Source organism: Symphalangus syndactylus, chromosome 18 (genome assembly GCF_028878055.3).
Source record: "Symphalangus syndactylus isolate Jambi chromosome 18, NHGRI_mSymSyn1-v2.1_pri, whole genome shotgun sequence".
Classification (NCBI taxonomy): Eukaryota; Metazoa; Chordata; class Mammalia; order Primates; family Hylobatidae; genus Symphalangus; species Symphalangus syndactylus.
Genome location: NC_072440.2, coordinates 17458095 through 17575847, shown reverse-complemented (window position 1 = coordinate 17575847; position 117753 = coordinate 17458095). Strand labels below are relative to the sequence as shown.

The 117753-nt window shown below is 45.8% G+C and overlaps 2 protein-coding genes and 1 long non-coding RNA gene across 6 annotated transcripts; 2 read left to right on the top strand and 1 right to left on the bottom strand.

The window, feature by feature from the left end:
- Positions 1-1120: 1120 nt before the first annotated feature.
- On the bottom strand, positions 1121-108527 carry TCF20 (transcription factor 20). Of its 4 annotated transcripts, none has more exons than XM_055253032.2 (6): positions 74366-74393; positions 51275-56965; positions 20944-21037; positions 11215-11264; positions 9971-10098; positions 1121-2469 (listed from the first exon to the last, which is right to left on the bottom strand). In XM_055253032.2, the coding sequence occupies exons 2-5, from the start codon at positions 56927-56929 to the stop codon at positions 10015-10017; spliced, it is 5883 nt and encodes a 1960-aa protein (XP_055109007.2). In that variant the 5' UTR covers positions 56930-56965; positions 74366-74393; the 3' UTR covers positions 1121-2469; positions 9971-10014. The 4 variants fall into 4 exon arrangements, with proteins under 4 accessions (XP_055109007.2, XP_055109008.2, XP_055109009.2 ...); XM_055253033.2 differs by having other exon boundaries at positions 9971-10065; XM_055253034.2 differs by lacking the exons at positions 9971-10098; positions 74366-74393 and adding an exon at positions 108212-108527.
- LOC134733497 (uncharacterized) lies at positions 30383-34756 on the top strand. Its single transcript, XR_010117039.1, has 3 exons — positions 30383-30474; positions 30851-30962; positions 34382-34756. It is a non-coding gene; the product is annotated as an uncharacterized lncRNA (long non-coding RNA).
- On the top strand, positions 102924-117231 carry LOC129467429 (proline-rich protein HaeIII subfamily 1-like). The gene is made up of 4 exons (XM_063622345.1): positions 102924-102935; positions 107406-107900; positions 109615-109698; positions 111757-117231. Exons 1-4 carry the CDS (start codon positions 102924-102926, stop codon positions 111835-111837), a joined length of 672 nt encoding a protein of 223 aa, XP_063478415.1. The 3' UTR covers positions 111838-117231.
- Positions 117232-117753: the final 522 nt, after the last annotated feature.

Sequence of the window (117753 nt, the reverse complement as noted above, 5' to 3'; positions counted from 1 at the left end):
CCCTGCCAGATCCAGGTCTTTATACATTTGTCAAAGGCCATAAAATGTACACCACCGGGAGTGGCTCCTAGTATAAACTATGGACTTTGGGTGAAAACAGTGTGCCACTCTGGTTGGGATGTTGATAGAGGGGAAGGTATGCATACAGGGGGAAGGGGTTATATGGGAACTCTCTGTACCGTCAGCCTAATCCTGCTGTGAACATAAAACTACTTTAAAAAAATCAATTAAGACAAACACTAAAGGAACTAAAAGGCACTTGAACAGTTGAGGCGAACTACAGAAGCCAGAAACTGGAGTCGGGAGGCATGCGTGTATCACTGCCACTCCCCAGTAAAGGTCATTTCTGAAGCCAATTTAAGGAAACACCTAGAACAATCACAAGTGCTCCACTCAAGCAAATCAAAAGGGGACAAAAGAATAAAAGACAAAATGACAAACATTTGCTGTCAGGAAAATATTTTCCTCAAGATACATATTTTTCAAGTTTTGTGGTTTAGCCCTTGACACCTGAAGTCTATCCATTTCATTTTAACTGTATTAATGCCAAGTCAAGACCAGAATGAGACAACAACTAGCTCAAAAAAGCCATCATTTCTATGCAGGTCCTGTTCAGTTGCCCAAGCTTGGTCCTATGGCCGGCACGGCGCACCCACCCACACCTCATCCTGGTGGAGTGAAATGAGAAATGGACTGCTTGATGTAGCCATTAAGACACAATTAATCTGCCATTGCTGCTGCCCCAAATTGATGAACACAGAACTCATTTATAATTGCTTATTTCTACTTCACAACATTCCTTCCAGTATTTCTATTCTCTAAAAAAGTCCATTAACATTCCATTTTTTTATAACCCTTAATGTTAATTGGAAATATGTCTTCATATCAACTTGAGTAAATCTGACTGTCCCCATACACCGGCCACACTCCACCTGCCCAGAGGAGTGGCAGACGAACCCTAAATTTTGTTTGCTTCCCGGCTGCGTGGCCATCGAGAGGCCAGGAATGGGACAGACCAGTTCTGATCATGGCCTCCTCTGGAGAACCAGAGCTATCCTTTGGGGGTTAGAATGGGAGAAGGAAGAGACGCATTCACTTTAAATTAAACAGAAGAAGGAAACAAGGTTAAAATGAAGTTTATTTTTTTTTTGATTTTTTGATTTTTTTTGTTTTTTGTTTTTTTAAATAAAACTGTTTGTGAAACAGCTATTTTATCCCCATGGCAGAGTGACCCCTGAAAGATGCACTAACCCCTTCTTAAGGCCATAACAAGATTTTTTTGTACTTTTTTGTTTTTTTAAAACTCAGATATTTAAAAATTATACAGTTTACAAAACAAAACAACACAACACAACATAAAGAATCATGTAGCATGGGGCTGCCTATCTGACAGGTCCTCTTTTCCTTTATAAAAATGAAAGCAAAAAGAAAAAGGGGTTAAATGGGTGTTCCTGGTCAGCTTAACCCACTCTGATCACAGCGACAGTCCCTCCCCATCCCTGTCTACAGCTCACACTGCCAGCTCTGGCAGCACAGGCCTGGGCCTCCTCCCATCCCCACGGGTCCCTGTGGGTCAGGGCACAGCTGCCTGGAATGTGCTGAGGACAGGGGGCCCCAGAGGAGGGTCATCCCTTGATTTTGCTGCTGCTGTGTACACTTGATGGGGTCCTTGAGGTCCTCACCAGCCACAGTGACCCAGGACACAGCTATGACCTCAGGCATCTGCCAATTTCACCCCCAAAAAGAAAAAATTTTAAAAAACATAAATAAATAGTGTTTCTGGAAATGAAAAAAAAATTTATTTTTGCGTTTAAACATCATTCCCCTACTCTTGAAAACATGGACCATCCCTATATTTCCCCCTCCCCCAAAACCTTCCCACTTTGAGACAAATTAATGACAAAAGGATGGTTCTGGTGTGGTTTGTCTGCTTTTTCAATCCTGGGTCTAGTGTTTTCTGAACTGGTGTGAGACAGGCTAAAGATCAACGCCACACACACACCCCGTCCTTTATGAGATGAGGGTTTGTTCAGTTCAATTTCACATTTAAATTTCACTTGTCATCGGAACAAATTTGGAGATCTTTAACTAGATAATTTTAAAATAGAATCAAAAGGGATAGCGCACCTTTCATTTAAACAAAGTCTTTCCAGACTAAAAATAGATTTATATATATATATTTTTTATCCCTCCCTTTTAATTCCCCCCACCCTTTCCCCATCATCCCACCCCTCCCCCCTCCCCCCACATTGTCACTATGGAGATTGTGTCCATGGAAACAGCCATTCCAACGTCTTGGGTCTTTCTTTCCTGTGGTGTCACTGGTTTGAGTGTGATGTGAGAACTTAAGGAAGGAAGTGCTGGCATGGGCAGGCACGCGGGGCGGGGCAGGGCAGGGTGTGGCTGCACAGTAGGACGATTTCCATTCCATCACGAGTGTCCACCACCTTCTCATCTCCACAGTCTCACCTGGAAGATAAGGGACAGACAGTGAAGGCCAGGAGCCTCCACAGGGTCCACGACTAACAGCCGCTGTTCCGTGGTACCCCTGGGAGCTTTCAGCAGGGAGCCTGCACTCAGACCCCTCTGTAGATGTGCTGCTGATATGGGACACACCCGAGACCAATGCCAGGGCCACTGTGTGGCTCTGGATCTGCAATGTGATTAAAGGCAGCAATGACCTAGTGGGGGTGCTGGGGCCGGACTCTGAGGGCTCCTCAGGGCATGTCTGCCTTCCTAGTGCATAAAGGAACCAGGACAGCAGAGAACTTCCTGACCTCAGGGCTGGCCCCACTTGTGGGGCGGCTGGTGGGGTTTTGCCAGTGTCAGGACCCCAGCTGTGACTGAAACCTACAGTACCTGGTCAATCTGTGGAAGAAACTTCTCGAAGTCCAGCCTCTTAGGACAGCTTCACAGCTGCCTCTAGTCGACACAGCTAGTTGTTTGTTTTTGAGACAAGACATGGCTCTGCCGCCTTGGCTCCCTGCAGCCTTGACCTCCTGGGCTCAAGCAATCCTCCCACCTCAGCCTTCCAAGTAGCTGGGACTACAGGTACACACCACCATGCTTGGCTAATGACAAAGTCATTTGTTTTTTTTTTTTTTTTTTTGTTTTTTTTTTTTTTTTGAGACGGAGTCTTGCTCTTTCGCCCAGGCTGGAGTGCAGTGGCGCAATCTCGGCTCACTGCAAGCTCCGCCTCCCGGGTTCACGCCATTCTCCTGCCTCAGCCTCTCCGAGTAGCTGGGACTACAGGCGCCCGCCACCACGCCCGGCTAATTTTTTGTATTTTTTAGTAGAGACGGGGTTTCACCGTGGTCTCGATCTCCTGACCTTGTGATCCGCCCGCCTCGGCCTCCCAAAGTGCTGGGATTACAAGCGTGAGCCACCGCGCCCGGCCCTGTTTTTTTTTTTTTTTTGAGACAATCTTGCTCTATTGCCCAGACTGGAGTGTAGTGGTGCGATCTTGGCTCACTGCAGCCTCCGCCTCCTGGGTTCAAGTGATTCTTGTGCCTCAGCCTCCCGAGTAGCTGAGATCACAGGTGCATGCCACCACACCTGGCTAATTTTTGTATTTTTAGGAGAGATGTGGTTTTGCCATGTTAGGCTGGTCTTGAACTCCTGGCCTCAGTGATCTGCCCACCTCGGCCTCCCAAAGTGTTGGGATTACAGGCGTGAGCCACTACACCTGGCCCAGTCAGTTCTTCATGCTTAAAAAAGAACGCTCTTCCCATGGCCTCTAACAGGGAAGGCAGGTTTTCTGAGGCTCAGACAGAGCTGGACTATGTTAATCCTTTTGACCTCTCAGGAGCCTGAGACCCCTAGGTCCCCCATCCCCAGGCTGGAGGGCTTCTCTCCTCTTCCAGCCCAGGTGCAGAAGGGGATTCTGATGGCCCACGTAGGACAGATGGATTGTACCAAAGGTCCCTGTGGAATGCTTCATGGGCCATCTGATGTGGAAAGGTCTCAAAGAGAAACAGCAGCTTCCTAGGAATCAGTCCAGTAAAATTTCACCAGAAGCCAGAAGTGGTGGCAGCCTCGCCCCTCCTTCACTTGCTATCTGCCAATCACTGTGCTTAAGACTGTCACTGGGGCTCACCTAACTGCTTCCTCAAGCCCAATTTGGTGCCCTCCCCTGACAAATAAACCCCAAGAACCCAAGTGTCACCAGCCCTTTCTGCTTCCATAAAGTTCACACACGCAGAACTGCTTAGCTCCTGCTGGGGCCTGCGGGAGCTAAGATTGAGCTGTTCCCAAGCACGTACATGCACATGCTCTTGCCCAAGGAGGTTCCTGACTACTTGGCAGAAAACACCAATGAGCAGGAACACACACAGAGGCCATGGCACAACATCACCACAGACAAGTAAAAGCAAGCCCTGGGAATGCAGGCCAGCAGCTGAGCTAATGGGCACCCTACCTCCAGGAACACAGAAAGGTGTCATCTTGTTGGGGTTGCAGAATGCCCATGTGAATCAAGGTCAATGCCCACACGTACCCTGCCAGGCTCTGCTCAAGGAGGGGACAGGGCAGGGTTTGCCCTCTTTACCAACACACAGCAGTCTTGGGCCTGCACCCCAATCTTGCTCATTACTCAGAAGAAGAGGACACTACACCAGCTCCCCACTGAAGAATGAAGCACACATCAGCAACCAGGGTCTGCCTGGCCAGTCAGCTCTGCGAGCTGCTACTTGTGGGCCCCTCCCTGGGGTGCGTGGTGGCCCAAGCAGCCGCAGTTCTTCAGCACCTGCAGCCTGGGGCTCTGCCCTCCACAGCCTTCGTGTTCCCCAGGTCTGATGACTAGACCAGCCCAAACACACGATACCCTGAATGTAATGGGACCCTAACTTTTCAAGAGTTACTTCAAAAAAGTTGTTCCTTCAGTAGGGAAATTAGGAAGCAAGGAAAATTCTCTAAGCACTATGTGCCAGGCCCTGGGTTAGAAGCTTTACAGATAATATTTCACAGTAACGTGGACCTGCCTGACCCCCATCTTCAAGAGAGCTAAAGCTCAGGAAGGCGACACATGTAGCCCAAAGCGACATGGCCAGAGGTGGGACTGGGGCTTTCCCAACTGGGCCCTAGGGGCTGCATGTCCTAGGGCATGGGGTGTGGCTGAGAGATGGCTGGATCCCAGACAGTGAGCCTGGGAGCAGCCCTGGTGCCAGCCAGCCTGAGCAGCAGGAGTGACCTGCCACCTCTGTGCTGAAGACTGTGAATTCTCTTTTAAAGAACGTCACCTTGCTGCTCAGCATCCAGGGTTTCGTCTTGGGCCAACACCTTCCCAGGCTCCCTCACTTGTTCCCTCCCTTCCCTTCTCGCTCACACTGTCCTTTCTGCTCCCCTTTGGCCTCATCCGTGGCCTGAACCCGGGATGCCATCCTCACGTCCTTCCACATCAGACTCCAAGCCTGCCTTTCCCAACTGCAGCAAAAGCTCATCATCTCAACACCACTCACCTTGGCCAGGATTCGCCCAGAGCCCATTTCCTCATTTCTAAAACAGACATTAATTCCGACTAGAGAGGGAGGATATGAAGGGAAACCTAATTCTGAACCTATACTGATTTAGGGCACTGACGGTCAGGGTCCAAGAGCCCTTTCTTCTCTGGGATGCACTCATTTCTTTCTTCTTTTTTTGAGATGGAGTCTCACTCTGTCACCCAGGCTGGAGTACAGTGGCGTGATCTAGGCTCACTGCAAGCTCCACCTCTCAGGTTCATGCCATTCTTCTGCCTCAGTCTCCTGAGTAGCTGGGACTACAGGTGCCCACCACCACGCCTGGCTAATTTTTTATATTTTTAGTATTTTAGTATTTTAATTTTTTGTATTTTTGTATTGTTAGCCAGGATGGTCTCGATCTCCTGACCTCGTGATCCGCCTGCCTCCCCAAAGTGCTGGGATTATAGGCATAAGCCACTGCGCCCGGTCTGGGATGCACTCATTTCTTTAACACAGACTCACTTGGCACTAGCATAGTTACATGCCCCGCTCTGGGTTGGCTTTGATGGTGCAAAGACAGACGTGGTCCGTGCCCTAATGGAGCTTACATTCTAGTGGAGAGACACGTAGTAAACAAGTAAATGATATGAAATTGTGGTGATGCTAGGATGGCTGCAAGTGAGGAGAGGGGCAATGGAGACAAGGATTTTCTGAGAAAGTAGCATTTAAGCTGAGACCCAGTAGATGGAGCCTGTTTTCAACATGAAGATGGGGAGCCAAAGTGTTTCCAGCACAAGGAACTGTGTGTGCAGAAGCCCAGAGGGAGGAAGCCTGGTCCCTGAGGAGCTGGAGGCAGCCAGGGGCCTGGAGAGTCACCTGAGACTTCCACAGGGCTCTGGAAGGCAAGGTGAGACGTCTGGGCTTTGTTTGGAAGATGCAAGAATCTCTGACGCAGAGAAGAGACAGGACTGGAGGGAGGCCTAATGAAGATTGCACTTGGCTGCTGAGCAGTGGCAGGGAGGCGGGCACTATAGCAGCCACAATGCCTGGGCTGGGGCTGGTGGGGAAGGAAAGTGGACAGACTCAGGCTCTCCTCTGGAGGTGTAACCCCAGACTGCCTCTGGACCAGTTTGGGGAAAGGGGAACTCTAGAATGTGACATTCATACATACACACAAATGGGATGTGTGATGTCCAGCTCCAGGGGCAGGGGGGCCACTCCCCCTTCCCTGCCTTGCTCAGCGTCCATCCATGGCTGTTCTGCGCAGGGTACATAGTATCCATGATGCAGCATCAGCCCTGATCAAGGTTATGCTTCCCATGTGCTGGACTACAGGGCCTGTTAGGGGAAGCTGGGGCCTCCTTGTTTAATTCATGACAGGAGGAAGAGCTGGGTATAGGGATTCCACTGTCAAAAGCCCTGCCAACCAATGACACAAGCCAGCAAGGCAACCACCTTGGCACAAGGAGACAGTGGGCAACCACAGGCCTGCAGAAGGACTTTTCCCCTCCGCACTCCTGGCGAGGGTCAGGTACCAGATACCTCAGAGGCTGGGAGGCAGGGGCAGCATCTTTTAACCCCAAGCCTTGGATATTTTTTGCTATAAGAGACAGCTGCAGGGTCCAATCTGCTGCCTTGACCCCTCCAACTCCCAAGAGAAACCCAGGCTAGGCATGGCAGACCAACGGGCTGAGAGCCAGTGTGCTGTGCTGGCACTCACAGACATTTCCCAATGGAATCTCAAAAGGTTGGCACTGCTATTCATGTTTTTACAGAAGAAACCAAAGCACAGAGACATGGAGTGGTCTGACCTTAGTCACACAGCACCTATCATATCACTCTGTCAGAACATGGTGCACTAGGAGGCAGACACACATGCACATTCGCTGTCTGTTCCCTGCCTTGTCAGGGCACCCAATAATGGCAGCTCTCTATCCCCAGCATGGTGCCCAAGATGAGCCCTCCTTTAGTTAGAGGTGTGGTTCTATCCCCAGTCACCAGGGCTTCTACCACAAATGAAGGACAGTGACCACCCTCAATGTCACTCTGCTGAACTGGGAAACCAGGAAAAGGTATCTGCCTTGTGGGAACAGCACATAAAAAACATTTCAGATGGACAGAACTGGATGCAGTGAGTCCATCCCTTCCCTCCAAGAGCTGAATGGAATGGTTCAACCTCAATGGACCTGAGACGACGCTCTACAATGGGTGAGGCCACTTCATCACTGTGCTTCAACCCAGAAGGATGAAGCTCATTGTTCTGTTCAAGAGTTGGCCGGGCGCTGTGGCTCACGCCTGTAATCCCAGCACTTTGAGAGGCCAAGGCGGAAAGATCACTTGATGTCAGGAGTTCAAGGCCAGCCTGGGCAACATGGTGAAACCCCATCTCTACAAAAAATACAAAAATTAGCTGGGCGTAGTGGTGCATGCCTGTAGTCCCAGCAACTTGGGAGGCTGAGGCGGGAGAATCGCCTGAACCCGAGAGATGGAGGTTGCAGTGAGCCGAGATCGTGCCCCTGTACTCCAGCCTGGGCGACAGAGTGAGAATCCGTTTCCAAAAAAAAAAAAAAAAAAAGAGTCAAGGGCCCTGTCAGCTAGGAAGGAAGGCCCAAGAATGATGAGAGGAACAGATGATGAACAAAATCCCCAAGAGATTTGTCCACCAGGCCCAGGGCCTGTTCTTTCTTTTTCTCAAACACAGATGCAATTCCAGGAAGAAAACAAAAAACACTTAAGCTCTTTCCTTAACCAGGTCTTCTAGGATACATTCCAGGAATACGCATCATGGTCCCCTACAGAACTTGACTCTAACCATCTGCGCCTGTGCTGGCACAGGGGTGACCGTGGGAAGGCACAGCAATACCCTCAGGAGTGTAGGAACATGCAGGAGGGCCAACAGAAACAGTCCTTTCAAAACCACGCAACGCAATGGCTGCCTTGTCCTAAGGGCTAATCCCAGGAAAAGGAGCAGGCAGTGCTGCCCAGCAGGTTCTGGAAAACCAGCAGCCACTCGCTGATGGTGGCAATGTACTCCAAGTCCAAGAGGCTTCATTTGCTCATCTGGTTCCTCTGACCCAGGAACACATGGAATGGCTTCCACCCACCTCCCCACTTTGCTCTGATCCCTTCACTGCCAACCCTACTCCCCAGAAGAGGAAAGAGAAAGGCACTACACTCAACGCTCTATCAAGAAGGCACTTAGCAGCCCCCACTTGACTTCTCAAATTTTCTCCGGAAATTAGTAGTGGTAACAAGGAGGAGGGTATGTTCCAGAAGGTGGTCAGGCACATGGTGGTGCCAGAAGGGACAGGTCTAGCGTAGCTGTGTGGGTCAAACTCCTGAGGTCGACACAGAAGTCCTCCCATTTGAGAGAAATGACCGCTCAATATTTCTGAGACTAGTCCCTCTGCCCCATCCTGTAGCAGCAAGTGCCACAAGGTACATTTTGGTTTTTCTTTTCTTTACAACCTATTTCCCTTCATGCCTCAGTGAGGCAGGGAGTGTGAAGGAGCAGCATGGAGCTCAGAGGCCTGCAGCTTCTAGAGACCCAAGTCCTATCATCCTGTTTTCACAGATGCCTGCCAAGAGGGCCATGACCACAATCCCACACAAACTCACAGCAAGCACAACTCAATCACAAGAATTTTTTTTTTCTTTTTTTGAGACAGGGTCTCACTGTGGCCCAGGCTGGAATGCAGCAGCATGATCATGGCTCACTGCAGCCTCAACCTCCAGGTTTGATCAAGTGATCCTCCCAGCTCAGCCTCCTGAGTGGATGGGACTAAAGGCACGCACCACCATACACGGCTAATTTTTTTTTTTTTTTTTTTTAATGTAGACACAGGGTCTCACTGTTGCCCGGGCTGGTCTTGAACTCCTGGGCTTAGGCGATCCTTCTGCCTCAGCCTCCCAAAGTGCTGGCATTACAGGTATGAGCCACCATGCCCAGCCTCGAGATTTTTAACAGTAAAATTAAATCAGATGCTAGAGTCTACTAAATCTTTGAGGATTTTTTTTCCTTTGTGCTTCTGCAAAAAGGAATCCTTCATAACACTGGAAAAAGGAGATTTCTAATAACAAAACCCAAGAGTTCTGTCGTTTTCAAAGGAAAACACGCCATAAGCTTTACAGAAATGTAGTAAATTAAAAAGAAGAGACCTTTGACTGGAACCCTTTCTGAGATGGGGGAAAGAGCAGGGGCTACTGGCAAGAGATGCCCCGCCCAAGAAAGAGACCTAAAAGCCTGTTGTGTACACTCACAAGGCCACCCCTGGCCAGCTGTGCCCTGAAGGGCTGCCTTCAGGAACAGTCACCCTGCACCCCATCGGCAGTAGACAGTTTAGAAGCCCCCACTCCTTTCCACAGATATTCTGGGGAGCTAAGTAACCAATGGAAGAACACTGCATCCACCTGGGGTCGTCATCCACGGGATGAAATGCTGGCGGCAGAGCATGGAGCGAGCAGGAGGGCAGAGGCAACAAGGCCTGCTGGGAGCCAGGCAGGGTGCAGGGAGCCTGTCGGCCCCAACTCACCTGTGCTTGCTGTCCTTTCCATTCCCACGAGCACACTGCCCCCCTCACCCCCGCTCCGACTGCTCTGTGCTGAGGCTGCCTTTCGCGGTCTTGTTCTGCAAGGGGGGGAGAGGGCACGGAAGGGGAGGCTGACACGGGCAAAACCAAGAGGAGACAGACAGGTGGGAGAGGACAGTGCAGAAATCAGGGAGGGCAAAGGGAGGACAGGAGTGGCACACGGAAAAGGAAAGAAAAGGCAGAGTCAGTCCTGACCGACAAACAGGAGACATTCAGACAGGGTTTTCTGAGGCAAAATGTGACCCTTAAAAAGGGGAGTTCTAAAAATAACATGCAAATTAAGTAAAAATAAAGAGAATATAAGATCCTGTGACCCCTACCCCCCACCCTTCCCTGGAAATAATTTTTAAAGAAAAGCATAAGCAAGCATCTTTCAGGAGCATTTTGAGGGCAGACCTCTCTGGACAACCTCCTTCTAGTACCTTCGGCCCTACTAGATTTAAGACTGCGAGTGACCAGTGACCACCAGGTGTCAGTGTGACCCTAGTGAGAGACACGGTGCAGCCCCTGCAGGAAACATCAGGTGGCAGTGGTCTCCGTTCTGATCCTTTCTTGGGGCTCCTTCTCCACATACACCCTCCCCACACACATATGTGGTATCCACAAACAGGCCATTCACCCCTTACCTCCCACCCTTTCCTAAAGGAAGCGACCACGAGACCACCTCCTAAATAAACTGGGAAGTGGAGCCCGAGGCAGCCCATCCACTGTGCATCAGGCTGCTTCTGCAGAAGCATAACCTGGAAGAGACTGTGAGCTTCCCCAGAGCCTTGGGGTCAGCTCGACTTCTAGTCTAGGAAGATGCCTTTGCACAGGCCTCAAGGCCTAGAACCAGACTTACCAAACGCCAACCTGTGAACTGGGGTTCTATTCATCTCAAGTGGAAATCAGTGGCTTGATCGAGTTAGATATTCTCACCTCTCTTAATAAACAGACAAACACTCCCTTCTCCCAAAACACATTTCTCCTGGGATCCTCATAATACTCCGAGTGCTGGCCCCCATGCCACGGGTCTCCCTTCAGCATCATGACCCTCCACCCTCCCAGGGCCAGGAGCGGACTAGCAGCCGGACGAACAGGTGGGGACAGGTGTGGGTGAGGCCCACCAACACCTGGTCTTCAAGTTTTTCAGGAGGAGCCACCCTCGATCCCATCCCTGCTGGTAGCTCTTGGGGCCTCTGACTCACCTTGTGCTTAGGGCACCTCACCGAGAAGTTCTCCTCATGTAGCAAACAATCTGGAAGACAGAAGGGGACAGTCAGATGGAGACTCCACAGCTGGACGTAGGTGTGGTCATGTTGGCTGGGATTGACAGGGTCAGACATGAAGGTAGGAGGTCGCTACACTTACTTCTAATAGGAAAACATTAGAGACAACCCAAGTAAGCTAGGATACCTTAACATGATGGATATCGGTCACTTAAAAATTAACATTTTAAAAGAGTTAATGGTATGGAAAACACTCATGAAACAAAACTGCTTGAAAAAACCAGGATGTACAAATGTATAAATGTGCTAATTTTATTAAAATGTTTCTATGCATTAAAAAAAGACTTGGGGCTGGGTACCATGGCTCACACCTGTAATCCCAGCACTTTGGGAGGCCGAGGCAGAAAGATCACTTGAGTCCAAGAGTCAAGACCAGCTTGGGCAACACAGTGAGATCCTGCCACTATTAAAAAAAAAAAAATACTGAAAGGCTGGGTGTGATGGCACTTGCCTATAGTCCCAGCTACTTGGGAGGCTGAGGTGGGAAGACTGCTTGAGCCCAGGAGTTCAGACTGCAGTAAGCTACTATCACATCACTGCACTATAGCCTAGGCAAGCAAGACTGTCTTAAAAAACAAACAAAAAAAAAAACAACACTACTCGGGAGGCTGAGGCAGGAGAATCACTTGAACCAGAGAGTCGGAGGTTGCAGTGAGCCGAGATCACACCACTGCACTCCAGCCTGGTGACAGAGCGAGACTCCTTTTCAAAAAAAAAAAAAAAAAAGACTGAAAGGAAATCTAGGAATATGTAACAATAATTCTCTTTGGGTAAGAAGATACAGCTGATTTAAATTTTATCTTTTCTATATTCCCATGATATCACCAATAAATGCTATTTTAAAAATCCTTGATTCTAGGCTAACCCCATTTCTCAGGCTCAAGCCAAAGCCTCCCTGTAAAAACACTTTAAAATCTAGACGCGTCTTTTCTTCTCTGTACAGAGAAAGCCCAGGTGTCTGAGACAGAAAGGTGGCCAGGCCCAAGAGCCCCACTGTCACCTTTGCCCTACGACCCATGGAGACACAGAAGCCTCCAACACAAATCACATAATCCACACTAAATGCTTCAGAGGAAGGTAAAATCCCATGAGGATGCTTTTAATCCTTGGAGGAAAAATGATTCATTCCAACTGGTAACATGATGACAGCATCCTGGATGGCGGTAAGGACACATCTGCCTCCAGGTGAGCTGAGCTCTCACACAAGGGTAGTGCATGGATCAGGGCAAGGAAATCTAATTAATGAGTTCACTCTGCACACCACAGCTCCTGGAGACCGACAGCCAGGTCACTGGTGCAAAACGCGGTGGCAGAATGTTAATAAATATTGATAACACATTCTCAGAGAGCTCCCAGGCACCATGGCAGGAGGCAGCCACGGTACTTACCCTTGTTAAATTTAAACTGAGATCCAGACTAGCAGCCTGTGTGCCCACAGATTTCAAGTGCAATAGTAATAAGCAATGAACATACACATGAAAACTTTTCAGGTCCCAGTATCCTAAAACAAATCAAAAAGACCCTTTTATATTTGGCCAGACCTGGAACATCACAGCCTGTCTTTCGTTGGAGCCCGTGAGTATCTAAGAGAGTGGGCGGCAGCCTTTTAGGCTCCGTGGGCCCAAGAGCTCAGCAACTTACCACTAACCTCCAAGCCCCTCCCACAGCAAGCAACTAGCAAGGCAATAAATGAAATGTGTTAATTTAAAACCCACAAGTACATAGTGTGACCAAGACTCCTGCTGCTCCAATCTGCCAGAGAGTTTATAAACAGCAGGAGCCAGACAACTGGAGCTCAGGGGACACGCTCTCTTCTTACCTGGGCTCTGGCAGCAAGCAGTATGCTGGCTCAGTCTCTAGTTTGGGCCAAACAGAAACAGTACAGCACACGTGGGGCTGGGCCACGCTTACGCCACAGGGGTTTATACCAATGAGGATGGGGACCACACGAGCAGCAAAGGGTGCCATCAGAAAGGCGCAGGTGGCTCAGTTCCCTCGTGGCCACGTAACAGTGACCAGCTGTGATGGACCATTAATAAAACACGCCTCATGTTAGGAAATGCGTTCCCTCTGAGTTAGAAGCAGAAAAGAGTAAGACACTATGAGTGCACGCTAACGACAACTTGAAACTAATGCTAGACACATCTGGAAACGAAGTCTCCTACAGCAATCTGCCTGAGGCAGTGTCCATCTCTGACAAGGCCTCCCATGCAGGAACACTATGCAGACAATGCCCTCCTCTGTTCTCATACACGTCCACAGGCCGTCAGGAAGCGCAATTCATGTTCCTGGCAGGGGCCAGAACCACAGCTAGAGAGCTCAGAAACCTGGAGGGCACAGGGGAGCTTCTCCTCTGACCAGTCCCTGCTGGGAGGGAAGAGTGAAGAGCTGTAGTCCTCTTCTGAGGACTCTGAACAGGCAACTGCACCTACATGGCCAGCCAGTCAAGGTCTCTCAATCTGTGTTCTTCAGGGCCCAGGCACCATCCGACACTGTCCAGAGGGCCCAGTCAGCACTTCTGCATAGTGAAGTCGAAGTAAACAGCTTGCGAGATCATCATCCAAGCTCAAAAAGACCCACAAGGTGGCCTAGTCAACAAGATGGCTTGCAGACACAAACATCAACGCCCCAGAAGAGAAGGCCACTTTCATTTCCCTCTTTAAGCTCAAAGGCAGAGTGGATTTACTGAGCTCCTCATTGTAAGCTCTGTGAAGCTTCAGATACCCACATGCATCCACATGCTCCCATGCTGAGGATGGTGGGCTCAAGGAGGGAGGTGGGAAAAACAAGAAGGGTTTAATGTCCTTTGGATCTGTTGTGTACCAGACACAGACTCCAATTCACCTACACTCTACCCCAGTGCTACTGTTATTCCTTATTTTGGCACACTGCAGGGCTTGGGACACAGGGGCCTCCCAGCCCCACCCTGCCTTGCTGAAGGGTAGGTTCAGGCTCCTGGGCCCTAAGGAGGGAAATATGGGGCTCTTGGCACTGGGACTGGCTTCTGTGAGGCAGACAGCTGTCCCTCGGGGAGGAGTCAGACTACCAGCATTTCCTAACGACCCATCCAGGGCTCTGACCGCACTAGCAAGATCAAAGTCTGCAGCAGAGATAGCAGCTTTAAAATGCTACTGCAAGAAGAGCTGCAGAAAGTAGAATTCCCAGCTGTTTTTTCATGAGAGTAGAAGAAAAAAAAACCCTCCACGCAAGGTTCTTTATGCACAGTGGAATTATTAATGAGCTACCACAGCCTTTTTTTCTCTTCTGTCTTAATTGTTGTGGCTCATTGCATTAAATACATTAATTAAAAAAAAAAAAAACAGAGCTCATGCTCTTATTACTGTAACCTCCACCTGGAGCCAAATCCTGTGCCTATGACATAACAAGCAACACAAAACAGCTGACCATGATGTCAGAAATGCAGGGTCAACATCAGGTGGGGGGGAAGTCACAGATCATGAAACACAGATCATGAAACAAAGATTCTGTGTCTATGGAGACGTCCCAGTAATAAAAGTATTCCCTGAGACCTCAACAGCTCTTTAAAGATCTGGGTGGTTGACAGCAAGGCAGAGATGAAAATGTTAAACTGCTCTTTACTCCATAGGGAGGTTAGGGATTCTCAAACCAAGGACTTATTTTTGTTATGATTAGAAAGTTAGAAAGAAAAGTCAATCAATAAACTTGTTTCCTGGATACAAAGTTACATCATATACAGAGAGCAATTTCCAAGAAGACTGTGTGGAATAATACAAGCATCCATCTCCACAGGGCAGTGCAGGCCTCTGGGTCACTGTGACTTGGGTCATCAAAAAGACCGCAATGACCAACACATGGTCATCTTGTGAAACTGCCTCTGGTCCCCAGGTCTCCACATGAAGGAGCAAAGTGCACAGCAGCAGAGGCAGCAAAGCCAGAGGCCGACAGCCCTATCCTTACTCCTCCCAACCCAGACCCCTCTGTCTTGCTGGACACTCGGCCACCAACTTCTGTTAAATAGACATGCTACCAGCTTAACTAGGCAGGCTACCAAGATGGGCCCCAAAACAGAAAATGACAGATACCATTTACTCACAAGTCCTCAGCTAATGAAGAAGGTCCTGCGCTTCTCTGCTGGTGGGCTGGGGTGGCAACCTGGGCACAAGCTTCCATTAGAGGACAGGATGTTCCAGTGCTCTACGGCCCCTTCCAAAGATTCCCAACCATATTGCCTGAACTTGGATTGATGAGGGTATCTCTAAGCCTGTGCTGTTCAGCCACTAGCCATACATGGCCACTTAAGTTTAAATTAAGAAAAAAAAAAAATTCATTTCCTCAGTCCCACTAGCACTCAATGGTCACATCTGGTTTGTGGTTACCACACTGGAGAGTGCAGAGCTAGAACGTTTCCATCATTGCAGAATGTTAAGCTGAGCTTTGCTGCTTGACATCTTAGAAACTGGACCAGAAGGCAGGCTATGAGCAGAACGGGGGCAGCCTCCAGGGGGGCCCTTGCTGAAGTGTGCTTGGGTGGGATGTGGCACCTGCCTGTCCACACACCCTAATTGTATCCCTGAACACAGCCTCAGTGGGGGGACCACTTCTTACCCAGCTGCGAACTGGGAAAGCCAAAACTCATAGTATTCCCAATATAAAACTAACAATCAACCATAAAAAAACTTAATACTTAAAAATCCTCATATATAGCTGGGCATAATGGTACATGCCTGTATTCCCAGCTACTTGGGAGGATCGCTTGAGCCTAAGACTTTGAGTCCAGCCTGGGCAACACAGTGAGACCGTCTCAAAAAAAAAAAAAATTTTTTTTTTTTTTTTCACTTAAAAGCCATTTTCTTGGCTGGGCGCGGTGGCTCACGCCTGTAATCTCAGCACTTCGGGGGGCCGAGGCAGGTGGATCACAAGGTCAGGAGATCAAGGCCATCCTGGCTAATATGGTGAAACCCCGTCTCTACTAAAAATAGAAAAAATTAGCCGGGCGTGGCGGCAGGCACCTGTGGTCCCATCTGCTGGGGTGGCTGAGGCAGGAAAACGGCGTGAACCCGGGAGGCAGAGCTTGTAGTGAGCCGAGATCGCACCACTGCACTCCAGCCTGGGCGACACAGTGAGACACTGTCTCAAAAAAGAAAAAAAAAGCCATTTTCTTCAACTAGAAACAGAAAACTTCATATTACTGCTCCCCCTTTCCTGGCCACTAGACTACAGGGAAGAAAACACAATATTCTGATGTAACTAGGGGTAATGAAAATGAGAAAAGGCAACTGGTTGGCTCTTTTAAAAACTTATTTTTATTTGAACAGACCTGTTCTTGCTATGTTATCCAGGCTGAACTTGAACTCCTGGCCTCAAGCGATCCTCTACCCTCAGCCTCCTGAGTAGCTGAGATTACAGGTGTGAACCACCATACCTAGTTAACTGGTTAGCTCTTTTTTTTTTCTTTTGAGACAGAGTCTCGCTCTGTTGCCAGGCTGGAGTGCAGTGGAGTGATCTCAGCTCACTGCAACCTCCACCTCCCAGGTTCAAGCGATTCCCCTACCTCAGCCTCCCAAGTAGATGGGACTACAGGCATGCGCCACCACACCTGGCTAATTTTTCGTATTTTAGTACTGACAGGGTTTCACCATGTTGGCCAGGCTGGTCTCGATCTCCTGACCTCGTGATCCGCCCACTTCGGCCTCCCAAAGTGATGGGATTGCAAGCGTGAGCTGCCGTGCCTGGTCCAACTGGTTAGCTCTTGAAAGAGAAGGATTTAACAGCTGTACTACAGAATATGGCAGACCATGACCCAGGGTAAATTACACCTCGGACTCAACATGAAAATATTTGAAGGAAAAAAGGGAACGGAAGGGATGGACTAAAACCCAAACTCCCTGAACTGACATTTCAAGGCTACTTTGTTTTTGTTTTGAGATAGGATCTCACTCTGTTGCCCAGGCTGGAGTGCAGTGGCCCAACTGAGGCTCAAGTAGCCCCTCCTGGGCTCAGTAATCCTTCCATCTCAGCCTCCCTGTAGCTGGGACTACAGACAAGGGCCACCACCCCTGGCTAATTTTTTGTATTTTTTGTAGAGATGGGGTTTCGCCACGTTGGCCAGGCTGGTCTCGAACTCCTGGGCTCAAGCAATCCTCCCACCTCAGCCTCCGAAAGTGCTAGGATTACAGGTGTGAGCCACCACACCTGGCACTCTGTTTCTGATTCCCTATTTTTCCTTTGATCAAATAGTGCCTTGGCCATCAAGCTGCCCTTCAGTACACATGTACGTGTGAATACACACATTTTTATAAGACTCTAACTGGCATCAGCGTTATCTTCTCTACCTCTCTTGTTCTTTTTAACTGCTTCTCCTACAGAAGCTTGGAGAGAAAAGAGGGAAGGGGGAGGTAAGGGCAAGGAGAAGGATGTGTAAGGAATGGAGACATGCTTAAACAAAAGTCAGGAGCTGCAAGCAACTGCTGCGCTGGAAGGAAGGGTGGGCAGGATGAATTCTGAGACCTGATCCAAGTCTGCTGGCCCTGCTCTATGTGTGTTATGCCTCATGCCTGTTCCCATCATGCAGTCAGCCACGCCCTCTTCCCCTTCCCATCAAATTCAAATCAAACTCCACCTCCTATGGACAGCGTGGCTGCCTCCGTGGACGGCCTTGCTTCTCTCCTGGGGAAGCACAGAGAGGGGGGCATGCACATGACAAGCACCATGCTACTTGCTGCCTTCTCTCACCACTTTTCCTCAAACGTGACCACAGGCATTATGGGGGCTGCCTGGGTGATGGTCTTAGACACACCTAATGCTCAAGAAGTAACTAGAGGACATTATGTCAAGTGAAATAAGCCAGGAACAGAAAGTTAAAAGCTGCGTGTTCTCGCTCATGTGGAAATTAAAAAAGCTGATCTTACGGAAGTATTAAAAAGTAGAATAGAGAATACTAGAGGCCAGGAAGGGGAAAGGAAAGGAAGAGATAAGTAGAGATTTGTTAAAGAATACAAAATTACATCTAGATGGGAGAAATAAGTTCTAGTATTCTGTATCACTGTAGGATAACCACAGTTAACAATATTATATTGTATAGTTTCAAATGATTAGAAGATACCAAATGTTCCCAACACAGATATGATGTTTGAGACGATGGATATGCTAATCATCTAGGTCTGATCATTATATATATGTTGAAACGTTACTGAGCACCCCATATCTACAATTACTGTCCATTAAAAAAAGTAAAAAAGGCTGGGCGCGGTGGCTCACGTCTGTAATCCCAGCACTTTGGGAGGCTGAGGTGGGTAGATCACCTGAGATCAGGAGTTTGAAACCAGCCTGGCCAACATGGCAAAACCCCGTTTCTACTAAAAATACAAAAATTAGCCGGGCATGGTGGTGGGCGCCTGTAGTCCCAGCTACTCGGGAGGCTGTGGCACGAGAATCACTTAAATCTGGGAGGCAGAGGTTGCAGTGGGCTGAGATCATGCCATTGTACTTTAGCCTGGGCGACAAGAGCGAAACTTCATCTCAAAAAGAAAACTTAATAAACTTGAAATTAACACCCACCTTGCCGCTAAAAAAGTAACTGGGGAAAACACCCACTGAAGGGACTAAAAGTCTAGAGTAAGAAAGGTGATTTTCCCAGGTTATCGAAGCTCTGAGTCAAAACTCAAGTCTTCTGCGTCACTCATTGGATGGCACTTCTTTAACAAAATGTTTCCCTTCTTTCAACAGTTAACACACTGCAAAACATCCCCCTATCATCTCAACAAAGAAAATACAACACTCTGTATTGTATGTATACAACATACTGTGATTTAGAGTAAGAAATACATATTTTAGTCTTCATCCCTGATTCCTGGCACAGACCTCCTAAAACCTGTGTAAATTCCTGAGCAATTAGGGGTGCTAGGAGCATCTTTTCTTCTAATATTTGGTTTTTGATCCTGGTTCCTGACATGGAGCTCCTAAACCCTTGGAATTTCCTGGATAGGAGCACCTTTTGTTCTAATGAGGCAACTCTTGGTGGTTCCTGGATGGGGGCTGGGCACCGGAGAGACTAAGCCGTGATTAGCAGCTTGGAACTGTTAGCTCTACCCACCCCACTCCAGGAAGGACAGAGGGGGTGAAGACTGAGTTAATAATTGATTATGCCTACATGATGAAGCCTCCAAAAAATCCGTGAACTACTGGATTCAGAGGGCTTCTGGACTGCTGAGTAGATGAAGGTGCCTTGGGGGTGGTGCCCCTGGAGAGAGCATGGACGCTCCATGCCCCTGCCCACACATCTGGCCCTATGTTTCTTTCATCTGGCTGTTCATCTGCATCCTTTATAATGGGTAAACACAAGTGAAGTGTTTCCGTGAATTCTGTGAGCCACGTTAAACATTAATCAAACCCAAGGAAGCAGTCCTGGAAACCCCAGTTTATAGTTGATCATTCAGAAACACAGGGCTTGAGACTGGTATATGAAGTGGGGAGCGGTCTTGTGGGACTGAGACCTTAACCTGTAGGGGCTGCACTAACTCTGCTTAGTATCAGAACTGAGCTAAACTGTATGTAGGACACTCAGTTGATGTCCAATGGTGAATTACCTGTGTGATGCTATCAAGAAAGTAAAAAGACAACTCAAGAGATGGAAGAAAATATTTGCAAACCACGTATCCAGAATTACAAATAATTTTTTCTTTTTTTTTTTTTTTTTTGCGACAGAGTCTCACTCTGTTGCCCAGGCTAGAGTGCAGTGGCGTGATCTCGCAACCTCTGCCTCCTGGGTTCAAGCGATTCTCCTGCCTCGGCCTCCCGAGTAGCTGGGACTACAGGTGCACACCACCACACCTGGCTAATTTTTGTAGTAGAGACGGGGTTTCACTATTTTAGCCAGGCTGGTCTTGAACTCCTGACCCCATGATCCACCCGCCTGGCCTACAAATAATTCTTAAAACGACATTAAAAAGATAAATAACCCAATTTTACAATGGGCAAAGGATGTGAATAGCTATTTCTCCATAGAATATGTACAAATGGCCAATAAGCACATGAAAAAAATGCTCAACATCATTAGCCATCAGGGAAATACAAATAAAAACCACAATGAAATAACATTGCATACCCACTGGGCTGGCTACAATTAAAAAAAAACAACAACACACATGACAGCAAGTGTCAGGGAGGACCTGGGGAAAGGAGAACACTCATGCACTGCCAGTGAGAACATAAAATGGGGCAGCCATTTTGGAAAACAGTCCGACAGTTCCTTAAAAGGTTAAACAGAGTTACATGATCCAGCAATTCCACTCCCAGGTACACATCCAAGAGAACTGAAAACATGTTCACACAAATGCTTGCATGTGAATGTTCTGTAGCAGCATTATTCATAACAGTGAAAAAGTGGAAGTAACCCAAATGTACAGCAAAGTCCACAGAGATAGAAAGGATTGAGTCCAACAGAGCTTAAAGGAAAAAAAAAAAATTCATAAATATTTAAAAAAGAAAACAGAATAGTGGTTGCCAGGGACTGGAGGGAAGGGAAGGGAGATGAGTGCTACTAATGGGTGGGAAGTTTTTTTTATGAAGTGACAAAAAAAAAAAGAAAAACAACAACAACAGAGAGAATCAAACTGTACGTCCTAACCCTTTGGATGCTCTGGACAGGGGTCTGTGGTATCCTCTTACCTGCATCAACGGCACACGGGTAATGGTATCGGAAGGAGCAGCCTTTGTTGTAGCAGCCCAAGGTGGCGCCTGCCTCCTGGCAGTGGGAACATTTCTGAAAGGAAGGGAAAAGTCAGGCATGTCAGTATCCCAGATTTGGCCCTCTCCTCCAGGCCTTCCCTGGTCCCCATCTGTTAGACCTCAGCACGTGTCTCTGTGGTTAGGGGAGTCCATGGTGGCAGGATGAGCTGGTCAGTTTCTAAATGCCACTCTCTGACCACACCACGGGAAGGGATCCAGCAATAATGTTTTAGACCAAGCCTCACAAGTGTTCTCAAATCAACAACAGCAGGGTGAGACAAGCAATCCATGTCATAAAGGACATGCCAAAGTGGGGTCCCCAGCTCTGCCTCTGGTGCCCCCGCCATCCACCCACCCACACACTCTGCCAGGCATTTCCTTGTTGCTATCATAAGCGGACTGCAGATCTTCCCTGTTTACTTCTGCTGTGAAAATCTGGGGTAAGAGAGGGTAAGGTAGTAGAGTTATATATAAACCTTTTAGAATTAGAAGTGGAATTTGGTTTCTAGTTCTTGTATTTGTAAGATTTTATTTTTATTTTTGATCTACTTACCCCAAATGCCCAATACAAGTATATTTCCCTTTTCAGAAAATATGGGCTCCTGTGTGCAAATGGTATTTTTATACATGAATCTTATTTTAAATGCACCAGAAAACCTGCCATGAATTTCTGGCTAAGTGAGACATTATTTTGTAATTGAGACACTCCTCCTTATATGGTCAGGTTTTCTTAAAGTGGGGCACATCTCTGTCAGCCCTGTGATGTGGCTGCTGTGAGTGCTCATCCTGTCAGGCTAAGAAATGTGTCCTATCAGCAACAAACATATTCAGAAAACTCAACCACATGTGACCCTACTAAGGATGCTGGCTCTTCAGGTAGCAGAGGCACACAACCACCAAGACTAGCTGGAAGAGACAGAAACTTGTTCCTGCTTCTATGAAAAATAAAAGTGTTCCCTAAGCAATTACACTGAGCTGGCTCAGGCCCCCGACACAGATACAGATGGGAAACTACACTAACGCCAGCAACAGCAAAGCCCAAGCGCTCGCCACGCTCAGATTGAATGATCTCATCCAGCCCTCTGCACTATTCCACCTGGCAGGCGCTCCTAACGCTTCACGTGAAACTCTTGAGACACCAGAGGGAAAATAACTTGTTCCAGGTCAGAGCTGAGATTCTGGATGATCATCTCTGGCATCCTCCAGAGACAAAAGAGGTAGGAACAAGGGCTGGAAGAGATTAGTCCTTCAAAAGCTTTGCCCTGCTCTCAGAAGACCAAGGTCCTTCTGGGTGCCCATAATCAGTAAATGTTTATCATGTGCCCTCCCACCCTTGTTAAGAGAGAAAAGATCATTTGGTCTGGAGTAAACCAAGGACAAGTTCACAGCATTTCTAGTAGCCCTAGACTTTGTCGACCTTTGTCAGTGCCACAGAGCATCTCAGAATCAAAAGGACTCACTATCAACTTCAGAGAAGGGAGTGTGGGTAGCCCATCGGTGGCCAACCTGCAGCCATGTCTGCTGCCACTTTCTTTTTCTGAGAGGGAGTCTTGCTTTGTCGCCCACGCTGGAGTGCAGTAGCGCAATCTTGGCTCACTGCAACCTCTGCCTCCCGGTTTCAAGCGATTCTCCTGCCTCAGCCTCCTGAGTAGCTAGGATTACAGGCATGTGCCACCACGCCAGGATAATTTTTAGTAGAGATGGGGTTTTGCATATTGGCCAAGCTGGTCTCAAACTCCTGACCTCAAGTGAGCCACCGCACCCGGCCTCCTGCTGCCACTTTCTTACTCAAGGAGCCCGAAGATATGGCCCTCCCTACCCTGGGGGATGAATCACAGTGAGTGGTGGCCATTAAGGAATGGGTATGGTCAAGAATTTCTGGTAGCAAAGTCTGCAGGAGAAAGGGCTTCTGAAAACATTTTGCACTCCCCCTCAACCTTTTTTTTTTTTTTTTTTTTTCATATTTTGAGACGATGTCTTGCTCTGTCACCCAGGATGGAGTGCAGTGGCACAATCATGGCTCACTGCAGTCTCTACCTCCTGGGATCAGGTGATTCTCCCACCTCAGCCTCCCGAGTAGCTGAGACTACAGGGTGTGTGCTACCACATCCACAGCTTTTTTAAAAAATGTTTTTGTAGAGATGGGGTCTCACTATGTTGCCCGGGCTGTTCTTGAACTCCTGGGCTCAAGCGGTTCTCCCATCTCAGCCTCCAAAAGTGCTAGGATTACAAGTATGAAAGTTTCACCCTCTCAAAAAGAGACAAGAGGGAGGAACAGGTAATTTTTCTTGCTCAGCCTCTGTGAGGACTAGACGGTGGGATCTGTGGCAGCCACAGTATCACCATGAGGGGACAGCCCTGAAGACAAAGCCAGACTGCTGAGGACAGAAGAGTGGCAAGATGGAGAGACCTGGGCCTACCATGACACTGTCAAGCACTAAATCACCGAAACCCAGGACCAGGCCACCTCTAGCCTTGTTACAAGAAACTTGGGTGCTGCTGTAGAAGGGTTAAGTATGCATGCTCTGGAACCTAAATAACTGCCTGGTAAGTGGCTCCACTTTCTAGCTCTGCCTTCTTGGCCAAACTCCTAACCTTTGTTCCTCAATCTACAGACGTGGGACTAATAATAGCACTCACCTCATAGAAATGTCATAAGGGTTAAATGAATTAATTCAGGCTTAAAATGGTGGCTGGGTCAAAAGTGCTAAGTAAATGTGACCCAAGATGACCACGTGTCAGACATATGCTAGATAATCTAAAAAGACCATCTCATGAAAAGCAAACACATAGCAGGCCTCGTCACCATCCCAGTTTACAAGAGGAAAGAGAAGACATGGAGCTTAGATCTGAACAATGTTCATTTGCTTCCTACCTCAACCCCACAACCTGGCAAGCAGTGCGCAAACTCCACTATGATTAATTTATAATATTGCATCCAAAGAGGAAAGACCCTCAGGCTGTATTAGGGACTTAGAGAAAGATCCTTAAAGACACTTTCGTTCAGTGGTTTTTGAAGTGTGGTCCTCTGGAACAGCAGCATCAGCAACACTCAGGGACTTGTCACAAATGCAGTTTTGTTTTTTGGGTTATTTTTGAGACAGAGTCTCGTTCTGTCATCCAGGCTGGAGCGCAGTGGCACAGTCTTGGCTCACTGCAACCTCCGACTCCCATGTTCAAGTGATTCTTGTGCCTCAGCTTCCCAAGTAGCTAGGATTACAGGCATGAGCCACCACACCTGGCAAGTGTTTGTATTTTTACTAGAGACGGGGTTTCAACATGTTGGCCAGGCTGGTCTTGAACTTCTGGCCTCAAGTGATCCACCTGTCTTGGCTTCCCAAAGTGCTGGGATTACAGGCATGAGCCACTGCGCTTGGCAGAAATGCACACTTTTGACCCCCACCTAAATCTGTGTTGTGAGAAGTCCTCCAGGCTATTCTGATGCACAATGCAGTTTGAGGACCACTGGTCTAATTCAACTCCCCAACTTTTCAGATGCGGAAAAAAGAAACCCAGAGAGACACAATGACTGGCTGAGCTAGGATTACTGGATTACTGGTTTCCTGAGAGCCATTCAGTGTTCTGTCTCCTACAGAGCAATCAGATCTTGTGATATTGGTAGGCAGAATCCCAAGAACCTGTGATCTTATATACAAAATCAACTTTGTGGATGAGATTAAGTCAAGGACCTTGAGATGGGAAGAATATGCTAGGTTATCCAGGTGGGCCCAATCTAATCACACAGGTCCATAAAAGCAAATGACTCCCCCAGAGGGAGTTAGAGTTGTCAGCTTCAGGGAGACTTGATGATTTGGCAGCAGGGTAATAGGTGCAATGCTGCTGGCCTCGAAGATGGGAGAAGGGACAGGGCGGCAGCTGTAGAATTTTTAAAAGGCAAGGAAGCACGTTCTCCCCTAAGCCTCTGGAAAAGATCACAGCCCAGCCCACACCTTAATTCCAGCCCAGTACGACACCTGTGTTGGACTTTGAAACTACAGAACTGTAAGCAGAACTGTATTAACAAGTTTGTGGTAATGTGACAATGATAGAAAACTAATACATGGGGATTTCCCAAGACTCTCAAGTGATTGTTCATTTTCCTCTTAGGTTCTTTTTTTTTCTGATGGAGTTTCTTGTCGCTCTGGAGTGCAACGGCATGATCTAGGCTCACCGTAACCTCCACCTCCCGGGTTCAAGCGATTCCCCTGCCTCAGCCTCCCAAGTAGATGGGATTACAGGCACCCGCCACCACGCCCGGCTAATCTTTGTATTTTAAGTAGAGATGGGGTTTCACCATGTTGGCCAGGCTAGTCTTGAACTCCTGACCTCAGGTGATCTGCCCACCTCAGCCTCTCAAAGTGCTGGGATTACAGGCATCTGCCACTGCGCCTGGCCTTAGGTTCTTTAATGCAACAGATTTCTCCCTCAATTTGCCTAGTGAAATTTCACTAGGCAAATTTTGACATCAGGAGATCAATAAAGAAGGAACTCTGGGTCTATCTTCGACATCTGTTTTTCTTGTAGAAGAAACGGAGGCTAAAGCCAAATGACCTGCTAAGGATCACATAGCTAGTAAGAGAACTTAGAACTTTACCCCTTTTTCTTCTGAACCCCAGGTTCAACTTTCTTCATACCACACCATGACACCTGTTAGCCCCCTTCATTCACTCAACTATCCAACATTTGAAAAGTACTTTCTAGGTGCCAGGTGCCAAAGATAGAATATAAATACTTATCTATAGTATCTTCCATGTGTAAGGTTTTCCCTTCTACCCAAAAATCAATACCCAGGCTAGTACAATTTCTAATTAAATTTTTATTCTATACTTTTTACCTGAAATAGCTATTTGCGTCATCATCCTCCTATGCTACAAATAATATACTAAGGTCACTGCACAGCTAAATGTCCTTTGTTTTTGACCACAATGTTACTACATTCACTCCAAGCAGAGGTAAGTCCATACAATACTGCTCCCCAGGAAGAATGAGACACATTGGAGGCTCCAAGCATGATTTCTAAATTAAGACACATTTTAAAAATAAGGAATGGCCCAAACTTCAAAATCTTTTAATAGTAAATTTTTTATTATGGAAGGGAATAAAAACTATTTTTAAAGAACTCTAATAAGAACCTCACCTCACATTTTTTGATACTCTAAACTTGGGAAATAAATTATAAAGGTATTATTAGTTTTGGGGCATGTTTAAACAAAGTGGCCCAGATACAGAGCTTGAACCTTTCACCAGCCTTTGTCACTGTCTCAGAGGCAGGGCTCGCTGACTTGAGGTGGCAAACTGCAAGGACTGAATCAACTAGAGTTGTTTAATCCTCACCTGAGGGAAGCTTCAAGGGAGACTTCTGCAAGCCTGATGCCTGCTCATTCACAGAAAGGCTCTTTCTTATGAGATGTAACAGCAACCTGAATAATCACCCTGTTTAACTAGCATCTCAGAGCAGCTTCTGGGTCATAGTAGTATTGTGACCAAAGCAACTGGGTCATAGTAGTATTACAGCACACTGATGACGACTGGTTTTGTTCAAGCCTTGCAGATTACTCTTCCACTACTGTGCCTAAGACGGCTCTTATCCAGCATGGCACACACTTCTGCTCATGCTCACAATATTCACTTACTCATGTTTGTCCACCTCCCCTAAACTGTGAGACTTGTTCTTGCACCCCCAAGGACTGGCACACCATAGGCACTGTAAATGTGGGCTGATGGAATGAATGCAACATCTGACAAACCTGAGAGCCTGAAGACAACTAATGAGGATACTCTTCAATGAGTTACAAAACTGATGCTAGTGGAGCTTGGAGAATGTGGAACAAGGTATGTGTTCATTTTTGGCCACCAGCAAGAAGTTTTTTGTCCTTTTAATTATGCCTCCTACGTCTAGGATGGAAGCCTCTGTCATCCCAGCTATCAGTGCCAACTACGTGGCAGCTAGATGGGCTACATACAAGGAGCTACCCTTCAAGGCCCTGTGAGCATTTCTTTGATACACCTCTGCATCCTATCAAGCTTCTTAAAGACTACTTCAAAGTGTCAGCCAAAGCAATACATACATAGCCCTAGGTGTTTTGGTCCTTACTTCCTTAGAGCTAGACAATCTCCTTAACGCTTCTTCATGAAAAGCTCATGAGACTGGCTGGAGCACCTTTAACTTGCCATTAACACAAAGACTCAGGGAATGGGCTCTGGCACCAGCCTCTGGGACCTGCACCACAGCCCAGTACCAACCAAGGCTTCCCAGTCAACCTCAGAGGGACAGAGAGTTGTCCAGTTCTTCTCAGGTCCATTTACTCAATGCTACTCAAGGTATGGTACATGGATTTAGAAGCTGCACTTATGTCCCACAGCTGCTCCAGGGAAAGTGCCAGTTTCAGAAACTGAATCCATTAAATACATAATCAATTATTATGTCAGTATGAAACATCAGCCAGCCATTCACTGGCTAAAGGCTAATTGTGTGTACTCAAGACAAAAGTTCCAGGCTTGACTAGCTTTTTAGAATAAATGTGGTTGGCCTAATGTGCATACTGTCCAGGTATGATACAGCACAGGGCTACTGGAGAAAAAAACTGAGGCTGTCAGCATATGTGTGAAAGCCAAAAGTCACCAGGTCAATTTTATCATCTGTAAAATGGGGATAACAGTATTTGCTTTGCCTTCTGCATAAAGCTGCTGTGTAAAATAACCATAAAAGTGTTTTATAAACTAGAAAGTTATGTAATTATTAGAACTTTTAAATAAAAATTACATAAAACATACATTCATCTCTGTCATACTTTGGCAATTACTGATATCAAAATCAGATATAATACAAAGTACAGTCTATTAAATTAAGACAAACAGTTAAAAGTTAATTTTTTGTTAAGTAATTTTTCTCCTACAATCTGCCTTAAACAAGCAGACCCTGCATGGGTCTGGACACCTGCTGCTGGTCGTTGTTTTTGATAAGTCTAGCTGCTGTATGTTTCAGTAATGTTTCATCTCCGACGGTGTGGAAGGTCAGTTCTTGGCCAAGTCTCTGGACACTTCACTTCTTAGCTACTATTTACGATTACTTTCATTATATCTCCCCTCTCAATTCTCCTATCCGGGACCAATACAAATTAACAACTATTTTTAAAGCTTTCTAAAGCATTTTGCATTGGAAGAAAAGATGTTAAATAAATGGGGACTAATAATGACACACAACTGCATACAAATTAAACTCTAGCAGGATTTCAAAAGCATTGAAAACTGCCCCAAAATGGCATATTGAGCACAACTAGAATGAGAAAAACCGCCTCACAGGCTTGCCTGTTGTACTCTGCAGACACTGCCCTCTGTTATGTGGAGAGCAGACCTGGGCACCAATGACTCCTTTGCTGCCTGCATCAGAGTCACCTGCCAGGTGCTCCCAGCCATACTTCTCCAGACCTGTCCCCACTCACATTAATCTAGAATAATCTGCTGTGGCTGATTCTGGACCCTCTGCTGCCATGTGGATCTTAGGTCCAACAGATGGTACTATTCCTTACAACACACTTAGGGCCCAATAGTTCATCTTCTCTGCCTCCTGGGACCCAGTCGTCTGCTTCCCACCAATACAAGCCGATGAAAACACACACACAATTCTTTAATCTGATCATCTTTCAGGCATAATTTGAAATCAAATCATATATTTACATCACCATTCTCCTCCCATAAAAGCCCCAATCAAAACGTGGCTCTGCTACAGATCCGGACAAGTATTTGTTTCTTTGGGAAAGTCTTTCAAGTCACATTATAAACCTGTAATAAGTGTCTCTGTGGCTGAGTGGGGGTTGGGTGGTAGCTGGCCCCAGAAGTGGTACAAAATGCACAGAAAGCCTGACCAAGGTCCAAATCTCTTGAGTGTGGCCATTTTGGCAGCATCTACCAGCTACATCCTTGGATTCTGTTTTGATCCACAAAGAAAGCCCATTCCCTTATTTCCCTTCCGATGTCTTTGTGCCCATAAGGTGGGACCAGCCTGTCTGCAGTCTATAGTAAAGTTATGATGTTTTCCGTCAGGTTAGAAGGGTTGGGATTAAAGGACTTTTTTCCTTCATTAAGAATGTCCTTCTTTGTCTTTCTGTACTTCATCTACCAAACAGAGGATGTCAGAAATTAGCCACAATCTTGAGCAGATAAAGAACATATTCAGGCCGGGCGCGGTGGCTCACGCTTGTAATCCCAGCACTTTGGGAGGCCGAGGCGGGCGGATCACGAGGTCAGGAGATCGAGACCACGGTGAAACCCTGTCTCTACTAAAAATACAAAAAATTAGCCGGGAGTGGTAGAGGCTGAGGCAGGAGAATGGCGGGAACCCGGGAGGCGGAGCTTGCAGTGAGCCGAGATCGCGCCACTGCACTCCAGCCTGGGCGACAGAGGGAGACTCCGTCTCAAAAAAAAAAAAAAAAAAAAAAAAAAGAACATATTCAGAATACATACAGCTTTATATAATAGACTTATTCATTTTAACACTGAGCAAACAAATAATGAAAAGTTAGTAGGTCTAAGAGCTGGGGAAGGAGGTCTTTTCTCCAGAAGATTCTGTCACATACCTCTTTTTATGCCATTGTTGCTTTAAAAAATCCAGATTCTCAGGCTAGGCGTGGTGGCTCACGCCTGTAATCCCAGCACTTTGTGAGGCTGAGGCGGAAGGATCACCTGAGGTCGCAAGTTTGAGACCAGGCTGGCCAACACGGTGAAACCCTGTCTCTACTAAAAATACAAAAATTAGCTGGGCGTGGTGGTGCACGCCTGTAATCCCAGCTACTCGGGAGGCTGAGGCAGGAGAATCGCTTGAACCTGGGAGGCGGAGGTTGCAGCGAGCGAGATCATGCCATTGCACTCCAGCCTGGGCAACAAGAGTGAAACTCCGTCTCAAAAAAAAAAAAAAAAAAAAATATCCAGATTCTCACCAGTGAGCTGTGTTATGAGGAAGGGACCTCTGCAGTAATGTGAAGGTAACTCTTGGCTAACGAAGGTAAAAACACCAGACCCACGCTTCTTCAGAATCATAAAGTATAAGTTATTCTACTGAATGTGAAGAAGGCAATTTGACTTCCTAACGAGCTGTTCTCTGGGACTTTTAATTTGCCTTATTAATGTGTCAATCCTGATTCCACAGCCTAAAACTGCAACGTCCAGAAAGTGGAAACATGGGTTGCATGAAAATTAATAAGAACTTGATCAGGCTGGTCCTTCCCCTTGACGTGCAGGTTTCTCTAAAGGTTGTAAGACACTGTGTGATCAAGATGCCTTTTATTCTCAGTGCTCTTTTCTTTGATATTTAAGTTCCCTTATGAGTTGATGGTATCGACTTCAGAAGTATAATGATCTTTTCTTTTTATTCATTCTACAAATTTTTATTGCATGCCTGTGTGCAGGGGCTGAAATGGGGAGCCAAAGTTCACCTAGTGTCTACCCTCCAGGAGCTCACAGAATGATCTGGGGGTAAAGCAAAATTTAAATAGTGATGTAAACAGTACTTCAGAGCATAGAGGTAATGTCACCAACCTAGTTAAGGAGGTCAGGAAAGCATTCTTGAGGGAGTGTAGCTTGACCTGAGTCATAAAGAGGGAGTAAGAGCTACCTGGGGGGAAGGGGAACAATCTGCTTTGTGGAGGGACAAGCAGGCAGGGTGCAGGGAACTGACACGGTGGAGCACAACTCTGAAGGGGTGGGAAGCTGACATGCAGGAACCCAGGGCCAACAATGGCTGTTGCTGGGTTAGGGATGATATGGAAGAGTTTGGGTACTGGTGGTGGAAATGTATACAAGAGGTGGCATAGACTTTGAAGGTAAAACTGACAGGACTTGATGCTGACAGATGGCCAGGGGGTCTGTGAGATGTGTTGCAGTGAGCCCGCGTGTGTGGCAGTGTAAATCGGCACAGTGGACAGGGAGCCCTCTGGATGCCAGCACAGCAGGATTCTGATGAGGTGAGCACACACGTGGCACCTGCTCTAAATGCTACTTTCTCCTAGAAAGATTCCATTTACAGAAGAGAATGTTTTGGACTGAGAGCAAAATCTCAACTGGTCAGGAATGGGTTCAATTCCAAATGGTATTTTATGGTTAACTACGAGAAACCTTTTATAGAACACAGGCTATCTTCCTGCTTTAGTAAATAGCTCAGGATTTTAAGTAAACTGATTGTTTTCCATTGCCTTAGAGTTATGATTCTGTATTAAGAGTATTCTTGTAAGACACGAGGAAGAGACTAGGCTTTATCAAAATGATCCCAGGACATAGCCTAAAACTTGCTTTTTAAAATAAATCCCTGCTAGCAAGCTTTTTCTCCGTATCATTTTACTTCTCCTAAAGTAGAGGACAACAACAACAACAACAAATTCAGTCAAAGAAACTGTTCAGTTAGTTTAACTGACAGTTCCTCTATGTGCCTTCCTTATATTCAGATATTCCTTATCAGAAATCTTTTTTGATTTTTACCTCAAATTTAGGCAGTCTAAAAACAAAGACATGAAATAAGGAAAAGAGAGAAAGCTGGGGCGGAGAGGAAGCTCTCGGAGTTTTTCACTGGAGCGGAGCTGTCCACTGAAGCTGATCTGGAATAGCAGCAGGGCTAAAAGAAACATACTTGGCCCTGTCTCTCACTGGTACAGGAGCCTAGGCGAGTTAATTTAAGTCTCGATTTTCTCAACAGTACATTGGGGATAATACCCAGTTGGGAAAAAAGGGCACAGTAGGGGTATCTTCTGCTATTTAAAGACATTGATCAGGGCAAAAGAACCTGAATAGGGCCAGGTAAGGTGGCCCATGTCTGTTATCCCAGCACTTTGGGAGGTTGGGGTGGGAGGACTGCCTGAGGCCAGGAGTTCAAGATTAGCCTGGGCAACAAAGAGAGGCCCCGTCTCTATAAAAAAATAAAATTAAATTTGCTGGGTGTGTTGGCACTCGCCTATAGTCCCAGCTATTCAGGAGGCTGAGGCAAGAGGACTGCTCGAGCCCATGAGGTCAAGGCTGCGGCCAACTATGATCACACCACTGCATTCCAGCCTGGATGACAGGGCAAGACCTTGACTAACACACACACACACACCCTGCACATACTTCCCAGTAAGTGCCAGCACTGATCCCTAGTCATTTTCTGTTACTCTCTAGTCCCATGTGGAATGGATGGTCCCTTGAAACTACAAAGGCCCTCTGTGCTTGTCTACAAGGCTATGGGCAGCAGCACAGACACCCAGGAGCAGTTAAAGCTAACAATCTACTATTGCTATTAAACCAAATCCAGCTATGCTGTCACACAAGGTGTTCCTTTTGTCTACTTAGAGCGTATTTTACAGGTCAGGCACAGTATTTAACCACTTATTCCCCACCCTCAGCTATCTGCTTTAGTATGTACACTTTATTAATGATAATGTTTAAGTAACATGTGAAAATATGGCAGGTGATACTAATTATTTCTACCAAGGTGCCCACAAAAAAGAAAGTTCGTAATTATCATACATGGTATGAACTTCAACTGCAGATATGGTAGGCAGATATCAGCCACTTGCTGTGGGTTTTTAATGTTCTATAACACCGTAAACTCCAATTATCCTGGGTTTACAGCCTTCAGGTTCTGCATTAATAAATTTACGGAGGCAAAACAAAAGAGGAACAAAAAACAATTTCCCAAATAAAATACATCCATTTGCCTCAATTTAAGTTAAATCTAATCTTTGTCCCCCTTCTGGAAAATTAAAGCATTACTCAAGAAGGCCTGGTTTAGTAATTTTTCTCTTGCACAAAATGTATACGTAGTTTGTTATAATGTTAATACGAAGTCTCATAACTCAGAAGGCCAACACAGGGTCACTAATGATGTTTCTTTGTGCTAACCAAACTTGCCTTTTTTTCTGAAACACAGTTTGCATTTTATTATTATTTTTGAGACAGAGTCTCACTCTGTTGCCCAGGCTGGAGTGCAGTGACGAGATCTTGGCTCAACGAAACCTCTACCTCCCGGGTTCAAGTGATGATCCTGCCTTAGCCTCTAAAGTAGCTGGATTACAGGCGCCCACCACCACATCCAGCTAACTTTTGTATTTTTAGTAGAGATGGGGTTTCACCATGTTGGCCAAGCTGGTCTCGAACTCCTGACCTCAGGTGATCCACCCTCCTCGGCCTCCCAAAGTGCTGGGATTACAGGCATGAGCCACTGCACCCAGCCTGCATTTTATTTTATCTACAGTTATATATACTCCATTAAAATAATCCTAATCAGAGGGTTTCTTTTACAGCCCCAAAAGAAAATTGCAACTGTGCGAAAACCTTATATATTTTGTCTAACGGAGTTTTTCCATATTAAAAGGAGCTTGTGCCCTTTAAGAAATTAGAAAGGAAGGGCACAGAGTGCTGGAGTCCAGGACAAGGTATAAGCCATTGATTAGCACTTTTCCTCTGAATAAAAGCAGAGAACCTGAGAAAAGGCTGAACCCAGCAGGAGTAGGAGACCTGCGGCAGCCCTGTGATGAAGAAAGAGAAGAGTTTTTTCTCAAGTACAGGGAGAGAAATACTTATAGACATAGTTTAAAACACTGAAATTGAAGTTGCACAAGATCTTGCACTAGCTTATTTTTATTTTACCCTTTGCTCAAACAGTGGATTAGCTTATAAAGAGAAATGATTACATTTTGTGCTTTCTGAATCTAAGAAGGCATCTTTTTAAAGAAATTACACTCCAGGGAAGTGACTCTTGGTGTAAGCTGCTTCTCTCCATGGCTCATCCTACCCAGGAGTTGGGTCTGTGCTTCCAGAAAGCCAATTACTGGAAGCTGCTTATTCACAAGGCACCCATACTGAAATGTTTACAGTTTCAGCGCGGAAACGACAAACCTGCTGCCACAATAGGACTCCCTTAACAAGATTTCAAATCTGTGAAGATCATACTGAAGCGGAAATCTCCAAAGCTGTTCCAAACACTTGGCTCTGGAGGTCTTTCTCATTTTTACTCCTCTCTTCCTACTTGCATTCATATTACCTTCCTCTTTCACACCCGGAGCCACTGCCATCTCACCAACGCTCTCGCCTGTCCATCTTCTCAAACAGGTTGAGGTATTGTCAGGCAAAGCCACCCTATTCCTGGAAGTGGCAAGTTTTTCAAAGGCAGGGGCAGCCTGACAGGACAGACACTGGAGGCACTTAGTTCCAGCTACTCAGGAAATAGAGTCCCAGCAGAAAGGAACTTTCAAAAACGAGGATATCTTGATATACTGAAGCTAATGCCAATGAAACTACCATAAGATCACTGGTCCTCAAATCCTAAGCCAGCCCCCGCCACCTCTCAGCCAAGCTTCAGTGGGGTCATTTAATTTGGCAATAACATGAGACATAGCCTCACATCTCATTTCAGGTCACTCCCACAGGTCATGCTCAACCAGGGGCCTTTTCTTCCTGGAAACCTACTGGAAGGAAAAACTATGTCCACACTAGAAGGGAAATTTTGGCACCCAAATCTGTGACTAGCTTATGAACCTTCAGTTTTCAGAACTGATTTTTGCATTTCTCAAAGTGTAACTCTGCCACCTGCACCAGCATGGTCCCAAGCTTGAGTTAAAAAAAAAAAAAAGACTGAGGACACTGCCCCAGAAGAGACTGAATGGGAAGCATCCCAGGTTGTTTCTTATCCTCAAGAAAGTTTTAAAACTATTGGTTCAATTCATCTTCATAGATGTGGAAATTTTCTTCTACATTTCTGTTTCAGAAGATTCCTACCAGATTAGGAAGATACTCGGCAAGAGTACAATCCTCATTTCAACAGAAAAGGAAAAAGGAAAAAAAAAAAAAGGAAACTTCAAGAGTCTCCATGAAGAAAATAGAGATCTGGAAGTAATACAACCAAGTTTAGAAATCCTGCATAATTCCTCAATACATCTCCTCCTCCACCTACACTTTTTTTTTTTTTTTTGAGATAGGGTCTCGCTCTGTCACTCATTCATCAAGCCAGAGTCTGAGGTTGCAGTGAGCTTTGATTGTGCCACTGTACTCATAGTGGAGCAATCAGGGCTCACTGCAATCTCAAATTCCTGGGCTAGAGGAATCCTCTTGCCTCTACTTCCTTAGTAGCTGGGACCACTGGTGCACACCACTGCACTTGGCTAATTTATTTTTTGTAGAGATGGCATCTCACTTTGTTGCCCAAGCTGGTCTCAAACTCCTGGGCTTAGGCAATCCTCCCACCTCAGCCTCCTAAAGTGATGGGATTACAGGTGTGAGCCACCATGCCCAGCCCCAAGATTTAAGTGTCTGTTGTTACGACAGATTTCATTTATCCAACACCTTGACAAGGCAGTCCAGTTATTAACCCCATTTTACAGGTTAAGAAATTCGGCTTAGGGGCTAAGTGATGTTATAGTTTCCCAAGAAGCCAACTCCTACAGATGTTTGGATGAAGGATAAAATATGACCTACAAGATTCTATAATTATGACTCTTTGCCAACAAGGACCGTCTGGTAAATTCAAGAGCCTCTGTGCTCTCCTTCGGGCCTTGTCTCTGGGCAGTGTGGTGGTCATATAATAAAAGGTGGTTCCATCACATGACTTTTCTTTCAAGAGTGAGATCAGAAAAAAGCAACAAGTAGAGGATGGGACTGGTCAGATTATTGAAATTGTCTGAAAATACACCAATGACTAACGGATTTCAGAGTTCCCAAGTCAAATTAAGGAGCTATAAAGGCAACAACTGGGTGTTTGCTGGTGGCCTCAGAGCTCCTTGGGGGTCCATGGGAAAGGTGAGTCTTTATGTGGCTGGATCATTTCCTGGGGTTCTCTACAGCTAATTTGGAAGCTCTTGAACAGAGAATCTTCTGGAGCTGAGCAACAAGATTTTGTTGGCATATTCACCTTAAATTGAGCTTTTTTTCCAAAGATGGGAAGGGAAGAGGTAGGTGTGAGAGAACAGAATGCTGGGTCAGCAAATCAGTGAGATTCCATTGTTGGGAGATGATTTGCTTCAATGAAGCGTTTCTGTGGCATTGCTAAAACCCTCGCCCTGCCAGGAGACGAAGCTAAAACATTAGTAGTTGATACAGATACCTATCAACAACCCCGGCTGCCTTGCACAATGTTCCTCAGGTCTCTACCAGGGATGCTTAATGCTTATGCCTCTCCTGATGTACACTAGTGAAGGAACAAGTTGTCACTTGGCCCACAGTGAGAGGGCTAAATACTAATAATGACTCTGCTTCTGCCTGGGAGAGTGTGGGGTGGGGGCGGGGGTAGCGGTAGGTGGTGTTACTGAGAAAGCCAGGCAAAGTGGTTGTTCAGAGCAGAGAACTAAGAGAGTGCTCTTGGTGGACTGTGAGTTTCATAGGGCATGGTGGAGGAGATTGGCAAAGCAGCAGTGTGTGGTTCTTGACATGTGCCTATCTATTTCCCCTGCCTCTCATGCTTCAAATCCCCCAAGTCACTCTAGTAGTGGAAGGTCCGAGTGCCACATGGGGAGGGCAGGCCTCTGAGGCCATACTGACTCAGGCTTTCCTTTGGCCGAGTTAGGCGTAGCTTCTCCACACTTACAGAAACCTCACAGTATCCACAGACCATGCCTCCCAGCACTTAGCAAGTGCTCACTGAACATAAGGTGGGGCTGCTTTTACCTGCTAAAAACTATCCATTGGAAATTCCTTCATTCTGAAATGGTCATACTGCATTTCAATGTCTAGGAGACATCTCAGACTTAACATGAACAAAATACAACTCCTGAATCCCAAACCTGTTCTCTTGGGAGACCCTGGAGGGAGATCTCTTGGTGGGGATTCAGGAGATGTGTTTTTCAACATTCAGGTGGCACTACATTCACCCAGTGGCAACTCACATTTTTGTCCCCAGAGACATACACTGAAACTCATGAACAACAAAGCCTCATACAGATGCCCTCTATAATGAAGGCAGAACCTGTTCCTCTGCCTTACAAAGAACCACAAGGACAAGAAATTAAGAATACTGCTGGTCATCCATCTCTCATCCATTCATTTTTTCACCCAAAACTATAAAGTAGCATACAGGAAAACAAAAGTCAGTCTCACTACCAAAACACACTTTAACATCTCCTAAATTTTTTATATGTAGATTAAAATTCTGACCAGCATATTTACAAATTATTTCCAATATTACATATATTTTTTTTTTGAGATGGAGTTTCGCTCTTGTCACCCAAGGCTGGAATGCAATGGCGCAATCTCAGCTCACTGCAACCTCCACCTCCCGGTTCAAATGATTCTCCTGCCTCAGCCTCCCCAGTAGTTGGGATTACAGGTGCCTGCCACCAATGCCCAGCTAACTTTTGTATTTTTAGTAGAGACGGGGTTTCCCCACGTTGGCCAGGCTAGTCTCAAACTCCTGACCTCAGGTGGTCCGCGTGCCTCAGCCTCCCAAAGTGCCAGGATTACAGGTGTGAGCCACCGCGCCCAGCCCAATATTACATACTTTTAAACATACATATTTAAATGGCATCCAAAGGCCCACCTCTTCCCACTGGAGGTTACATTGCTTCTATGTGTCTCTTAAAGAACCTGTCAGTCACAAATTTACCCTGCACTGATCACTCCCATGCCAGGCATTAGGGTGGGCTCTGGGGCCAACTCAGCCCTTGGGGAGCCTATCTGGTGAGGACGACAATCAGATAAGCTGGTAGTCACCCCAAGAGCAGCTCCAGCTTAGCTGAGCATTTGCATAAGTGCTGGGAGGCATAGGCTCTGAATACTGTTGGGTCTGTGTAACCTGCAAAGGGAAGGCTGAGTCAGTAAGGTCTCAGAGGTTTGTCCTATCCTCAGTGAGGAGGCATTCAGACCTGCCACTATTGGAGTGACTTGGGGGATTTGACCCATGGGTGCTAAGAGGTGTAACAGGTAAAATGGGAGTGCAGCTGGGCAGCACTTGCTGCCTAGGGAATGAGGTGACAGGTGAGCTGGTTTTAAATCCATGTGCTTTTCACAAATAGTGGATTAAAATGCCCAGGCCTGCTCTCTGAAGAGGAGGGAGACACAAAGTCTTATGTCAGCAAACAAGTACATTTCATTTTTGAGGGGTTGCCCTTTCAAAGCATTAGTATATTTTTATTACTTCAATAAAGAACCCTACCTAGAAACAAGCAAACAGAATAATTTGGGAACTGTCCTATCACTTATCCTAATGAATTACACTATTATCCTAGCAACCAGCTTTGTATGAAAAAACAAAAATAACTTTCAAGCAAACCAGAGGCCTTCACCTGACATCTGTCTGAACTAAGATTTAAGGTTCACAATCACAGCTTTCAAAGTCTGAAACCACATGGCACCCCTAGGGAGCCAGCCACAATGAACAGACCTGAGACTTGTTAGATGAATATACATTTTACTAGAAACTTCCACTGGCTGCTCAGTGAAACACATAACAGAGATGAAATGCCTCCACCGTTGAACAATGTCAGCGCACCCAGGTCCCACTGGTGGTGCTAGTCCATCAGAAGGGACTAGCACCACTTCAGATTTGAGTTCTGTTGAAAATCTGTTACTCTGTTCACCTTGGTATTATCTATCTGCCTGTGTAGCAGTTCTTCAATTCTATTTTCATAAGGCATGTTAACTGACAGCAGTATGCTGCCAACATCTTCAAATTAAGTGTCAGCTCTTAAGTACATACAACCAAAATCACTCCACTATTACCAGGTTTACGTGGACAGCATCAGTTTTTCTCTTCAGTTTAATTTCCACCAATAAGTTTAGAGAGAGGAGCGTTATCTTTACTAACTAAACCAACACATGAGGACACAATTCTAAGGCTGATGCTAGGTAGCTCATATTTGCTTCCTTTAAAACCACATCAACTCAAAAGCTTCCAGGAATAGTTTAGTATCCACCAAGGAGGCTACCTGATTTCCAGCAAAGTGAGTTTTATCCTTTACAGTCCTCTATCATCATCTAATTTACAGATGAGAAACTTTTTTTTTTTTTTTTTGAGACAGAGTCTCGCTCTGTCACCCAGGCTGGAGGGCAGTGGTGCGATCTCGGCTCACTGCAAGCTCCGCCTCCTGGGTTCACGCCATTCTCCTGCCTCAGCCCCCCGAGTGGCTGGGACTACAGACGCCTGCCACCACGCCCGGCTAATTTTTTTTGTATTTTTAGTAGAGACAGGGTTTCACCGTGTTAGCCAGGATGTTCTCGATCTCCTGACCTCACGATCTGCCTGTCTCAGCCTGCCAAAGTGCTGGGATTACAGGCGTGAGCCACCGCGCCCGGCTGGGATGAGAAACTTTTTAAGAGCTCTACTAATGCCTAATTTAGGGGCACCCCTGAAGAAAGGAGTTTCATACATCTGAATTTTCCAGAGAAGTGATTCAGGCTATGAGAAATAGGTACAGAAAAACAAATTGAGAATAACAAAATTCCAAATTAACAATTAATGGACATTAAACACAAAATTAACAGGGAACAACATTAATATCACTAATAAAAGAAATGGAAAGGAACTAAAGGTTTAAAAAGAAGGTCCAATGCCACTGAGGTAGCAGTAAACATGGGCTCACCTGTTCTCATGGATGCTCATGCCTTGTTATGATCCTTTGCTGGTTAAACCACAAGACAATGTCTATCAAAAACCATAACAATGTTGGCCCTTCTTGACCTAGCAGTTCAATAGCCATAAATTTTTCTTTAAATCAAAAAATAAAAATGCTTATTGCTCCATAGAAAGTAGTAAATTAACTGGAAACCACCCCAATAAAAGTGCAGTACTTGGATAAATTACATTATACTCACACTAAGACAAAAAAATCACAGATTAGAATGAAAATTAAAATTACAAAATAAAGTAAAAAAAGCAACACAGACTTGTATCTATACTGTGATGATGGAGACTCAGAAGGTTTGAATCCTGGGCAAGGTCCTCTCTGGACCTCAAATCTCACCTGGAGTGTGATGAGAGCCACCAGGAAGGGTTGGTTTGAGGTCTAAATGTGATTAATTCATGTATAGTGCTTAGAAAGCATTCAGTACATGTTAGCAGTCATTACAGTCATTCCTGGTATCCATGGAGGACTGGTTCCAGGACCTCTGCCAATACCAAACTCCACGGATGCCCAAGTCTCCTATATAAAATAGCACAGTATTTGCATATAAGCTAAGCACATCCTCCTGTATACTTTAAGCCATCTCTAGATTACGTATGATACCTAATATGATATAACTAATGCTATGCAAAGTTGTTATACTTTCTCATTTAGAGAATAATGACAAGAAAAAGGTCAGAACAGATGAAATTTTTCCCTCCAAATTTTTTTTTTTTTTTTGAGACACAGTCTCGCTCTGTTGCCCAGGCTGGAGTGCAGTGGCATGATCTTGGCTCACTGCAAGCTCCGCCTCCTGGGTTCACGCCATTCTCCTGCCTCAGCCTCCTGAGTAGCTGGGACTACAGGTGCCCACCACCACGTCCAGCTAATTTTTGTATTTTTAGTAGAGACGGGGTTTCACTGTGTTGGCCAGGCTGGTCTTGAACTCCTGACCTCAGGTGATCTGCCCACCTTGGCCTCCCAAGGTTCTGGGATTACACGCGTGAGCCACTGTGCCCCGCCCCCTCCAAATATTTCCAGTCTGCTGTTGAATCTAAGAATGCAGAACCCATGAATATGGGAAGCTGACTATATTATACTATTATATATAGTGAAATAATCAGCACATGGACAAAATCTAGAAAAGAGATATGTTGGGTTATCAGGATCGTGGCGTTCTTTTACTAACAGTTCCATTAGTTTTACTAATAATAATACTTAAGAATAATACTGTTATCTTTATGTAAATACTATGTAAATCTTTTTCATGACTCAGGAGTACAACTGGGAACCCTGACTAGCACAGATGGTGCCAGCACCTCATCTAAACCCTGAGGCCAGTTTATCTTTTCTTCTGCCTTTTCCCATGTTTCTTGCCACTTCCTATGGGTAGAGCGACGATTCCCATTTCAGAGCCCATCTCACCATAGAGTCAAGTGCTAGCACTTTGCCTAGCCTCAATTCAGTGCATAAAGGCACTGAGGCTGCATTCTGAAACTGAGGAAATAGGGTACAACTGTGCACAACAGAGAGGTTTTCTTCAGGCCCATAAAAACGTTTGACATGTGCTCTCTCTCAGTGTAATTAAATACAGTCTTGGTTTTTCACCACATTGTCAGTATCTTGGGAAAATTATTTTAAAAGTCTAAGCAGGCCAGGTATGGTGGCTCAGGCCTGTAACCCTGACACTTTGGGAGGCCAAGGCAGATGGATCACCTGAGGTCAGGAGTTTGAGACCAGATGGGCTAACATGGCAAAACCCCATCTCTACAAAAAAAAAAAAAAAAAAAAAAAAAAAAGCCAGATGTGGTGACAGGAGAATCGTTTGATCCACTGTACTCCAGACTGGGCAAGAGTGACTCTGTCCAAAAAAAAAAAAGCCCAAACAGCAAGTTATCCTTTCCTTTCTGTTTCCCCTTCCAATTACATTTTAGGAATAATTATAATGATAGCTTAAATTTTTCTGATATCTTTTTGGGATTCTCTGGGTTTTTTCTTTTTTATAAACATGACAGACCTCATGATTTCCTATTTTTCTCTCCACTTTCTTTCAATTTGGATTTAAAAACTTATCAGTTTACATCTATTTGAAAGGCTAAATAAAAAGCAAGCAGTTATTTAAAATGCTGTATTAGAATCTAGTGTTGACTTACCTAAGCATGTATATTAGGCTGAACTGCCTTCATAACTAATATTTTCTTGTCTAATACATATTAAATGCAAACCTAAATTTCTTTTCTTCAACCCTTCTTTCTGTTATTGGTATGTTGATGACCCCTCACCCCGCCCACTGACTTGCTGGAGCTAGAAACCTCAACTTCATCCTTGACCTCTGCCTCCTCACTTTCCCAAACCTGCCACATCTAGTCAGTGTTTAAAATCTATCAACTTTAGCCAGGTGTGGTGACTCACACCTATAATCCCAGCACTTTGGGAGGCAGGTGGATCACTTGAGGTCAGGAGTTCAAGGCCAGCCTGGCCAACATGGTCAAACCCCATCTCTACTGAAAAATACAAAAATTAGCCGGTGTGGTGGCACATGCTTGTAATCCCAGCAACTTGGGAGGCTGAGGCCTGGGAGGATGGTTTGAAACTTGGGGGGTGGAGGTTGCAGTGAGCCGAGATCGTGCCACTGCACTCCAGCATGGGTGACAGAGCGGGACTCCGTCTTTTAAAAAAAAAAAAAAAAAAAAAAAAAAAAATCTATCGACTTTGAATCCTAAAACGTTTCTCACATCCATCCAATCCTTCTGACTCCCGTTTCTACCACATACTCAGTCCTTACCAGCTCTTGCACAATCCCACAGCCTCTCGAATGACCTGTCTGCTTCTGATGTCTCCCTACTTATTTCCTGAGTTTCCTTTATAAAACACAAACCTGTACATGTGATTTACACGCTTAGAAATCACTAGTGGTTTTGCACTGCCCGTAAAAGCTAAATCCTTCAAATACAATAGAGCCCTGATATGGTTTGGATCTGTCTTCACCAAATATCAGGGTGAATTGTAGTACCCAATGCTGGACGTAGGGCCTGGTGGGAGGTGGTTGCATCATGTGGGTGCTGTTCCTGTGATAGTGAGTTCTCACAAGACCTGGTTGTTTAAAATTGTGCAGCACCTCGCACCTCACTCTGTCTTGCTCCTGCCATGCAAGAAGCCTTCTTGCTCCCCGCCTCTACCTCCCTCCATGACTCTAAGTTTCCTGAGGCCTCCCCAGAAGCTGAGCAGATGCAGGCATCATGCTTCCTATACAGCTTCCAGAACTGTGAGCCAATTCAACCTCTTTTCTTTATACATCACCCAGTCTCAGGTATTTCTTTATAGCAATGCAATAATGGACTAATACTAGCCCTCTGGAGTTCACATATTCTCAGTATATTCACTGTTTTGGGGGAGGAGGTGGAATGCTATAGGGAAGTATTTGTCCTGAATCATTCTGTGGGTATACCACACAAACTCAGAATTCTTTATTTTGGGCCTTACTTTTAGTGCTGACATGTTAAAAAGTGTACTTAAAAAAACAACTTTAGACCAGGCACGGTGGCTCATGCCTGTAATCCCAACACTTCGGGAGGCTGAGGCAGACAGATCAGTTGAGGTCAGGAGTTCGAGATCAGCCTGGCCGACATGGTGAAACCCCGTCTCTACTAAAAATACAAAAATTAGCCAGGCATGGTGGCAGGCGCCTGTAACTTCAGCTACTCAGGAGGCTGAGGCAGGAGAATTACTTGAACCTGGGAGGCGGAGGTTGCAGTGAGCCGAAATTGCGCCATTGCACTCCAGCCTGGGCGATAGAATGAGACTCAGTTTCAAAAAACAAAACAAAACAAAAACAAAAACCCAACTTTACTACCAGGCAGACTCTTTTCTTTGGCTTTAGATGATCGCTATCAAAACTTTGTCATCTCACTAGAATGTTAATGCTTTTATTTAACATGCAAGGTAGATTTTAGTCTCTCCCTTTTGCCTTCTGTCTTTTGAGAGATAAAATTCCTGAGTGTATTCGTGTTGGCTGATGCTCTTTCATAAGACATAATATTAATACTGCACCTGAAATACCTCATACCCTGCCACCCTTCTCCCCGCAGCAAACTTGAGTTTCCAACAAGAGTAAAAAGGAGAAAATGTTTTTATTTCCACAAAGGACAACTTTCAAAGAGATTAAGTTCTGAACACCCCTGGAAAGATTAGCTAGCTGCACTATGATGGAACTACAACATGAGCTATAGAGTACTGAGTGAGCTTGCTAACGGGAACACATCTTTACTAAGACAACAATGAGGGAGGACACCATCTGAGGGCGGTCACCAGCCTGCAGTTTGCATTTCCTCTGAAACCACCTAACTGTTGAAATGTGCCAAACACTGCTCTAAGCACTTTCCAAAGAGCAACACATTTAATCCTAACATTCCTCTTTACTGTAGGTGCTGTCAGTTTTCATACTTTGTATAAGCACAGTGAAGCACAGAGATTAAGTGACTTGAGCTAGTGACCCGGCAAGGAAACAGCAAGTCCTGGAATTCACATGAAGCAGTGTGACTCTGGGGCTCTCACCCAGGCCTCCCCTCTACACAGCTGTTGAGCAGAACGGCAAAAGCCAGGACCTTCCGGGGCAAGTGTTTAGCTGACTTGATTTTCTCTTCTTATACGTTTTTCCAATAAATTGGACGAAACTGATCTGCAGTAGCAAGCCTTGAGGGTCCCACAAAATTGGCCTTGGCTTGGGATGCAGGAGGAATCTCCATTTTCCTGAATTGGATGAAGGAAACCGTTATCTTTTGGAAAAATCGAAGCCCTAGTGCAGGACCTGCGTGCGGCAAGGCACTGCTTTCTGCAGAATCACACAAACTTTCCTGCATGAAGTTCAGAAGCCTTGACATAGAGCTTCTCTAACCACACACCAGCTAAGGGGCCGGGGCTGAGGCTGAGTCACCCTGCAAGTTCCCTGACAGCAGTTTAACTTCAGATTTCAACTGCTTTTCCAGTAGACTCAAGATATTTGTTGAATTGAAAGGGATGCCTGCTTTTATATACTATTTGCTGTTAGCTCTTTTAACAGATTAGCAATAACTAGTTTAACATCCCAGGGATGAGTAATTAACATATAAAATAACTTGTGTGTTGTGGCTTGTTTATCAATAGTCTTGTTTATAGTCCTTTGGGATTTTTCTGAATATTTTTCTCTATTTATTTAGAGACTAGGTTATAAGACTGGCTAATTTTCATACTTTTGGTAGAGACAGGGTTTCTCCATGTTGCCCAGGCTGGTCTCAAACTCCTGGGCTCAGGTAATCCAAAGTGCCAGGATTACAAGCATAAGCCACCTTGCCCAGCCTTGGCCAAAGAATCGTGTACTCCTTATAAATTTTACTTTAAAATCAAGTGTAATGCTCCCCACCATCATCCTCCCCACCTCTAAAGAGGAAAAAAAAAGTCAAGAAATAAATCATAGTAAAATTTGAGTCCTTCAATTTGTCATGATTTATTCTGTAAGGTAATATATGCAATAAAATTCAAAACTGAAAATTTCACTTGATTCCTTAGAATTTGGATGAAATCCTGAAAGACAATGAACGCTTTCTCTGGAAATTTAGTGTCAATGTCATCATGTAGTGATATAAAAAGATATACCATAGTGTTAAGAAAAACAGGTAAATTAGATACAACTCTCTGCTATATACTGAAAGCCATGGGAACAGCAAGGGGAACAGGGTGCCACCGCCTACAGAGTGAGAAATGAAGATGGGTCCCAGCAGAGGTAACAAACAGCAAGTGCTTGCCAGAGAGAGGGGGCTGAGAGGGAGAGGAGAATGGAGAAAGGGAGTGTGGGAATGTGAGAAAGGGCAGTTGTAGCAAGCGCAGAGGAGGAACAATCAGGTAGCGGTGCGGGGTAGCGGTGAGGTACTAGAGTTAGGAGCAGAGAACAGGAGTTGAAGGGAGCCTTCACCAGGATAGGGGCCTTGCCAGGCCCTGGAAATGACCACCTTCAAGGAACATATAGTTGAGAATTTAGAGAGCATGTAGACTGATGGCTCTGTTTTACAGTTAAACTAGAGAGACCACCTTTCTGACTTGGCTGTTTTGATGTTTTAATATGTGGTTTCATTTTCATAATGCAATCTATTTTATATTTTTCAAATCATGTTTTTTATCACAATTTAAAGTAAATTTAAGAAAGATGTGAGTCTGTTAGATGGGGGAAGTAAATAATTATCCATTATTTAAACTTGTATTAAAAATAGGCCCCTAAATTGGCCAGGTGCAGTGGCTCACACCTGTAATCCCAGTACTTTGGGAGGCCGAGGAGGGTGGATTCCTTAAGGTCAGGAGTTCGAGGCCAGCTTGGCCAACATCGTCAAATCCCGACTCTACTAAAAATACAAAAATTAGCTGGGTGTGGTGGCACGCATCTGTAATCCCAGCTACTGGGGAGGCTGAGACAGGAGAATCACTTGAATACAGGAGGTGGAGGTTGCAGTGAGCCGGGATCATGCCACTGCACTCCAGCCTGGATGAAAGAGTGAGACCCTGTCTCAAAAAACCAAGAAAAAAAAAAAAAACAACCCTAAATATAATCTTTAAATATACTGATACAGAAATTTAAAGAAATTGGCCAGGCACAGTGGCTCATGCCTGTAATCCCAGCACTTTGGGAGGCTGAAGCAGGTGGATCACTTGAGATCAGGAGTTCGAGATCAGCCTGCCCAACATGGTGAAACCCCGTCTCTACTAAAAATACAAAAATTAGCCAGGTGTGGTGGTACATGCCTACAGTCCCAGTTACTTGGGAGGCTGAGGCAGGAGAGTCACTTGAACCCACGAGGAGGTGGTTGCAGTGAGCCAAGATTGCGCCACTGCACTCCAGCCTGGCAACAGAGCAAGACTCATCTCAAAATAAAAATAAAAATAGAAAATAAAAATTAACCTAAAACCAAGTTAACATATACTGTCAGGTAAAAAAAAGATTAAAAATTTCCCAAAGGAGGTTGGAAAAATTTGGGAGGGGCACCTTCTATGAGAGGGGAACAAGCAAAGACTCCCCCACTAGTAGGACTATGCAGCCTCAAGGGATCCATGGCCACCAGATCTACCTTCTGTCACATCCCTGCACGCCTTGGCATTCCTTAATGTCTCAAAGGTGATTTGTACATACCAAGTGATATCCATACCCGTTCAGAGGCAATTACCTCTGTAATATCATTCATGTCAGAGGTCATTGTGATTCTCATCCACAATTATACCAAGGCAAACAGGGGTCAATGTTGGACAGAAGCAAAGGGGACTTGTGCTGAAATGAATAGATTCACAAGTCCCACACTTGTGGGAAGGGAAAAAGGAAGGAAGTAAAGGCCATTTTTAAATATAGAAATGTTCTAGTTTTCAGCAATTTTCAGAGTAGTGTGACACAGGGAGAGGAGCAATGTCTCTTGAGGACTTCCCAATATTTTAATGTAACATCGTGCTTGTCAAAACACCTGATAAATACATAGGCCAAAATGGATCTCTAATGAAATATATGTGGCTTTATCTTACATGATAGGATTAAGGGCATGCTCATTAAGCAAGACCAAAACTGAATACATCTATCTGCTAAACCTAGTAAGATAAAACTAGACTCAAAGTATCCTGGACAATTGAAACATCATCTGCCAAATTAAATAAAAGGCAAGTTAGTGTGATTTTAACTTGTCCTTGAGTACATTGAGAAAAGTAGAATAAAAGCTAGGTAAATAAAAGCTAGAAAAGGATCTTATAGTGATAGTGGTACATCAGCTCAAAGAGACAACAAGCCTAACTTTTTTTTTTTTTTTTTTGGAGATAGAATCCCGCTCAGTTGCCCAGGCTAGAGTGCAGTGGCACAATCTTGGCTCACTGCAACCTCCGTCTCCTAGGCTCAAGCCATTCTCCTGCCTCAGCCTCCTGAGTAGCTGGGATTACAGGTGCCCGCCACCATGCCCAGCTAATTTTTGCATATTTTTAGTAGAGACGGGGTTTGACCACGTTGGCCAGGCTCGTCTTGACCTCCTGACCTCAGGCGATCCGCCCACCTCGGCCTCCCAAAGTGCTGGGATTACAGGCGTGAGCCATCGTGCCCGGCCCAAGACCTGAATTGAGACACAGGATCTAGAGATTTGCTGGGGAAGATTTAGCCTGATTATTGATTATCAATTATTGCTATAGAACGCCTAAAAGTTTACACATAAAAACTGGGCTGAGATATGTTAATAATAAATGTTGAAATAACGAAAACACTGTCGGATGGTCACATACACATATGCACATCAAAAAGCAATGAACAGGCTGGGCGCAGTGACCCACACCTGTAATCCCAACACTCTGGGAGGTCAAGGCAGGTGGATGATCTGAGGTCAGGAGTTCCAGACCAGCCTGGCCAACATAGTGAAACCGCACAACAAAGTGAGATTCTGTCTCAAAAAACAAACAACAAAAAACCCACCAAATACTGTGACTTTCCAAGGAAAGTTGGGAAGCAAGAACTCAACTTTGGCAAGAGGATGATTAACGGATTATTTTGAGTGCTCAAATTTGACTAAAGAATTTTGTACTTGAGGGTCTTAAATGTTATATCCTCTCAGGATCTTTGCATTTTAAAATGTCATTGCGTATAAACTTCTTAGGGGAAGTAAATCTACCTCAAACTTGGAGTTTCACAGTGATGTTAATAATGGAGAGAGGGCAGGAGGGAAAAAGAAAAGACCATAATTGGGGATAGTGGACATGATAAGAGTTGAAAGGGCAAGCTCCTTGCATGACTGAATTAAAATGTTCTAATTTCAAATATATATTTCACATTCAATATAATTTTTACTATAGTCTATGGGCACTTTTTGCCAGAAGGTTATAAATAATATGGTAGACTACTAAACATACAGTTGTACATCCATCTGATCCCTTCCCACAAAAAAGTGGATAAACTTGCAAGATAAACTCATGACAGCATGAGCAATAGGAAGCTGGAAATAGGAGACATGAAATGAGTAACAGTGATTCTGCGCACTGAAAGGAAGCAGACAGTAATGATGAATGCAGTGGAGGAGCCACTAGAAAGCCAGCCACTTTATGGCACAGAGCTTGGGGAGGCCTCAGTAAGTGGGGGTGCAGCATGGGGCTGAAAAATACAGCATTAGCCCAAAGTTTCTAAGAGGAGTTAGATCCTTAACCCAGTTCAACCAGGTAACTGTCCTCATCTACTGAAAACAGGCGGGAGATTGTCAAAGTCCGTGCACTGAATGATGAGCCCATATCCCCACCCACACACAACCCTACCATCCCCTTCTCCACTTGGCTTTTAGGATGCTGGCAGCCAAGCTTGCATCTCTAGACAGGAAATCTCAAGATTTTTCTCTGGAACAAAACAAAACAAAAAAATGTTTTTTTTTTCCTCTGGGAAAACTCAACTCAGAGAAAAGACCTATATGCTGGCTGGCTGCCTTATTATTCTACGGAGAGGACTACAGGCTAGCAAGCCAGGCCCATACTGTAACACAGAGCTTCAAGCCATTTTTTAAAACATCTCTTTCTCTCTTAAAAATATAAATCAAGGCTGGGCGCAGTGGCTCAAGCCTGTAATTCCAGCACTTTGGGTGGCCGAGGTGGGCGGATCACCTGAGGTCAGCGGATCACCTGAGGTCAGGAGCTCAAGACCAGCCTGACCAACGTGGAGAAACCCCCATGTCTTCTAAAAATACAAAATGAGCTGCGCATGGTGGCGCATGCCTCTAATCCCACCTACTCAGGAGGCTGAGGCAGGAGAATTGCTTGAACCTGGAAAGCGGAGGTTGCAGTGAGCTAAGATTGCACCATTGCACTCCAGCCTGGGCAACAACAGCGAAACTCTGTCTCAAAAAAGAAAAAAATATATATCAAGACGTCTGAAGAACCTCTAACAAGAAAAATAGGAAACAGACAAAGATTTTTAAAAATTATAATACAGGCCAAGTGTGGTGGCTCACACCACCTGTAATTCCAGCACTTTGGAAGGCTGAGGTGGGAGGATTGCTTAAGCTCAGGAGGTGACAACACCAGCCTGCCTGGGCAACAAAGTGAGATGCTGTCTCTACAAAAAGTAAAAAAACTCAGCCAGGTGTACTGGCATGCACCTGTGGTCCAGCTACTTGGGAGGATCCCTCGAGCCCAGTGGTTGGAGGCTGCAGTGAGCCATGATCACATCACTGCACTCCAGCCTGGGTAAGGGTGTGAAACAAACAAAAACAAAAAATACATTATAATGTATTCAAAAAGTAAGAGAAATGATTACAGCCATCAACTAGGCTCTGATTATTCTTTAAAAGTCAGTACATTCAGAGAAAAAAAAAAGCTCTTCAAAATATCAGGAAAAAAATAAGTAAATAAAAGGCTAGAAGGCTGGGCGCTGTGGCTTGTGGCACATGCCTATAATCCTGGCACTTTAGAAGGCCGAAGTGGAAGGATTGCTTGAGTCCAGCAGTTTGAGACCACTCTGGGCAACACAGTGAGACCTTGTTTCTGCAAAAAATATAAATATTAGCTGGGCATGGTGGCACACGCCTTTAATCCCAGGTACCAGGGAGCCCCAGAGTTCGAGAATGCAGAAAGCTGTGATCGCACCACTGCATTCCAGCCTGAGTGACAAACAAAACAAAACAAAAACAAAAACAAAAACCACATACAAAAAAGATTAGATGATAAAGTTGAAGAAAGCATACAGAAATCAGAACAAAATGATAATAAGACAAAACATAACACAGAGGAGAAAAGATAAAAACAGAGGATCAATCTAGGAGGTAAAATGCCTTATATTAACAAGAATTAGAGAGAGCAGAGAAAATAGAGGGAAGGAAATTTTCAAAGAACTACCAAATGACAAATTTCCTGAAAGACATCAGCATACATAAGATCTCATAGAGTAGCCAACATAATAAATGAAATGACCTAGTCAAGACCTATCATTTTGACATCTCAAGACCCTAGGGAAAAGGAGAAGATCCTCAAACTTTCCAGGAGAAAAACAGAACACGCATCAAGGGATGAAAAATTAGAATAGCAGTCTTCTCAACTGCAGCACTGGAAGCTAGAGGACAAACCAGGAACAATGACTGCAAGACAGTGAGAGAAAAATCACTTCCAACCTAGAATTCCACACCTAGCCAACTCCCAATCAAGCATGAGGCTGGGATAAAGTCATGCTCAGATATACAGGATCTCAACATTTTTACACTCCCACACACCCTTTCTCACAAAACTACTAAAGCATGATGCACGCCCTTAAATGAAGGCTCACTTTAAGAATGAGGAAGACATGGGATTCAGAAAACAGAACATTCAATAGAGGAGAGAAAAGAAATGAAGATGATGATGTTGATGATCTGCCCCAGGATAATAGTTATGAAAGAGATCCAAAGAATAAATATCCCAATTGGAAAGTGTGGGTTAGAAAAGATGTGGCCCAAGAAACTTAAGCAAATGAATACATGAGTTAGTAATCCTAGAGAAATGAAATGTTTTAGAAGGGAATATAATAATATGCTTCGTATTATACACTTCAAAAAATGAAAAACAATTTTAGAAGTCTATACAAATCTTCCAAATTACCTATTTCATTTTGTCCATCACATGGGCATAGGCACTTTAATCATGTGACATGTAAGAACAAAAACATGGGAGAAAAGGAACCAAATGAAATAAAAATCCCAAGCTGTTAAGAGATTTCTCATACTCACCATCTCTCTGGCTATTTCCAGCGCTTCCTGCAGGCCATAGAGCCTTCCACAAACCAGGTAGATTCCATTGGCCCAGAGAATGCAACCCTCATGGACCCAAAATTCATTGCTGTCAAGAGGTAGTTCAGGGATTTGTAACTCCAGCTCAGGGCCACCTTCTGAAGTGGTGGGCACGGAGGGCTTCGAGTCCAAAACAGTCTTTTCACTGCTGCCCTCGGTGGCTGCTTTTTTACAAGGGAGCCCCCTGGACAGGGACCGAGGGCCTCCACCACAGTCTTCCGAGCGGTGGCGCCGCTTAAACCTGGGGTGTGTGGCCAGGCTCCTCTGCTCCTTCTGCTGCTGCTGCTGCTCTTCCTCCTCCTCAGTGTCCGTCTTGGAGCCATTAGAAGCACTTTTGTGCCGTACCTTAACTTTGCTCTGCATTTCTGTGGCCCTCTTAGGAGGTGGATTCTTCGGGAGAGTGGCTGCATAATCTTGGGGATAAAAAGGTCCAAAGAGGTCACCCATGTTCCGGTAACTGGCCCACTTGCCACACAGACAGCAAACCAGGTGCCCCATAACCGAAGACTCTGTCACAACAGGTCCCTGCAGCATAAAGGACGAGGCCGGGAGCGCCTTGCTTTCAGTGCTGCTAGGTGGAGGGGTCAGTGACCTCTGACCCTTCCTGCCCCTCACTAATTTGGTCTGTTCTTCTTCTTCAGCATTGATGATTGTACAAACGGCTCCAAGTTCACACTTATTTACTACATGGATGTAAGGGTAAAAAGACTTGTTCTTGGCATCGGTTTTATCCAGTGGCTGGGTGGCATACTTTAGTTTGATCTCAGGTTCTTGGGGTTCCACAATGGGAACTGCTTGTTTGGTTTTTCGCTTCCTCGGCTGGGCCCCAGGCTTCCTTCTCTCCCTCCTTTGCCTCTGTTTTTTTGGCTTTGGCTCTCCATCTGCAGAACCTTCTGGTATCTGTGGGGGCGGAGGGGGCGGAGGCGGCGGCTGCTGCTGTTTCTTTTGCTTATTCACACTACCAATGGGTCTCCCCTTCTTCTTTCCTGATGGGAAATATCCCTTTGGAGGGAAACCCTCTTGCTTCGGTGAAATCGTCACTGTATCGTTCTCCTTCTCTTCAGCCTTGGGGTTTGCCTCAGGGGCCAATACGCCCACTGGAGGTACATTCTTTGAGTCTGGAAAGATTAAAGGTGCTGTTCCACCCAGGGAACCATCTGGTCTCCCTTGGTTACTACCAGGCTTCTGTGAGGTTGTGGATGTCATGGCACCAGGGGGTTCCTTTCCCGCAGTAACTGTTTCTGCATGTGTCTCTGTCTTCACTTTGTCATCCCCGTTGCCACGCCACTCTTCTGAAGACCTTGGAAGAGGTTTCTCAATGTGCAACTCCTGGTTTGCTGGACTGACTAGGTCAGAAGCCACCTCACCTTTTCTCTTCTCTATGTCAGCATCCTGAACAGCAACACTCCCACCTTCAGGAGGACCACTCTTCAAAGACAGTATATCATCAAGTGTGACCGTGTCTCCCCCAGCCTCCGTGCTGTTTGAAGATGCGCTCCTCCTAATATTTGGGGATGTAATCTTCTGAACTATAGCTTCCAATTTCAATCCCCGTCCTTTCCGTGGGGGCAGTATTTTGGTCTTAGCAGGGCTTGTGAGGGTAACAGCAGGGCAGTTTCTATTATCTGGACTTGGAAGGTCCTTGGAGGAATCTCTCTTAGGGATAGACTTGATATCCTGACTGTGAGAAAGATGGGCATAGGAATTGAATGCTTTATCAGCGCCTTCTTTTGATGAGTGAAGGAGGCGACCTTTATCTTCAGTGCTACTGTTCTTTACATCTTGTGACTGTCTCTTACTGGGAATGGGAGAGATAAAAGAACGAACACGCCTCCTCATGATTAAGGGGTTTTGAGAAGAATGATCCTCCTGGCCTGGAAGTCTCAGCATAACATTACTAGGTTTGGATGACTGTGTAGCCTCAGCTAGTCCATGTCCATCAGTCTCATGAGGCGGCCCATACCTTTTTTGACTGGACATTCCTGGAGGACCACTGCTTTTGGCTGGAGAAGTTTGCCGAGAAAGATCCCAACAGGATTCTTGTAACTTCTGGGAGCCGTGCTTTAATTCCATGCCCTTGTTAGGCAGACCATCACTAGACATTAGGCAGCGCCCAGCCTCCTGGGCGCTGGGGTCATGGTAAGTCCCTACTGGTGGACCATACATCATACCATCTTTGTCATTTTTCAGAGGGCTCCGTACTCTGTCAAGAAACTGCTGCTGCCTTGGACTCTTCCGTGGCCCCTCCTGCCTGTGCTGTGCTGCAGCAATTACTCCCTGAGCAGAACCGCTGCTCCAGTCTTTATACTCCTCTGGTTGCTGTTGGTACATCTGTCTCTTATAATGCAGCTGAGAATTCAAACCTGCATTAGGGTCCCCATAAGCATGAGCCCGAGTATTTGCGTGATAAGCAGAGGCCAGGGTTTCTGAGTTGGGAGAAAAGGGAGCGTGTAAAGAACTCCGGTTGGCCCTCTCTGAAAAGGTCATGTGTGGATTCATGTGATGAGGGTCTCCCCCTGGGCCTCTGCTCCGCCCAGGAGACATTTTCAATTTTTCTGCAAAGTCATGATATTGAGACGGGGACCGACCCCTCATGCCCTCCCGACCACCAACTCTGCCAGTGACCCGCCGCATTGGCGTAGGTCTGCTGTCTTGGGGGCCGTAGTCTGAAAGGGAATCATGGGTCGCTGCTCCAGGGCTGGCATTGCCACGGTAAGACTCATGCTTGATGCTAGGAGGATGGCAGTGGTCTCCAGATTTCTTGTTGTTGAAACTAGCTTGAGATTTAGACTGTTCAAAGTCTTCCTCTTTTATCTGCCCGCTCTGGGATTTCAGCTTGGTTTCCATGGACACCAAACCACCAGGAAGAATGACCGACTGACTTAAAGTTGGATTGAGACGGTCATTCCTCCCAATTCTGGTGTCGGCACTCATGTGTCCCAGTGAGTGAGCCCCTGGGTCCCTGACAATCTGCCTAAGTGGAGAAATATCACAGATCACTGATCTTCTTTCAGAGAGGGAACCCCCAGGCTCATGGGCTGATGACTGAGGCTCTATTTCAAACTTTCTGGGAATTGGATAGTCAGTCAAATTGATCTGTTTCATTTCAGGAGCTGTGCTGCTTGATTTCCTTTCCCAGGGGCCCCAGTGGGGATTTTCTAATAGAGACCCAATGCTTTTGTTCAGAAGGCCCCTGCTAGCTAATTCATTGGTTTGACTAACCAAGACATTGGGCCTTGTGGTTCCTTCTAGGCTACCAGCCATCCCCTGATGCTCTTGAGTACTCCTAGAATATCTCCTGTCCGGGTGGTGGTGGTAACCTTGAAGCACTTCCTGCAGAAGGCTTGGGAATTTTTCATTTCTACCCTTTCGTTCCCCATGGCCAGTGAAATCTCCCTTTTCTTGCCCTGTAGGATACTGAGGAAAGCCACTGACATTTCGTGGCACAGCTGACCCGAAACTATCTTTGTAACTATAGCGCAGACTTCCGGGAGATTTGCTAGGCTCAGTTCTGCTTGTAAAACCAGGGCCCGCTGCAGAGTGGCCACTCTGGCCATTTCCTTCTCCATTATGGTTGGAGTTGTTATCGCCATTCTTGTTTCCTTTGCTCCCTCCTCCTCCTGGAGGCTCTGGCTGGGGAAGTGATGCATGACTGGTTTCCTTTGCCCCACCATTGCTAGGTGGCCTTTGAGTGGCTGCAGGATCATCCTCTTGGGAGCCTTTATCTTGTCCACCAGGTTTTTCTACCCGACCTGTCATGGCTTCCCGGGAGACAATCACCCCAACTGTCTTCTCATTAACCTTTGGGTTCCCGTCAGATGACAATGGCATGTCCTTAGCGCCTGGTGAGGTGGCCTCTTCTCTTGCGGCGGGACTAGCATTGAGTCTGGGGGGTTCATTCTGAGCACCTTGTGCCGGTGAGGAGCCAGCTTTCTCAGAGGCTCCACCCTTGTAGGTGGTGTCAGAGCTGGTGCTCTGGCCACTTAGTTGCCGCACTCTCTCACCTTGATCCTCTGAACTGCTGGAGCAGCCTCCATCTAATGACTCTGCCATAGGGGACTTCAGCTGTTCTTCAGGTTGTGAGGAGCCTTCAGAATTTGTGCAGCTATCTGCTTTCTTGGAAGATGAGGGCCTCTTGGAGGTCTTCTTCTGAGGAGTCAGGGCATCAGAAAGTAACATGTGCTGGACAGTGTTAGGAAGATTGGCCACTTGAGTACTCAGAGCACTCAAACTACTCAACCCAGGATCTGTCAGTCGCTTTTCTGGTACCCCTTCTAGTCCAAACCCTTTGAAGCCTGCGGCATGAGAATTAGGACTGGGCATCATTGATGGGGTTGGACTGAGTTGAGGCATTAACTGTAAAATTCTGTTTCTGGAACCCATAGGCACACTGCCTTGCCCACACTGGAGATTCTCCCCAGTCTGCATGAGAGGAGATGGGGTAGAACTACAGCTTGGAGACTGAACCACAGAGGCAGCTGGAGAAGGGTTAGAAATGGGGCTGAAGTTCTGGTGAAACTGCATGGGGGACCTCACAGGAACCTCAGGCTGGTTGTACTGCCCCACCTGGCTTTGCAGGGGCAGCTTGGTGGCAGCGTTAGTATACTGCATCACATGCTGAGAAGGGTGTTGTTGCTGCTGCGGTTGCTGCTGCTGCTGCCCCTGTTGGGTCCCTTGTGGAATCTTTGCCTGTTCAAAATTCTTCATAGATTGAGGCTGATAGCTGTAATTGGATTGTGTTCCATAAGCCTGTGCATTAGAACCCACATTGTGTCCTTCATACTGAGATCCAGCATTCACACTGTAACTGCCATCATAGCTCTGTCCAGACTGGCTAAAACGCTGTGGTGAAGGGAAGGAGGAGGAGGAGGAGGAGGATGCAGAAGACTGATAGTGTTGGCCAAACTGGCCCACTCTCAACTGGTAACCAGCAGCAGAAGATGGCAGAGTTGAGGGCCGCTGCATTGGCTGTAGATGGGATGAGCTGGATGCTGCTTGGCCAGTGGCCTGTGGCAGGGGCTGGTGGGACTGGTAAAGCTGCTGTCTCAACTGCTGGACTTGCTGCTGCTGCTGCTGGCTGGAAGCCTGCTGTTGGTACTGAGCACTCCCTGGAGAGAAAGGCCCTGTGTAATCCTGCTGATAATGCGACACACCGCCAAGGCCAGAGTGCTGTGCTTGAAACTGGCCCACATGACCCTCACTCCCATACTGATTGCCAAAGCTGCTCCCTTGTGGGGGTCCATAGCTCTGCACAGGCCCAGAAGGCCTTCGCTGAGGAGGCTGTGGGGTTCCTGTAGTCACAGGGTCTTTGTTGCCTGCCATGTAGTAAAAATCTCCAGCCTCTTTCCTGAAACCCTGGTAACCTTGATGGCCAGAGGTCTCGCTAGCCATCGCTGCCGCAGCAGCTGCTGCTCCTCGTCGTCCACCACCACTGCCACTGCCACTGCTGCCACTACTGCCACCTGCACCTCCAAAATTCTGGAACATCTGGGCCTGACGAGGGCTGAACTCTTCTAGCCGGGATGAGCCGTGTACCTCCTGTGGGTAGCTTTGCTGGTTTCCGTGGTAACTGCTTTGCTCCCGAAAGGACTGCATACTGTTCAGCAGCACAGCAGCAGGCCAACAGCCCTCCTAGAAATAGAAGAAAAGAAAGAAAAACATTAGACACGCATCTCCTCGGTACAAATAAAATCAAGTCTAGATGATGGAGGGGACAAAGATGAATCAGATGCCCAGGTGAAGCTGACTGGTTTGAATTTCTATTTTTTTTTTGTTTTGTTTTTTGAGACAGAGTCTCACTCTGTAACCCAGGTTGGACTGCAATGGCACAATCTCGGCTCACTGCAACTTCCGCCTGCAGGGTTCAAGCAATTCTCTTGCCTCAGCCTCCAGAGTAGCTGGGAACTACAGGTGCGTGGCCACCAGGCTCGGTTAATTTTTTTTGTATTTTTAGTAGAGACAGGGTTTCACCGTGCTGGCCAGGCTGGTCTCGAACTCCTGACCTCGTGATCCACCCGCCTCGGCCTCCCAAAGTGCTGGGATTACAGGCATGAGCCACCGTGCCTGACCTTGAATTTCATCTTTTATATTTTATCCTATCCGCTTCTGAAAATGCACATATGCAGAGAAATGGCCTAAAGAGTGAGGCAAGAATCTGTAGTAGAATGAAAAGCAGCATTGAGTGCATACAAACCCAATGTAGCAAAAATATGTACGTCTCATATATCTAATAATGCCTTCATTATTAGACAAATGAGCCCCCAAACGCAACCGGATTAAAATATGGGGCTGTGTTATTACTGTCAGTGAAAAACAGCAACTTTTCAATGACTCTTCCAGTTATTGGGGGGGGGGGGGGGGTGTGGGGTAAGAAAAACCAATTTTTTTTTTTTTTTTTTTTTTTTTTTTGAGACAAGGTCTCACTCTGTTGCCCAGGCTGGGCAGGGGCACAGTCATAGTTCACTGCAGCATCAAACACCTGGCCTCAAATGATCATCCTGCCTTGACCTCTCAAAGTTTTGGGATTACAGGCATAAGCCACTACTTTCATTTCTCTGCTTTCATGTATTAGGTTGATCACTGAACTGTGGGTTGTAACACTGGCTGCTGATTGCCACTCCCCAACACTGAGAAACAGACCTGGCCAGAGAACTGCAGCGAATTCCTTATGTTCAAGTGCACATTTTTGCAGCTTTACTATAACTGCCAACTACCTGTGATGACTGGTGACTCCAGGACACTCAGCCCATATGGGTTCCACACAAACTTTGGAGTCAACCTCTTCTTGGCATGATTGTGTCTAAAGTACCCCTCTCTCCACCACTCTCCTTCAATTCCCAGGTACAAAGGGCTAGACTTAAGCCAGTGAATAGCAGTGACTATTCTTCCAGATTATTTTGGGAGGTTTCCAGGAATTTCCAGCACCTTTACCTGCCATGTGATATTTTTATTTGCCAACTTTTTATATTCAGTTATTACTGGCCATTACTATGAAAGAATTAGAAGCAATCATCTTGGAGGACAGCAAAAAACAGAGAGGAAAATAGGAATTCATCAAGCCTAGGACCCAGACTCTTTCCAAAGTTATCTGACTGAGCCACCACTTTGTATTACCTTTTATAATCCCTCTTAATCAATCAATCAAGCTGATTTTTTTCCCCTTTCACCTGGGCCTGTCTCCTCAGAGTCAAAGATGAAAGGGACAAGGCCAAATTGCTCCAAATGACTTCAGAACCAATTATTTAAAAAAAACAAGTTCCAAAACACATAAAGGGTAAAGTGAGGTACTAACAGACAGTTTAGTTTAGTTACAATGGTTTATGAAGCTAGTTTCCTAGTTCCCCTGAAGGGGAGCTGAAAATGGAGTTGCCTGCAGGGAAGTCAACAACCCTTTTAAAGGTAAGTCAGATTCATCCTCTCCAATCCCTGGAGTGGCTCCCACCACATTCTTTGGGAAAGTGGTCTCAAAGGCCCCCACTCCCACCCCCATGACCTATCTGAGCTCCTCCCCTACCACTCTCTGCTCTAGCCCCACAGTCTCCTTGTTCCTGGAACAGCCCTACCACATATCTACATAGGAACTGTTCTCACCTGCACGTTCTTCTCCCAGAGCCAGACAGCTTGCTCTCCTTCCACTTTGGGCAAGTGTCACTCATTCCCTGGTCATTCTAGTAAAAACAGCCAGCTCCACACCTTTTCCCTGGCTGTAACTCCCTCCCCTGTTTTATCCCCTGCCTGGCCCCATACTTACTCCAAACAGATACATATATGCTACTTGTTTACTGTCTGTCTCTCCTCCGACTAAAATGTAAACTCCTTAAAGGGCAGAAACTGCCTGTTCCTTGCTGTAATCCTCATGTCATCACACCGGAGGGCTGTGTGAATGATTAAATGGTGTAAGAACTAGGCCTTAGAGAACTAGGCTAGAACTCACATATTCAGGGATGGTGCTGTGGGAGTGACATGAGAGAATTATAGAAAGTGAAAATAGAATATGATCAACCTAAAAGCAGAGCTGGAGGATGCTGAAGACCTTGCCTGTAAAATCCCATGAGTCCAGTTCTAAGGGAAAGACCCAACTTGAGTCCACATGAGAACTTTGAGGAAAGACTTCAGAAAGTAAATATGGATTAGAGTAGAAGATGGCCAGTAACCCCAACTTCTAAAAGCTTGACCCACATCTTGAAATATCGTTAAGTCTGAAACAGCTAGACAAGGGTCTACTTCCTTAAGCTTGATTATATATTCATGTGACCCAAAACAATCATTAAACATTCATGTGCAAATAATGTCAGAATCTAAAGGAAACAACTTCTCATCCTATTCGAAATGCCTCTGTTGCTTTGTTCCAGTGAATCTGCAGGGCAGTAGGTAATAGCTATTCAAATAGGGGATGACCATGCCTGACACTGTTCCAGCACTTCACATACACTAAACTCATTTAATCCTCACAACACCAGCACGCTCGTTTTACAGATGAGGAAACAGAAGCAGAGTTCACAAAGCTCCTAGGCAGCAGGGCTGGGGGCAGGCCATGTTCTTAACGTTACACTGCCCAGAGGGTCTTCCACATGGTCAGTAAAAGATGCCAGTTGTCCTGTCAGTTCGGCCTTGAAAGTGGGTAGCCACCCACAATAAATCTGTCCCTTCACTGCCATCCTCTCATAAGGACCTCCATACTGTTCCAGCTGGCTCTTCACCTCCCTCCCCCATCATTCTTACAACTATCAAGAGCAATTCTGTCTACACAAGTATTAATTTTTTCTCCTTGTGATGTGCTCCTGCTCTACTCCTCAGTGCCAGTGGCCTTCTCTAGATAAAACAAGGCTGAATGGGGGCTAAATTGAACAAAAACATTAAAGCTAGCAGTTTAAACTAATGAAAACCCTTCTCAAGAGATATTCTCTATAAAAAGCTGTGTTACATGTTGTTTAATTAATCCTTCTGGAAATAAAATCAAGCTTCTGAAGATCTGAGTGTATAAACAATGTTGCCACTTGCTCCATATTCTTCCTAAATAGGAGCCACCAAGAGCTAAAGGCCACTTTAAACATCAGCGTATCAGGCCTCAGGCTGCCCTATCTCCAGACAGGGAAAACAGATACACGAAGGACTCCTTCTTAGGTCTGTTCTCAGCCCTCCCCTGCAGATTCCCTGTCCTGTATGATACCCCTTTCCCTATTGTTATGGTTCTACTTTATGAAATAGAAGAAAAAAAAAATCCAAGGCCAAATACGTCCTGCAGGGTTCCAGTCATGCTAAATATTCTTAGTATACATGAAGCACCTGAGTACTAGAACATGGCTGCCCAGGTTTATCTTTTTTAGGAATGCCAAGTAAACCAATTAAGAAAACCAAGTAGCATATGCCAATGACAGAAAACGTAAACCTGCAGCTATAAAATAAGTAATAGGCTGGGTGTGTTGGCTCACACCTGTAATCCCAGTATTTTGGGAGGCCAAGGTGGGAGGATCTCTTGAGGTCAGGAGTTCAAGACCAGCCTGGGTTAAAAAAAAATTTTAAATGCACAGTGTGATGAGGTATGCCTACAGTCCCAGCTGCTCAAGAGGCTGAGGTGGGATGATTGCTTGAACTCTGGAGTTCGAGGCTGCAATGAGCTATGAATGTGCCAATGTGCTCCACCCTGGGTGACAGTAACCCTGTCTCTTTAAAAAAAAAAAAAACAACAAAAAAAGAGCTAATAGAGATAATTCCAATTTTATCCCATCATCTTTAAAAAAAGCATCAGTGTAGTCAGTTTTAAAGCACTGTGATTAGTAAGTGCCTCAATTCCTTTGTTTAAATGAATACAAATAGTAAGGAAAATCTGATACCCCAAAGGAATAAGTCACCTAAGGAACTTGCATACATACTCTAAAAAAGAGGCTGGGGTGGCTCACACCTGTAATCCCTGAACTTTGGGAGGTCGAGGCAGGCAGATCGCTTGGGCTCAGGAGTTCAAGACCAGCCTGGGCAACATGGCGAAACCCTATCTCTATAAAAAATACAAAAATTAGCCAAGCATGGTGATGCGTGACTGTAGTCCCAGCAACTCGGGGGGCTGAGGCAGGAGGATCGCCTGAGCCTGGGAGGCAGAGGTTGCAGTGAGCAGAGATCACGCCACTGCCCTCCAGCCTGGGCAACAAAGCGAGATTCTGTCTCAATAAATAAATAAAGAGGCCTACTGATGTACTTCCTATCCATACTGACTCTCCCTTTCCTGTTTTTCTCCTATATTCCTAACTTTCTGAACCGTTTCAGAAGTGCTGTGGAGGTGTATTAGTGAGGTCCAGAACTTTGTGCCTATAAATTCCAGAGTCCATGTGTCCACCTCACAAACTCACTCATAACCAGCTGCAGACTTGTTCTCCCCATCCTATTAAAGGGCTGATGACCTTGCCCTCTTATAGAAAACCAACATTGGCTTTCTCTGTCCTTCTTCCTCCATATGTCCAACAACATCCCACTTCCCAACCCATTCTCTTTTTTGGAAAGAGTGTCTCACTCTGTTGTCCAGGCTGGAGTGCAGTGGCACGACCACAGGCTCACTGTAGCCTCAACTCCCAGCTCAGGCAATCCTCCTGCCTTAGCCTCCCAAGTAGCTGGGACCACAGGCATGGGACCCCTGGCTAATTTTTAAAAAATAATTGGGACCATGGTTAATTTTTATAATTTTTTAAAAATAGAGACAGAGTCTCACTATGCTGTCCAGGCTGGTCTCAAACTCCTGGGCTCATCTCCTTCTTTGCCTTTAAATCCTCAAGATATTGACAATGATGCGTCTAGTTAGAGCCCCTGTGTGAGGGATATTCCCTGTTTGCCCCCCACAGCCTCTCCTCACCCATCTCCACCTTACTCTATGCCCTAGAAGGGACAATGGAGGGACAACTGACAGGCCCCACCACCCTCTGCCTTCTGACCCAGTTTGGCTGGTAAGAGGCAGGAGAGGAGGAAAGTGAGACAGAGGAACTTACTCTCCTGGCTCCCACCCCGAGGTTACTGAGGCTGGCTGAGACCCTCCACCAATGGCTGCAGCTCCATCAGGCAACCTGAACATATAGTCACTTTCTCCAAGCTCCAGGAACCACCTCACCCTCTGCCCTTCAGGTCTAGAAGGTAGTAGGTAACAACTCCCTGCTAACTGCCATCCCAGAAGACTTCACTTTCCTGTTGGCTTCCCCAAACCCTGCTCACCCTTTACAGTCCCTTTATTAATCTTCTGCATTGTTGTCAACTCAGCATCGTGACCACCCTCCTTCCAAGCTCTCCTCTGCAGATCAGAGGCTGAGAACTTCCGTTCCCAAACCCTTTAGCAGCATGGTTCTGGGTTACAGTTTGCAATGAGAAGTCCAAGAGAGATTTAGAAAGCAAAATAAACGTAGAGGCTGATGTTTCCTGGAGGTAGATGCAGCACACGTGGATTCATAGCGGCTTCCCCATGAGCTCATGAGAACCATTCACTATGACACTTCAGTATGAAATCATCAGGAACCTTCCCAATTCCAGTTCTTCCAGGGTTGGGTAAAGCCTTAATTCCTGTATCAAAACCATTCATACCTGGAATAGAAAACTTCTCTTTTCCTGAATGAACCCTGAATGATACAATTAAACACTCCTCAAATTACCCAGTTTGAGTGTGCCATCTGTTTTCTACTGGGACCCTGACTGATAAAGTTTTTCTCATTCCTAGGATTTCAGAGTAGACTATTACCACTTGGGGAATGAGAGACTTCTATTTCATGCACTATGACATAGAACAGGGACTAAAAATACTCCCTCAAGAAAACAGAAATGTCAGACAAAATGTATAGACAAGTTGCAAGAAAGTAAGAAGTGCCCGAAGTCCAAAATTGGATGAGATACTATGAAGAGAGTTGCAGGCAGGTGCTGGGCTCTGAATGTCAAGGATGTGGGGTCTATAGGGCTTATTAACCATATGGCAAAGGTTTTTTTTTTTTTTTTTTTTTTTTTTGGGACAGAGTCTCGCTCTGTCGCTAAGGCTGGAGGGCAGTGGCGATATCTCGGCTCACTGCAAGCTCTGCCTCCCGGGTTCACGCCATTCTTCTGCCTCAGCCTCCCAAGTAGCTGAGATTACAGGTACCTGCCACCACGCCCAGCTAATTTTTGTATTTTTAGGAGAGATAGCATTTCGCCATGTTGGCCAGGCTGGTCTTGAACTCCTGACCTCAAGTGAGCCACCTGTCTTGGCTTCCCAAAGTGCTGGGATTACAGGGTGAGGCACAGCGCTCGGCCAAAATGTCATTAACCTCATTTAAAAATTACAACCCTTACACTATCTCAGCAGTATCAGAGCTTTATCTGTTCCCACTGACAGCAAAGTGCTCCTCTGCCCAAGGGAAAGAAATAGAGGCACAGGGGACCCCACAAATCAGAAGCAGGAGGGAAGGGACGAGCTTGCCAGACAGGACCTCTACTTCAGGAAACCTGGTGCCAATGCCACACACAGGGTTGCTGGACACCACAGTGCCCAGGCAAGTGTGCACACAGAATCACTAGCTCAAAATTATTTTTCAGAATCAGGCCTAAAGTCAGCTGAATTCCATCCTACAGTGGGCAGGCCTATTACTAGGCATAATCTCAAACAGCCAAGAGGCTGTAAGCATCCTATCCACCACACGCTTCTGTAACTCTTCAAGGAGATGCCATAAATCTGCTCCTGAGCAGACCAAAGGCACCTGGGCCCTATCCTGGCCCCACCCCCACTCCATGGCTATCTGTCTTATTTTCACAGGGGCATCCCAAGATCACTTCAGATGACCACATATGTGAGCAGGATGGCCAAATAGTTCCCAAAACGGGAGCAGGAGGAGGGTGGGAGCAGGGCATCTCTGGGGCTAGTTAGAGCTCCTGTGGAATTTTCTTAAATGCTGAGTGCAGGGGCTTCTGAGATGTCATTGAATATATTTTTTCATTTAAAGGTTGTATTAATACATAATTTCTAAACCTTCAGAGGCAAAAGGGAAGTAATCAGTGTTGCCACTTATAGGCTGAAGGGATGTTCCATTTTATAATTCATTCAAATATAATTTTGAGGCCAGGCCTGGTGGCTCAAGCCTGTAATCCCAGCACTTTGGAAGGCTGAGGCAGGCAGATCACCTGAGGTCAGGAGTTCAAGACCAGCCTGGCCAACATGGTGAAATGCTGTCTCTACTAAAAATACAAAAACTAGCCACGTGTGGTGTCGGAAACCTGTAATCCCAGCTACTTAGGAGGCTGTGGCAGGAGAATCACTTGAACACAGGAGGTGGAGGCTGCAGTGAGCCAAGATCACGCCACTGAACTCCATTCCAGCCTGGGTGACAGAGTGAGATTCTGTCTCTTAAAAAGAAATAATAATAAAACAAACAAATATAATTCTGAATTAAAATTCAAAAGATATCAATGACCAATCCAAAGTACAAGTGGGCAAAAGCTATATGAAAATTAGAGACTTCACTGAACAACCCAAAAAAGCTCAAAACAAAATGAAAGAAACAAACTAGAAGAACAAATGGTATAGCTAGATAAAAAGGGCTAGTATTATAAAGACGTTAAGTCTCCACATATTAGTTTATAAAACTCTAATAGGTTCCAGTCAAAATCTCAATAGGGTATTAAAAAATAGTTTTTAAGACTGGGCGTGGTGGCTCACGCCTGTAATCTCCCAGCACCTTGAGAGGCCAAGCCAGGCAGATCACATGAGGCCAGGAGTTCAAGACCAGCCTGGCCATTATGGTGAAACCCCGTCTCTACTAAAAATACAAAAATTAGCTGGGGATGGTGGCGCACGCCCATAATCCTAGCTACTCAAGTGGCTGAGGCACAAGAATCACTTGAACTCTAGAGGCTGCAGTGAGGTAAGATGGTGCCACTGCACTCCAGCCTGGGAGACAGAGCAAGAGCCTCTCTTAAAAAAATAAAATAATTTTAAATTACTTCAAATGTACAGAAAAGTGCAAAAATAGTTCAAAGGGCTCACATACCCTCTTCAACGAGATTCTCCAACTGATGCTTTACATCATTTGCTCCATTATCTTTTCCTGGCCCCTTTGAGAGCAGGCTGAAGGCATGAAACCCCATTGTTGCTCAATACTCTACTGCGTTATTTCCAAAAACAAGGACATTCTCCTCCATAACCAGCATACAAGCCTCCACATCAGGAAATCAACACTGATACTACACTCTCAATCCAATCCATAGACCCCATTTGAATTTTGTCAGCTGTCCCAACAATGTCTTTTTCCTTTCTGGTCCAGGAGTCTACCCCAGAGCTACATCTCACCAGTGTCAATCAATCTGGAATAGCTCCCTTTTCTCTTCCTGACTTTCATGTCCCTGCCAGAGTACAGTCTTTTCATTTTGCAGCATAACCCTCAATCTGATCTGTTTTTCCTCATGACCAGACTCAGGTCATGCTTCCTTAGCGGCAATACCAGACACATGGTGCCGTGTTCTTCCCAGGACATTGCATAAGAAGAAGACTGATGGCAACCCATCCCACTACTGCTGATATTTACCATATTCACCTGGTCAAGCTTATTAGAGATGCAGTGTCTCAGGCCCCACAGACCTACAGGATCAGATTCTGCATGTTAACAAGGTCACTAGCAAGTCACACATATGTTACTGTTTGTGAAGTACCAGTGAAAGGTCTTATAAAAAGTAACAGCCACATGGGGAAGTTCGGATTTTATTAGAAGCCCTTGGAGGGTTTTAAGCTATAGAGTGGCATGATCTGGTTTCAGTTTTTAAATGGCTCCTCTGGCTGTTTTGTGGAAAACAGACCAGGGGAGGCGCAAGGACAGAGCGGGGAATTAGTTGGTAGTCTGGTTAAGGGATGTTGGCTGCATGGGTGAATGTGGTGTTGATGGAGGTGGTGACACATGGTCAAAACGGACACAGTTTGAAGTTAGAGCCAACAGAAATTGCTAATGGATCAGAAGTGGACATGAGAGCCATAACAACAATGATAAACAGCAGCAGCCAACACTAGTTAAACACAAGCCATGTGCCAGCCACTGCTCCATGTCTTTTCAGGTGAAAATTCATTCAACTGTCACAATAATCCCAAGAGGTACAAGTCACAACCCTTTATTCAAATGAAGACAACATGGTAGAGAGAGGTTGTGTAGCTGCCCAAGGCGTCAGATCTGAGCTTAAGCAGTGACTGGGGAGCTTGTACTCCCATCACCATTCCTTACAGAACAACTGCAAACATGGCACCATTTATGAAGAGGAATGAGGCTGGTGGTAAAGGGAATCAAGAGTGCTTTGCCCAAACAGGGCAACATGCGATTCCCACTGCACGTCCACATGGAAACAGCAGGGAGATAGCTAATGTGACAGGATCTCCAAGGAAAGCTCGGGTAGAGATAAAAATGGGAAGGTCATTAGCACAGAGGTAGTATTTAAAGCCAACAGAGTAGATGAGATCACCCAGAGCAGTTTTTCAAACTGCAGGCTGTGAAATCAATTTAGTGGGTCATGAACAGCACTTAAAAAAAAAAATGAAATAGAGCAGAATGGAAAATAACAGAGTCCACGGCTCATGAAGTATAAGAACCGTTTTGTGAAACTTTTTTTTCCTGTTGTGTCTGTGTGCACAAGACAGTGTAGTGTGTTTGTACTTCTCCGGCATTCGGTATGGCTGAAAAAAAGATTTAAAACCAGTCATCTAGAGGTTAACTTGGAGTGACTGATCCCTGCAATCACTCTACCATTTAGAAGACGGAGAAGAGGAAAAGAAGCCAGAAAAGGAGAGTGAAGAAACAGGAAGGAGGAAAGGCAGTGGGGGGTCCCAAGCAAATGTGACATGTTGGACATCCAACGTGGTGAGTCATGCAGTATGACCACAACAGAGATGTCCAAAATTATGGAATGGCAAGGTAAGCACACAGCTGTGGGAGCAGAGGGGCAAGTAACCTGTCTAAACTTAGCACAGAATAAACAAGGGAAGGAGAGAGGTGATACTAGGATTTTATTTGAGATCTAAGTTTAAAGGAACGGCAGGATATCCAGTCCGTAACTTCCATAAACAGCAAATATCCAGTCATTCTTTTATTGTTGTTGTTTTCAAGCATCTACTATGTGCTGGGCTGTTTACTAGACCTGGGAAAATAACTAGGACACTGTTCTATCCGAAAAGCCTCAAACTGCAAAAGAATAACACAGTTGCAGTACAGTGAAGAGAGGGTCAGAAGACAGGGTGTTTAACAGGTTTGTTGAAGGCCACGGCAATTTTCCTTTCCAACCATACTGCTCACTATTGGCCAAACCCACCACTCCACATAGACCATGCGCTCTGACCTCTTGATTTGTGCTTGGCCTCTCCCCAAAACATTTTCCAAATCTGAGTCATTCCTCAAGGCCATTTGGCTTCCTCACTGAAGCCTTCAGGAAAACGGCTCAGCTTGGTGATCTTGCCTTCCCCAAACAGCTACAGCACTTCTTGTCCAAACACCATTACCTGGTGGCTGTGTCCTTATTTCCCCACTTGGTATGAATGCCTTATCTCCCCTGCTGAGCCATATATTGTTGAAGGCATGTAACAAACATGTCTCACATCTACAAGGTCCTCAAACAGCAGCCAAGCAAACACTTGTTGGTCTGCTATTAGACTTCCCTCCAATCCAACTTGCATTTCAGCATCTCAATGAAAAAGATCTGATTAATTCACCCCCTATTTTAAAAACTTCACTGGCTCCCAATTATTAGCATAGCACATGCAGACTTGTCTTCCAGGTGTGCCACACAGCTTTCCCCTTCCCTGCCTCCCAAACACCTTAAAGTTGAAGTAACAGCAATAAAAATAGTCACGTGCTACATAACGCATTTCTGTCAACAACGATAACGTACACAATGGTGGTCCCATCAGAGTACAACGGAGCTGAAAAATTCCTATCGCCTGGTGATGCTGTAGCTGTCATAATGCAATGTATTACCTCCTTGTTTATGGTGATGCAAGTGTAAACCTAATATACTGCCAGTGGTATAAAAGTACAGCACATACAACTACGTATAGTACATAATACTCGAAAATAAACTATGTTACTGGTTTACATATCCTATGTAGAATTCTATGTTATGGATACTATATATTCTACTTATAAAAACAGTTAACTAAAGCTGGGTGTGGGAGCGTGTGCCTGTAGTCCTAGCTACTCAGGAGGCTGAGGCAGGAAGATCTCTTGAGCCCAGGACTTCAAGTCTAGCCTGGGCAACATGGCAAGACCAATCTCAAAAAATAAATAAATAAAAAGTTCACTGTAAAACAGCTACCGTCAGGCCTTGCAGGAGGTACCCAAAAGAAGGCGCAGGGGCTCACGCTTGTAATCCCAACACTTTGGGAGGCCAAGATGGGCAGGTCACTTGAGACCAGCCCCGCCAACATGGCAAAACCTCGTCTCTACTAAAAATACAAAAGTGAGCCGGGCATGTTGATGCATGCCTATAATCCCAGCTACGCGGAAGGCTGAGGCAGAGAATCGCTTGAACCTGGGAGGTGGAGGTTGCAGTGAGCCGAGATCATGCCACTGCACTCCAGTCTGGGCGACAGAGAGAGACTGTCTCAAAAAAAAAAAAACCAAAGCAAACAAACAAAAGACACTGTTATCATAGGAGATGATATCTCCATGTGTGTTACTGACCCTAAAGACCTTCCAGTGGGCCAAGATGTGAAGCTGGAAGACAGTGATATTGATTATTCTGACTCTGTGTAGGTTTAGGCTAATGCATGTGTTTGTGTCTTAGTTTTTAACAAAAGTGTTTAAAAAGTAAAAAAATAAAAAATATTTAAATATGGCTCGGTGCGGTGGCTCACGTCTGTCATCCCAGTACTTTGGGAGGCCAAGGTGGGTGGATCACATGGGGTCAGGAGTTCCAGCCCAGCCTGGCCAACATGGTGAAATCCCATCTCCACTAAAAAAATACAAAAATTAGCCAGGTATGATGGCATGTGCCTGTAGTACCAGCTACTTGGGAGGCTAAGGCAGGAGCATCGCTTGAACTCGCGACATGGAGGCTGCAGTGAGCTGAGACCGCACCATTCCACTCCAACTTGGGCAACACAGCAAGACTGTCTCAAATAATAATAATAAATAGAAAAAAAAAGCTTATAGAATAAAGTGGCTAGGCCTGGTGGCTCACACCTACAATTGCAGAACTTTTGGGAGGCAGAGGAGAAAGGATTGCTTGACGCTAGGAGTTTGAGACCAGCCTGGGCAACGCAGCATGACTCCAGCTCTACACAAACTAAAAAAACGTAGCCAGGCCGGGCGCGGTGGCTCACGCTTGTAATCCCAGCACTTTGGGAGGCCGAGGCGGGTGGATCACGAGGTCAAGAGATCGAGACCACGGTGAAACCCCGTCTCTACTAAAAATACAAAAAAAAAATTAGCCGGGCGTGGTGGCGGGCACCTGTAGTCCCAGCTACTCGGAGAGGCTGAGGCAGGAGAATGGCCTGAATTCGGGAGGCGGAGCTTGCAGTGAGCCGAGATTGCGCCACTGCACTCCAGCCTGGGCGACAGAGTGAGACTCTGTTTCAAAAAAACAAAAAACAAAAAACAAAAAACGTAGCCAAGCATGGTGGCATGCACCTGTAGTCCTAGCTACTCAGGAGGCTGAAGTGAGGGTTGCTTGAGTCCAGCAGTTTGAGGTTACAGGGAGCTATGACTGTACCACTGCACTCCAGCCTGGAACAGAGTAAGACTTTATCTCTAAAAGTAATTAATAATCATCATAAAAGAAAAAAGTTTATAGAATAACACAATGACAGAAAATATTTTTGAACAGCTGCACAATGTGTTTGTGGTTTAAGCTAAGTGTTATTACAAGAGTCAAAAGGTTACAAATTTTTTATAAAGTTTTTAAAGTAAAAAAGTTACAGTAATCTGGCCGGGCACCAGTGGCTCACGCCTGTAATCCCAGCATTTTGAGAGGCCGAGGCAGGTGGATCACAAGGTCAAGACCATCCTGGCTAACATGGTGAAACACCGTCTCTACTAAAAATACAAAAAATTAGCCAGGTGTGGTGGCGGGCGCCTGTAGTCCCAGCTACTCAGGAGACTGAGGCAGAAGAATGGGGTGAACCTGGGAGGCGGAGCTTGCAGTGAGCTGAGATCAAGCCACCGCATTCCAGCCTGGGCGACAGAGCGAGACTCTGTCTCAAAAAAAAAAAAAAAAAAAAAAAAAGGACAGTAATCTAAGGTTAATAATATCAAAACAAGAAAACTTTTAAAAATAAATTTAGTGTAGCCCAAAGGTACAGTGTTTATACATCTACAGCAGTGTGCAGTAACGTCCTGGGCCTTCACTTTCACTCACCATTCACTCACTGACTCACCAAGAGCAACTTCCTTATCTTTTATACCTTATTTTCACTGTACCTTCTCTATGTTTAGATATATGCAGATACATAAATACTTACCATTCTTTCACAATTGCCTACAGCATTCAGTACAGTAACATGCGGTACAGCTTTGTAGCCTAGGAGCAATAGGCTATACCACATAGCCTAGATGGGCAGTCGGCTACACCCAGGCTAGGTGTGTGTAAGTACATCCTAAGATGTTAGAAAAATGACAAAAATCACTCAATGACGTGCTTCTTAGAAATATTCTGTTGTTAACTGAGGCATGATTGTACCAAAACAAAAAAACAACGTACCACCAGCACCAAAGGTGCGCAGAGATGAAAATTAAAAAGACTGATATTCATTGAACTGCTGACAACAGATGTTTTGGGGGTGGGATTACAGGGTATAGTCATCTTCCAGAAACTAGTTTGATCGGCCGGGCACAGTGGCTTACGTCTGTAATCCCACTTTGGGAGGCTGAGACACGCGCATCACGAGGTCGGGAGATCGAGACCATCCTGTCTAACACGGTGAAACCCCGTCTCTACTAAAAAAAAATGCAAAAAAATTAGCATGGCGTGGTGGCGGGCGCCTGTGGTCCCAGCAACCCGGGAGGCTGAGGCAGGAGAATGGCATGAACCCAGGAGGCGGAGCTTGCAGTCAACCAAGATGGCACCACTGAGCTCCAGCCTGGGCAACAGAGCAAGACTCCGTCTCCAAAAAGAAAAAAAAAAAAAAAACTAGTTTGACCAACATGTTAATTTTAAAACAATAAATAAAATTTAAAAGAAAAACTTAATAATTGCAACTACTTTTATTGAGTGTTTAAATTATGTGCAATGCAATATTTTTTGTTTTGAGACAGAGTCTCCCCCTCTGTCGTCCAGGCTGGAGTGCAGTGGTGCAATCTCAGCTCACTGCAGCCTCCGCCTCCCTGGTTCAAGCAATTCTCCTGCCTCAGCCTCCCAAGTAGCTGAGATTACAGGCTTGTGCCACAATACCCGGCTAATTTTTGTATTTTTAGTAGAGGCGAGGTTTTCACCATGTTGGCCAGACTGGTCTCGAACTCCTGACTTCAAGTGATCCACCTGCCTCGGCCTCCCAAAGTGCTAGAATTACAGGTGTGAGCCATCACACCCAACTGCAATGCAATATATTATAGTCTCATTTTATCTTAACTATTATGCAGTAACTAGCCATTCTGCAGATGAGGAAACAAAGGCTCAGAAAGTTTAGTAACTCTCATAAGGTTATACAGCCAGTCAGTGAAGAAGACAGGCTGGGACTAATAAGGAATGTGCCCTAACTTCTACTGCTCTTAGCAACGTTCTGTGTATTCCCAGCACACCCAGCAGGGACCTTCTGCACCTTTTCCTTTGTTCAGCCTGGTCCTTCTGCCTGAATAATACCAGCTTTGCTGACATACCAGTCACCTTTCAAGTCCAGTGCAAATTCCACTTTTCCCTCAACACCTTCCTTGAACACAAACCATGATAAGCATTACCAGAGTTATCTACCCTTCTATTTCCCCCACAGTGTGGGACCTTAATTCTCCTACTGCCACGCACAGAGCAAGCATTCAAACACTGGGTGAATTAAGTTGACAATATAAATTCTCTGACAAATGTAAAGATAACAGATGAGGACCAAAAGTTTTAATCTGTGAGGAAAATTAATACCAAGAAAGGGTTTCCATAATCCCTACCCTCATTCTCTGCTCTGAACCTCACCTCTCATTGAGGCGTAAGGAAACGCAGGTTAATTTTCACCTCTTCCAAAAAGTGGCTTTACATAATAAATCCCACTTCTAAAGAATAAAAGCTACCTAACTTGTTATTAAAAATGTAAGCAATGAGAATAAAAAGGTTTCTTTAGAGTTTTAAAAATTACTTTCAATGCCTCTAACCCTTGAAAAAAAGCACTTTAGTACAAACAAAACGTAAAATTATGAAAAGTTACTTTCCATATACATAAACATGGAGACACAAAACCAGTGAAACAGACACGTTTAAAATTCAAAATGCTCTTAACAACTGACCACATCTGAATTTATGAGCAGAAGTCGAGTCCAAACAACAACACACTGTAAAACAAAAGTGCTGGCTAACAACCTTAGAAAGAAAGTATACGAGGGGACAAACGGATCTTAATGCGTCCTTGGCCTTCCTGAGCAAAGCAATGAGAAATACAGTCAACCAAAGCATTTAGACTTGATTTTACTGGAGGTACCAACACCATAGGTCAACCTGTCAAATGAAGCAAAAAGCAGAACCGAGTTCTATGGGTTTAGTCCCCTCCAGATAAAAGCCAGTGGACCTTTTTACAGTTTATGGGGTCCTCTCCATATGGCTGGGGATGCAGGCATGGGAGGAATATTGTCTGGACGATTAATTCCTGTGAAATGAACACAGGAGTTAGGAGGAGCGGAGGTGAGTCAACACACTCTACACTTCCGCTGTTGCCTCAAACTCACCACAATTCCAAAATACAAGAAATAATGTGCTAGTTCTTGCTTTTTTTTAAGTGTCCATAAGCTAAAAGTCCTTCTGAAGATTGAGCGTCCCACTTAAAAGCCCAAACCAAAAAATAGTTTGCAGGATTATTTCAAATATATTGAAAACATCAAAATGCTAACTCCAAACTAAGGTGAAATAGTTACATCTAAGTATCCAAGAAGAGCATCAAGAATTAGCAAATTAATTTAGGGTCAGAAAACCTTAAAGAAACAAAAAGATTATTTCAGTAGCATAAGAACTTTGTACCGGGTGCAGTGGCTCACGCCTGTAAATCCCAGAACTTTTGGAGGGCAGGGCAGGCGGATCACGAGGTCAGGAGTTCAAGACCAGCCTGGCCAACATGGTGAAACCCCACCTCTACTAAAAAAAATACAAGAATTAGCCAGGCATAGTGGTGCATGCCTGTAGTCCCACATACTCGGGAGGCTGAGGCAGGAGAATTGCTTGAGCCAGGGAGACAGAGGTTGCAGTGAGCCGAGATCGTGCCACTGCACTCCAGCCTGGCCAACAGAGTGACACTCTGTCTCAAAAAAAAAAAAAAGAAAAAAAAAACAACTTTGTAAATGTCTGTAGCTCTAGACCTTATTTTAGGGTGCAAGCCATAACTATGTTAAGGAGGGTGCCATGTATAAATATAACAGACACTGAGACAAAAGAAAACTACTCCTGACAGCGGTTTACCATCTTTCCCAAGAGATTTGAGGGACAGTAACCATTAAACTTTCCTCTCCCCTTCTCAACTGGGGACTTCTCTGATGTAATATCAGGGAGAAGAACAAGGGAACATTGGGTATCAACTGGTGCACACCATCTCTCTCCTAAAGTGACAGAAAGAACACTGAGTAGTACTATCTTACCTAGAGTCAAACTAAATGACTTGAAGAAAGAGACCAAGAAAAACATGTTTAGAAAATCATCTAGAAATAGGATTTTATTTTAGTAAACAAAATGAACAAAAAATACAATTTTATTTGTAGCTACAATTGCTTCCACTATTAAATTTGTTTTCTATTGATTCTCCTGGGTCATCTGTTGGAAAAAGTACTACATTTAGAATTAGGAAATCTAAATACTTCCTAGTTTTGCCATTTGTTCTGTGACTTGGGCAAGTTATTTAACCCACATGTCTCACATTCTTCATCTGCAAAAGTGGAGTTAACCTACCTTGCCACCGCACAGGAATGTCCCACAATAAGTCTGCAAACAGATAAGTACCATGTAAATTAAAATTATCACTATTAGAATTACCACCCTCTTTCCCTCTCTCAGGTAAAAACTTGAACCAATAATAAAATAAGCAAAAGACACCAGACATGGTGGCTCACGCCTGTAATCCCAGCACTTTGGGAGGCCGAGGCGGGCAGATCACTTGAGGTCAGGAGTTCAAGACCAGCCTGGCCAACACGGTGAAACCGTCTCTACTAAAAATACAAAAATTAACTGGGCATGGTGGCAAGCACCTGTAATCCGAGAATCACTTGCTTGTACCCAGTAGGCAGAGGTTGCAGTGAGCCGAGATCTCACCACTGCACACTCCAGCCTGGGTGACAGTGAGATTCCACTTCAAAAAAAAAAACAAACAAAAAAAAACAAGTAAAAGACAACAAGAAAAAAATGGAAAAGAGGTTAGTTATCAAACAAACAAAATAAACCCTAAAAAACACAATAAATAACTACCAATTGGTGTAACAGCACTCTGTGACAGCTAATTTTTGTCATTCTCAAATTAGGAAAGATCCCACACCCTGGGATCTACAGTCCATTCATAGAAATCACAGCAGGGTTAAATCCTCATCAATCCTCTAATTCACAATGAAGAATGCCGACAGAGCGCATTCTTAATCTATATGGCAAGAACTATAAGCCACAAGACCAATCCCCACCCTCCCCACAGAGGGACAGTGGCCTTACAGTTGGAGCTCTACTTGGAGGCAGATGGCCTCTAAAGTGCAAGAGTTTTCCCTCCTTCCCTGACCACTGGCATGCAATTAGCAAACACCCTAACCCCAGTCATTCTGAAATAAGCCAATGGAGAGTCACCTGCAATCCTGAATTTTGAAAATAAAAAAAGGCAGAGACACAAACATTCTACGAAAAATCAGCCACAAGCATAACATTGCAGGTATTGTGGGTTTGGTTCCAGACCATGGCAATAAAGCAAGTCACACAAATTTTCTGGTTTTCTAGCACATATTAACTTTTATATGTGTACACTACACTTCAGTCTACTAAGTGTGAAATGGTATTGTGTCTAAAAGACAATGTACCTACCTTAATTTAAAAAATACTTTATTGTTAAAAAATGCTAACAGTCATCTGAACCTTCAGGGGAGTCCTTATCTTTTTGCTGGTGGAGGGTCTTGCCTCCATGTTGATGGCTGTTGACTAATTAGGGTGGTGGCTGCTGAAGGTTGAGGTGGCTGTGGCAAATTTTTTCAAATAACACAACAATGAAGTCTGATGCATCAACTGGCTCTTCCTTTCAGAAGAGATTTTTCTATAGCATGCCAAACTGTTTGATAGCATTTTACGCACAGTAGAACTTCTTTCAAAATTGCAGTCAGTTCTCTTCATCCCCGCCACTGCTTAATCAACTACGTTTATGTAATATTCTAAATCTTTCATTGGCATTTCAACAATGTTCACGGCATCTTCATCAGGAGTAGATTCCATCTCAATAAATCACTTTCTTTGCTCATCCATAAGAAGCAACTCTCATCTGTTCAAGTTTTATCATGAGATTACAGCAATCCAGTTACATCTTCAGGCTCCACTTTTAATTCGAGTTCTCTTGCTATTTCTACCACATCTGCAGTTCCTGCCTCCACTGAAGTCCTGAACCCCTCAAAGTCATCCATGAGGGCTGGAATCATCATCTTCCAAAACTCCTGTTCATGTACTGACCTCCTCCCATGAATCACAAATGTTCTTAATGGCATTTAGAATGGTAAATCCTTTCCAAAAGGTTTTCAATTCACTCTGCCCAGACCCACTAGAGGAATTATTATGTATAGCACCTAGAGCCTTATGAAACATATTTCTTAAATAAGACTTGAAAGTCAAAATGATTCCTTGATCCAGGGGCTACAGAATAGATGCTGTGTTAGCAAGCATGAAAACAACATTTATCTCCTTGTACATTTCCATCAGAGCTCTTAGGTGACCAGGTGCACTGTCAAGAAGTAATATTTTGAAAGAAATCTTTTCTGAGTAGTAGATCTCAACAGTGGCCTTAAAATATTCATTAAACCATGCTGTAAACAGATGTGCTGTCATCTAGGTTTTGTTGATCCACTGACAGAGCACAGGCAGAGTAGATTTAGCATAAATTTATGGGCCCTAGAATTATTAGAATGGTAAATGAGCACCAGCATCAACCTAAATTCACCAGCTACACCAGCTCCTAATAACAGTCAGCCTGTCTTTTGAAGCCAGGCACTGATTTATCCTAATTATGCAAGTCCTAAATGGCATCTTCTTCTGACATAAGGCTACACTGAATATCTGTTCAATATAGCCACCTTCATCAGTAATCTTGGCTACATCTTCTAGATAACTTGCTACAGCTTCTACATTAGCACTTGCTGCTTCAACTTGCATTTTAATGTTACAGAGATGGCTTCAAGAACTTCAGGAATCTGGCCGGGCGCAGTGGCTCACGCTTGTAATCCCAGCACTTTGGGAGGCCGAGGCGGGCGGATCACGAGGTCAGGAGATCGAGACCACGGTGAAACCCCGTCTCTACTAAAAGTATCAAAAAATTAGCCGGGCGTGGTGGCGGGCGCCTGTAGTCCCAGCTACTCGGAGAGGCTGAGGCAGGAGAATGGCGTGAACCCGGGAGGCGGAGCTTGCAGTGAGCCGAGATCGTGCCACTGCACTCCAGCCTGGGCAACAGAGTGAGACTCCGTCTCAAAAAAAAAAAAAAAAAAAAAAAAAGAACTTCAGGAATCAATCTGTGCTAGCTTCAAACTTCACTTCTGCAGCTTCTTACCTTTTTCAGCCTTCACAGAAGTGAAAAGAGTTAAAGTCTTGCTCTGGGATTATGCTCTGGCTTAAGGGAATGTTGTGGCTGGTTGGATTTTCTATGTGGGTCACTAAAACTTTGTCCATATCAGCAATAAGCTGTTTCGTTTTCTTCTCATTCATGTGTTCACTGGAGTTGTACTTTTAATTTTCTTCAAGAACCTTTTCTTGCATTCATAACTTGGCTACATGTTTGGTGCAAGAGGCCTAGTATTCAGCCTATCCTGGCTTTTGACATGCCTTCCTCACTAAACAATCATTTCTAGCTTCTGATTTAAAAGTGAGAGATGTGCAATTCTTCCTTTCACTTGAACACTTAATGGTCACGATCAGGTTATTAACTGACCTAACTTCAATACTGTTGTGTCCGAGGTAACATAGAGAGACCTGAGGAGGTGGTGAGATGGAGGAACACCCAGTTGGCAGCAGTCTGAACACACATCTATACACAACATGTATAAATTAAGTTCGCTGTATTATATGGGAGTGCTTTGTGGTGCTCCAAAACAATTACAAAAGTAACATCAGGCCAGGCGCGGTGGCTCATGCCTGTAATCCCAGCACTTTGGGAGGCCGAGGCGGGCGGATCATGAGGTCAGGAGATCAAGACCAACCTGGCTAACACGGTGAAACCCCGTCTCTACTAAAAACACAAAAAAATTAGCCCGGCGTGATGGCGGGCGCCTGTAGTCCCAGCTACTCAGGAGGCTGAGTAAGGAGAGTGGCGTGAACCCAGGAGGCGGAGCTTGCAGTGAGCTGAAATTGCGCCACTGCACTCCAGCTTGGGCGACAGAGCGAGACTCCATCTCAAAGAAGAAAAAAAAGTAACATCGACGATCACTGATCACAGATTTTCATGACAGGTAACAATTTTAAAAGTTTAAGGATGAGCGCAGTGGCTCACGCCTATAATCCCAGCACTTTGGGAGGCCAAAGCGGGTGGATCGTCTGAGGTCAGGAGTTTGAGACCAGCCTGGCCAATACAGAGAAACCCCATCTCTACTAAAAATACAAAATTAGCAGGGCGTGGTGGCGCACACCTGGAATCCCAGCTACTCAGGAGGCTGAGGCAGGAGAATCACTTGAACCCAGGAGGCGGAGAATGCAGTGAGCCAAAATCGCACCATTGCACTCTAGCCTGGGGAACAAGAGCGAAAATCTATCTCAGAAAAAAAAAAAGTTTAAAATATGTGGGCCAGGTGTGGTGGCTCACGCCTGTAATCCCAGCACTTTGGGAGGCCGAGGCAGGCAGATCACTTCAGGTTAGGAGTTCCAGACCAGTCTGGCCAACACGGTGAAACCCCACCTCTACTAAAAATAAAAATATTAGCCAGGCATGGTGGCACACACCTGTAATCCCAGCTACTCAGGAGGCTGAGGGGGAGAATCGCTGGAATCCAGGTGGTGGAGGTTGTAGTGAGCTGAGATGGCGCCACTGCAACTCCAGTGCAGCTCTGGGAGACAGAACGAGACTCCGACTCAAAAATAAATAAAATAAACAAAATGTTTAAAATATTGGGAGAATTACCAAAATGTGACACGAAGACACAAAGTGAACACATGCTGTTGAAAAATTGGCACCAACAGACTCAGACTTGCTCAATGCAGGGTTGCCACAAACCTTCGATTTATAAAACAAAAAAATCCCACAATATCTGTGAAGTACAATAAAGTAGAATGCAATAAAATGAGGTATCCCTGTATTTCCAAAGCTTCTAGGTGGTAATAATAATAGCTAAAATTTATCTAATGATTACTGTAAGTCTGGCAATGTTCTAAAAGCTTTAGTTATGAACTAATTTAACTGGCACAACCACCCACGAGGTAGGTACAATTATTATTTCCATTTTCTAGACAACGAAACAGAGGCAGAATAGTTATTTGCTTGAGGTCACATTGCAAACAAGTGGCAGAGCTAGGATTCAAAAATCAGGCAACTGGCTGCAGAGATCATGCTCTAGATAGTGAGTCTTAAGGCACCCACCAACCAACACCACCTGGTTTACCCAAACAATTCAGGCATCTTAACAGTGTCACACAGAGACATAAACAATAATACAGTGTAACAGTATCTCTCACCATATGGTCACTTGTTTCAAGGTTAATGTTAGAATTAACATGAGTCCATGAAAATAAGACCTTGTTTTCTGTTTACAGTAATATGGACTAAGTAACTGGACAAAAAACTGAATACAATATATATATACACATCTTTCCAAAAGTAACAAAAATCTAACAAGATAGTGAGATATTACCAGATTAATATCCTGAAAAAGATGGAAATCCAAAGAAAGAGGCAAGACCTGGGGGCATTTGTTGATTTGCCAGTGGAGGCCCAGAAAGTGCCTGGCTCACTCCAAGGTCTTGCATAGGAGATAACTTATAACTCGTAACTCAGTAACGTGCTCCTCACCCCAGCGAACCTGTGAACTGAGGCCCCATAGGGCTGCATCCTAGGAGTAAGACTGAAGTAGAAGTAAATAAGCCCTCCCGTGGACTCAGCTTCAAACCATCTGGATAGTTCATAAAAAACTCAAATCTTCAACTTTTTTTTTTTCTGAGACACAGTCTTGCTCTGTCCCCCAGGCTGGAGTGCAGTGGCGCCATCTCAGTTCACTGAGACCTCCGCCTCCTGGGTTCACACGACTCTCCTGCCTCAGCCTCCCAAGTAGCTGGGATTACAGGCACCCGCCATCATGCCCGGCTAATTTTTGTATTTTTAGTAAGGAGGGGGTTTCACCATGTTGGCCAGGCTGGTCTCGAACTCCTGACCTCAGGTGATCTGCCTGCCTCAGTCTCCCAAAGCGCTCTGGGATTACAGGCCTTAGCCACCGCGCCTGGGCTTCAACTTGTATTAAAATGATCCTCGTTGGCTAGTGCCGCCAGTCACCTGGAAAAAGACATCACACGCAAAGCCTCTATTTCTATAAACAATTTTTCAAATACCATGTCCAGCACACAAACATATGAACAAAGTACCATGAGTAAGAACCATGAGAGGCAGTTATAGATCCAAAGGAACTCCAAATACTGGCGATATCAGGAGACTATAAAAGAACTACATTTAGTATGTTCTAGGAAATAAAAGTGAAGTTTGAAAAATTCAGCAGGGAACAGGAATCCATAAAAAACAACGTAGCTGACTTGAATCACAACTGAAAAATACAGTAAGATATTGGTAAGAACTATCCATTGAGTTATTAAATTAAAAGCAGATTAATCAGCTGGGCGTGGTGGCTCACACTTGTAATTCCAGCACTTTGGGAGGCTGGGACAGGTGGCTCACTTGAGGCCAGGAGTTCAAGACCAGCTTGGCCATCCTGGTGAAACTCCATCTCTACTAAAAGCACAAAAATTGGCCGGGTGGAGGGGCACACACCTGTGGTCCCAGCTACTCGAGAGGCTAAGGCACAAGAACTGCTTGAACCCGGGAGGCGGAGGGTGCAGTGACAGCCAAGATCATGCCACTGCACTGCACCCCAGCCTGGGCGAAAGAGTGAGACTCTTGTCTCAAAAAAAAACGCAGATTAGTCAAAGAGAAGACTGATTAACTGAAAACAGGTCAAAGTAATCTACCTAGAATGAAAAACAGAAAAGAAAAAAAAAAACACTTGTAATGGATGCTATTTAATCCCAGCACTTTAGGAGGCTTAGGCAGGCAGATCAGGAGGTCAGGAGATCAAGACCATGCTGGCTAACACAGTGAAATCCCGTGTCTACTAAAAATACAAAAAATTAGCCAGGCGTGGTGATACGTGCCTGTAGTCCCAGCTACTCGGGAGGCCGAGGCAGAAGAATCACTTGAACCCAGGAGGCGGAGGTTGCAGTGAGCCGAAATCACACCACTGCACTCCAGCCTGGGCGACAGAGCGAGACTTCATCTCAAAAAAAGAAATCACAGAAGAAAGGGTGACTACAAGGTTGAACATATCCTTGTATGGTTGGACTCTTAGAATGAGAAGGGAATGGAGGCAAGGCAATAAGTGAGGAGAAGTATTGGGAATTTTCCAGAACAAATAAGAGATATCACCAAAGAATCAAGAATCTTGGTGAATACAAAACAGATGGTCTCTATTATCTAGAATGTCTTCCAAAAATAACATGAACCTGTTCTGTTAGTATAGTACCACAACAGTTAAATGTCTATTGTGGTCATACTAGGGGTTATCATAGGGTATACTATATAGACAAACTTATAACACTCTCAGCACGTGAGGAGCTCAAAGTCAAGGATTTACAAGAGGTATTTTCAACTGTAAAGATCTCTCTACCCGGCCAGGCGAGGTGGCTCACGCCTATAATCCCAGCACTTTGGGAGGCTGAGGCAGGCGGATCACCTGAGGTCAGGAGTTCAAGATCAGCCTGGCCAACACGGCGAAACCCCAAATAAAAAAAAACTTGGCCAAGGGTGGTGGTGGGCACCTGTAATCCCAGCTACACGGGAGACTGAGGCAGAAGAATCACTTCAACCCAGGAGGCGGAGGTTGCAGTGAGTGGAGATCGCACCACTGCACTTCAGCTTAGGTGACAGAGCGAGACGCTGTCTTCAAAAAAAAAAAAAAAAAAAAAAAAAAAAACGGTCAGGCATGGTGGCTCACGCCTGTAATCTCAGCACTTTGGGAGGCTGAGGTGGACTGATCACTTGATGTCAGGAATTTGAGACCAGCCTGGTCAACACAGCGAAACCCTGTCTCTACTAAAAATACAAAAATTAGCCAAGCATGGTGGTGGGTGCCTGTAATCCCAGCTACTCAGAAGGCTGAGGCAGGAGAATCGCTTGAACCCTGGAGGTAGAGGTTGCAGTGAGCCGAGATCATACCACTGCACTCCAGCCTGGGCGACAGGGCAAGACTCCCTCTCAAAAACAAACAAAAAAAGGTCAAATATGAACTGGACTTGAGTTAATAATAAAGTATCAATACTGTAGATCAAGTGTAGCAAATGCACCACATTAATATATTAGTAATAGTGGAACCTATGGTTGGATTGAGGGAGGGTAAACAGAAACTCTCTTATTGCTCATTTTTTCTGTAAACCTAAAACTGCTCTAAGAAATAAAGTCTACTAACATTTTTCTTAAAAAGTTAATGTATCAGGAAAAACAAACCACAATGAGATAGCACTTCATACCCAGTAGGATGGCTATAGGAAGGAAAACAAAAAATTACAAGTGTTGGTGATGATGTGGAGAGACTGGAACCCTCACATATTGCTGGTGGGGGCCAGGCACACTGGATCACTTGAAGCCAGGAGTTAGGAGACCAGCCTAGCCAACATGGTGAGACCCTGTCTCTAAAAATACAAAAATTAGACAGGCATGGTGGCACACACCTGTAGTCCCAGCTATTTGGGAGGCTGAGGCAAGAGAATTGCTCAAGCCCAGTGAGTGAAGCCTGTAGTGATCCACGATCACGCCACTGCACTCCAGCCTGGGCCACACGTGGGAATATAAAATATCCAGCCACTGTGAAAAAGTCTGGTGGTTCTTCAAAAAGCTGAATACAGAATTATCATGATCCATCAACTCCACTCCTAGGTATATACTCAAAGTAAGTGAAAACAGGTATCCAAACAAACAGATATACACACATGTTCATAACAGCACTATTCAAAATAGCCAAAAGGTGGAAACAACTGAAATGTCCATCAGCAGACGAACGGATGAACAGATTGTGGTATATACATAAAACTGAATATTTATTCAGCCATGAAAAGGAATGAAGTGCTCATACACAATTCAATGTAGATAAATCTCAAAACACTACGCACGAAGTGAAATAAGTCAGACATGAAAGGTCACATATCGTACAATTCTATCTAATGAAATATCCAAAATAAGTAAATCTAAAGACACAAAGCAGATTGGTGGTTGCAAAGGACTGGGAGAAGAGGGCAAGGGGAGTAACTGCTTAATAGGTAGCAGTTTTATTTTGGGACTAGATACAGGTTGTCATGGGTGCACACATTGTGAATGCAGTAAATGCCACTCAAGTGTTCACTTAAAAATGATTTTGTTGGCCAGGCACGGTGGCTCAAGCCTGTAATCCCAGCACTTTGGGAGGCCGAGGCGGGCGAATCACGTGGTCAGGAGATTGAGACCATCCTGGCTAACACAGTGAAACCCCGTCTCTACTAAAAATACAGAAAAATTAGCTGGGCGTGGTGGCGGGCGCCTGTAGTCCCAGCTACTCGGGAGGCTGAGGCTAGGACAATGGCGTGAACCCGGGAGGTGGAGCTTGCAGTGAGCCGAGATCGCGCCACTGCACTCCAGCCTGGGCGACAGAGCGAGACTCCGTCTCAAAAAAAAAAAAAAAAAAAAATTATTTTGTCACGTGAATTTCATATCAATTTAAAAAAATCTGGCTGGGCGCAGTGGCTCACACCTGTAATCCCAACACTTTGGGAGGCTGAGGCAGGAGGATCACTTGAGTTCAGGAGTTCAAGACCAGCCTGGACAACATGGTGAAACCCCATCTCTACAAAAAAAAAATACCAAAATTAGCTGGGCATGGTGGTGCACACCTGTAATCCCAGCTATTGCGGTGGTTGAGACACGAGATTCGCTTCAGCCTGGGAGGCGGAGATTGCAGTGAGCCGTGATCATGCCACTGCACTCCAGCCTGGGCAACAGGGCCGGATCCAGTCTCAGAAAAGAAAAAGAAAAAAAATCTCTAAAAAGGTATAACTGAGAAGAACCTAGGACATGCAAGAGCGAGTAATTCATTACATAGTCTTCCCCTTTAGTTATCTCCCTTATTCCTTTTTTCCCTCTTTGTAGCTGAGACGCACCACTATGCCCAGCTATTTTTAATTTTGTAGAGACGAGGTATCACTATGCTGCCCAGGCTGGTCTCCAACACCTGGGTTCCAGTGATCCTCCCACCTAGCATCCCATTGTAGACGTCAACTACTGTGTCCAGCCTCCTTTACTCATATCTCATTCCCATGGCTATTCATCTCGGCCCTGCAAAAACATGGGAGGTTTCTAACACTAAATTAAATATTGTTTCTTTGAACACTGACCTACTTCTCCTTTAAGAACTGAGTCCAAGTACTAAAAACTAACCTTTCACCATCATCTTTCTAAAACATTCTTGTGATACCTTCTGCAATGCCCTTTTAAGGGGGTCAAGACAATTCATGTATTCACTCACCCTAAGACAGCTTCCTCCAGCACGATGCCAACCTTTCTGCCCACCTGCTCAGGACCTTGATTTTGCTAAGATCACTAGCTTTTACTAAGCTTTGGTGGAATTAACCAATGTTTTCTAGCGCCTTTCCCTCTCTATGGCCAATTTTATTTTTAAATTTTATTTATGTATTTTTTGGAGAGGAGGTCTCACTACGTTGCCCAGACTGGTCTCCAACTCCCGCCTCAAGCAATCCTCCCACCTCAGCATCTGAATAGATGGAATTACAGGCATGAGCCACCACAGCCAGCTCTATGGTCAAATTTTTACAATGTATTATCAATGATCTAGTTGTCTGTTTCCCACACAATACTGTTGAACACCCTGAGGACAAGTACTAGGACTCATCCCCAAACTCTGAAAAATGGTGCTTCTCAGTCGTTTCCCCATTTGGTTTCTTTTCTTCTACTCTAAAATACTAGACCCAATATGCTTTTTTTTTTTTTTTTTTTTTTTTTTCCTGAGATAAGAGTCTCTGTCACCCAGGCTGGAGTGCACTGGCATGATCTTGGCTCACTGCAACCTCCACCTCCCAGGTTCAAGTGATTCTCTTACCTCAGCCTCCGTGTAGCTGGCATTACAGGCGCATGCTACCACACCCAGCTAACTTTCGTATTTTTAGTAGAGACACGGTTTCACCATGTTGGCCAGGCTGGTCTTGAACTCTTTACCTCACCTCAAGTGACCCACCCGCTTCGGCCTCCCAAAGTGCTGGGATACAGGCATGAATCACCAGGCCTGGCCTCAATATACTTAATTCTTTACCTACATAGTTTCTCCCGGCTTCAAAAAGGTTCCCAACCACCAAAACTAATCCTCGGAAAAGGACAAGTCTTCCCTACACCAAAACTAAATATCATTGTTTGACTTTTTTTCCTACATGTTTTTCTCTGCCTCTAAAATGATTGTTTGTTCATGTGTTCAATGTACCGTAGAGGATACGGCAAGTACCAATACCATAATCTTGCCCTCAGGGAGGACTGGGGAAGGAGGTATAATAGGCCGGGCAGGGTGGCTCATGCCTGTAATCCCAGCATTTTGGGAGGTTGAGGCGGGCAGATCACGAGATCAGGAGTTTGAGACCAGCCTGGCCAACATGGTGAAATGCTGTCCCTACTAAAAATACAAAAATTAGCCAGGCGTGGTGGCGGGTGCCTGTAATCCCAGCTACTCAGGAGGCTGATGCAGGAGAATCGCTTGAATTCGGGAGGCAGGGGTTGCAGTGAGCCGAGATTGCGCCACTGCACTCCAGCCTGGGGGACAGAGCAAGACTCCGTCTCAAAAAATAAAAAAGGAAAAAAAGAAAGGTATAATAAAAAGCAAAAAGCAAAGATTAAAGGTGCACCAGAAAATTACAAACGTCATGAAGGAAACATCCAGTTAAGGGAATGTTAGATTTCATGGAGAAAAGTAACATTTGAGAAAGGCCTTGAAATATAAGTATCTCAAAAGATGGAGAACAGGCTGCACGCGGTGGCTCATGCCTGTGATCCCAGCACTTTGGGAGGCCGAGGGAGGTGGATCACCTGAGGTCAGGAGTTAGAGACCAGCCTGGTCAACATGGTGAAACCCCATCTCTACTAAAAACGTAAGAATTTGCTTGGCGTGGTGGAGGGCGCCTGTAATCCCAGCTACTCAGGAGGCTGAGGCAGGAGAATGGCATGAACCCGGGAGGCGGAGCTTGTAGTGAGCCGAGATGGTGCCACTGCACTCCAGCCTGGGTGACAGAGCGAGACTCCATCTCAAAAAAAAATAAATAAATAAAAATAAGATGGAGAACAGAAAAGAGGACACGGACCCAGACCTGGAAATAGAGGCACCTCTGGGGACACCGAGCTGCAGCAGAGGATACGAGTGGGGAAACCAGGAGATGGGGCTGGAGAGGCAGGGCAGGGTCCTACCATGGAACCCTGAAGACCAAGGCAAGGTGTCTAAATTTAACTCAGTACACAAATGAAAAGGATACGACAAGAGCTACCTTTCAGATTTTCTGGCAGTAGTTGCAAAGACACTAGACCAGGGACTGGGGAAGAAGGGTTACTATTCACGAAGCTACAAGAGCTCAGGCAGGTCCAGCACCATGCTCATTCAAACCACTGCCAATCTCTACTTCCACAAGCCTTGACCTGTCTCCTACTTGACTGGTTCCTCCGCATCTCTTCAAGACACCTCTCTTCAATTTCCTCACTTAAAATCGCTAACTAGAAAGAAAAAATTAATAGTCTGTTCTACACAAGCGATTTAAAAAGTGAATATTGTGGACTGATATAACCTTCTGGGTTCACAGCCTTTATAACAAATATGTTGGCTCCTACTGTGTGCCAGGCACTACTCTAGGAAACATGGATGCAGACAGAGATGGAGTAGGCAAAGTTTCCATCCCATGATGCTTACATTTTGTGAAGGAAACAGATACAAGACAAGACTGTCAGATAAATGCTGTGAAGGGAGAACGGGGCAGAGAGAGAGCACGTACTCATGTGGGGGCTGCCTGGGCTCAGGTGGGCAGGGAAGGCCTGTCAGCGTGGGGAGAAAGCAGCAGCCACATGGTGTACATTTTTGCAAAGTATACATTTTACACTAAAAGGGAGAAACAGGTTTTGAAGTCACATAGAGCTGCCTGCCAGCCCTGGCTCTATCACTTGGTGGCTGAGGAACTTCTTCCAAATGAATGAATCTCTCTTCAGTCTGTTTCTTTATCCCCATTTTACAGATAAAATACTGACTTTATTGGGTTATTGAGAGAATTAAATAATTAATATAAAATGTGCACTGTGCCTGGTACTGGGTAAGGGATCTGTAAATATTAACTACTGATTTACTAGATCAGTGATTAAATATACATAGAAATTATTTTGCTGCTATATCTAAACACTAGATTTAGCAAAAACTGTCTGCAATCAGTACCAATCATAATCCCAAATGCCGTAATCCTGAATGTTAAAATCTCAAAAGACTAAAGTCTAAAAATCCCTAATGTTTAAAACCATAACCCCAAAAGATTAAAATCCCAAATGATGAAATCCCAAAAGCCAAATTTTGGGGCAGGGGATTTGCATAGTTTTGGTTGTACACAATAGTTACACCATGCTAGGTAGAATTATGACCTTGCTATTGTCATTATTTGGAAATTAAGTACGGTTGAAGGAGATGCCTATGGGTACACCAAGTTGCCAAGGATAGATTTGTGGACTTAATTTTAGCTATCGACTTGACAGCAACACCTAGAAACCTGGTAAAGCACTGTGTTGTATGTGTGTCTGTGAGGATGTTTTCAGAGATTAGTGTGCGAGTCTGAGTAGGCAAGGAAAGCCCTCTATGTTGGTGGGTACCATCCAATCAGCCAGGAGCCCAGAGAGTACACAGAAGGTGAATTGCCGAGAGCTGGGACAGACTTTTCTTCTGCTGCCTTGGACATCAGAACTCCAGGCTTGCCAGCCTTTGGACTCCAGGACTTAACCAGTGGCCCCCTGAGTTCTGAGACTTTTTGACCTTGGACCAAGAGATAACACCATTAGTTTCCCTGGTTCTGAGGCCTTTGGATTTGGACTGAGGTATGCTACTGGCATCCCAGGGTCTCAAGCCTGCAGACGATCTGTCATGGGACTTCTCAGCCACCATTAATTATATGAGACAATTCCCCTAATAAATTCCCTCATATATCTATACACATATCCTATTGGTTCTGTCTCCCTAGAGAACCCTGACTAATACAGATTTGGTGTTGGGAAAGCTGAGTATCATTTCTGCTCTCTTTATTCTTTACAGCACAGTTGAAGAGATCTGTGAAACTCTTCCCTCGCAAAATGGCTCTGTTAAGTGTACAAGGCTACTTAACGGCAAAAGATAAAAGTTTAAAAGCTAATTATCACTGGTGCTGCAAAAGCAGAAATTGCAATGGCCAGGCAATAATCAGACTTTCAAATAGACAGTATATACTTATAAAATTTGTGGATCACAACCACTTTGCAAATAAAACTGAAGCAAGTGTTTTGAAGATCGCAGAAGTGAAAATACAGGCAAAAAATACAAGAAATCTCCCCTGCCAAATAATTCAATGGTGTATGATTTCTGCTCCTTCACACGTAGTGCCAATTTGCTATGCTATATATTTTATCTTCACATCATTTCTAATACTGGAGGTATAAATTGTGTAGAGACTTTTAGAGAGTTCTAATTAATTCTATGCATTTTTTTTTGCAAACTGAACTCCACAGAAGTGCACTATCACAACACTGACTTCATGTGTAAGCTCTGGCTGTGTACATAAAAATGTGGAAGCCAGGTGTGGTGGAGCACCTGTAGTCCCGGCTACTAGGGAGGCTGAGGTAGGAGGATCACTTGAGGCCAGAAGTTTGAGGCTGAAGTGCACTATGATCATGCCTGTGAATAGTCACTGCACTCCAGCATGGGCAACATAGCTAGACTACGGTCTGTTTAAAAAAAGTTGAAACTGGCCAGGCACGGTGGCTCACATCTGTAATCCCAGCACCTGTGAGGCCAAGGCAGGCAGATCACCCAAGGTCAGGAGTTCGAGACCAGCCTAGACAACACAGTGAAATCCTGTCTCTACTAAAAATACAAAAATCAGCCAGGCATGGTGGCGGGGCACCTGTAATCCCAGCTACTTGGAAGGCTGAAGCAGGAAAATTGCCTGAACCCAGGAGACAAAGGTTGCAGTGAGCTGAGACCGCGCCATTGCACTCCAGCCTCGGCAACAACGGTGAAACTCCATCTCAAAAAAAAAAAAAAAGTTGAACCTTCAATAAATGAGATGTCCTTTTTCTAGATCTGTTTTTGTGAAAGATAAAATTCAACAGTATCTCTGCTCTTCAGGAGACTGCACATACAGTGATGAGCCATCCTTGTTTTTACTACCTCATCAAAAGACCTAGTTTGTCCATCATGGTATTTCAGAGGACCAGTTACATAACACCCATGCAACTACGGTTAGTATACTGAGTGATTAAACTTCCAAAATACATTTGTTACTATTTTATTGTGTAAAGTGGTGTACTAGGCTGTTCCTGCATCGCTATAAAGGAATACTTACAAGAAAAGAGATTTAATTGGCTTACAGTTCTGCAGGCTGTACAGGAGGCACAGTGGCATCTGCTTCCAGGAAGGCCTCAGGAAGCTTCCAATCATGGCAGAAGGCAAAGGGGGAACAGGCACATCACATGATGAGGACGGAGCAAGAGAGTGAGGTGCCACACTTTTAAACAGCCAGATCTCGCGAGAAGTCGCTCACTGTCTCAAGGACAGCATCAAGGGGATGATACTAAACCATTCATGAAAAATCCACCCACATAATCCAATCACCTCCTACCAGCCTCCACTTCCAATATTGGGGATTACAATTCAACATGAGATTTGGGCAGGGACACATATCCAAACTATATTAAGTGGTCTATGAAGTGTTGCCATTTTTTGTTCCTCAAATAAATCCCCTTTAAAAAATGTAAATAAGTGGTTTTGTTGTTGTTGTTGTTTATTGAAGACAAAGTCTTGCTCTGTTGCCCAGGCAGCACCTTCACAGCTCACTACAACCTCCGCCTCCCAGACCCAAGAGATCCTCCCACCTCAGTCTCCCAAGTAGCTGGACTATAGGTGCATGCTAGCTTGCTAATTTTTGTATTTTTTTTTTTTTTTTGTAGAGACAGGGTTTCTCCACGTTGCCCAGGCTGATCTTGAACTCCTGGGCTCAAGCAATCTGCCCACCTTGGCTTCTCAAAATACTGAGATTACAGGTATGAGACCCTGTACCTGGCCAAACAAGTCTTTTTTTTTTGAGACAGAATCTCGCTCTGTCACCCAGGTTGGAGTACAGACTGGCATGATCTCAGCTCACTGCAACTTCCGCCTCCCATGTTCAAGTGATTCTTGTGCCTCAGCATCCTGAGTAGCGGGGACTACAGGCACATGCAACCATGCCTGGCTAATTTTTGTATTTTTAGTAGAGACAGGGTTTTGCCATGTTGGCCAGGCTGGCCTCAAACTCCTGAGCTCAAGTCATCTGCCCACCTAGGCCTCTCAACGTGCTGGGATTACAGGGGTGAGCCACCGCACCTGGCCCAAATAAGAATCTTTTAAATAATTTTTTAAAATTATTTTTTCCAGAATATTTTTTGGATTTCGATATTTTGGGATTTCAGTATTTGGGATTATGGCCTCAAGAACTGTGTCTTCTAGGCCAGGTGCAGTGGCTCATGCCTGTAATCCCAGCACTTCGGGAGGCTGAGGTGGGGAGATCACCTGAGGTCAGAAGTTTGAGACCAGCCTGGCCAACATGGCGAAACCCTGTCTCTACTAAAAATACAAAAAAATTAGCCAGGTGTGGTGGCACGCACCTATAATCCCAGCTACTTGGGAGGCTCAGGCAGGAGAATCACTTGAACCCAAGAGACGGAGGTTGCAGTGAGCCGAGATCGCACCACTGCACTCCAGTCTGGGCAACAGAGCGAAAGTCCATCTCAAAAGAAAAAAAAAAGAAAGAAAAAAAAAAAAAAAAGAACTCTTTCAGAATTATGGCCTAAACCCATCTGAAACAAATATTCAAGAAGTCTTTGGTTGGGAGAGCTAACATCTACAAACATAAACTTGGGTAATATTTTATAAAATATTCTTAAAAATCACCTTTATCCACACACAAGACAGTTTTAAAAGCTTTGGAGACTGAGTCCAGCTCTGTCGCCAGGCTGGAGTACAGTGGCACAATCTCGACTCACTGCAACCTCCACCTCCCAGGTTTAAGCGATTCTCCCGCCTCAGCCTCCCAAGTAGCTGGGATTACAGGCACGCGCCACCACGCCCAGCTAATTTTTGTATTTTTAGTAGAGACGGTGCTTCACCTTGTTGGCCAGGACGGTTTTAATTTCCTGACCTCATGATCTGCATGCTCCGCCCACCTCGGCCTCCCAAAATGTTGGAATTACAGGCGTGAGCCACCGTGCCCGGCCTTTAAAAGCTTTAACTAAAACACTAGAGTAACAATCTTGGCATTTTTAAACGTATATAATTATCCCTATATATAACTATTTCAACAAAAATAACTATTTTCATACAATCATTTTAACTCTAGAATAAAAATACTGTTATAGTGAGATTTTTTCACATATTTAATTTAGTAGAGTCAAATGTTTAACAAAAATATTATAAAGTATGTAGTATATATTTTAATAAAAGGCTAATAAACCGAATCAGGGTCAATAAGAGAAGCAAAATATTGGTTTATAAAACTAAGGCCTTCAAGTGACGGGGGCCATAGGAAAAAAAACAACAAAACAAAAACTAAGGCTTTATTCATTTGTAAGTGGCAAAAGAAAAAATTTCCTATTTCCCTATTCCCTAATGATTTAATGTAAACTAAAGCAGAAAGAATGCATTAGTTCACTCTTCCTTAGAAACCTATACCATCTACTAATTTGCTAATGAAATCAGATACATGAGTTCTACATGATCAGTGTTGTGACTTTACATTAGTAGAGACGCTACTTGAGTTGTACTGTCACTGGGTTCCAGGGAGAGAATTTCCTAACGAATCACTAAGAAAGCTTCTTCAACAGATACAGGATGGGCCGGTATCAAAATATATATATAAAAAAAGTAGAGATAATGCTTGGTCTGTTGAAAAATATATTATCTCAACTACTATAATTAGATGTCAATTCCAATTCCTTAGTAATATTTTCAAGATTTACACTTTAAATATAGGCATATGAAATACCAAAAGCATCAACAAAAGTTTTATTTATATAAAAATATTTATGCTGGAATGTTAAAATCTAATATTTTGATTTTGAAAGCAAGTTGATTTTTTAAAAACCCTGAAAACAGTAGAGTGAACTGGCATTCCTTGAAAAGCTGAACAAAATAAGTTCAGTAAAAACAAGTAATAAATTTATTAATTCAGAAAGGATCCTGAACCATGAACCAAAGAGAAAAAAGTAACTGAAGAGGCCGGGCGTGGTGGCTCATGCCCGTAATCCCAGCACTTTCAGAGGCCAGGCGGGAGGATCACCTGGAGGTTGGGAGTTTGAGACCAGCCTGACCAACGTGGAGAAACCCTGTCTCTACTAAAAATACAAAATTAGCCGGGCGTAGTGGTGTATGCCTGTAATCCCAGCTACTTGGGAGGCTGCGGCAGGAAAATTGCTTGAACCCAGGAGGCAGAGGTTTCGGTCAGCCGAGATCGTGCCATTGCACTCCAGCCTGGGCAATAAGAGAGAAACTCTTTCAAAAAAAAACAAAAAAGTAACTGAAGCTTCCACAGCATATTCCTTTGAGAGCTGGCAGCGAAACTTTATTTCATTTATTGATTCACTCAAAAATATCTGCTAAGCATTAGCTACATATCAAGCACTGTTCTAGATGCTGGGAATATGATGGGCAACAGACAAGTCCTTGCCCTCACACAGCACACTATTCTCCCAGGTAGATCCCAGGATAGTACTTCGCGGCTCCACTCCACTTTCTTTTTCTTTGTTTCTATAATCCAAAACTAAACTCTTCCTCTTCAAATGGCCACAAACTTATCCTGCAAGTTATATTCCAGCTCATTTAAATCAAACAGATTCACACAGGGTACAGGTTAAGCGCACAGAGTCCACAGCCAGGGTGCCTGTGGTGTTATGATATATACTAGGTTTTGTCCAGCCCTTGTAACAGTCTTTTGTTATAATATTGGGTATGTTAAGGCCTGGGGAAACAGAATCTCTCACCTGTCCTCCATTCACCTGCCCTAAGGCAGGACTCTAATCCTTTCCCACCTTTCAGACCGTGGCTCTTAAGACCCTCCTCAGAGGGCATCCAGCCCTACACTCTGGGAGAAGAAATAATGACATCAGGAAACTTCCATAAAAATCCAAAAGGAGCTGGTCCCAGCACTTTGAGAGGCCGTGACGGGGAGATCATAGGGTCAGGAGATCGAGAATATCTTTGCCAACACAGTGAAACCCCTTCTCTACTAAAAATACAAAAATTAGCCAGGGGTGGTGGCAGGCACCTGCAGTCCCAACTACTCGGGAGGCTGAGGCAGGAGAATGGCGTGAACCTGGGAGGCAGAGCTTGCAGTGAGAAGAGATGGCACCACTGCACTCCAGCCTGGGCGACAGAGTGAGACTCCATCTCCAAAAAAAAAAAAGGTAGAGGAAAAACATGATTAGAGGTGAGAGTTTTTCCCAATTCCCAATCCTGGCTCTGCTACTTAATAGTTGGGTGACCTTGGGCAAGTCACTCAACCTCTGTGATTCAGTTTTCTCGTTTGAAAAACAGAGGTAATAACACTATCTCCTAACTTTTTTGTCAAATGTTTAGAACAAGTCCTGGCCCTTGGAATTTTTTGTTTACATAAAAATATTCACATTGTTGGCTGGGCGTGGTGGCTCATGCCTGTAATCCCAGCACTTTGGGAGGCTGAGGCAGGCGGATCACAAGGTCAGGAAATCGAGACCATCCTGACCAACATGGCGAAACCCTGTCTCTACTAAAAATACAAAAAAATTAGCTGGGCGTGGTGGTGCGTGCCTGTAGTCCCAGCTACTTGGGAGACTAAGGCAGGGGAATCACTTGAACCCGGGAGGAGGAGACTGCCGTGAGCTGAGATCACGCCACTGCACTCCAGCCTGGCAACAGAGTGAGACTCCATCTCAAAAGAAAAAAATAATTCACATTATTTATTATTATAAAGGTTTGGGTAAATAAAATATCCTTGCCGACCTGTTTTGGAATCAAAATAGGTTGATGCCAAAATTTCCTGTAAATCCATTTTATTTAAACCAATTGCTAAATTTTACAGATCCTTCTTATGCAGACTAGGGTTTTGGCCATTAGAAAATCTGAACGGTAAGAGGCCAAAATGATCAATTCATCATCTGTTTCTGGCCCTCCCCTCTCCTTCCCACCACCATCCCTCCTCAGTCAGAACAACGCCCCCAACCATGTATTCACACCTCTCTTCACAAAACTTTGTTCCATTTATGAGACTCAAGTACCCTAGCCCCAGGTTCAAAGCTATTCCCACCTTGCTCTCATACTATTAGGCCCATGCTCCCTTCTGACCTTCCCCTCTCTGTCATCTCTAGGCCCTTAGCCTAAGAGCCCAGGGTTTGATTGATAATATGCTACATACTTTTGAGCCTTGGTTCCCAAAAGACCTCTCTTAGGAATGCTCTTTCCCCACTCTTCCACTTTCTCTCTCTCTCTCCCTCTCTCTTCTCTGTCTGCCTGTCTCTCTGTGTCTCTGGTCTATCCTTCAAGGTCTACCCAAATGCTTCCTCCTCTACAGGCTTCTCCAATATTCTTCCCATACTTGATCAGGAGGAACAGCTTCTTGCCTAGTTCTCCCCAGCACTCCAGCTACACCACTATTACAGCCTTATCAATCGTTCATAGGTTTGATAAATGTTAATTTTCCATATTGGACTCTCCCACAGACCCTGAACTCTAAGGAAAAGAGAAGTGTTTTATTTGATTTTTGTGTGTGTGTGCCTAGCATGGCAACTACTTAGCAACTACTTGGCTGAACAGAAATGTTCTTTTTTCTTTTATTTTCTATGATGTGTTTCATTCCCATAGGCTTCATTTGGCCTGTGTCCCTTATCTTTAGGGGAAGCCAACTTTCAGCACATGCGCTAGCCAATGTAGCAAAGTTTTTTTTTTTTTAAAGAGACATTTAACAAATTATGCAGGCTGTGATGTCCTTCATTCCAGCTCAAATTTCTCCTATTGAATATGCTAGAACTTAAATCCACTTCCAAAGACTTTCAACAAGAGAAGATGAAAATCCTATTCCTACTATATTTAAACTCACATCTACTAGAAAAAAAAAACCAAAAAAGTAGCATTAAGTTCAATGCATAGTGTACCTTTTCATTTACATCTGTTTAGTGATGTACAGGTACTGGTAAATCTGTTTAGGTTCATTTACACTGACTGTATGTTGCATTTATAGGAGTCATCTGGCTGGAATCTGGCAGGCATGTTCTCTACAGTTCTGCCATGGAGTAACTATTTTATTGTTCTAAAACTCTCCAGGGGCCAGGCACAGTGGCTCATGCCTGTAATCCCAGCACTTTGGAAGGCCTAGGCAGGAAGATTGCTTGAGGCCAGGAGTTCAAAATCAGCCTGGTCAACATAGAGAGACCCCAATCTCTACAAAAGAAAATAAATAAAATTAGCAGGGTGTGGTAGCATGCGCCTGTAGTCGCAGATACTCAGAAGGCCGAGGCAGGAAGATCATTTGAGCCCAGGAAGTCAAGGCTGCAGTGAGCCATGATCGTATCACCACACTCCAGCCTGGGTGACAGTGCAAGACCCTGTCTCAAAAATTAAAATAAAACCCTCCAGGAGAAATACCCAGCATTCCTTACAGGGCAGGCGGTTCTCTGTGTTCTTCACCTAAACCTCTAATATTCCATCTGACCCTGTCTGCTATGGTTTTTCTGCTTGTATTTTCTCTGGATTTTTTCCCCTATTCTTTACTGATTTTAGTTACTCTTAGAAGAGCTTTGCAAATTTTCTACAACAAATCCAAATTCAACATTACTTTAATAGAATTATGTGAACAGGACATAGACACAGATTAATAAGGCATGGTGATCACGTAAGAATATACAAATTTGTGATGAAACAGACACATTCTATTTTAACTGTAATATATGGCTAGAGATGGGAAGGACGGAGGAGTATTAGAGAGCAGAGGCTCAGAGGCAAAATGGTACATTCTTTCTCAATGCACTGACAGGCAACAATGCAGATGATGGGGCTGTAAAAGCAAAACACAGCCCTGACTATTAGGACCTTAGAGCCTAGTGAAGATCCTCTGCCTAGAGTACTCCTTACATTCCTGCCCCATGCGCAGCCTGCTTCTCACCCACACACCTCTGCTTGCACCTCTGCTCTCCTGTGGGAGAAGGATATTCTTACTACCCAACGCCAATCACAGGGGATCACACTGCATTCTGAGTTCCCCAGGAATGTCCTCAATCCAACATCCTCTCACTCTCCTGCATCTTCAACACCATCCTGTGTGCTGGCTCCTCATCAGGATTTACGCATGCTCTGGTTTCACATACACTTAGGATTTTCACTTCAGGATGGTGCCAAAGTGACAAGCATTCAGTAGAAACCCTACTTTGAGTACCCACACAACCATTCTGCTTCTCACTTTTTCAGTATAGTATTCAATAAATTCAACACTTTTATTATAAAATGGGCTTTGTGTTAGATGATTTTGCCCAATTATAGGCTAATGTAGGTGTTGTGAGCACATCTAAGGCTAGGCTAGGTTATGACATTTCAGTAGGCTAGGTGTATTAAATATACCTTAGATTTAGGATGGATGGGTTTATCAGGATGTAACTCCATAAGAAGTACTTATATTAAAAGAAAAAAAACACATAAAAGAGTTCTTTTCTCTTGATCCCAGATTCTCCCTGCATCTGTATTTTACTTTTCTCTAACAGCCAAACTTTAGGACGGTCTGACTCCCAATTTACTGTCTTCACTTCACCTTTCTCATCAATACATGACAATCTAGCTTTAGTTACCACTCCCCAGAAGCCTGCCTCCCTCTCCACCCAACTGACATTTCTCAGTAATCTTGTCTACTGCCTCTGACGCGAAAAACTCTTCCCTGGTTCCATGCTCTCTGGAGTTTCCTCCAGCCTGTCTGGTTGCAGCCCTGCTGCTTTTTAAGAGCCACCATGCTCCCTTAATCACTTTTCTCAGAGTTTCTGTTCTGGGCCCTTGAGCACTTGCCATTGTTAGCAAGAACAACATAACTCCCTGGGGGTTCTGAAACTACAAAACCTTTTAGGGGGCTGAGACCCAAGTTAAGTCTCTATTACTAGCAGGAGATGCCCATCACTTAGGAAACAAGGAAGAAACAACTTCTCTACATACTCACATTATTCATCTACCCCTAAGGGCAATCTCATGTACTCCTAGGCTGGAATTATGATGTATATGCAACCTCCAAGTCTTAATCTATAGCCCAGTTCCTTCTCCTAAATGGCAGATCTGTGCTCAAACACATGATGCCTTACAAGCATCTCTAACTTACATTCAAAACCAAGTTCATCACTTTATACCCTATTCTAACATATTTGCTTCCTCAGTTGTTTTCTATTTTAATGAATGGCAATGCCATCATCTAGTTTCCCAAAAGAAGTTTTGCCTCTCCTTGGCACCTCCTCCCTCACCAAGTCCACTTTCAACAGCTCTCATCCTACCACCACTATCCTCAATAATGTCGCTTAACACATCTGGCCCACTGTTTATCAAATACTGCTGCCTATATAGCAGTGAAGAAGGCACGCTTAATCCTGAGAGGAAGAGGAAAATAAACAAAAGGACAAGATAAATTCAGGCTGTTCATGGAGGCTCATGCCTGTAATCCCAGGAGGATGACTTGAAGCCAGGAGTTCAAGACCAGCCTGGGCAAAGTGAGACCCTTGTCTCTATTTTTTAAAAATAAATTAATTTAAAAATGTTTTAAAGAATAAATTCAGACTATGATAAAAGCTATGAACAAAACAAGGCAGGGTGATGTAATGGGGCACTACTTTAGACAGGGAGGGTCAGAGAAAACCTCTCAGAGAAGGTCACATTTAAGTTGAACCTGAATGACAGAAACAACTCAAAGATTTGAGAAGCAGAGTGTTCCAGACACAGGGAGGAGCCAAGTGTAAAGGTCCTAAGGTAGAAATGAGCTTGAGGAGTTCAAGAAACAAGAGGGAAGGCGAACAAACCTGTAGCTTAGGGAGCAAGAAAGGGACCAAGTCAAATGGTTTCAGAAGGAGGCAAAGGTTGGCCACCATGAAAGCAATGAAAGACCACTGGACCATTTTAGGAAGGCAATTGACATAATCCAGTTTGAATTTTCAAGAGATCACTTTAGCTGGTAAGTGGAAAAAATGGTTTGGGAGGAAGGCAAAAATAGAGGGTAGGAAAAACAGGAAACTAATAATACGGTTCAGATAAGAGGGTATGGTTCTCGAGAGGGAACAAATTCATGAAAGATACATATATGTATATGGTTTTTGTGTGGCACAATCACAGCTGGCTGATGCAATACGCCCACCTTAGCCTCCCAAGTAGCCGAGACCACAGATGAACATCACCATGCCTGGTTAATTTTAAAAAAATTTTAGAGACAGGGTCTCACTGTGTTGCCCAGGCCTTTCTTAAACTCCTGGACTCAAGCAATCCACCTGCCTTAGCCTCCCCAAAGTGCCGGGATTACAGATGTGAGCCACCACGACTGGCCCAAACTCAGGATATGTTTTGAATATAACGCAAACAGAACCTGCTGAGCAATTAGATGTTGAGAGTGAGGGGGAAAAGGAATCTAGAACAATTCCTGGGTTGTTTTTGGCTGCAGGTTATAGGTGATTTTTACAGTCAAATCACATACAGCATATGATTTAATCAGTTTTGATGAATGCCTATCAAGACCTAACTATTTCCATATTCTAAAAAGTTCCCTCACATCTTCTCCTGGTCAACCCCTTTCTACCCAAGAAGCAACACCAATCTGAAATCTAGTACACAAATTAAAGTTCTGCCCATTCTGGAATGTCCGTTAAGTGGGATCACCCATTACGTATGATTTTTGTTTGGCTTTTCACTGAGCATAATATTTGTGAGATTAATCCTTATTACATGTATCTGTAGTTTGTTCCTTTTTGTGGTCTTCCATTGTATGAACATGCCAATTTGTTATCTACTGTCTCGCTGATGGACATCTGGACTGTTTAGTTTTGGTTATTATTTGGCTATCCATATTCTTATGTAAGTCTTATTTGTGGACATTTTCATTTCTCTTGGATAAATACCTAGAAATTAAACTGCTGGGTCACAGGGCAGATGTATGTTCAACTTTTTGACAAACTGCCAGTTTTCCAAAGTGGTTGCATCATTTTATACTCCCATCAGCAGTGCATTCAAGTTCCAGCTGCCTGACTCCTACGTGTTTTGCTTAAATAACTCTTACCTATGCCACAACCAAACTCAGTCTTTCAGCTCTTCAAACATATTTCATTCTACATCTTTTTTTTTTCTGAGACCTTTGTAGATGCACTCAGGACACGTTCCTCCTTGCCCCATCCCCTTTGCTGCCTCTTATTCATTCAACAAATATCCTGAAGGATGAGAAAAAGGCTAGGCTTGCCAGAGTGCTATGGATAGAGGAAACAGTACATAAAAAGTTCCAGATGGTGGCTCACACCTGTAATCCCAGCACTTTGGGAGGCCGAGGCGGACAGATCACGAGGTCAGGAGTTCGAGACCAGACTGGCCAACATGGTGGAACCTGTCTCTACTAAAAATACAAAAATTAGCTGGGCCTGGTGGCGGGCACCTGTAACCCCAGCTAGCTGGGAGGCTGAGGCAGGAGAATCACTTGAACCCGGGAGGCAGAGGTTCCAGTGAGCCAAGATTGGGCCACTGCACTCCAGCCTGGGTGACAGAGCAAGACTCCATCTCGAAAAAAGTTCCAGAGATGGGAAAGAGCTTGCTACCTTCTGGGGCCTAAAAAAAAGTGAACGTGACTGGAGGGCCGTGAACAAAAGCAGCAGGAGGGTCAGAGAGGCAGGCAGGAGCCAGATTATTCCGGCCCTTGTGAACCATGTGGGGGAGCTTGGAATCTAAGTGCTACGAAAAACCATTAAAAGATTTTAAGCAGACACACACGACTCTTGGCCGCCCTGGGTGAAGTGGAATAGAGGCAGACACAAGCAGAAATGAGGCAGCCATCATCATGTTCCAGGTAAGAGGTAAAGAGAGTAGTGGCAGTACAGATGAAAGAAGTTATCATCTTACGGAAATAGCACTGACAGTAACTTGATGATAGATTTAGAGGTAGAGGGTGGTGAGAGAAAAGGAGGAATCTGATTTGAGAAACTGGGTAAACGGTAGAGCCACTTACAGAGTAGGGGACAAATGCAGGACAAAGTTTGCAAGGAATAAGTGTTCAGTTTTGGACTTAAGCTCACAATACCAGTGAGATGGTCAAGCCACTGTGTCAAGCAGGATTTGAAGGCGCTAGAAGACATCTAGCTGAAGATGTCAATATGGGGATCATCAGCTTATGAACAAACAAAAGCCTGGGGAGATCAGAGATCACCGAGGGAGAAAGGACACTGAAAAAATAGGGTCTGGAGAATGCCAATGGTCAAGCATAAGAGGACGAACAACCAGAGGTGGGAAGAGACACTGAGCTCAGCAGGCTGATGAGGAAATACATGGTCCTGCTCTGAGAACCCTCCAGTGACCTCTCAAGTCAGGGTTATACACCTGGTACAGCACCTTCTATTCCCCTTATGAGAATACTTTTGATAACCCTATTTAATTGCCCTTCTCTACTATCTACTAGGCCAATATTTGAGGACACAAAATCAACAGAATTGGCAGGGACCAGCCCTGCTCTAGTCCAGTGTCTTAGTACATAGCACAACATAGACTGATGGTTTAATGGACAGCTACCATTCTGAGTGCCACCTGCAGGCAGTCCACTTCACCATATACTTTTCCTATTTTAGTGCCTTCCCCCAACAGCCCAAAAGAAGATATATCTCCATTGCACAGATAAGGAAACTACAGCTCAGGCAATGCCCAAAGTCACTGATAGCAAGTGATGGAGCCAGGATGAGGCTGCACATCCTCCTTCACATGCTCTGCTGCCTTCCAGCACGTGGACTTTCTTCAGCAATAGTATCCTCTCACATCACTAACAAAGGGATACAAAATCTGGCCTCTGGCAATTGGTCTCCCACAGCACTAAGTCAGGGAAACGCCCAGAGATGTACCCCTGGCTTGACTTCTCAAGAATCCCTATTCTTGCCAAGCACAGTGAACATTCTCCAGACTCTCAAAGTAGTGCTTCACCCTTAGGGCACTTCTAAATGCAGCAGTGAAATCTGGCTTCCCTGAAACTGAGGTCTGGAGGTAAGCTGCTGGAGCCTTAACTCTTTTTCAATTCTAGAAACCCATTTTAGCCACCTATCAAGAGTTTCACCCTACATCTAAAAGGCCTCACTCTAAATGAACTAAATCTGATCATGGCAAAGGAAGTTTCTCCATGTCACCTATTTTGGACCAAGGCATAACTAGGATGAGAGAAACCAATGGGGCCTAAGAAGCCAACACTACATATCTTTGTGAAAATTAACAGAGTACAATTTTGTCTCTGCTTTCAAGATTGATGTGTGCCATCTCTCCTTGGTATCTTAAGATTGGAACTACATAGGCTTTTTCCTAAGCGAGTACATTAACACCCAGGAGCTTCCTTTTTCCACTCAAGAGCCGCTGTCAACTAAGCTGGTAAGAGCATGGGGCATAGATGGCAAAGAATAGGTCCTACCCTTGATTCTGTCAGTATAAAGCCACATAACTTTGGGTAAATTACCAGCCTCTTGGCATCTTCCTGAGTTGTAAAGCCAAAGGGTTAGACTAGACAATTTTTTAGGTGTCTTCCAGCTCTAAAATTCTATAATCAGAGAGTATGGAAAGGGTGGGAGAAGGCACGCTGGATGCCAGCTGGCTGGGAAAGACTGAGAGGATGAACCCTCCTGGCTATGGTTAACAAAGCCTGCCTGATCTGCAGTTCCCTCCCTTGCCAGAGCCTCTGCTTAGAGCTATCCTTGCTTTCCTTGACATCCCCACCCCCCTACCCAAACAGAAGATCCCCAACACAGAAACATGAACACATCTACAGGTCTAAATCTAAAGTGGGGCGGGGGCAGGGCAGGGGCGGGTGGGGGGAGGAGGGAGAAAAGACAAAACCAGAGAATGTTTCCTACACTGTCTAACACTCACCAATATTATAATACATCTCTACATTTTTTATCAGCATGATTTTTAAAAAAAAGCAGGCAGCACTCCTCTTTCTTAGCCTTTACAAGGTACCACTAATGATCTCCCTTAAGCTCTTTTGAACCAGGTCCCTATTCACAAAGCAAAAAGATATAAACAGAGGGAACACTTCAACCAGCCCACTTCCATCCTTTGGATTAACTTCTCAAGATGCTCAGGGCTAAAACAAATTATTTACTTTGTTTAATGTCATTTTCATCCAGCCCACAGGATCAAGTTCGACTGCCCTACCGGCAGAAAAGGCTTCAGAACAGGGATTATCTTTGTGACCACTCTAAAGTAATATCCCCTGAGTTATTTCACATTGTTTTCTTATTTTCTTCACCGCTATTATCATCACCTGACATTTTTATTTACTGTTTACAGTCTGTCTCCAGAGTAGGCTCTTTCTTGCCCACCATCACATTTCCCATACTTAGAATGCCTGTAAATACTTGTTAATGAAAATTAGCACACACATGCGCATGGACCTTAATCCACATTCAGGGACACGATGTTCAAAAGTGGAAACCATCTTCCAATCAGACTGATATCAAATGTTCAATGAACTTCTACTCTTTCCTACAGAACAGCTTACATATGCGTACTGCAATAATGATATTTTCCCTAGTAGTTTTCTTTCTTAATTCCTCACTATGAAGCACCAGGTAATAAGCCACGGATATACCAGCTAACTCATGGTATAGTTCATCTTCCTGCTGGGTCACGCACATTACCCACAAAGCAAACATTGCTCTTACGCAGAAAGTACTGATTGTGTTTGTCGCCATGAGAACCTTTTCACCCATACCACATGTATCAAGGGTATTAAAGGACTTTCAACAGCCTAACCAATAATCAAAAACTATCCAGTGCAATGTGACCAAATTATGCTCTACTAACTATAAATACCTTGATTTTAGTATACTGTATTCTTTTTCTTTTTTTTTTGAACAGGGTCTTGCTCTGTCTCCCAGGCTGGAGTGCAATGTCAACAACATGGCTCACTGTAGCCTCAACCTCTCAGGTTCAAATGATCCTCACACACCTCAGCCTCCTGAATAGTTTGGACTACAGGCACCCACACCACATCTGTTTTTTTTTATTTCGCAGAGACCACGTCTCACTATGTTGCCCAGGCCTACTGTATTTCAAAGGTATCACGGTCATGTACTGTTTTACTTCAATAGTTTTATTCTTTTGCTTTATCTTGTTACTTTTTTACCTCCACAAAAAGAAAATGAAGACAGCAGAGACAAAGCCCCAGACAGAATGAATGAGTACTAAGGTGACTTGAACACAAAGGCCCCATGAGTAAGAAGGCTTAAGACATACTGTGGAAAGAACTGTCTTTGGTAAATATATCTTTTGAGTCCCACCCAGTCAAACTGAGTGAGAGCAGTCACCACACAAAATGATTCTAGTGCATTGTAAACTAGTCAGGAAGAGACAGCCCTTTATGTATTATGTTACTCTTTAAGCTGATACCAAAGTTTGCAGCTCAGGACAGAATGACGGAATTAAGTATGAAAAGAGAAATTTTTTCATAGATTAAATCTCAAGTACACTGGCAAAACTGACCAAGTATGGGCAAGGTAAAAGTTTAGGAAACTCCCAGGGAGTCACAAAAGCATAAGCAGTCACAAAAACCACCCTTTCCAGTATTTCACCTGAATCTAGATTTCGGGTTCATCATAGCTTTAAAATTAAAAAAAAAAAAAAGAGGGGCACAGCAGGAAGATATGGATTCCAGGGCCACACTTACCACTGACTGATTTGTGCCTCGAGCAGGCAACAAACCTAGTACAGTACAGGCTCTGGAGCTAAGAGCAGGAGGGTTATATCTAAGCCTTGAACCTCACTAGCTCTACCACCTCTCAGGGAAAGGAAAGATGATCTACCTCTAAGGTCGGCTGGGTGGATATTGTAACACAATTTAAAATGCCTTGGACAGTCTAGCACAAAAGCTTGTTTTTTATATAAATGCCAGCATTTTTTCCTACCTATATGAAAAGTAGGTTGGACTCATGAGAAAAAGTTCAATTCCAAATAAATGTGATCATTTCAATTACATTCCATTTTATCTTACTGAGTTTTAAAAAGTTGGCCAGGTGCAGTGGCTCATACCTGTAACCCCAGCACTTTGGGAGGCTGAGGCAGGGGAATAACCTCCTGACCTCACTTGAGGTCAGGAGTTCGAGACTAGCCTGGCCAAGATGGCGAATCCCCATCTCTACTAAAAATACAAAAAAATAGCCAGGCATGGTGGCAGAAGCCTGTAATCCCAGCCATTTGGGAGGCTGAGGCAGAGGAATCGCTTAAGCCTAGAAAGAGAAGGTTGCAGTGAGCAGAGACTGTACCACTGCACTCCAGCCTGGGCAACAGAGAGAGACTCCATCTCAAAACAAACAAACAAACAAAAAAGTATACCACTACTAGGTTATGGAACCTAAAAGCCATGTCTCCCGATATCTTACCAATTTTGGCAACCTTCTCTCACATGAATACATACAAATTACTTTGTAGAATGAAAATTTTATAACAATTTTTTCCCTTGTAAGTTTTATAAGACAAGTGTAATATACATGTGAGCGTGATAACTGCTTACAATTTAATAGGCCAGGCGCGGTGGCTCACGCCTGTAATCCCAGCACTTTGGGAGGCTGAGGCAGGCAGCTCACCTGAGGTCAAGTTCAAGACCAGCCTGACCATATGGAGAAATCCTGTCTCTACTAAAAATACAAAATTAGCCAAGCGAGGTGGCGCATGCCTGTAATCCTAGCTACTCGGGAGGCTGAGGCAGGAGAATCACTTGAACCCAGGAGGCTGAGGTTGCAATGAGCCAAGATCGCACCACTGCACTCCCAGCTGGGCAACAAGAGCGAGACTCAATCTCAAAACAACAGAAAAAACAAAACCAATGAGTAATCAGTTTTTTAAAACACCACACTGAACGCAAGGTCATAATTCAAATCCTAACATACACTGTTTATTCTAGAAAATTACAAATAATCTGTGTGGCTATATAAAAGTGTCTACTTGTGGGCTGGGCACGGTGGCTCATACCTGTAATCCCAGCTCTTTGGGGGACCAAGGCGGGTGGATCACGAGGTCAAGAGATTGAGACCATTCTGCCCAATATGGTGAAATCCCATCTCTACTAAAAATACAAAAATCAGCTGGGCGTGGTGGTGCACACCTGTAGTCCCAGCAACTCAGGAGGCTGAGGTGGGAGAATTGCTTGAACCTGGGAGGCAGAGGTTGCAGTGAGCCGAGATAGTGCCACTGCACTCCAGCCTGGCAACAGAGAGGGGCTCTGTCTCAAAAAATAAAACAAAAAAGCGTTTACTTGTGTGATAGGCCTGACGGTAACATACAAGAAAATTACTACCAAACCATCTCCAAAGTCAATAATTATAAGCACTCTGCCCCTATGCTGGGATCCTTTTGGAAACTAACTGTTTAAAGAGATTGAATCAAAAAGCGATCTAGGACAGGCGCAGTGGTTCACGCCTGTAATCCCAGCACTTTGGGAGGTCAAGGCGGGCGGATCACCTGAGGTCAGGAGTTCGAGACCAGCCTGGCTAACATGGCGAAATGCTGTCTCTACTTAAAATACAAAAATTAGCCAGGTGCGGTGGTGTTTGCCTCTAATCCCAGCTACTCAGGAGGCTGACACAGGAGAATCACCTGAACCTGGGAGGTAGAGGCTGCAGTGAGCTGAGATCGTGCCACTGCACCCCAGCCTGGGCAACAGAACAACACTGTCTCAAAATAAAAAAAAAGGGGATTTAATTTTTAAAATTAAATAATATATAAAAATAAAAAGTTATCTGAGAAAGACACATTGTACCATATTGGGCTCATATCCGGCCCAGCAGCACAGTTCTAGAAATTTAAGACAAATTCTGAGGTTGGTATAGAAATACTTACCAGTCAAAAGCATGGCCTAAGGCCTTCACACACCATAAAAATCAGTGAAACTAATTGCGGTTCTTCAGCATCTGCGGAGCATTGGCTACCAGTAAGGACTAAGTTTGGGATGCAAATAATTAGTGCACCCTGGGGTGACAGTTAATTCCACTAGCACACCATTTCACAGGAGATGTTATGGCATTCTACTTCATCCCCCTACTCTGAGAATGCTGAAGCTGGCTGGAAATTTCAAGTTAACCAAATGTCAAACGTCCTTTGAAGAACTTTAATAAAATCCGGATCCTCCAAAATCCCCTGCGTAGAGAGATCTTGGAACTCCTCTGAGCCAACATACACAGACCCAATCACATGTTATCCACACATTTTCCAAGTAGATAAACATTCTCTGAAACATTTTCTGATAACTTCTTTCACAAAGACAAATATGTTAAGGTGCATCCCGCCTAGGTCAGAATAATACACTTTCTGATCTGAAGCACAGAACAGCAAGTGGGATTTCAAAAAAGAGTGTACCCTGACCAAGTTTTATGCTCTGTTGAAGGCAGAGGCTGGAAGCTAAAAGACAGGCTTTTAAAAGCCAGCTAAGGTACAGTCTGCATTTCTCAGAAAAGTTGCCTATGGCTAAAATAGCACAAAATGAGAGATAAAAAAGCAAAACCACAAACCCCTGTACTGTCTGACCTGGGAGTCCTCACTTAACAGATGAGGAAATTACCAGGGAAAGTAACTTGCCCTAGGCTGCAGTTTATTTGGCGTCAAAGCAGATTCCTGGTCTCCTAGGTCGGAATTCAGTGTAGTTTCCCCATCCACCAAACTGCCACCCCACGGAAGATGCTGTATAAAACTCTTCACTCTTCACTGAGGCCGTTAACATAAGGGTCCAATTATCATTCAAAGATCAGCCTGTTAGATAATAGCTCGAAAATTCCATCCATTTTACAGCAGTTACCAGAGACATCTAATCTTAGAGGAGAGAAAAGCAAAAAGGAAAACGGGGAAATCCTAATTTTGACCTGACCCCTAAGGTCAAACTAAAGGATTGAATACAGACCAGCAGACCGTATTGGTATCCGCAACCACAAAAACAGACAATAATCCCACCCACAAGCAGAGGAAGACGGCCGCTCCTCGGCACCGCCCCCCAACTCACTAAATTCCACTCCCATTCCGGCATCCAGAGGACAGTGCACCTCCCGCCGTAGCCTGAGAGGGATCGGCCCGATTGGCCACGCTCCTTCAAACCACCACTTTCCCCCGAAAAAGGGACGAGAGCCTCAGGTCCCCAAACGAGCGCTCCCTCGCCCAGAGACCCCGGCTTGCACACCCCGCCCTGTTCCCCGCGGCGCGGGAGGACAGGCCGCCCCACACAGGAAGTGTGTCCTGCGCCGGGACCTTGCGCCCAGCCCGCCAGTACCTGCCCTCCGCCCCCAACAGGCGAGAAGCAGCCGCGTCCACATGGCTTCAGGTGTTCACATGGCAGTAAACGGGCCCCTGCCCTCCCGGGCGCCCCAGCGCGGCGCCCTCCTGCCCACATCCCGGCCCAGCCCCGCTGGCCTCGCCTCCAGCCCGTAGCCAAGAGGCGAGCGCGGCCGGTGCCCCGGGGGCTGCCAGGGGCCCCGAAGCAGGCAGCGCTGACTCCTGGACGCCGCCCGCTCACACCCGCCGCCTTTGCACCCAAGGCCTCGCGCGACGAGCAGGTACCTTCCCTCCGCACCCTCGGGCCAGCACCGGCGCCCAAGCCCCGCCGGATCCCCGGGCCGGCCCGAGACACCTCAGCCCTCTGATGCCGGGTCTGGCCCGGGCCCCTGCCCGCACTCTCGGGTCGGGCCGGGCAGCAACACTCCCCTCAGCACCCCAAGCCCTGACTCGGAGTCCAGGAGGCTCCGCACTCCCAGGTTGGGTCCGGCCGGGACCTCTGCTCCCAGCCCCCAAGGCCGGACACCCTGGCCCAGCCCCAGTCCCTCAGGCCCGACCCTCTCCCTGCCCCTCAGGCCCGGGAGGCGGTTACCTGCAGGAGCCCCCCGCCCAGTCCCTCGGCCTCCGCCGGGGGCGGGAGGGGAGGGAGCGGTGGCGACGGCGGGCGGCGCTGCGCGGGGTGGGGGTGGGGGTGGCTCCGCCGCCTCCAGCTCGGGCGCCCGGGCCGGCGGCGGGGCGGGCCGGGGCCGCGGCCCCTCGAGGCTCGCTCTGGCCCGCGCGCTCGCTCCCCGGTCAGGCTCGCCTCAGGGAGGGCTTCCCTGGCGGAGGCCGCGGCCGCCTCGCAGGGGCCGAAAGCGGCTGGGCTCGGGGTTTTTTCTCTCCATTCTCCCAACACACAGGAAATAACAGAGCGTCAGGTGACGGCGCGCGGCCAATGGGGAGGCTCCGGGCCGCTGCGCGCGGGCGGGCGGGAGGGCGCGCGGCGGGGCGGGGCGCGCGGCGGGGGCGGGGCGCTGGGGGCGGGGCCGGGTGCGCGCGTGCCCACCCGCGTGCGGCGGCGTCGAGGCTGGCGCGCGCCGGGTAGGGACCGCGAAGACCCCCACCACGCGGCAGGGTCGCACGGGGTTCTCTTCTGCGGCCGCTGGGCCCAGCGCCCAGCGCGCCGCCTGCCCAGTGCCATCTTGGCCTGCGCCTCAGGGCCGTCTTGGGGGTGGACGCGAGCCAACTTTCTGGGGAGTTGGTGGCCCGGAATCTCTCTGGGATTTCTGGAGTTCCCTGGAGCCTCCAACGCCAGAATCGCGCCTCTTGCGGCCCGGAAAGTCCGCGGGCGAGGACCCGGCCTCCTCTTGGTGACCTGTTTAGTAGGGCCGGGCGTGGGGGCGGCTCCTGCCCGCCAAGAGCCCTCTGGGCCGGGGGCAGCCCAAGACCTAGCTGGTCCCGCCTGGGTCCCTGGCAGCCCCCGCCCACGGGTTCCGGGTGTCCGTGGAGGAACGACTTGGGTCCTCTCAGAGCCTCAGTTTCCACCGCCGAAAACGCGAGGAGGGAGGCCCACATACCTCACCTGTAAAATGGACGCTCCAGTTGCCTTCTGCTGCGGCATTAAGAAGCTGCAATGCCAGGCTGACTGCACCCAGGGTCCCGAATTAATTTGCCGATAAGGCAGAGGATTTGCGGTGCCAAGGCCTCAGCTTGTTCCCAGCCTTCCTTTGCAAACCTGATGTTTCTAGAGCAAAGGAAGGGCTTGACTTCTTTATAAAGAAAATCGCAATTGTAGAGCAACTAACATGTAGATGTTGGTGCCCCCACGGCCATCAAAAGTGACAAGGCAAGGGTAGGATGCGTTGAGAATTTGTGATCCTGCCCCTGACCTTTAACCTGGCGAAATTCTCTTCCCACTTTGGGCCTCAGTTTCCTGTGGGTGAGGAGAGTTTGTATTAGATGTCCCTAATGTTGGCTAAAATTGCCGATTCTAAATGAGGCTCCCATCTGTCCTAGATGTTAGGGGAGTATGTGGCTTCCTTTCCTGAAGCAACCCAACTTACAAGTAAATTGGGATTGGAAAAGTGCTTCCGGCAGCAGGTGAGGATTGTCAGGAACCAGGTGTGGTCTGGAACCCAGATTTCCGTATATTTGAGGTACGCAGCTCCCCGGGGCCTGGTTTTACTTTTTGACCTTTCACCCCACCTAGCCATTGCCTTTTCTCAGGCTACCCAAGGAGGGTCTCGGGGTCCCAGGCAGAGCCCGAGGTGGTCCTGGACCCCTTGGCAGCAGCATGTACTTGGGGAAGGCAGTGATTTCTCCTGGCTTCTGTCCAATCTCACAAAGTGGGGGCTGGCTCCAAAGCAGGTCAGGACTATTCCTGGGGACTTGATTCCCCAACACCTCCTACATGCCAAGCTCTTCCGGGGCAGAGCTGAACAAGCCATGAGGCCCTGCCCTCTGATTGTTCCCATTGTTCTTCTGAGTTTCATTTTCAAATTCTCAGGCCTCAAGACTTTTAAAAGACCAGTACCTGGCTTCTCCTGGGATCCGGGCTGTAAAGGGAAAGGTGGAAGAGGCACTCAGCACAAACCCATGTTTTCTGGACAAAAACAGGAGAATGCATGGCTTCCTGAAGACTGGTGTTGGGGGCACCCTTAATTTCTTGAGAGAATTCATGAAGAAAGATGAATCCCTTTTCCTTAGAGTCCCCTGCCCCATCATTCCTCCATTCTTTCCCTTCTTCGTAAACTCACTTGCGTCTCAGATGCAGGGCCCGGGGGATGCTGACAATCTGTCGCAGAGCCTCATTCAAAAGGGAAAGAATAAAGAATGCAGATAACTGGAGTCCAGGCTCTTGTCAGCTCCTGCCTCTTATAACCATGCAGCCCCCCCTCCCCGCCCTTTCAGACCCTGCCAGAATATTGCCCCGATGCCCTCCACCTGGAAACTTCCCCAGTCCTTGGACCAGGCCAGCTGGGCCTCTTTATCCCTGAAAGCCTGCCACTTTCTCTTTTGGTTCCATCTGGAAAAAGAACGTGTATGGGCATCATAGCCAACAGGAAGACGTGGGTTACTCTTGCACTGTGTGGCCTTGGACAAGTCACTTCCCCCTTTGGTTTCCTCAGCTATAAAATGGAGATAATATTATCTCACTGGGCCGGGTGTGGTGGCTCACACCTATAATCCCAGCACTTTGGGAAGCCGAGGTGTGAGGATTGCTTGAGGCCAGGAGTTCAAGACCAACCCGGGCAACACAGTGAGACTCCCCCTCATCTCTATTTATTTAAAAGAAAAAAAAATTTTTTTTAATTACCTCACTCATAAGGTGTTGTGGGACTCTCAAGAGAGCTGCATAGGCCAGGCACAGTGGCTCACGCCTGTAATCCCAGCACTTTTGGGAGGCTGAGGCGGGTGGATCACCTGAGGTCAGGAGTTGGAGACCAGCCTGGCCAACATGGTGAAACCCTGTCTCTACTAAAAATACAAAAATTAGCCGGGCGTGGTGGCGGGCGCCTGTAATCCCAGCTACTTGGGAGGCTGAGGCAGGAGAATCGCCTGAACCATGGAGGCGAAGGTTGCAGTGAGCTGAGATTGCACCATTGCACTCCAGCCTGGGCGACAAGAGCAAAACTCTATCTCAAAAAAAAAAAAAAAAAAAAAAAAAAATTCAGTGCAGTACCAGGCACTGTTAACACTAGCCGCATGTTCTATGATATGGACACAAAAGGACATGAGTAGACTGAGGCTCAAAGAGGTTAAGTTGCTGCCCAAGATTGCACAGTGGCAGGCACTCAATAACTGAGAGCCCCTTCCTCTGAAATCACATTAGTGTTTTCTGTTGTTCTCTCATTGTCTCATATGCATGGATCCTGTTTTTCCTACCACACTCGGAGCTCTTTAAGGAAAGAACAGTAAAAAAAAAAAAACAGTAGACTAGTTTTTTCCCCCTCCCTCCTAACCCAGTCCACTCAAAAATTACTCATTGAACTGAATCAGTGTATCAATTCTAAAAACAAAATTAATCCTTTCCCACCTCCTCTGGCTCAAAGATGGCTTTTGGAAACACTGTATCACTCCTTTTATTAACAAACTCCTCTGCCCTCCTCCAGGCGCCTGGGCCACTCCAGGATTACAAATGGAGCCTTCTGCCTCTAGGTCACTGATTCCACTACCATCTGTCAGCGTGGATTGATTGAGGAGACTGGCCCTGCTCGGCAGATCAGTGACTTGTGCTAAGTGAGCCAGGGTGTGGGTGCCTTCAGAGCAGGCGGATGTCCTTCCTCGCTTGCCAGCTCTCGTGAGCAGACACACAGCCCTCACCTTTATCCTTCACCAAGCTCCAGCTCTCCTTCCTCTTGGAAGGTGCCGCCTGCTAACTCAGTCACACCAAGAGGAAGGCCTGGAATTCCTGCTCACAAGCTCGGAGCTTCATCTGCAGTCTTCCAGGAGGCAACTTACAAAAGCCTCTGGCTAACAGAGCGGGAAACTCCCCACAGCCTGCTGCTGTGCCTGAGCCCAAGCCACGCAGTGTCCCCTTGCAAAGCACAAGGATACTGAGAGTGCACAAACAGCAGGGGTGGAGAGCCTCTGTGGGCACGCCCTCATTCTGTGCCCTCATTCCACAAGAGCCCCTGCTTTGTGCAAGTCTCTGAGCCCGCATGGAGGGAGCATGGGGGCTCAGAACAGTTCTTTCTGGGGCAAGGTCAGGGGAGGCTCTAAAGTTATGGTGGTGGGGAGGGCCTTAAAACAGAGGACCAGAGAATACCAAGACTTAGGGGTGTGGGGGAGAGCCACCTGCTGTGCCCAGAAGGACTGTGCCCAGTGCAGGGGAAGAAGATGAAGCTGCGGAGTTGGGCAAGGGTGGGATCCTGCAGGGCCTTGTAGCATTGACATGTTTGGCATGGATTTGTTTCACAGGGTCCCACAGAAACTTCTGCTCTCCAGGTTTGCCCCTCCACTCTGCCCTCCAGGATAAAAGTGTGGCATCCTAATCTGGGATGCATCCATCTCTTCCCCCTGGACTGTGAGCATATGCAGGGCAGAGACACCTCTGCTTCTCTTGGGTCTCCGGCATCCTGTGCAGGGTAGGGTACCATGTCCATTAAAATGATGTTAATGAGGATGATACAGCCCAGAAGATTCCAGGCTTACTATGAACCAGGCACTACGCAGATTTCCCTTTATCATCCCAGTTCTTCTTATTTGCAGCAGTCTAATGAGTTTGGTACTGTTATCACCCCTATATTACAGATGGGGCCACTGAGTTGCAAAGAGTTTAACTTATCCCAAGTCACACAGTTTGGAAGAGGCTGAGCTGGTATTTGAACCCAGGTTTTCAGAGGCTGCACTCTTAACCACCAAGCTTCCCAGCACTCAGCAAACACTGGAAAGACAGAGATGGACCTAGACAGTCAGTGGGACCAAAAGTCTGCAGGCTGATAGGGAAAGAATGTAAGAGGACGGCGTGGGCAGCACCAGCCCCTCCCGCAGTCATATATTAAGCCCTGGACAGTGGGCAGCTGGGGCAGGTGGGGGGCCTCAGACTCTCGGACCCCACGCCTGGAAGACCACGGTCTGCCCAACAAGCAACAGCTGCTGTGAATCGACTTACACATCTTCCCCACAGGTAAGCAGAGAGCTAACACCTGAGGATAGGCCAGGAAACGGGAAGCCTGTGCAGCCTGAGCGCACAGATCACTCCCACCTGCCCGGCACTCACTGTCCCTAGTGGCTGGACTCTCACTGGGCCAGTCACTGAGCTGGAGCCAGCCTGGTCTCACCAGTGTGTGTCTTTAAATCATCCAATTTCTTCAGCTGTAAATTGGGCTGGGAGGGGCCAAGTGAGCTGCCTGCCTCAGGGGAGTCGGCGCCCTTACCTGAGTGATCCCATTCACTCCTCACAACAAACCCATGAGGCAGGGATTGTCATCTTCGTTGTACAGAGCAGGAAATGGGTGCACACAGAGGTTAAGAGACTTGCCCAGGTCACACAGCTAGGAAGAGGCTGTGATTTGAACTCAGTCTTCTGGCTCCAAAGCCCCCACAGAGTCACTCGGCACTACAAAGAGTTAACCTGAATATGAAATGATCTAAGAGTCACAGTGACAAAGGCATGCTCTAAGCACTTTTCCTGCAGTAACTTGCTTAATCCTTACAACAACCCTATAAAGTGGGTACTGTTCTCGCCTCATTTCGCAGATGAGGAAACTGAGGCACAGAGCAGCTCGGAGGGGGCAAAGCTGAATCTGACAGGCTACAGGGCCCCTGCGTTGCTTTGTTATAAGATGACAATAAGGAAGTTCCTTTCCTTTGGGATTATTTCTGCCTGAAAGCTCAAGACTTTTAGCCACATCATTGTCTAGGCTCCACAGGAAGACAGTGCCACATGCTGAGGCATGCTGGGAAAAGACTTTGTTCCATCCTGTTTTGTTGACATGCTCTTCATTTTTTAAGCCTGAAACCCAAGCTTCCTGCTAAGAATTCAAACCATGGAGAAAAACGCAGCCATGATAACGGCCACTACTTCCTGAGCCTCCAGCGTTCCCTGTGCTTGGGGATCCATATATGTCACTTAACCTTAACCTTCACGACACCAAGGCAGCCTCCATTTTCACAAGTGAAGAAATGGAGGCCCAGAGTCACTTAGAAGATGCCCGAAGGTGCACAGCTGCTAAGTAGTGGCGCTGGGATTTGTCCTCAGGTCCTCGAGAGTCCTGACTCTTATCTGCTGGCTCCCCACGGAGGCGTGGAGTCTTGTTTGCTGGGCATTTGACAGAAATGTTTCGGCTCATCTGCCACAGATTGGTCCTTCAGCGTCAAGATTCCTGGGCCACTTATTAATAGAAGGCACCAGGACACAGGTGCAGGGATGCAGAGCTGGATGCTGCCTTCTCAACAGGAGAAGCCAAGAAATGCAGATGCCGATGCCCAATCAACTCCATCTCTCCCTCTAGTGACTCGGGAATAGCTGCCCTACCACCAAGGTGATTGTCTTCTGGAAGCAGCCACGCCGTGTGAGGTTCCTCATCACTGCCCTGCATCTCCCTGCGAGCTCTCGGGGATAACTGCCAAATCACGTTTGATTCCAGGGGAGCAGAAAGCAGCAGCAGCCGTGAATTCTCCAACTCTTAACTGGTCCTCGACTGGAGCCACTTTGCCCTGCCCACCCATCCCTGTGGCGGATTCATTACAGTTATCCAAAGCCGGTTTTGACTTTGCTCCCCCTGGCTCAGAAGTCTGTCAGTGGGTCTTGAGCAGCTTCACCATTCTAGTTTATTCCTATCAGCCTGGAATACAATGCTCTATCTGGCTCCGCTTGCTTCTCCAAACCTTCTCTCCCAGGTCTCATTCTGCCTCTCTGCCTAACTAGACAAGTTGGCTTCCTGTCCCGTGCCTGTCTGCTCCCTGCAGCAGGAATGCTCTTCCCTATGGATTGAAATTATACCCTCTTTTTTTTTTTTTTTTTTGAGACGGAGTCTTTCTCTGTCCCCAAGGCTGGAGTGCAGTGGCGCGATCTCGGCTCACCGCAACCTCCACCTCCTGGGTTCACGCCATTCTCCTGCCTCAGCCTCCCGAGTAGCTGGGACTACAGGCGCCCGCCAACACGCCCGGCTAATTTTTTGTATTTTTAGTAGAGACGGGGTTTCACCGTGTTAGCCAGGATGGTCTCGATCTCCTGACCTCATGATCCGCCCGCCTCAGCCTCCCAAAGTGCTGGGATTACAGGCTTGAGCCACCGCGCCCGGCTATACCCTCTTTCAAGTCTTACTCAAATGCCACCTCCTCCACAAACTCTTAACACTTATTCATTCATTCAACAAATACTGACTGAGCCCTTATGACAAGCGTTGATCCCAAGGGTCCCTGTGGTCATGAAGCTTATGGTGCCATGGAGCAGTTAGAAAAAGAATCATCACATAAATAATCATCTGATAACAGCCGTGATACAAATTAGTAAGAAAGTGTGGCAGGAGCACAGCAGATGTACAATAGGGACCCAGAGCCTTGGGGATCTAGGACATATGAGCTGAGGCCTGAAAGACAAATAGGAAGTAACCACATGGTGAAGTTGGAGGAGAGCTCCAGGCAGAGGGCACCGCATGGGCAAAGGCCCTGCGGTCGGAGGGAACAAGTAGGTTTCCAGGAAGGGCACGGGGGCCTGCAGGGTAACTTAAGTGAAATGAGAAAGCTGGAGATGCAGCTGGAGCAGGACAGTACCGGCCACGGAGGCTTTGCGACTTCATCCCTGGGCAAAAAGAGGAGATGATGAAGGATTCTGAGCAGAGGACACAAGCCAATATGTATTTAGACGCGATCCTGCCCTGTGGCTGAGCCTCTTCTGAGAAGTGCAGGCGCTGTGTCATGTCACCCTGAATCTCAGTCATCAGGGTTTTGGATGTGAGTTTCCGTATCCTTCCTCCTAGGCCAAGCTCTCAAAGGCAAGGCTGACCTGTGGTCTTCAGCTTCATCCCCATCAGCCAGGCCAGTGCCCAGCACAAGGAGCTGCTCCAAAAACATACGTGGGATGAACCAGTGACCAGGACAAGACGCTTATCAGCATTTCCCTGCGAAGGAGCAGGGCTGCCTGTAAAGCCTTCCACATTCTCTAGAAATTACAAAGTTCAAGGGTTTTAGTGAGGCCACGACTCAGGGAGCCCTTGAGAGCCAAGCTGGCATCCCACTGCTGTGCACACCCAGCCTGGGCACACAGTATGACCCTGCCCAGGCATCTGCCTGTGGCCTCTGGTGAATGACCAGAAACAGAACCGAAAGCTCTGTAAAGTGCTCTCGAGGTTACAAAGCGTGTTTCACAGGAGCAGTTTCATCTCACGTAGGCAGCCCTCTGAGCTGGGTAGTTACTGCTTTACAGATGAGGAAACTGAGGCCCAGGAGAGGGCGGGTCCTCAGCAAATCAAGACAAAACTGAGACTAGGACCTAACAGAAGTGCAGGCTATGAATGGCCCCCGTAGGGTTAAAAGAGCTTTCTAGAAATTTCTTTGAAAACTATTGTAAAGTGACATATTTCCTCAGGATGTCTGTCACACCAGCAGTGGGAGCCAACACACCAACTCTCAGAGGCTGTTCCCCCTGCGCAGCAGATCCAGACGCTCAGCTCCCAGGCCCGGAGGCTGGCGGCTTAGCCCAGGGCACAGGAGGAGGCTGCCTGGGCTTGGCGCTGACTTACAGCAGGTGCTGAGGGAATGCTGAAGAGAGGCAAGGCTGATTCAAGAGGACGGCAACAGAGAACATTCCTAGAGCTCTCCCGCCAGCTGGGCATGGTGCTAAGTGCATTACCTGCGTTCACTCACAACATCCTCACAACACTGTGAGTACAATGACCATCCCCATGTACAGGCGTGGACACTAAGGCTCAGAGCAATAAATAATTAGCCTGAGATCACATGGCGGGTGAGTGCAGAGGCCGGATCTGAACCCACACATTGCCCTTAAGCAACCCCACGTCCTGAGCGAAGGTGAGCAGAAACATCTTGGGAAGAGGGAACCACGACTGTATCTTCCTCAGAAGCCATGATGGTACAGGGTACCCCTTCCCCTGCCCACCTGACGACCATTATCCCCATTATCAACATATCCCTCTGTGGGCAAATAATGACAGACATGCATGGTAACCACCTCTTCACAAGTTTTGTGTCTCCCCAGCCTCCTCCCCTAGGGCTCTCTAGGCTTCCTTTACCCGTCCTGCCTCAGATGGACCCCCAGCATCATCATCTGCCTCTGCGCCTTCTTGGTAGTAGGTGGGTGTTAAAAAGAAAGGAAGGGCCAGGCGTGGTGGCTCATACCTGTAATCCCAGCACTTTGGGAGGCCGAGGCGGGTGGATCACCTGAGGTCAGGAGTTCGAAACCAGCCTGGCCAACATGGTGAAACCCTATCTCTACTAACAATACAAAAAATTAGCCAGGCCTGGTGGCAGGCACCTGTAATCCCAGCTACTTGGAAGGCTGACGCTGGAGAATCACTTGAACCTGGGAGGCGGAGGTTGCAGTGAGCAGAGATTGTGCCACTGCACTCCAGCCTGGGCAACAGAGCGACTCCCTCTCAGTAAATAAAATAAAATAAGGAAGGACAGAGGGCGATGTGACTTTCAGCAAGCTCCCTAAGCTCCTGAAGCCTCAGCCTTTTCACCTGTAGA

Excerpts from the sequence above, each read along its gene's own strand:
- TCF20 (XM_055253032.2), bottom strand. The coding sequence starts at position 56,929 with ATGCAGTCCTTTCGGGAGCAAAGCAGTTACCACGGAAACCAGCAAAGC. Across the intron at positions 21,038-51,274 it reads TGGAAATAGCCAGAGAGATG|AAATGTTCCCACTGCCAGGA; the intron begins GTGAGTATGAGA and ends CCTTCCTTTCAG. Across the intron at positions 11,265-20,943 it reads CCCGTGTGCCGTTGATGCAG|ATTGTTTGCTACATGAGGAG; the intron begins GTAAGAGGATAC and ends TCTGTCTTCCAG.
- LOC129467429 (XM_063622345.1), top strand. Across the intron at positions 107,901-109,614 it reads AGGCCTCGCGCGACGAGCAG|ATGTTAGGGGAGTATGTGGC; the intron begins GTACCTTCCCTC and ends CATCTGTCCTAG. Across the intron at positions 109,699-111,756 it reads AAAAGTGCTTCCGGCAGCAG|GTCACTGATTCCACTACCAT; the intron begins GTGAGGATTGTC and ends TTCTGCCTCTAG.